The 134,807-nt window shown below is 50.3% G+C and overlaps 3 protein-coding genes and 3 long non-coding RNA genes across 20 annotated transcripts; 3 read left to right on the forward strand and 3 right to left on the reverse strand.

The window, feature by feature from the left end:
* Positions 1–368: 368 nt before the first annotated feature.
* On the reverse strand, positions 369–31,199 carry RGS10 (regulator of G protein signaling 10). Its single transcript, XM_084904627.1, has 5 exons — positions 30,882–31,199; positions 17,210–17,328; positions 16,065–16,151; positions 6,787–6,930; positions 369–890 (listed from the first exon to the last, which is right to left on the reverse strand). Exons 1-5 carry the CDS (start codon positions 30,928–30,930, stop codon positions 744–746), a joined length of 546 nt encoding a protein of 181 aa, XP_084760753.1. The 5' UTR covers positions 30,931–31,199; the 3' UTR covers positions 369–743.
* A 2,135-nt stretch (positions 31,200–33,334) lies between these two features.
* Positions 33,335–38,407, forward strand: LOC311632791. Its single transcript, XR_014796826.1, has 3 exons — positions 33,335–33,536; positions 36,834–36,906; positions 37,362–38,407. It is a non-coding gene; the product is annotated as an uncharacterized lncRNA (long non-coding RNA).
* Positions 38,408–47,830: 9,423 nt separating this feature from the next.
* Positions 47,831–67,128, reverse strand: TIAL1 (TIA1 cytotoxic granule associated RNA binding protein like 1). 14 transcript variants are annotated; one of them, XM_084904538.1, is made up of 16 exons: positions 66,609–67,111; positions 64,360–64,426; positions 63,809–63,870; positions 60,161–60,257; positions 55,047–55,145; positions 54,752–54,806; positions 54,471–54,558; positions 53,435–53,503; positions 53,125–53,192; positions 52,587–52,662; positions 51,083–51,191; positions 50,706–50,801; positions 50,514–50,598; positions 50,135–50,258; positions 49,663–49,802; positions 47,831–48,208 (listed from the first exon to the last, which is right to left on the reverse strand). In XM_084904538.1, coding segments are annotated over exons 9-16 (759 nt in total). In that variant the 5' UTR covers positions 53,127–53,192; positions 53,435–53,503; positions 54,471–54,558; positions 54,752–54,806; positions 55,047–55,145; positions 60,161–60,257; positions 63,809–63,870; positions 64,360–64,426; positions 66,609–67,111; the 3' UTR covers positions 47,831–48,081. The 14 variants fall into 14 exon arrangements, with proteins under 14 accessions (XP_084760664.1, XP_084760652.1, XP_084760653.1 ...); XM_084904526.1 differs by having other exon boundaries at positions 55,047–55,196; XM_084904527.1 differs by lacking the exon at positions 66,609–67,111 and adding an exon at positions 64,646–64,705 and having other exon boundaries at positions 64,360–64,402.
* A 1,266-nt stretch (positions 67,129–68,394) lies between these two features.
* On the forward strand, positions 68,395–76,145 carry LOC311632789. Its single transcript, XR_014796823.1, has 3 exons — positions 68,395–70,158; positions 71,093–74,487; positions 75,225–76,145. It is a non-coding gene; the product is annotated as an uncharacterized lncRNA (long non-coding RNA).
* A 979-nt stretch (positions 76,146–77,124) lies between these two features.
* LOC311632795 lies at positions 77,125–85,705 on the reverse strand. Its single transcript, XR_014796829.1, has 3 exons — positions 85,670–85,705; positions 77,787–77,822; positions 77,125–77,669 (listed from the first exon to the last, which is right to left on the reverse strand). It is a non-coding gene; the product is annotated as an uncharacterized lncRNA (long non-coding RNA).
* Positions 85,706–86,452: 747 nt separating this feature from the next.
* Positions 86,453–107,572, forward strand: BAG3 (BAG cochaperone 3). Of its 2 annotated transcripts, none has more exons than XM_084904508.1 (4): positions 86,453–86,928; positions 101,940–102,257; positions 103,591–103,986; positions 106,252–107,572. In XM_084904508.1, exons 1-4 carry the CDS (start codon positions 86,749–86,751, stop codon positions 107,071–107,073), a joined length of 1,716 nt encoding a protein of 571 aa, XP_084760634.1. In that variant the 5' UTR covers positions 86,453–86,748; the 3' UTR covers positions 107,074–107,572. The 2 variants fall into 2 exon arrangements, with proteins under 2 accessions (XP_084760634.1, XP_084760635.1); XM_084904509.1 differs by having other exon boundaries at positions 106,255–107,572.
* The last annotated feature ends 27,235 nt before the right edge of the window (positions 107,573–134,807 follow it).

Raw genomic sequence — 134,807 nt, forward strand, 5'->3', positions numbered from 1 at the left:
GCTCCTTTTCCCAGCACTGAGCGCGCCCAGGAGAAGTATGTAACCCACATGTGTCAAACACAAGGCCCGCGGGCCAAATCCAGCCCGCCAGGCCTTGCAATGTGGCCCGCACCGCGCTGTCATCACTGCACTCCGCTGTCAGTTTATGACATTGTCAGTTTATGACTGTTCAGTAAACCATTCGGCCCGCGATTTAGGCTGGATTTTAGATTTTGGCCCCTTCTCTGATTGAGTTCGACACCCCTAATGTAACCCAAAAGGCGCCCAGCACCCCCCCAGTCACCCCCCCGCCGTGGCCTGAGCCTGTGAGGGCCACCCCGGGAACCTGTGGGCAGGGAGGGCGCCTCCCCCAGAGGCAGGGCACAGACTTGAAAGGTCAGCGGTGGCTACACGTGTTGCCTGGTGGCCTCGCATGACGTTTAATCAAACTGCAAAACGCTCCGTGTCCAGTGTCTAAGGACTCCGCCCACCGCAGTGAGCTTGTGAACTTCAACCTCAAAGCAGTGTGTGTGTGTGTGTGTGTGTGTGTGTGTGTGTGTATGTGTGTGTGTGTGTGTGTTTTCTACGTAAGGCTGGCCATCATGCAACCCTCACTGGCCAGGCCGTTAATAAAATACACAGATCCCGCCGACGGGCTTTGTACGTCTCGGTCCTTGCAGACAGCACAGCGACCCCGCCCCTGCGCGGTCCCGAGGGGGTCCCTCGTCCACGGGGGCTGCCGGGTCGGAGGCCGGGGCGGGGGCTCAGGTGTTGTACGTTCTCGACGCGCGCTTGGCTGCCGTCTGGCTGTCGGGCGGCTCCTCCTCCTCCTCCTCCGTCCGCTGGTGCTTCAGGAACAGGTCGGACTTGAGGAAGCGGCTGTAGCTGTCGTACTTCATGAGGTTGAAGATCTGCGGGGAGAGGAGGCGGCGGCTGAGGGCTGGGGCGGCCGGGCCCTGGCTCACCCGGCGAATGTTTATTAAACGTAGACGCCGCTCACGCCGGGACAGGACAGCCGGGGGAGAGGGGGGCGGGGATGGTCCCAGGGACAAGCCCCACTCTGTTTTCCACGGAAGTCCAGGTGCACCAGCCCGGATTCATGCCGTGTGGCCAGAGGCCCTTCGTGTGGGAAAATGGCCCGGGAACCAGACGGAGGAGCGGGAACCGTTCCTGGCTGATGCCAACATCTAAGAACTCAGACCCCTGCTCCCGCCAGGAAGCCGCAGGCTCAGTCAGTGCGGGCACGGGAGCCAGGGCACAGCCTAAGGGGCGGGGGATGGCTTCAGGGATGGGCCGGAACGAAGGGCCGGCGGGAGGCTGCACGGGGCAAGCTCCCGCGCTGGCCTGGGAGCAGGCGCCGGGGAGCGATGGGATTCTGGGGTGTGCCCGGGTTGTGGGCTCCATCCCCAGGGAGGGGCGTGCGGGAGGCAGCCAATCAATGATTCTTTCTCATTATTGATGTTTCTTTCTAGCTCTCTCTCCCTCTTCCTTCCTCTCTGAAATCAATCAAAATATATTTAAAATAATAACTCCCAGAAAAATACTAAAATCACACCAGGGGTAAGACGCGGTGAGGAGTCATCACTCCAGGGCCTCCCCGGATGTGCCAGGCAGACGTCACCACCCGGACCCCCGGCCTGGCCCAGCCCTGCAGGCCTGAGAGCCCCGCGGGGACTCTGAGAAGCACCTAGCTCCAAGTCTGCACCGGTGCTCGGAGAGTGACTGAGGCAGCCAGCCCCTCGAGACCCGTCCCCCGCACCCAGCCCTGTGCCCCCCCCCCCCACACACACCAGGTTGGGGCAGATGGGACCCCCACTGCCTGCAGGATGCGGTTCCGACCAGCGTCCGTCTGAAGTCTGTGCGTGTGGGAGGGGAGCATCCTGTTTGCCTGTCGTGGCTGGGAGGCTCGCACTTCAAAGAGGAGAGGAGAAAGGCAGGGGCTGGAGGCACCCCGGGCCGGGAGGCGGGAGGGCAGGCGAGGGGCGGCACCGGCAGGGGGAGGGCTCCGGCTGCTCAGCAGCTGGCAGACGCCTTCCGCCCCAGCAGAGCTGAGGAGCCGAGGGCAGGGGCCGGGAGCTCGGTAACAAGGGCACAAGGGCCACACCGCCGCGGGCAGGTGACTGCCGGGACGTCCCACGGGCTGGGGCCTCCTCTCCGGGACCCTGGCCTCCCTCCTCCTGGCGCTGAGGTCGCTGGGGCAGCTGCAGCCGTGAGGCCAGACGGATGTGAAAGAGGAGATGCCACCCCCATGGCCATTTTCTGAGGCCGTGAGCTGCCTGGCATCTCTGCACAGGGCCTTCCCTGGCACTGCCACAGGCCCTCCCGGCACCGGCCGCGGACCACAGGGCCCAAGGCACTCCGATCACACAGTCCTTGGAGGGGGGAGCTGAGCAAAGACGGCTCAGAGGAGAGAACGCGCCGAAAGTCTCCCCCAAGAAGGTGTAACCACCTGCGGCCCACAGCCCTGACCCCAGGGCAGCGGCGTGAGCGCAGCCCGCTAACTGTCCCCCCGGCGAACGAGCAGACGCCGAACGAGCAGACGCCGTCCGGCACGCACCCAGGCCGGCCAAGCGACCCGGGCAGTGCCGGTGCACCGAGCGCCTTCCAGCCGGCACCAGGCAGAGCTGGTGCTCATGTGACCTCACCAAACCCCGGGAGAACCCCGATCGCACGGGGGAAGGACACGGCCTGAGCGGCTCGATGCTTTGCCCGGTGGCTGGGGTATTCATCTGCTTGGGCGGACCTAACAAGTCCCACAGACAGAGGAGGGGTGGGGGTGGGGGTGGCTGTTAAACAACAGGGATGTCTCTGCTCACAGTCTGGAGGCCGGAAGTCCAAGGTCAAGGAGTGGGCCAGGTGGGTGCCTCTGAGTCCTCTCTCTCTGGCTTGTAGGTGGCTGTGTGTGTGTCATCCCCCCCACGTCTGCACAGGGCCTCTCCTCGCTGTGTCTGTCCCAATCGCCTCTACTTGTAAGGGCTCCGGGTGACCAGCTGCACGGGTTGGAGCCCACCCCCAGTGACCTCGTTTAACCTCAAATAACCTCCTCGTTAGACCCTCGCTCCACACACAGGCACTTTCTGAGGTGCCTGGGCTTAGGGCTTCGACATATGAGCGGGGTGGGGGAGGGGTCACGGTTCCATTGCCACTCAGGGCACATGGCCAGGTTGCGGGCTCAATCCTCCGTGGGGGGCGTGCAGGAGGCAGCCGGTCAATCAATGACTCTTATCATTGATGTTTCTCTCTCTCTCCCTCTCCCTTCCTATCTGAAATCAATAAAGATATATTTTTAAAAAATAAAAACATATATGTGTGTTTTTAAAACATATATATGTTTATATTTTATTTAAAATAAAAACATATATATATGCATGCAATGCCCACGTATCACAAATGCGGCACAACTGTTTTATATATATATATATAGGGTTTTTTTAGGTTTTTTTTAGTTTTTAAGGAGTTTTCCCTGGAGCCTTCTGAAAGAGTGCAGACCTCCTGACAACTTGATTTCGTCCTTCCGGCCTCGTGAGCTGTGAGAGTCAATTTCTGCTTTAAGCAACTCAGGTTGTGACAATTTGTTTTGACAGCCCTTGGAACCTGAGTGACTGATTTCCCCTCCCTCCTGAGTGAGCACAGAAAATGAGGCCGCCCTCAGGCTTCTAGAAGGTTCTGTAAAACCAGGACGCTCTGATGGGGAGAACGGGCCTCCGTGGGCCTGGGCAGGGACCAGCACCTGACCGGCACGCGCCAGGCAGTCCGTGGGGCAGAGAAAACGTGGCACCACACCTGGAACAGGCGTGAGGCGGGCGGGGCGGCCGGCGGAGATAGGGAGCGGTCCGCCTGCCGGGCACGGGCAGCGGGGAGGCAGAGAACGCACGTTGGCAGCTGAATGGCATTCCGAACCTCTTTCTCCTTTTTCCCCCCGAGACGGCTGTGGCTCAGCAGGTTTCGGTTCTGGCAGCCCCACGTCTGGGAGCTGCGTGCCCGGACTGGGAGCTGTCTGGCGTGGCTGCCGGGGGAGGCGATCCTGCCGGCGGCTGAGGCCACGCACAAGGCCCCACAGCCCAGGGTCACTGCCGGCCGGGCGCCCTCCCTCCCCGGGCCCCTCCCAGGGGGCACTGGCTGGCATCTGTCTTTCCCTCCGTGGGCGCCCCGACGTGAGAGTGCCCGGGTCTGCCGCTGCAGACGGGGATCCCGCCCTGAACCCTCGGCGTCCACGCAGGGTGAGCCTCCCCGGCCTGACGGCGCCTCGGGGAAGACTTCCGCGCGGTCCCAGTGAAGAGTTTTCCAGCCTGATAATCCCCTGCCGCTCTCAGCCGGCACGGGTACAGGGCGGGGAAAGTCCATCTGTATGTGCACGTTTTATTGATGGGGCTTCGTATCTGCTGCAAGAACGGAGTTCGGTTTTTGTGTTAAAAATGGCTGAACGGCCCTCGCCAGTTTGGCTCAGTGGATAGAGCGTCGGTCTGCGGGCCAAAGGGTCCCGGGTTCGATTCTGGTCAAGGGGCAGGTACCTCGGTTGCAGGCTCCTCCCTGGCTTGGGCCTTGGTCAGGGTTCATGCAGGAGGCAGCAAATGGATGTTTCTCTCTGCCTTTCCCTCTCCCTTTCACGCTCCCTAAAAATCACAAATGCCCTCCCCTGCTGAGACCCGACTCCTCTGCCAGGACTGGACTCCCCCATGCGGCACAGAGCCATGGGACGCCCAGGTCTCCCTGTGCAGAGCGGCTGCCGGGCCCCACCTCCGCTGTGCGCTTGGCCATCTTGTGGCGGCCATGTTGTGATGGCGTCGCGCAAGGGTGTCATGCCACCTGGGCCTTTATTACATGGGACGGTTGGAACTAAAAGAGTCGTGCCGCATTTGTGATACATGTGCATTGTGTGCATTTGTAGGAAGAAGGACGGAAGTCTAGCGACCCGATGCTCGTTAGGGTCCTGTCCAGGTTTGGAAGGATGATCTTTTGTTGTGGCTGTGGAGCACGTGTGACTTTTGTAGTTGGGTAGATAAAAGTTATTTTTTAAATATTTTTCTCTTCTCACTTAGATCTTCCTCCGTCCCTTGTGCTCCTCCTTTCTGAGCCAGCAAAGCTCCCCACGTCTGACTCTAGTGGGGGTGGCTGGGTCCCCCAGAGCGGAGTTCCCACTGCATAGAGGGGCACAGCCCGTCTCACTCCCTGTTCCTGCCTGGGGGTCCGCAGCCAGGAAGGGGGCCTGTCCTGACACGGCCTTCCCAGGCCTCTGCTCCACTGGCCTCCTGGCTGCCCCTGACTGTGGCCGAGGGCGGCCTGGGAAGCAGGTGTGACTTTGTGCCCAGAAACCATTGGCATCCCTGAACCCTGCTTCTTCCATCACACGGAGCCGTACGCCCTGGGTGCAGCACGCCCAGTGGCACCGGGCACAGTATCGGAACGGCAGATGTTGTGATTTGTGGAAATACAGTAGGAAACCGTGAAAAGACCGAGGTCCCGGTGGGGCAGACACCCTCGTGTGGCCAGAGCCACAGAGAGTTGCCTGCGGGTCATACGTTCCACTTCCTTCCCCTCCAGAAGCCCGTCTGCCAGGCGTCCTTTCCACTGACTCAGCATCACCACCGCCAGGAGGCCCTCAGCCCGTCTCCGCGCGCACTGGTCCCTTCAGCACCCACGTCTGATTCAGAGTCCAGAGGGGTTTGCACGTGCCCCTGTATCGGTTGGAAAACACCCTGCAGCTGCCTCCCGTGTTTGTGTTTCCCCTGAGCGTGTGTTTCCGATTGGAGGGATGCTGGGCGTGCACATTACGGCTCTGTGCTCACTTATGGGCAGGCCAGCCGCGAGGTGGACCGGCGGTCCTCAGAGGGCCGTCCCGGGGCGGGCAGCACAGCATCCCCGGGACCTTCCAGAGAGGGCAGCGTCTCCTCCCGCCCGGGAGCATCGCATTGAAACAGATCCCTCAAGCGATGGGGCCCGGCGTCTGCTTTAACCAGCCCTCCCGGTGGCTCTGGGTGCGCAGACGGAGGGCGGCTGAGTGGAGCTAAAAGCAGCCCCCACCTGTGTGCCACGTGAGGCCCTCACGTCCTCAGTAAGAACAGGGCCAGAAGTCAGAAACCTGTGCCCCCTGACGACAGGTGTGTGTGACGTTTACAAGAACGGGGCGCGCTGTGGACAGCCCCCCCCCTGCCAGCCGTGTCTGTGAGAACCCCCGGGTCCCCCTCCACCCCTCTGCCCATGACCATGGCCATTCCTCACAGGAGAATTTTCCAGAAAACCAACTCACCCCGCTAGGTCCCTTTAAACCTAATTGTTCCTGAATTACGTGCTGCCAGGTGGTAACACTTCATTCTAACGCAGGGGCCTCGCAGGAACGAGCTCTCGGTATTGGGCCACCAGACACAGACGATGGTGTTTGGGCATTTGCACCCAAAAACCGCCCCAGGTTCCCAGGCACTTTGAGTCTTTGTGCTCGCTTTCTAGAATATTCAGCCTGCTCCTCACGGCCGGGAGCACGCCATGTGCGGGCCAGGAGCACACCGTGTGCAGGCAGGGAGCACGCCGTGTGCGGGCCGGGAGCACGCCGTGTGCAGACAGAGAGCACTCCGTGTGCAGACCGGGAGCACGCCGTGTGCAGACAGAGAGCACGCCCTGTGCGGGCAGAGAGCACGCCGTGTGCAGGCAGGGAGCACGCCATGTGCAGACCGGGAGCAGGCCGGCGTGGAGGAGCTGCCTGGGGGGGTAAACCTGGAGCCTGGCTCTCCAGGCCTCTGCTTTGCCAGCCCCGGCTCCCCCCTCCCTGTGCCCGGCTCGGGGGACCCAGCGCCGGCCGGGAGGTCAGGTTACCTGGTCCTGGAGCTTCTGGAACATGAGGGGGTGCGGCTCCTCCAGGATCTTCTCGTTGAGCCGGGACTGCCCCTCCACGTTGACTTGCGACGAGGCCTTGCTGGACAGGAAGGTCGAGTAGATCTCGTTGGCCTTTTCCTGCATCTGCAGGCGACACACACAGCTGTTCCCGGTGAGCTCACCCTCCGGCCTGAGCCCGCTCTCCCTCCGGCCCGGCCAGGGCTCTGCCCGCGGCTCCATCTCCTGTCATGGCACAGCTCCACACCCACCGGGAAACGGTGACGGGACGCATCCGGGCCCACAGGGGTGCCATTTGGTGCCATTCAGGGAGGCCTGTGAACTCCCCAAATGAAGGACTCCAGGCCGGGGAGGGAGGTGACGGTGGAAGGGGGACCGGAGACAGGGTGGCGGGGACGGTCTGGCCTGGGATGGAGGGCACACAGCGCGATCTACAGATCTGGGAACACGGAAACCCACCCTGACACCCAATGGTCATATTAACCAATGTCACCCCCATCAACTTAATTAAAAGAGAGGAGGGAAAAAATAAAGGACTCTGGGAACCTTGTTCAGGCCCAACAAGGAAGGAAGTCCTGGCACTGGCCAGCGCAGGTGACCGTGAAACATGATGCTGATGGAAGAAACCGGACACAGAAGGCCACAAAGGTGTGATCCCATTCACCTGAAGCACCCGGAACAAGCGGATCCACAGAGACAGATCCGTGTGGCTGGGCCAGCGGACACGTCGGGCCCACGATCCAGATCCAGATCCGGGCCGGGCAGCACCTTGGGGCTGTTTGCCTCTCAAAGACACTCCCCCCCATGAAGCGCCAACCTCCCTCCCTCCGCCAGCCTCCCTCCCTCCCTCCCTCGGCCCCCCTTCTCCCAGGAAGGAGAGTTTTGGGGAAACACTGCTGTTTCCCACTTCCTGAAAGTGCCAGCCGGTCCGAGGAACAGCCCCCTTCAGCCCCCTCCCCCCCCCTCACACACACACACACACACACACAGAGACACACATGCATACACACACATATACATACACTCTCTCACACACACACATACACATAGACACACAGAGAGACACACATACACACACACTCTCTCTCACACACATACACATAGACACACAGAGAGACACACATACATACACACACACACACACACACACACATAGACACATGCACACACACACATATACATACACACACACACATACACACAGAGAGACACACATACACACACACACATACACACAGAGGCACACACACACACACACACACACACACACACACATGCTTCCAGAGGAGCCAGGCTGACTGGGTGGCTCTGAAAACACGTGGGGTGATCGGTAGCTGGAGGCGGAAAAGAGGGGGTGTGGGGGGCCGGGAGGGGAGGAAGCAGGCTCAGGGGGACCTGCTCTCACCCTTGCACACCCCCAGCCGCCCTCCCCGTGTCTGTGGGTCCCCGGGCGCCGTCCAGGCCTCACACGCATCAGCTGAGCTTATCGCCGGGAGGAAGCGTGACCGGGAAGGGAAACCCTGACGCGGAGACCGCAGGCCGGTCACGGGGCCCGTCCCCCGCAGCGCCCCGAGAGGACCCTGCGCTCCGGGATGTTCCGGGGCCCCGTCTGCCAGCCCCCTCTGGCTCTGTGGGGCCCACTGGGGGGGCCCAGGCCTGTGACCCCGGCGGTGACCGGAGGATGGCCCTCTCCTCTCCTGCCCCTGTGGAGGGCATCCACTGCCCCAGAAGGTGCTGGAAAAGGACCCTGCGGGGCCACGCCAGGACTCCCGGCGTGAGCACCGCCTGTGGGGGCTTCGCACCCAGGGAGCTCCTGCAGACACCCCAGGAGCCTGGCCTCCTCCCGCCGGCATCAGCCCGGGTGCCGGGTGCCCGGGTGCCAGGCAGCTTCTGCCCCCACAGCACAGTGCACACCGCACACGCAGGAGAAGCGAGTTCCCCCATCAGCCGAGCAGTCCCCTCCTCCAGGAGCGCCAAGGCACAGCCCCCCGCAGCCCTCCACACCCCGAAGAGCATGGCTTTGTGTGTCTGGTTCCTCGCCCTCACCCAGGAAGCGAGCTGAAACGTGTCCCACCGGGAAAATAAAACCCTCCTTTCACTCACACCCTCCTGTAGCTAATGGCCTCCAGCCCCCAGCTTTCTATGGGAGCATCGCAACGGCTAAGGGTGCACGGCCGCACTCCCACCGCCCCCCACCGCTCCCCACCGCCCCCCACCGCCCCCCACCGCTCCCCACCGCCCCCCAATGTCCCCCACCGCCTCCTTCAGGCTCCCATCGCCTCCCTCCCACTGGCTCACAGAGGGCCATGGAGCCAAGTCCCTCAGATGTGCCTCTGGAACGGTCCCTGGGCCCAGGCCCCGCGCCCCAGCCCTCTCAGGATTCTCCAACACTCCTCTGTCCCTCACCCCTCGCCCCCCATAAATTTTGGGTTCCCCAGACTTCTGCCCTAGGCCAGCTGCTTTCCTAACCACGTGCTCCTCTGAGATCTCAGCCCCACCCTCACCTAAGCTGCCAGCTGATCTCTAGAGACTCGGCCTTGGACGTCCGCAGACACCGTGACATCAAGCACAGGGTGGTCCCCCGCCAGGGGACCCTGCAGCCGCTCCTCCAGGAAGCTGGGGACCCAGATCCCCTACATCTCCCTCCTGACTGCCACTTCCTGCCTCTCTCACCGGCTGTTCCAACGGGAGAGGCCACGTCAGAACACTAAAGGAGCAGGCCGCTGCCCTCATTAATATCGACTTCAGACAGAGAGTGAGGCAAGGAAATAGCAAGTGAGTGACTGGAGAGTCTTTCCGGGAACCGGCTCAGGAAATGGAGAGCATGGAGGGGTGGAGGGGCAGAACGGCTCCCCTGCAGAGAGAACAGACCTCAGCACCTGGGGTGGGGGTGGGGGGGGCACACCCCGGGGCCGGGAGGACAGAGCCAGCAAGAACCGTCCGAACGCGGGCAGCGGGTGACCAGGCGGAGGGGTGAGGAGGGCAGCAGCAGGAAGAGGCCGTTAGACCCCCAGGCCGACCCCCAACTCTGAGCGCCCCGTCATCATCTCCCTCCCTCCCCCCTCCCCCCTCCCCCCACCTGGAGTTGTCTTCCCTAAGGAACTGACCAGGGCATGAAGGAGGGCAAGGAGGAGAAGCCCAGGGACGGACAGACGGACGGAGGGGTGGAGTGAAATCCCGAATGCAAACCCCCTAGCGACCGCCTCCCAGCCCAGCTGATGGGAGGCATGTTTCCTTCAGAAACATAACCTCGGGCTTGTGGCCTCCAGGAAGAGACCGGAGGGTCTAGAGAAAACAAACAGAAATGCGTGCAAAATCTCCACAGAAGGGTTTGAAGATAAAGTGGAACCCCCCAGAGAAATGTAGGCACCAAAAGCCAAAGAGATGAAAAAATAAAGACAGTAACCTAGGAACACCGTCCAGAGCCGTCGTGTCCGGATGAAATGCTCCCGTAAAATGCCGACACAGGGAACGAGCCCACCCCTCCGATGCCTCACCCGGCACAGCTCTAGGACGCCGGTGGCGCGAAGAAGAGCCTGTGCTATTTCGGGGAGAAAAAAACACAAAGAAAACAAGTCAGCTTCCATCTGAAAGCTGATGCTCAACAGCAGTGAAGACAACGGAACAACGAGTGCGGTTCAGCCAGACTTCATCCCGATCCACGCTCGGCCGGGTTATTAATGAAGTGGGAGAGCCGGCGGGAGGGAGGGGGGTCACGTTCTCATTCAGCAAGATCTTTCCCGGTCCGCCTGCCGGGACCCCTTCCCCGGGCGGCGGTGGCTGTCCGCGCTCCCGGCGAGGAGCCAGGGGCTCAAGACAGAGCGGCCGGGGCCAGGCAGCAGCAGAGGGCAGAGGGCACGGCCAGCGCTGGCCGGGGGAGACCTGGGAGCTGAGGTCTGAGGCCCGGGGCACTGTCCCCAGGTGAACCCGGGCCGCAGCGATGAGCGAAGAGGCCTGAGCCCCTGCATTTTATCGCATCGAGAAGCATTTTAAAGGACTCTGAAAAGAAGAAAAGCGGGGGGGGGGGGAAATGGTGCAAAGAAGAAAAAGGTTCACTGTAGTGTCTGTCCTCCTGGGCTCAGCAGCAAACAACAGACAGTAAATATGTCCGCAATGAACACGCAGTAGACAGGATGTGAGTGAGTGGAACCTCGGCGATAGGAAGAGGAAGTGGCAGATAACATCTGAGGATGATACGCGAGCGGGGAAGGAAGGGACGGAGGCCCTGGGCAGGCCCCAGGCCCCACGGGGAGCCGCTGGGCTCCGGTCAGTCCCGCCCGGACCCGGCCGAGTCCGCGTGGGAAGGAAGAGGCTGGAGAGAGCCAGCCCGAACCGGAGGGAGAGCGAGCGCTGCCCGTGAATGAACGGGTTTCACCTGAGGCCGCACAGGTCACTTGGGGAATTTTCAAATACTTTTATTTCTTATTATTTTATTTCTTTTATTTCAAATACCTTTACCGTTACTTTAAATAAGAATATCAATGCCGAAACCGGTTTGGCTCAGTGGACAGAGCGTTGGACTGAGAACTCAAGGGTCCCAGGGCATATACCTTGGTTGTGGGCACATCCCCAGTAGGGGGTGTGCAAAAGGCAGCTGGTTGATGTTTCTCTCTTATGGATGTTTCTAACTTTCTATCCCTCTCCCTTCCTCTCTGTAAAAAATCAATAAAATATATTTAAAAAAAAAAAAAGGAATATCAAGCACTCCGAAATCCAGGATCCAGTTTTAGTGTTAAGTCAGCTACAATGAAAACAATAAATACGACAGACTCCCCCTCTACCTCTGTTAACCCTAATTCAGGGGTCCTCAAACTTTTTAAAGTGGGGGCCAGATCACGGTCCCTCAGAGAGCTGGAGGGCCGGACTATATGAACTACTAATTCCTACTGTAACACCTCGGCTGCGCTCACTGCCCAAAAAACCTGGCGGGCCGGATCAGACTCCTCTGCGGGCAGCATGTGGCCCGCGGGCCGTAGTTTGAAGACCCCTGCTAAGGATATCATCAGGGCCGGCCGGCTGCGGCAGCCGTATGCTAACGCTGTCCGTGTGACCGACGTCGGCTGGTGTCGGAGTGCTCGTTCGCCTGAAGTGGATAATTGTTCTCAAGACGTCGAAGCATAAGCCAGCCGAGAGAGAAAGCCCAACCCTTGCAAGACAGAGGGAGTGTCCCGGATCAGGTGAACTGTGTCCAGGAAACCGGCGAAGAGGGCAGAGAGGAATGAACAACCTAATTGTTCCTGAAGACGTCTTACAATAAATAAAGATAGCGTTTTCCCGAGCCAGTGCAGGCCGCCCTCAGAGCTCTGATCAGGAGAAACCTTGTCCCACCCCACCACGTTGTCCCCCTCCTCCCCCACTCTCAGTTCGGTTTTTACAAATCTGTACAGGCTGCCATATCCATTTCCCTCTTCTACACTGGCCCAAAGAAAACAAACTCGCTCCCATAGAAATGCCGATTCCTAACAGCAATGAAGACGCATGCTGAGGAATGAGTGAGTGAGCGAGTGAGTGAGTGAATGAATTCAGGAGCAGCCGAAGAATGAACACCTTGTTGGGAGTTTCCTTCTGAGGTTTTGAAAATATAAATGCTGCCTTGTTGTAGCAGATAGATGCAGCTCACATGCTAATTCCCAGGGAAGAGGCGCTGGACAGAAAAATGTTAAACCGCAGAGAAAGGGCGCAGGGAGGGAGCTGTGTTGCATGCTGCTGGCTGAACACCTAGGAGGGATACCACCCCAGGGGCCCCAAGGCGGGGGTAGGGTAAGGGGCATCACCCTCACAGCCCCAGCACCCCCACCATAAAGGCAGGGATCAAGACCGCCCAAACCAAGGGGCTGCTCCCTGCCTGTCCGGGGGCGGATCACAGGCCCGGGAGGATGGTGGAGACACAGCTCCCACTGTTTGGAGCCTCTGAGCGTACGAGCCCCAGCAGGATGGACTCACGTTCAACCCTCAAGTCTAAGAGCAGCTCAGAGTGAGAGGGAGGGAGGCTAGCTCCCCAGCCAGGTGGGTCCCCAGGTGCCGTCTGACCTCAGTGGAAAGAGCTGGGAGTCCCGTGTGCCTGGCACTGGCTCAGGCACGTGGATACACTGGGGAGAAGACAGGCGAAGATCTCAAACCCCATGGAGCCTGCATGGCAGCGGGGAAAGCCAACCATCAGAAGATGAATAAAGAAATTATGCAAGAGCCCTAACCGGTTTGGCTCAGTGGATAGAGCGTCGGCCTGCGGATTCAAGGGTCCCAGGTTTGATTCCGGTCAAGAGCATGTGTTTTGGTTGCGGGCACATCCCCAGGAGGGGGGTGTGCAGGAGGCAGCCGATTGATGTTTCTCTCTCATCGATGTTTCTAACTCTCTATCCCTCTCCCTTCCTCTCTGTAAAAAAAATCAATAAAATATATATATATGTATATATATTTTTTATTTTTATTTTTTTTTTTACAAAGGAATTATACAACAGACCAGATAAATCAGTAAGTGCTCAGGAGAGAGCCCCTGGATAAACCAGATAAGAGAACGGACAGCAAACCAGTACGGGTCCCATTAAGTAATGGAGGCAACAGTGAGGTGCCCTGATCCCGCAGCTGCCTTCGTGCACGGAGGAGATGAACCCTGGCCGAACCCCAGATGCCGTGAGTCTGGTTGTGAAACTCAGCTGGGCCGACTCCTCCCCGCGCTGGGGCCTCCTCCGTGTTTCTAAATGAGTGGCTCCCAGCTTACTGGAGGTTTTACTTCCCCTGCGGCCAGCCCCCCAGCACTTCCCAGGCCCCGGGACAGAGGCTGGCCTGCATCCTGGTTCTGTCCCCGCACGGGCGGGCGGCCTGGGTGGGAGGCCTGGGCAAGCGGCCATCATCTTCAGCCACAGCCCTGGCGGGATGGGCCCCGCCCTGAGGCTCCTGCAGGCAGGTGTGGGCGCCTGGGGGCGCCCCCTCCCGGACCCCCGCCTCCTCAGGCCCCGACGCACAGCGAGGCAGCAGTCCCTGCACGGGAGCCACCGCCAGGCACATTCCAGGCGGAAGGACACAAACCTTCAAGGGGTCATAGTCTGGGGGGTGGCGCAGGGGGGCAGCGAGGGGCTGCCGGATTCTGGATGCTCTGTCTGTGGGATGCGGGTGGGCTAATGCAGCCTACCACATGGCTTTCCCGTGTGCCCAGGTTCTGCAGGTGTGGCCCCGCCTGCCCACCAGCCTCCAGAGCGGCAGAGCCAGGCCGAAGAGCTCAGCAGAGCATGGCCCTCAGCCATCTGGTCTACCTTCTCTCTCCGCTCCAGGAATTCCTCTCCTCATGCTGCCCCCTCCTCCAGGAATATGGCCCCACCCCCAAACTCCACTGCCATGTCTGGTGGCTGAGAAGTCACTTCCCCTGGGGGCTTTCCAGATGGCCCGGGCCTGTGCTCCCCGAACCCGCACTTCCCTCTCCAGCCTCCCTGGCAGAGGCTCAGCCAGCGGCTGCCCTTCCCCGCGCCTGTCCCCCGGGAAGCTCATCTGTCTGGTCCCCGTGGGTCCCTGGCCCTGAGCAGGCACTCCGCGAATATGGGTGAGCTCAGCCGAGCTGAGGGACACACCAGCATGGTCTGCAGGGGAAATGACGGGGGGCCCTCAGGGCGCAGGTCCAAGTCCCAGGTTGGCCAAGGAGGAACCTAGCTTCTCGGTGTGTCCAGTGATGGGTGGGCTGGCCACCCTCCAGGCCCCTCTCCCCTCCAGCACAGAAAGAGCAGGCAGAGGGGTGGACAACCGCTCCCCCGCTTGACTCTGAGCTGGGGTTTCAGGTGATGCTGGGCAAACCAGAGGCACCATCCAGCACTTACGGGGGATTGTCCCAGGGCCCTGTCCCGGGGACCAAGGGCACTCCTGCCTGAAAGGCTGCAGCCAGCACCCCAGCTTTCCGAAGCAGGCCCTCTCTCCTGCTCACTCACCGCCCAGGAGGCTCAGGCAAAGTCCTCCAGGGGAGAGAAGAAGCTGACAAAAGCACCTGCCAATGGCCACGTCCTGGACGGCTTTGTAGGCCGACTCAGGACATCCAAGCTCCAGGGGCCGTGCCTCAGAACCCGTCCTTGCCCCTGCAGAGAGGAAGGCTGCCCGCTCCATCCTGGGGAAAGCGTGGCTGAGTCCGGAAGAGCCTCGGAATAAGCCGATGGACGTTTTCCAGGCTGTGGCCTGCACACACGTGACGGCTGCTGGAGCCCAGCGTTTGGAGACAGATGTGAGTGGCTGGCAGCCCACAGGCCACATCTGCCCACGGATGTGCTGTGCTTGGCAGGCACGGTTTCACTATTTATTTTTTTAATTCTGCAATATCAGCTGGTTCATATCAAATTCCAAATGTTTAGCTTCTCTGGAGAGAGAGGCAGCCCTGGGCTGAAGACGAGAGAAAGGCCTTAGGAAGGACGGTCCCTCGGGTTTCGGGGAGCAAGGGTGGGCACGTGAAGACCTACGTGGGCAGAACTGGAAGCAGGGAAAGCCCAGGGGCCAGCTGCCCCCTGCCGGCCCCGTCCCACCACTCCCACAGCCTCACACCAAAAGCCTCACTCACAGACATTATTTTCTAGACCCTGGAGGCACTTAGCTGGTAGCCTCTCAGAAACGCACAGTCAAAAAGAAAAAGAAAAAAGAGAAATTCCCAGTCACAGGCCTCGTCAACACCCCCACTCCACAGACCTCCTTCCCCACAATCCCCTCCACCTCCCCTTAACCCAACCTTCCCTGGTAAACACGCTGGCTGACATTAGGATGAAAGGCTGCGGCCTGCAAAGAGCACATGTCTCCCCAGGAGGACAGCCAGACACGTTTCATGTGGGATGCCTGCCAACTACAGGATGTTTCATGAAGACGGAGTGAATAATTGACGATCCGTCCGAGGCGCCCTGCTCTCACTGCCCCCTCTGCCTGTCACGTTACTACGTCTGTACAAAACGCCGACATGCCGAACGCAGGAGAGCATCCCCATAACTTATTCACGGAGGAAAAAAAACCGTACGCGGTGACGAGCTCTAAGTGACAAATCGTTACTTTTACTTTAAATATTGTATTTGTCCATTTGCACAGCCCCATTCAAACAAGGATCGACGCCCTCTTTTTCAATTTATATTTGAATATTTGAGCAACACAGGATACCTCATCTGAAGCTTAAATCTTCCCCCCAAACCCAGGATGGATCAGATGTCTTTAGGCAACGTCACACCCTATGGGGAAAGGCAGCTGTGAGTTTATAAAGGACAGAGAAAAGCATTATGGAGAACATAATGACAAAGTGGAAGAAATACCTGCTTCTTATCTTGTGTTTTCTTAAAATCTTCGCAGGCTAACCAAAATAAGACATTTTCTTCACTGAATTCCTTTTTTAAAAATTCCTATGGATACAGAGAGAGAGAAAAAAATGCATAAGACAGTGTTCTACTTTAAAAAACAAACGAACATTTCCCTTCAAGCACTGATCGGGTAAAATCCAAAACGTGAGCATGAAAAGTCCACCCTGAAAAACAAAGCTCTTGTTTAACGTAAAAGCTGGAGTTCCATGTGCGTTTGGACGGAATGGCTTGGACATTGTAGGGAAGAGTGAAAGCGAAGCAAGCCTCTCTCTCCACAAGTCCAAGCTCACAGTAAATTACCAGAAAGTAAATTGAAGCGGAAGATATATTGGTTCCTTCCAGACAATGTTTAAACAAAGTACATTCCTCTAAAATCAGGCCCATTTTTTAAACAAAACAAAAGAAAATATACTAAGCATGTCCAAAAAAATGTCATGGTGAAAACTATTTTAAGTTGGAGGTGTGTATATTTCTCTTCTGGCAGACATTAGGGATTAGTGGCACAGAAAAGTGTCCTCCGTGAGATCTAGACCAAAGTTCACAGTGGCCTGGTGTCCAGGAATATTGGTAGTCCTGCCTGCCTCCCCCCTCCTAAGACCCCAGACTTAAGGACACACTTCGGTGGAACTCGGGCAGATACAGGAAACTCTTCAAATTCACACCATCTTCTTCTGACACGTGGGTTACTGCTGGACAAAAAAAGTTATTTCTAGGCAGCTCTGATGCTTCTCCATCCATCAGCTTCCTCTTGAAGTTCAACTTCACTTGGCCAGCTGTTGTCTTGCCTGTCTCACCCGGTTAATAGCCCCAACACACAAAAGAACAACCCTTCTGCTCAGAGAGTTGCCCCCCTCCCCTCCCAGGCATCACCGAGCTGGGCATTCTTTGTAGATCCTGTCAATGAACATGGTATGTCTTCCCCATTGTCCCACCCCCTCCCACTCAGCTATATGAAACCCAGACACGCTCTGTGCATGGCCTTCGCTGCTGGTTCATGACTTTCCGTCTTGGCATTGACAGCTGAGAAGTTCTTATTCTTGAGTTGGGACAGTGCCTCCCCACACACCCATCTAAAGCTCAATGAAAAAAAAAAGGCAAACCCGAAATCTTTTCACGCCTTCCGGGTCTTCGAGCAGATTCTCCAGAGAGGCCGCCCACTTGGCTGTGCTCTTGGGGTTCTGATGGCTGCTGCTGGAACTCCCATCACTGTCGTGGATGTCTGCAAAGCAAAGTTTACACTGTGTGTGCGACCCAGAGATACTATCATTTAAAGACATCTGCACACAATCACCCTTGAGGCTAACGGACATTAAGTTAGGTGCCAGAATCTACTCGAGGCCCTTAACCCAGTGAGCTCACTCTAGCCCTGACAACAAACAACTTTACGAAGTGGGAGCTGCCATCCCTCCATTGTACAGATGAGGAAAACTGAGGCTCCGGGCGACGAAGACACTTGTCATTTCCCGACGCTCCCCTTACAGCCTTCCCCCACCCCTGTGTCCACCGGCCAAGTGCAGGCAGCCCGCAAGCCTCATCCTCCCAGGCACCTGGGCTCAACAGAGTCTCCTTCCCCATCACACTTTCTGTCCTATACTTGTCATGTTGAGCCATGACTATAGACATGACTGACTCTTTCTCGTCTGAAAGCTCCTGTGTATCTTGTGTCTCCAGCAAGTAGCTCGTTGCCTGGCACACCAATCAAAGTATGTGCCAGGGCCGGGACCAGGCTGGGGCAAAGGAGGCCCTGGCCACAGGTGCAAAATGTAAAGGAGCTGCCAAAACACGCGGACATCAAGATATTTTCATGCACAGAAACCGCCCATGGATAGAGCGTCTGTCTGAGGACTGAAGGGTCCCAGATTCGATTCCGGTCAAGGGCATGTGCATTGGTTGCGGGCACATCCCCGGTAAGGGGTGTACAGGAGGCGGCTGATTGACGTTTCTCTCTCATCGATGTTTCTAGCTCTCTATCCCTCTCCCTTCCTCTCTGTAAGAAATCAATAAAATATATTTTTTAAAAGAAATTTTTATGCAATATTTTGAAAAAATTGAAATGAATGCAAAACACCCCATAACGAGCAAAATACCAACACTGACAATAAAGGCAGGATCGTTGTTACTGATTTTTCCTTTTCCCCCGGGCTCCAGCATGGAGCCGTTAACTATTAATACATGCGTGAACCGAAGGATTGAATGACTCTTTGTACCCGCCCATCTGCTGCCCTCGCTCACTCCAGACGCCTCCAAAGCCCCTTGGCTAAGGGATCGGGCACAGGGGACCTCCAGCTGGCACACGTTAGCTGCTTGCCTGGAGGAGGAAGCGACAGCACAAACACGCCCCAGTCTACAGGCGCTGGCCCCTTCCAGGGAGGGAAACCATGGAATGTACTTGGGAAGAGCCCAGGGCTCACACGCAGTCTGGCCAATTCAAACCGTGTGACCGTGGAACACAGACACCCCCGGAGCCCGGGTTCCCCACGGGCTAAAAGGGGAAGCTTCGGGCACCTGGACGCTCTCTGTGGATCCCAGCAATGCTAGTTCCTCTCTCCCCTTCCCTAAAAGACTATCCAGTGACTATTTCTGTAGCTAATGCTTTTTCCTCCATTGCCTTTTTCTTCTTCTTTCAAAGCAGAGACATGTTTCTATAAGGAAACGTCTGAATCTAGGAGGAAATAAGCTTTTCACGAAGAAATCGGACAAACTGGGGGGAACCCTTTGTAAAGTACAGGATTGTCCAACCCAGTGGTCGGCAATCCGAGGTTCGCGAGCCACCTGCGGGCTCTTTGGCCCCTTGAGTTTTTAGCAAAGGCCAGCTTAGGGGGACCTTAATGTAGTTAATAACAATGTACCTACCTATGTAGTTTAGTTTAAGTTTAAAAAATTTGGCTCGCTAAAGAAACTTCAATCATTGTCCTGTTGATATTTGGCTCTGTGGACTAATGAATGAGTTTGCCGACCACTGGTCTAAGCACTATGCTGTGCACCTGAAACTAATACAGAGTAATGTTGCATGTAAACTGTGATTGAAAAACAAAGACTAAATCAGCCAAGCAGATGAGAACGAGGATGGCTGGGAGGAAAGTTGAATCAGAGCACATTGGACTTAGTAGTCATTCAGCTTCCATGACCTCTCACATTCTACTGGGGATCAACACACGCTTCACTTTCTCCAGCAGCTGAGACTCCATCTCCCAGCAGCGAGGAAAACTACCTGGATTTGAGACCATCTCGGGCTGACTTGGGTTAAATTAGGCGGAAGCCAGGACCCCCATGGGAGGCTGTGTTCCTTTTTTTATTATTATTATTATTATTAATATATTTTATTGATTTTTTAGAGAGGAAGGGAGAGGGAGAGAGAGTCAGAAACATTGATTACCTGCTTCGTGCACACCCCCTATTGGGGATGTGCCTGCAACCAAGGTACATGCCCTTGACCGGAATCGAACCCATGACCCTTCAGTCCGCAGACCAATGCTCTAACCACTGAGCCAAACCGGTGAGGGCGGGAGGCTGTGCTTCCATGCACACTGGCAATGGAGCGTGGGAGGGAACGATTTGGGACAAATCCTTTCCTTTCATGGAGAAGCGGACTCTCGGGAGCACATCGCAAATGGACCTGCCGCCTCCTTAAAGTGAGCCCCCGGTTCGTGGCCGCTACCTCCCCTTCCTGCGTGCTCTGCAGACGCCAGCGGGAATGGCAGGCCGAGGAGCCCTGGGCTTCTCCCCAGCGACGTGTAAATCAGATTAAGAGATCATTATGAGAGGACACGTCTGCAGCCGCGCTCGCTCTGCCAGGCCTCTCACTAATGCGCTCTTCTGTTCTTGACCCCGAGGGCGCCGCTGGTGAGCTGACCCCATCTCCCGGCAGAGCCCCTCTTAAGTGAATAGACCTAGAGACACAGGATCGGGCTCCGGGAACAGCCTCCGGCGGCTGCGCGTGCCTCTCGCTGTTGCAGATCCATCGGTTGGCCCTACGTCTTCACCCTCGGCCTCCAAGGATCCCAGAACGCTTGGCATTCTTTTCCGTCACAAACCAAACCACCGTTGGGGTCTCCACTGACGTGCTGCCATGCAAATGCACACACGCGATGGACTCCCATTCCGCTAAGAGAGCTCTGGCTGGCGGAGAGCTGAGGCAGCGGTCCCCACCACTGGACAGCGCCCTGGACAGCGGCGACCACCCCTCGCCCTTCATTCATACGCTGACCCTTCTGCATGTCAGGTTTCCGCAACCGCTTTCATTCGAACCAAAGGTTTTACCATTCAAAGCCCACTGATGGAAGCTAGCTGCCTTATTTTATGGAGCCCGGGGAATAACAGATGCAAAGGGCACCTGTCCCATGGGAGGTGACCAGGAACGGCTGGATGGAACCTGACAGTCTTTCGATTGGATTCGGGCTCTCGGTTATGCCTTCTTTCCTATCATCCTTCTTGATTGGTATTAATACCGATCGATCGGTCCGAACAGATCAGCATTTGCAAACTCCATTTCCTTAACAGCATCTCTCTTTCCCGAGCCATTATCCCTGACCTCCAAGGAGACTGCGCAGAGGGCCACTCCCTGGAGCGCTGCTCTGCAGACCACCCCGAACTCAGCACTTCCGTTCCTCGGGGTCTGTCCCCCGCTCAGCAGACATCTGCTACTTTTGGGTGTAGGTAAATAAAGGTTTCCTTAAGCCGTCTCAATTCCCTCTAAACGTTATCATCAACCCAATAACGCACAGGAGATAGAAATAACCTCCTCCATAGCAAGCTGGTTCACGCTCTGGACCTCAGAATAAAGCAGAACCCGGCTTCCCAGCTGCTGGCGCTTGGAGCCACAGCGGCCCGGGACGCTCTCTCCTTCGATCGGAGTGTCCACTGGCGATGGATTCCACAGGGAGGCAGGCTGGGAGCACACAGCGGGGAGAGAGGTTACACCTGTTTTTCAAGAACCTCAAGCTAGGAAGGAGTTGTCGGTGACAACATCTGTTTCAAGGTTGTCCAGCTCTGTTTGCTTTTTGTTGTTCTTTAGTTCAATTGTAAAACATTTTTGTAACTAAAAAAAGAATGAGAAGATGGCTCCTCGGGTAGGCAACTAGCCGCAGCCGCACACAACAATTTCAATAAAATACAACTAAAATATAAAATGGACATTACCCAGAACTACAGGAAAGTCGACTGACTGGAAATCCTACAACAAGAAGCAAGGAGAAAACCAGAAGGAAGCACGGAGAAGCTGTAAAAGCCTAAGGTACGGAGACACGCGGCGCACGCGAAGAGGACGGAGCCGGAGAGGAGGGAGGCCGAGTGCCTGGCGGGCGTTCCCTAGCGGAAAGGAGATAAAACTCCGACTGTGCTGGGCCCCCGACTGCTCTGAACCCCCGTTCTGGGCCAGACCCCGGGGACTCAGGCTCAGCCATAGGGAGCTGGGCTGTAAGTCGGAACCCCGGGGCAGCGGAGAAAGGAGGTCCCGGAGGCGCGCACACTGTCCCCAGAGAAGGGACGGTCGGCTGTGCCGCGGGATTGCCCTGACGGGAAGGAGACTGGGGCTGTGAACGCCACCTCCAACTCCACTTCCAACTGAACTGAACCCCAATACCGGGCTCATTGGGGGAGAGCATAGACTGTTTGGCAGCAGGCGGAAATCGAGGGCACCTTTCTCTCAGAGGCGCCGGCAGCGAGCACTGAAGGACCCGCATAGGGCGGGGCTGACGGAAGCCAAAGCTGCAGGCTCCACCCTGAAACCCCGTCCCATCTGTAACTGCGAAATGCGACAACAAAATAGATCACAAACGAAAGAAATGGAGGACAAAAAGCGTCTGGATATAGAGTTCAAATCTACGCTTATAAGGTTTTTCAAGAATTTCCTAGAAAAGATGGATAAGGCCTATGAGGATATGAAAAGAGATCAACTAGAATTAATAAGGAGTCAACAAGAAATGATAAGGGATCAACAAGAAATAAAGAATACATTGTCTGAAATAAAAAAGATTCTACAGAGTCCTAAAAACAGAAGGGAAGATCGCAAGAATCAAGTCAAAGATTTGGAACATAAAGAGCCAGAAGACACTCCTCCACAGAAGCTAGAAGGCAAGAGAATCCAGAAAATTGAAGATAATGTAAGAAACCTCTGGGACAACTTCAAGCGAACCAACATCAGAATTATGGGGGTTCCAGAAGATGAGAGAGAGCAAGATATCGAAAACATACTGAAAGAAATAGTGACAGAAAACTTCCCCCACCTGGTGAAAGAATTTGACTTACAAGTCCAGGAAGCACACAGAACTCCAAACAAAAGGAATCCAAAGAGGACCACACCGAGACACATCATTATTAAAATTCCAAGAGCAAAAGATAAAGAGAGAATATTAAAAGAAGCAAGAGCAAAGAAGGTAGTAACTTATAAAGGAGCACCTATACGATTGTCAGCTGACTTCTCAACAGAAACCATGCAGGCCAGAAGGGAATGGCAAGAAATATTCAAGGTGATGAATAGCAAGAACCTACAGCCAAAAATAAGCTACCCAGCAAAGCTATCACTCAGAATCGAAGGCCAGATAAAGAGCTTCACTAATAAAAAAAAGCTAAAGGAGTTCATCACCACCAAACCAGAATTATATGAATTGCTGAAGGGGGTTCTTTCAGAAGAGAAAGTAAACAAAGATAAAAATTATGAACAACAAATACGTAATTATCAACAAGTGAATCTAAAAACCAAGGAAATTAAAAAAATCTGATGAACAATATTAACTGTTGAATATAATAGAATCAGAGGTATGGAAGGGGAGTGAACTGACGATTCTTGGGGAAAAGGGGAGAGGGGGGCGTGGGAAGAGACTGAACATAAACTGTGCACCTATGGATGAGGACAATGGGGAGAGGGGAAAGGGCAGAGGGTGGGGTGGGAACCTGGTGGAGGAGAGCAATGGTGGGGGGGGGGGAAAGGAACATTTGTAATAATATGAAAAATAAAAACTTATTAAAAAAAAAAAAAAATAAAAAAAATAAAAAAATAAAAAAAGAATGAGTTCTGCCCTGACTGGTTTGGCTCAGTGGGTAGAGCGTTGGCCTGCGGACTGAAAGATCCCTGGTGGGGGGTGTGCAGGAGGCAGCTGATCAATGTTTCTAACTCTCTATTCCTTTCCCTTCCTCTTTGTAAAAAAATCAATAAAATATATTTTTTTAAAAATGAGTTCTGTACCTCTTGGGCTCTTGAAAGCATTTTAGATCTTCAGACTTTTGCAGACACAATCCTTACTTTTCAGTAACTTTATTTTCAGATGAATCTGCCATTAGCTGATAGTAAACAAGTTGTTTACAATGTTCTGTCTCATAATGACTCTCTGGTGTGAAACTGAGGCACAGTAAGGTACCGGTGGCCCGGCTAGGACATGGGGACAGTGGCCAAGCCCAGGCAGGCCTGCTCCAGAGGGCCTGCCCCTTAGCACCAGGCTGTGCTGTCGTTTTTACTCTTACTATCTGCTGATCTCCACACTCACAGAGGCCAGAAGAGATTACAGCCATCACTCCGCGGGGAGAGACTGAGGAAACTGGGTAGGAGTCCAATTCCGCGCCGACCAAAACTCCCCTCCGACGGTGCCAGGACCGTCTAACATGCAAACACATGTACGCGCACTTCCCGCCCACGCGTATGCGGCTCTGTGTGGCTTCTGGCTTCGGTCAAAGCCATTGTGTCCCAGACGGCGCGGCCTCCGGTGCAGGTGGCGGGGCCGGGGCCTGAGCAGGTGGTGCCATGCATTATTCACAGCTGCCATGACGTCACCGCTGCCAGAGACCTTCTCCGCACACCGCCTCCCTGGACACCCATAAAGGCATCTGCAACACTCCTCGGAGCTGAGTGCTTTCAGTAGGGATTCCTGCCGCTGGCCTGCAGGAAGGTCTGGGCAGGGATCCTGCTCTGACAGTTTCCCCAAGTCAGATAATATGTTAGTGAAAATCTGAAAATCCAGTGCCTTCAACAGCAGAGTCAACGTGCAACCTCAAAGGGTCTGTCCCAATTACCTCTAACCCAGAGCACATTAAACATTCAAGCCCAGGAAGAGACAGGAGTGTTAACCCTAAATTCTGAAGTACAACACACACACACACACACACACACACACACACGTGCGCATACACCATACTCCTCTAAGTTACTAAAAAAAAGTATGCACCCCACAACACGTATTTCAACCCCAGATCACCTCCACCACATCAAACATGCTCCATTTAAAAAAAAAAAAAAAAAAGTCACCCCGACTCAGAAGCAGCGAGTGCGTTCGTTAGGTCCCGTGATCTACGGCAAGCTCTGGAGAAACTGGGTCATGGAAACACTCTATCTTCTAAATATCACTTAAGCGTTTGTCAGCCCCCGTCTCCAGCTTCTGAGAATAATTACCCATCAGGCACGCAATTCCCTGGGCAGGGAGGTCTGCGTGAACTGCAATTAGCCGAAAAGAATAACAATAAAAAAAAGTGTGCAAGTAATCATAATAATAGCCAGCGTCCAAGAGCGGGGCGGGCAGCGGGCAGCGTGCAGGGGGTTGGCTCGGCTCAGAAGCCACATCTCGGCCGTTTCCCAGGAGGCCTGGGGCCCCCCGAGAGAGCCTGGCGCTCAGGCTGTACCTCCAAATGGCCCCTGTGCACCTGCCCGCACCCCACACGGCCCGGCCCCATCCGCCCTGCCAGCGCCCGGGGGCGGGTGAACCCAGGACACCTGCCACGGAGGGGGGCCGTGCTTACGTTCCATGCTCCGGGTCCGCAGGGGAGGTCCGGGCAGCCCCAAACCCTCTGCCTTCTCAGAGGCGCTTCGTGTGAGACAGCCCGGGGGCTGCAGGCCTCCCAGGCACCCTTGGGTCCGAAGGAAAAACAAACCTCAACATCCTCTTTTGAGTGGACTAAACAACAGATGGCCACTGGTTTTCAGTTTCCACCAGAGGGAAGGAACTAAGTCGGCCGGGCTGGTCTTTGCAGCCTCCCTAGAATCCTCACTCTCTAGGCAAAGGCCCAGAAAAAATAAGCCTGCCCCCGGGAACCCCGTCCTGGGGGCGGAAGCGAAGACCCTGTTACTATGGTTTTCACTTTCCAGAAGCCCCCGTGCTTCCAGGAACCTCCTGTGTATTCCTAACCCGGCCCTCGCTCTCCCGCTCCGTGTCACTCTCCCTCGCCCCCTGCCTCCAGGCACGTAAGTGACTCTCCCTCCAGCGTCAGCCGGGCAGACTGTGCATGTGCTGGGAGTAAGAGCTGTGTCTTCCTGCCGTTTGGGGCAAGCAGAGAGGAGAGTGGCAGCTGTGAAGTTAGCTGGCACTTCCTGAGCACTGACCAGATCCCATCTCAACTTCCCAGCAACCCTTGGAGGTGCACTGTTGGTCCATTTCACAGATGAGGAAACTGAGGCACAAAGAAGTGAAATAACTTGCTCCAAAGGAGCAGGCCAGGCAGCAGACGAGTTAGGGTTCAACCTGAGGCCATCTGGCTGGAGAGCCTGGGCAGGAAGGGGCTGTGAAAGATGTAAAAAAATAAAAGGCATGGCCCCTTACCTCACAGAACTTAAAATTAACTGAGGAGTTGAGACCTGGAGTTCCCAATGGCCATCTGCCTGCAGTGCCACGGGCTGGCACCAAGTTTCCTTCCCTGGCCCATGAGGAATGAGAAGAAGAAGCACCATGTGAGCCCTGGCTGGTTTGGCTCATGGGTTCGATTCCGGATCAAGGGCATGTGCCTTGGCTTGCAGGTTCAATCCCGGGCCCGGTCAGGGGTCGTGCAGGAGGCAACCAATCGATATGTCTCTCTCGTACTGCTGTTTCTCTCTCCTCCCCCCCATCCCCTTTCCCTCTCTCTAAAAAGCAATGGAAAGAAAAACCAAGGAAGCTGTGTGGACAGGGAAAGACAGTCTGGGATTTGGTGGGGTTTTCCTTTTTTTAACAGACGATCACAGCTGTGTGCATGGTGGATGGTCCCAGGGAGGGCAGTCTTCCTCTCCCCTCCCCCAGGGCCTTTCCCGAGAAGATCTGTGCAGCACAGAGGTCTCCACATGAGATTATATCTTCCCTCTGATCGGGGAGTGAAGGTGCCTGGCATTTGTGGAATGATAAAGATGGTTGGTGATGGCTTTGCTTTTAACATCCCATCTGGAGAGAGGAAGAAAGTAAAAAATAATAATAATAAAAAGGAAGGAAGGCAGGGAGGCAGGAAAGAGAAAAGTCATCTCCATCTTCATTCTCTAAATACGTATCTATTTTTTAATATACTTATTGATTTCAGTGGGGAGGGGAGAGGGAGAGAGACATAGAAACATCAATGATGAGAATCATTGATGGGCTGCCTGCCTCCTGCATGACCCACCCTGGGGATCCAGCCCAAAACCCGGGCATGTGCCCTGACCAGGAATCGAAGTGTGACCTCCTGGTTCATAGGTCCACGCTCAACCACTGAGCCACACCAGCCAGGCTAAATATGTTTTAATGCGATGACCAAATAGATACTGAGTGAGGTAGCTCTGGGCTTGGGGCAGAGATCTGAGTTCTCTGCTCTGTCCCTCTGGAAGTGGGCAGCTCCAGACAAGTCCCTGACCGGGGGGCGGGCCTCTGCAGCTGCCCAGGGAAAGGTGCCACGACGGGCTGTGTTCCGGGGAGAGAGAGGGGTGGCAGGAGGCTGGAAGAGCAGGTTTGCCAGATAGAGGACACCCTCCGGAGCCAAGGCACAGAGGTGGGGGAATGTAGCCACCCAGGGGCAAAGCTGGGAGGGGATGGAAAGGGGCAGGCCCCATGAGGGGTCCCTGAGCACCCCGCAGAGGAGAGAGAAGAGCTGACCCACAGCAGGGCCCGGAGAGATGGGGACGCGCTTGGAAGGGCACGGTGCCCCGGAAGTCTGCAGGGCACTGTTTCAGTCCCGGGGAGGCCTCCTGACAGTGCTTATCGAGGCGCGGAGCGGCTGCTGTCCCCCGCCCGGCCCGCGCCCGCAGCCCCCGCTGGGGCGGCTGTCGGGAGCGCTATCTGGGGGAAGCAGGAGCAGCCGGGAGAGTAAATTTAGTTTAATTTGAACAGCGACTTCCCAGAGCCCGGGGGGCGGGGGCAGGGGCTGGGGATTACTCAGCCGCGGGAGGGAAGTGGCTCGTTCACCCAGGAAACGGGCACCTGGCTAGGCTTCCAGAATGCCTCCCGGCGGAGAGGAAAGGACTGGGCTGGCCATTCAACGTCAAAGTCAGTGGAAGTAAATACAGCACCAGGAGCTCCCCTACAGAGCTGACACCCCGACTCCGCTGGCTGTGTGCTGACCACGCCCCAACCAAACAACACCCTGGCCCCGCCAGCCTCTCGCTGCCCCTGCCCCACGCTCCCTGAACCCAAGCCCAGGGCCTCCCTGAACCCCAAGCCCAGGGCCAGGGCCTCCCTGAACCCAAGCCCAGGGCCGGGGCCTCCCTGAACCCAAGCCCAGGGCCGGGGCCTCCCTGAACTCCAAGAGCAGGGCCAGGCCGTTCTGCAGGGAGAGTGTCCCAGGCGCCAAGACTGCTCTGCTGCTGGGTTGTTAAAACAAAGGCATTAAAATTGCTATGTCAACTGTCATCTTTAAATAAAAACTTAAGCCCAGCAATAAATCTGAACTTGGACCCGAAAGTTTAATGGGATAATGCATAACACGACCGAGGGAGGGCTGCTGGGAGGCTTGGCTGGCAGATGGGGATCCCGCCCGCCCCCTGGGGGATCCGCCTGTCCCCCAGACTCGGTCAGGTCACAGGGCTGTGGCTTTGGCCTTGGCTTTGCTTTTCAACTAAGCAGCATCACAGTTGCCATCAACAGTGCAGGTGGCTGCGGGGGGCAGGGTGGGGGGGCAGAATCCTTCGGGGGGGCGGTCTTCACACTTTCAGGGACATGAGAAGCACGGGCGGGGGGGGGTCCTGTGGGCATGGGGCCACTCTCCCTCCAGCCTCGGTCCCCAGAAGGGTCTGGGGAGAGCTCCCTCCCCCTCCACCCCCGTGTGGCTGTGGAGCACATTCTGAGAAACCTCAGGGAGGAGAACAAGGGAATCCCACCTGAAACCTTGGAATTGGGGGCCGGGAACGCCAAACCCTCCGCTTAAAGACAGCGTCTGCAGTAAGAGAAGGAGGAAAGGTCCAGAGTAAAAGGCGCTGGGAGACGGGGCTGCAGCCAGGTCCAAATCAGGGGTCCTGCAGGGGTGGGCCCTGTTTTTGTGGGGCCACTTTAAGAAAATTAATTCAGCCCTCGCTGGTTTGGGTCAGTGGATAGAGGCATGTGGGGCATGCAGGAGGCAGCTGACCAATGATTCTCTCATCATGGATGTCTCTATCTCTTGCTCCCTCTCCCTTCCTCTTTGAAATCAATAAAAATATATATTTTAAAAAATTTTTTTAAAGAACCACACACGCAAAATCAATACAGGGTCCCGTGGATCACGTGGCTAGCTTCATAGTACCTTTGCCTCGGGGCCCACATGCCCCCTTTCTGACTGGCTCCTTCTTTTGCTGGGTGAGACCCGACTGGCAGGACCTGATTTGTCCTTTCCCATCAGGGGGACAGACTTTAAACCTAAACATCGTAAGGAAACCCAGCCCTTGGACGCCAGGCAGCCAATTCCAAGTCACGATCTTTTAGCTACTGACCTCCCTACCAGCGACCTACCCACATTCTATCCGGCTCCAAACGCCTTGTCCTGAAAGAGGCACATTCCACTGGTGTCCCTGAAACTGCCCCCAGTCTTTCTGGGGTGCAACCCGCCCACATGCAACAGTACCCTAAAACCGTATCTGGGCCATAACTCCGTCATTCTGTTTGGAAGACTTCAAACCCAAAATGATCCAAAGCAACCTGAGCAGGGATGTTCGCAGCAGCTCTGTTGTAAGAGGTGGGGGGGGGGAGGGGGCGGAGAAGCCAACCACACGCGAGTACTTATTACACGCCAGGCATTGGGGCTTCATATGCGTTCGTGCATTTAACCCCACATCTCTATGAAGCCCACTTTACAGATGGGGAAATCGATGCAAAGGCGTATCGGCAAACCAGGGGGTGGAGGGGAAGAGACTTGATTGCTAGCATTTGCCCATTTCCATGATGTAAATATCCAATAGCAGCCCATTTCAAGCTAGGCATGGATTGGCAACCAGCTCCCCAATTTCCCAACAATTTAGCAGCTGGCTCAGGGGTCACTGAATGGTCATCAGGGTGGGAGCCAGGAGTTTAACTCCGGAGTGCAGCCTCCAGCAGCTGCTCCACACGTCTGTGAACGTCCGGCAGGAGGGAACGGCTAAACGGAACACACACACGGAACTGCTTTGACCCACAGTCCATACGACCATATTTCCATGACCACTAACAATAACCCTGTGGTGTTCTACTTCATTAGGGTTGTCCTGAATATTAAATGCAATGATCTGCATAACCAGACGAAGGGGAAATCAGCTCCAATTAAATGCTCAAAAAGAAGAAATTCCCGGCTGGTGTTGCTCAGTGGTTGAGCGACAACCTATGAACCAAAAGGTCATGGTTGGATTCCTGGTTGGATTCCATGGTTGGATTCATGCCAGGGTTACAGGCTCGATCCCCAGTTAGAGGCAAGCAGGAGGCAGCCGATTCGCTCTCATCATTGATGTTTCTCTCTCTCCCCCTCTCTGAAATCAATTTTTAAAAAAGAAATGTTTGTTTGTTTTTTAAAAGGTAGCTATGATTATTCCACCTTGTAGATCCTTATCTGCATAGACAGACAGGTTCCCTGGCTCCTACGTGGTGGAGATAGCATTCAGGACCCAGCCAGTCCGGATCCAGGCCACCCCCTAACCACAACGTCCCCCATAGAGTGATCTGAGGTGGAAAGAGGGTGGGGACCATGTACAGACTCAAGTTATTCTGGAAGTGGGAGGCAGCAGGAACGCCTCTGAACGCCTGAGCCAGGGACACCTGGATTCTTCATCACCAGTTACCTCACAGCTCCTGCCTCGGCTCCCTGGGCTGTGGAGTGGCCGGGACCAGAGGTATCTCACCGGGTGGTCCTAGAGGTGACGGGCAGTTCACAGAGCAGGGTGGACACAGGTCTGGACCCACATGGAGCACCCAAAGGGGCGCAGCTATTGCTATGAACAAAAAAGGTGGAATCAAGGACAGGTTTCCTCTTCACGGTGGGAGTTTGGTTGATTGGTTGGTTGGTTGGTTGGTTAGTTGGCTGGTTGGTTGGTTGGTTGGTTGGGGTTTATTGTCCTATCAGGTTGCCCCAAATTGTAGCTCAGGCTGGACCAGAGTGACAGCCAAGACGAAACCCTTTGTGCCTAATGTCATCGTTTCCCTGACAGAAACGACAGCGGGGTCCTCTCCGCCCACCCTCATAGTCACGGTGTCCTCACGTTTTGGCTGTAGGTTCAGGGCTGAAGGCGCCCGGCTGCCCCGTCGGAAGCCCGAGGCCAGGTCCCGCCGCCTCCCGGGCGCCCAGCGGGCACCCCGGCCCCGGCGCCCGCGGCGCAGACAGGCGAGTCCGGAGCGGGGACCCAGCGGCGTCCGGAGCCCACTCGACATGCAAAGTTTGGGGCGTTCCGCATCTCCTCTCCCCCCGATCACTGAAAAGAAGACGCTCTGGTTCCTCCTTCCGCCAAACTTCCTCCCGGGCGGGCTCCGCGCTGCCGCCGCCCCGGAGCCGCCGCTGGAGCAGCTGGAGCGGCGGAGCCGCGGGGAGCGCCCAGCCGCGCCCCAGCCCGGGCGGGAGAGGAGGGTGCTCGGCGGCTCCTCGCGGCCCCGGGGCGCCCCGACCCCCAGCCCGCGGCCCCGGGGCGCCCCGGCCCCCGCTTACCTGACTGGGGCCGCTTCCTGCTCAGCCGGCTCACCGCGCGGTTGAACATCTCCGCGGGCGCCCGGCGGGGAAGGGGGAGCGGCCGGCCGCGCGGCGGCTGAGCGGGAGGAAGGCGAGGAGGAGGAGGAGGAGGAGGAGGAGGAGGAGGAGGAGGAGGAGGGAGGAGGGAGGAGGGAGGAGGCCGAGGAGGAGGAGGCCGAGGAGAGGAGGAGCCGGCTCCGCGCCGCCCCGCCGCCCTCCCCACCAGGCGCCGCGTGGCGCGCTCGGGGTGCCCTGCCCGCCCGCCCCGCGGGGCCTCGCAGTCCCGCCCAGGGGTGCCAGGCGGCCAGGGTGGGCCCGCGCCCGGGATGGAGACGCTCGCCCAGCAGATCCCGCGCCCCCGCCCCCCCCCCCCCCCCCCCGGGATTTGGGAACCGCGCCCCAGAGGTTCCCGCGTTCCCGGCCCCCGGACTCGGGCGATGCCGCCCCGGCCCCGCCCGGCCGGCTCCCAACTCCAGTCCGTCCCGGGCGCCCTCTTCCTGCGGCCCCCGGACTCGGCGCGGCGCGCACCTGGCAATCGGCATCCCGTCTGGCGACGCCCAACTTGTCACCCATGTGCCCGCCTCTTTATTTTCCGCGTCGGGGTGGCTGTGTTCTCCGGGGAGGGGCGCTGCAGGACCCCCCCGCGGGTTCCCAGCCCCAGGTTTCCAGCCCGGGACGCCGAGGCCCCGCGGTTCTCCAAAACCTGGGTGGAGCCCGTGGCCTCCGCTTCCCCGCCCACCCCCCACCCCCGCCGGGGTCCGGGGTCCTAGCGCTCCCCCGCGTGCCCACCGGAGGCTTTGGGGGCGCTGGGCACGCCCGCAGATGGCGGTGGGGCATGGCCAGGGTCCGAGCCGCGGTTCCCCCAAGAGGGATGAGCGGAGCCTCCGCGGGCGGGCGCCCTGGGCGACACCTGCCCTGGGCTTTCAGGCTCCGGGGGCGGGTCTGGGGCAGTTCTGTGGGAACCCCATGGGCTCCATCGCAGGGTGATGCCTCTCCTGCGCCCGGAGGCTGGCCCGGGACACACTTCTCTAACTTCGGGGCCACGTGGCACGCCTTCCGCGCTCCGGCTCTGCTGTTTCCCCTCCCGCCGCCCAGCCATCCGCTCCGCGCAGCGCGCCCCACTCCGATCTATTATCTCGTTTCTTCTGCAAAACACCCCGAGAAGCCATGTCATTAGCCCCGTTTTCTTGAGCGTTTGCTTTGCAAAGAATTGCCTTTCTGGCGAGTCTTATTTTCCTCCTTGTGATCTGGCTTTGTCTCTAAATTGGACTTTATTTTTAGCTGGGCTAATTGCTATTTTTCTAAACCGATCCCCAGTCACTGCTCCCCCCCTTCACTCCCCCCCCCCTTTCGCAATATTTTCTCTAGTTGGCACTTTCTTTTATATCTTCTATTCTGAGCTTCCCGTTCTGCTCGTTTTTCCGCCCACCCTCTCAGTCCCGGTTCACCCCATCTCTGGCCCTGGGGTTGCGTCTCCTTTCTCCCGCTAGACGCCCCCTCACAGCCAGTGTCCTCTGGTCTTTCTAAGCACGTTCCCTCTCTGCTCCTGGGAGAGGCTTTTCCGGTCCTGAGAGTTCCAGGGGTTTGGGGCTGCAACTCCACGGTGATTAGGAAAAAGGTTAGAATCCGGCTCAAAAGCTCAAAGTTTTCCTTTAAAACATTTTTATTAAACATTCAGTGCACCCCGAAAAGTTGATCATATATGCAAAATGTCAAACCATGACAAAGCGAACCCTCCCTAAGCCCACCACCCATCGTCACCAGGGGTACATCTTCCCATAAGGAGGAGAACAGATGGGAGGAGGACAGAACAGCCCCCTGGAGGCCAGAGCGGTTGGGAGGCTGGGGCAGTCTTGAGCTGGGAGGTGAAGGGTCTGAGGCAGGGCGGGCTCAAGAACTGCTGAGGAGGAAACCTGGGTTCGGTGGGTTGTCACTAGTTGTGTGATCTGGCTACAACCCATCTCCCCAAGCTCCCGTTTCTGCATCTGCAAAGCAGACTGGTGATAACTGTGGTTATTTGTATTCCTAGCACCTAGCACCACGCCTGGTAGAAGATGGCACAGAAAACTCATAGCCGCTGTTGTTACTTCCGTACTGTGCACGCTCCGTAAATGCCGGCAGAATGAGCATTTTGTCAAACTTGGGGCTGGAACCCTCCGTTTCCTTCTGGGGAGAAAAACGATAAATGATGGGGACGTGCCAGAATCCATGCCCTCACTTCCCGGGACGAGGGGCAGCGCGGGCCGGGGTCAGAGTCTGAGCCCAGCCGAGCCCCGGCCCGGCCCCGAACCCCAGCCCCGGCCCGGCCCGGGCCTCGGCCCCGCCCACGTCCCAGCTAGCCCCGCCCCCGGCCGCGCGCCACGCCCACGTCCCAGCTAGCCCCGCCCCCGGCCGCGCGCCACGCCCACGTCTCAGCGAGCTTCCCGCGCGCGCGCGCGCCCCGGCTGGCGGCTTTCGGGGCTGACGGGCCGGGCGGGCCGCACAGCCTCGCGCTCCTGCGGCTCCGCCGGGCTCCGGGGTCGCCGGGGCCTCGCCGCCAGGGTGGGGTCCCTGCGGGGTTCCGCCCCCCTATCCCCCCGGCGCTTTCCCGCTGCGGGCGGCGCGGCCCGCGCCTCGCCGGAGGCCGGGGACAGAGTGAGTGTCGGCGGGAGCGGGGCGGGGCCGCCGGGAGCCAGGAGCTCCGGTCGGGGGCGCGGCCCGCGGTCGGCGGACGGGGCGGGCGCGGAGCTCCCCTCCGCTCAGTGGAGGCGGCAGCGATGCCTCCGCCGCAGGCAGCGGTCTCCCTGGGTGAGCGTGAGACTCAGACCCGGCCGGCCCTGGGCCGGGCGCGGCGGCATCTCCCTGGACGGGGTCTCCCAGACTTCCCCCGGGATGGGGATCACCTGGTGGGGACACAGAGGTGAAACTGTGCACTTACCAAGCTCAGAGCACTAGGTGAGTATACAGTTTTACCTGTATGTTCCCAGAAACTCGAGCTTGGCACTTCTTAGTTGGGATTCGGGAATCTGGAGTTTAACCACTCCACCAGGTGCTTCTCATCGGGAGAGAGGTTTGGGAAACACTGGCCCTGGAAGATGGCAGGCGACCCTGACCCAGGAAATGAGGCAGGAAGTTAGGCCCCGACCCATGGTATGGAGGTTGCCTGGTCCACCCCCTGCCTTCCTGAAACACTCACACACACACACACACTCTCTCATACTCACACACACTCACACACACTCTCACACACACACACACACACACACACCCTGCCTTCCTGAAACACACACACACACACACACACACACCCTGCCTTCCTGAAACACACACCACACACCACACACACCACACACCACACACCACACACACACCCTGCCTTCCTGAAACACTCACACACCACACACCACACACCACACACACACACACCACACCACACACACACCCTGCCTTCCTGAAACACTCACACACACTCACACACACTCTCATACTCACACACACACCCTGCCTTCCTGAAACACTCACACACCACACACACACACCACACACCACACACACCCTGCCTTCCTGAAACACACAGACACACACACACACACTCACACACCCTGCCTTCCTGAAACACTCACACACCACACACACACCACACACCACACACACACCCTGCCTTCCTGAAACACTCACACACATGCACACGCACACACACACACACACCCTGCCTTCCTGAAACACACACACACACACACACACCCTGCCTTCCTGAAACACTCACACACACACACACACACACCCTGCCTTCCTGAAACACTCACACACACACACACAGCTCTGGTGCGGCCTCGGGCAGGCTTGTGAGTGCTCCCCAGCTCAGAAGGTGGCCAGGACTGTCGGAAATACAGTGAAAACAGAACAGCTTCAGATTTCCCTTGCTGTCCTGTGAGTGTATCAGTACGCACTCTGGTAAAGGTTTAAAACACACAGTTTAAACTTTGCTTCAGGACAGAAAAGTCCGTCCTGAAATCGCTCGTGTCTTGTTTTGTGGGTGAGGACCTCAGAGCCGGCTCCGCAGGTGGCGGGATGGAGGACAGGCGCCGAGCCACCCGGTCCAGCTGCAGCCATCAGCGCCACCTGCGGTTTGCACGCGGCTGCGGCGCCTGCCATCCGCGCAGCATCGTCCACGTTCTGTGGATCGTCTCAGCCCTTCGCCAACCCTGGGAGTCCTCTGGGCAAAAGAGGACAGCACGTTGGCCCCTTCCTGCCCCTGCTGTTCCCCCTCTGGTTGAGCAGCCTTCGTTCAGACCAAGCAGGGAGCAAGAGGCCAGGATGTTATAGTAAAGCAGAATGTCCAAGTGATTATTGATTGACCTTAGAGTTTCATATTTTTTTATCCTACTCAGGAATTTTAAAATACTGGTAAGCTGCAAATACTACCACAGAGTCTCTGAACATATATTTTAGAATCTCTTAACAAAGAATATGCTAGGCCATTTGAGGCAGGTGAGATATAGTAAAATAGGTAAGGAAATTGTATTTGAGTCGAGCGATCCAGGTACCCATCCTGGCCACATAGCAGACCAGCTATGTGTCCCTTAACACAGCCCCCTGGGATTGGACAAGAGAAGGCTGCCACCCACATTCAAGGGTGTGGCATTCACAAGCAATAAACAGAGCATGTGGCACAGTGCCCAGCACATGTAGGCACACAAAAATGTACTCCAATCTCAATTACACCCCCTACAATGTTGTCTCAACAAATAACAAACTTTCGCCTATACACAGTAAAAAGAGACATTTTTAAAAAAGAAACTATCGAAAGTTGGCAGGGTTAGTAGTAGTGATGCGATCGCCAAGCAGAATGAAGAGAGGCAAGTAAACTGTTAGGACTTCTCTGGAAGGCAAGAGAGGCTGGAGTGTCAAGATGCGCTCTTGGTAACAAATGTAAGAGCCTTCAGAATGTTTATATACCCATTGGACCAGTGGATAATTCCACAAATGGTTATGCCAAGGAGAGAAAAGATGCAAAGACTCATGTGCAAAGTTGAACATCACAACTCTTCTTTTATCAGTGTATTTATGGTAGTTATTAATGCCCATTAATGGAATGACGAAGTTACAGTAGTATCCTATATAATAAAGAGGTAATATGCAAATTAACCCTCACACCCTCACAAGATGGCTGCCTATGATCAGACTGGCAGGGGGGTTAGTGAGAACAAGCAGGCTGAACAAGCGACTGAACAAGCAGGCTGTGTGGGGCAACCAGGCCAGCAGTGGGAGCAGTCAGGGTAACCAGGCTGGGGGGGGGCGGGACGACGTGCAGTAAGAGGTGACCAGGCCAGTGGGGGGGAGCAGAGGGGCAATCAGGTCGGCACACAGAGGCAGTGAAGGGTGATCAGGCCGGCAGAGAAGGGCAGTTAGGGGTGACCAGGCAGGCAGGCAGGTAAGCAATTAGGAGCCAGAGGTTCAGGATTGTGAGAGGGATGTCCAACTGCCAGTTTAGTCCCAATCCCCAGCAGTTGGACATCCCCTAAGGGGTCCAGATTGGAGAGGGTGCAGGCTGGACTAAGGCGACTTCCCCTTCCCCACGCAAATTTTGTGCACCAGGCCTCTAGTATCCCTATGATGGAATATCGAACAGTTGTAAGAACTGTGTAAAGAATATTTGGTGATGTAGGAACATACATATCATGAAGCTTTCATTGGGAGAAAAAAAAAAAAAGCAGGATACAAATATAGAGAAAATTTTCCATCATGGAGAAGAGAAAATGCCAAATGTTACTAAATACAGTAGGAAACTATGCCAATTGTTGCTAATAAGGCATACATTTTATTATGCTTTATGGTGCCTCACAGAAGTTGTACTTTTTACAAATAGAAGGCAAGACCCTCTACCAGCAAAAAGATTATGACTCGCTTTATTGCAGGACTCACTTTATTGCAATACTCACTTTATTGCAGTGGTCTGGATCCCATCCACAGCATCTCCGAGGAGGTATTCGTGCATTTTTATCTCTAGATGATGGGATAACAGGTGAGTTTAATTTTCATTATATTTTCCTGTTTGGCAAAATTTCTGCAATGTTTATACCTTTAAATCAGGAGCGGGGGATTCGGTAGTTGGAAACTGGTCAAAATCTCTGCTGGGTCTAATCTATAAATATTTAAGCTCTCGTTTCTACATCAGTTTTGCTCTCTTTAAACTCTGACTTTCCTCTGGGAAAGGCAAGCAGATGCCTGCTTTTCCCACCTTGTATTTCAAGTCGCACACTCGGGCCGTATCCCAGCGCAGGGATCTTCCGAGTCAGCTACTCCGCTGCAGGTCAGGAGCTGGAGGCCCAGGTAGCATTTGGGAGGACAGGCCAGGGCTGGTGCTCGGTTTCCTGGGTCAGGTCGTCAGCAGGCGGTCTTCCCGGGATAGCACTCCATCCTGTGCCGTGCTGCATCCGTGAAGATACGCCCAAAACGGAAACCTTTATGCATTTTTAGATTATATGGCGATTCCTGCTGAGCAAGGCACATCCATTCTATCAGCATGTGGTCATACTTGCGTGTTCCAGAAAGGCATTACAGAGAAAACTGGAGAGGAAACCAAAGATGTAATTCAAGAAAATCGCCCAGATTGAGGAGCACATCTCCAGACGGAAAGAGCTCAAGTAGTAGGCACAGTGACAGACCTACACCAGCATGAAATCTCAACACGTAGACAATATCCCTGCTGCGTACCAAGAGCACACTGCTGGTGGGAATCGAAAGTGGCACAACCACTTTGGAAAGCCGTCATATGTGACATGATTAAAAGATTCACTTTATAAAGGCAATAGGTTACGTGACTAAAACTTATGACCATCATGTAATACTTACAAATTTCCATCACCATTTATTAAAAAGAATAGACATTTTGTGAACTAATCACTGTATAAGACAGAATTCAATTAAAAATATAAATTGTTTTTAATTCATATTTAAAATGATAAAAATTTAATGGTTTTTATTAAAAGTCTTATGGTTATTCATCTATGCTTCTAAAACTAACCTCCAAAACTCTAAAATGCTTCTTAAAATCATAAAACCCAACTGAGACATAGAAAGCAATATTGAAAAGAGAGATCATTTATCAAAATGTTCCCATTTCTGATTTCCAGCTACCTTCTACTCAGCCATCACATCACGCCTAAAAGCTATTTTATGTCTGTTTTCACTTGTGGTTGTAGAAAATATGTGGGAAAAGGTGGTAAACGTATTTTAAAAAATCATCTGACAAAAATGCAGGGACTGCAGAGCATTGCATTCTTGCTTGAATTGTAGCCAGGTGGAGAATTTCCTAAAAGTCTGTTTCCTAGATATACATTGACCAAATTCTCAGAAAACGTACTTTGGCTCAGCTCACAAGTTTGATATTTTTGTCGGGTGTTAAAGGAATATTACATGCAAAGTTTTGTACCATAAAGGCATTTAAAAAAAAAAAAAAAAGCTAAAATAATATACAAAGCCATAACTCAGATTTTGAAGATACTTATAGTAAAAAAAGTGTGTATGCACATATGAATCAACGTACGTGCCTGCATGTTTATATGAATATAAAACATGCCTGTATGTATATATGCATACATGTGCCTGCACATGTATGCATATATACATACACATATTTAAATGAGTTTGCAAGCAAGCCGAAAAGCCGGGAAAGTGGTTGGCACAGCAGCTGGACAGATGCACTGGAGAGGCAGACAGTCTGCACAACTCCCATCTCGCTGGAGCAGGCATTCATTCCAGAGACCTGGCCATCGTCAGCTCCAACGTCTGAAGCCCAAAGATGTCTCCCTAAAGAGGAATTTCTGGTTCTCAGGACCATCAGAGGCTCTCTGCTGATGGAGACGGGAGGTCCATTAGCAGTGCTTCCTGCCATATGCTTCCAGGCATAAATGCCAAGACTTCCCTTAAACATCAATCCCACGCATTTGCATAATGGGCTATCAAGGGCTCTTCTGGATCTCGTCCATACTTTGAAGGGATTTATAGATGCAGGTAAAATCAACCTCAGTCTTTCCAGCTGCTCTCAGAGGCCGCTACCCCCAACCTTCATCAGTCAGGGTCCCCAGAAAGCTTTTTCACCCTTCACAGGAATGGCAGTAAATTCTCCAAGTGCTCACACCCAGTTCCTAACTTTATAGGCTAAATGGATCTGTGACCCTTGGGGAACAGTCGGTAACCTGCTACATTTCACAGGCATGTAGGATCTCCCAGTGTTGCTGATCTGCTTCTTCATATCTGATACTTATGGGCCTTTAGATTAAAAATGCCAGATTAGAGACGCCAGGACTGTGCATGCACAGAGGACACTGTGAGGATGTGGTGAGAAGGTGGCCATTTTTAAAAATTACATCTTTATTGTTGAAAGTATTACATATGTCCCTTCTCCCCCCTCTGTCCCCTTCTAACCCGCTCACCCCCCACCCCAGGCCTTCCCCACCCCACTGTCTGTGTCCATGGGTTATGCATCTATGCATGCAAGCTCTTTGGTTGATCTCTTCCCACCTCTGCCTTCCCTCTAAGATTCCGCAGTCTGTTCTATGCTTCTGTGTCTCTGGATCTATTTTGTTCATCAGTTTTATTTTGCTCATTAGATTCCACATATGAGTGAGATCATGTGATACTTGTCTTTCTCTGACTGGCTTATTTCACTTAACATAGTACTCTCTAGGTCTCTCCATGCTGTCTCACAGGGGAAGAGATCCTTCTTTTTACTGCTGCGTAGTATTCCATGTTGTAAATGTACCACAACTTTTCTATCTGTTCATCTACTCATGGGCACCTGGGCTGTTTCCAGATCTTAGCTATTGTAAAGTGTGCTGCCATGAACATAGGGACACATACATTCTTTCTGATTGGTGTTTCCGGTTTCTTAGGATATATTTCTATTTCTATTTAGATGTTTGACCTAGGGATCACTGGGTCAAAAGGCAGTTCCATATTTAATCTTTTGAGGAAACTTTTTTTATATGTTTTTTATATGTTTTTGTTCATTTTTAGAGAGGAAGGGAGAGGGATAGAGAGATAGAAAAATGGATGAGAAACATCATCAATTAGCTGCCTCCTACTGGGGATCGAGCCTGCAAGCCAGGCATGTGCCCTGCTCAGGAATTGAACCTGTGACTTATTGGTTCCTGGGTTAATGCTCAACCACTGAACTACATCAGCCGGGCTCCATAATGGCTGCACCAGTCTGCATTCCCACCAGCAGTGTACGAGGATTCCCTTTTCTCCACATCCTCACCAACACTTGTCATTTACTGATTTGTTGATAGCCATTCTAACAAGTGTGAAGTGATACCTCACTGTCGTTTTAAATTGCATCTCTCTGATGACCAGAGTGACTTTGAGCATTTTTCCACATGTCTCGTGGTCATGTGAAGTGTCTTTGCCACTTTGGAGAAGTGTCTAAGCCACCCAGGCTGTGGCATTTTGTCATGGCAGCCCAAGCGAATTAATATGGTCATCATTGGCCTTTGCCATTTTCTGTCACTAATAATAAAAATAAAGTTTAACCTTTATTACCAATATATATATATATATATATATATATATATATATATATATATATATATATATATGTGCTGGATTAAAATCACCGTAAGGCAATGAAATTTGGGGAAGGGTGACACCTGAAAGGAATAGTATCTAGGACCAAGCAGAGGTGATTCCCCTGTTCATTTCCAATGTGACGTATAAGTTAAAAATGATAGTCCTCACTGTGCTGGAAATACACAACAGAAAATTGACCATCTTCGCCATTCAACTTTGTAAAAGTAATTTATTGATATTTGAGAGAGGGAGAAGAAACAGACCAAGTCTGCAACCTGGGCATGTGCCCTGACGGGAATCAAAGCAAGCATTGCACCAGCAGCCTCTCCCGCAGGGACGGAGCCCAGCGGAGCCATGGCAGGCCACCTTCGCCACAGTTAAGTGTTCAGTCAGTAGGATACGTACTCACATTGCTGTGATCCAGATTCCAGAACATTTTCATCTTGCAAATCTAAAACTGTGCCCATTAAACAATCCCCTTTCCATCCCCCTCAGCCCCTAACGACCTCTACTCTACTTTCTTAGAAATCTGACTGCTTTAGATACCTTGTGCAAGTGGAACCGCACGGGCATTTGTCTGTGACTGCCTTATTTCACGTCGCTTAATGTCTTCAAGGTTCATCCAGGTTGAAGGTGTGTCAGAATGTCCTTCCTTTAAAGGCTGAATAATCATCTATCGTATGCCTATACATTTAGTTTATCTGTCAGTGGACATGAGTTCTTCTACCTCTTGGCTATTGTAATGCTGCTATAAATATGGGTTTGGGTCTCTTCATATATCTGCCTTCAGTTCTTTTGTGTATGCACCCAGAAGTACAATTGCTGAATCATATGGTGATTCTGTTTTTAATTCTTTTAAGAACTTCCATATTGTCTTTCACAACAATAGCACCATTTAACAATCCCACCAACAGTACACAAGAGTTCTAATTTCTCCATAGCCTCGTCAACACTATTTTCTGGTTATCATTTTTCTTTTGGATAAAAATGTATAGTATGCTGCTGAATTCCACATTTATGTTAAAAATAAGCAAACTAATCTATGGTCATAGAAATCACCAAAGGGTGATTATCTTAGAGAAAGAGCGGAGATTAGACTAGAAAAGAGCATGAAGGTCTTTGCCAGCAAGGTCCTGTTTCCCAGTCTTGGTGCCACGACACAGATGCGTCCACTTTGTGAACATTCTGGGCTGTGCACATGTGTGGTTTTCTGGGTCACGTTCTAAACTCCTCAGACCAGGCAGAAGGCGATTGCAGTAGTTCGTTTGGATGGAAGATGGTAGTTCAGACTTAGGTAAGGATAGGGAGCAGGTGAAGACAAGATCTACAGTGACATGATTTTGTTGTTTCTGCTTTTGCAGTCTAATAAGTCAAACAAAATCACCACCAGACTTAATGTCAAAATTACTAAGCATTTGCTGGAAAGAGACAATAGATTTGAAAACGGTTATAAATTCTTGAGAGTAAATGCAAGTAATTTCCAGATACATTAATGTGAATTGAACTTTTGCATTTGACAGCACAACTAGATTCAGGGCACACTTAAGATCCAACCAAACTAAGCGCATAGAAAAATAAGGTCTTCAGTAAACATGTACCCTTCTTCATAGATAGGAAAGTACACTTGAAATAACACACTGTGTAAATTGTGCGCTCACACGGGGGTACCAGACTGTGGAAGATCAACAGTTCAGATTATCTGCTGCTTCAAGTCTTTTATAAGTTGTCTTACGTCACTTAAGAAATGTCCTTCTATTCTTATTCTCACTTAAACAAGAAATTTCCTTCTAAACAGTCAGCAAAGATGCTGAAACACACAGACCTGTGATGTCTATGTGCCATAAGTATAAATGCCACTTCAGTTATCACATTGAGTCTTAACTGTCACTTCCCATGGCTAGTTCCAAGCCTGTTATACTCAGATGCTGCCTGTCCAGGAACCCAGTTCTGCCTTGCTGGTAGCCCCTCTTCCTAAAAAATGACTCCCCCCAGACTAGCCAGCACCACGGCCCAGCACCACCCACTCCCGAAGCGCTGTGCAGGGGCAGCTACGTTCCCCACGCGGTGCGCTCAGAGACCCTTTGAAAGACGATTGACAAACTAGACTGAGTAGCAATCACAGAGATCACGAACTCCAAAAACTAGTTTTTCTGGAAAATGTGTGACCAGGATCAACAGGATTTTCTTCCCGACAAGAGCCAGAAGAGGAAAAAAGGAACCCCTGCTAACGACGTTTCAGATTACCTTCAACCACAACTGTGCAGCCTCAGAATCTGCGTCTCAGCAAGCACCCAGCTGACTCCAATCAAGCTCTACTCAAGTAGACCACCAAGTGGTGTTCTTGTTTCCCAAGAGAGACTACACGTTTACCTTTCCTTCCTCAATTACACTCATGCAGGCAGCATTTACTGAACATCTACCACGTGCTAAGTACCATTCATTGAAGGCCTAGGGTTCGAACAGTTATCACATCCACCATGTGCCAAGTACCATTCATGTAAGGCCTAGGGTTCGAACGGTTATCAAAAAGAAGTCCCTGCCCCCCTGGAGCTTACATTCGAGAGAGGGAGACTGACATAGCCAAAGACATAAAAGTAGCAAAGCAACCTGGGAACGGCCATCCATTTTTAAAAATAGGTGCTTCGTTTTAATAAACAAAATGTGGATTTTGACAGATATCCCAATCCCATTATTTTCCTGAAAATGCTCAAAGGCAGTATTTTAATAGCAGCTGTTGGCCAACATTCTAATATACAAGTAGATAGACTAGTAAAAACACACCTTAAGAAAATTAAATAAAAATGATCAGGGCCTGTAGGACAAAAAAGTAATATTTTATTTTCAAAAACAGGAAGTCTCCTAATGGTCTTGATAAAATGTGTGTGGTCTTAAACTAATCTATTAAATATCAACATCCAAGCCCTGATTGCCAGGCATGGTTTACTTCACCTGCCCAGGACTGTCTGTCCCCGTTTTAACACTTCGGAATCAAGACCTTCTCCCCAGAAGGAGAAGGGGCCATATGCTAGCATGTAACCCAGCTAAAGTAAACTAGCTAAAAATGCTTTTGCAAGTTTAGTCCTTTTCAAAACGAAGCAAACTAAAATTTATTAAACGGGCATTCTCAATTTTGTTTAGCTGACATATATTTACTTTTATGAGCAAAGGTAATCATATTAAACTAATGACTTGAATAGTCCCAACTCATAATTCAACCAGTAACTGACTGAAAATCTGAAATTTATACACCATTAGTATCAGTTCTTAGAACAGACACAGTTGGATATGGCTACATTTTACACAGAAGGTGCTGGACTTCTCTTCATTGATAGACCATTATTTTGGGGGGGAAAGATGTATGAACAGGAAACAAACCAAAAACATCATAGTTGGGCAGGCAAGTATGGTATACAGCCAAGTCTGGTTTACCTCAAAAATGCAATTCTGCAGTACCACCCGCTAACCAGGCTCTCTGCAAACCAGTCAGTTCACAAGAACGAAGCAGAGTCAAAACACAGAAAAGCTAAACGCAGCTGTAAAACCAACATGTGCCCAGAGATGGTTTTTCAACATGCAATCATTCTGGCTTTCCTTTACCAAGCCAACTTCAAGATATGGGTCACTTTTCCACAGGAACCTCTCAGTCAGTCATCTGTGCACCTGTTTGATTCCTGGTTAGGGCACATGCCTGGGTTGCAGGCTCGATCCCCAATGCAGGGTGAATAGGAGGCAGCAGATCCATGTTCTGCTCTATCGATGTTTCTCTCTCTGTCCTTCCCTCTCTCAAAATCAATTTTAGAAATCTTAAAAAAAAAATAAAAAAAAGTAAGAAACTAAGGTAAAGGCAACTAACTTTATAAAGTAATAAACTTTTTTTTTAATGCAGCAATTTGGAAAAGTAAAAAAATATAGCTTATGTATTACAACTGATTTGGTACATTAAGGAAGTCATTATATACACACCTTTAATCAGCTGTTACTCTAAGTGACATTCTTGTTTAAAAAACAAACTATGAATATTATGTGGATTACCCTCTCTTCCCTCAAAAACCTAAGTTGACAAAAGGGTAAATTATTATAAGTGCCCCCTTTCCTTTGCCTTAAATTTTTAAAAATCCAAATACCGGTATATATATTCCCCCTTCTCTCTACTTCCTATATATAAATCAAACTTCCTTCACATTTAGTCAATTCTAAAACCAAGTCATTTTTGCCCCTAAGAAATATTTACAAATTACCTTGTGAATTAGTTTCTAGCCTATCACTTAAGTTTCAAAACAGACCCAATTTAAGTAGCCAATATTTCATATTAATATAGCATTTAAATACCAAACTAACTATACTTGGGAATAATACAGTTCTTAAAAGTCATAATTATTCACTTTATTTTCTTGTTTAAAAATAGCATAGATGGCACTCTTAATTCGCATTAACCTGTTTGAACACAATTAAGTAGGACATTTTATCACTATACAATAGAAGAAAACCTGCTCATTTAGACCACTTAAGGCTTAAACTAGTAAAAATATTGTTTATCTTTCAATGCATACTAGAATGCAAAGTCTCCTTATAAAGTTCAATAGTTAATATATTAAGTGGAAGCCCAAATGCTGACTACAGTAGGTAAGATTTAAGTTGGCCATACCAGCTGAAGTGTCTGGATAACTTACTAAATTCTTAGTTTTTGTCTAAATGCAATCTTTAACACCAAAGTTCCACCTAGACCTGTAAAATAACGGTTTCCATCATTGTGGACTCTAAATTAATGAGACTTTACTGTATTAATACTGAACAGAGCATACATTTTTAGAAGGATGCAAATTTCTGCTCCTCCATATCCAGAGATTAAGATTTAATTCAACAAAGCTAATGGACTCCTAACACTTCCATAGAACACAGAAACGGGAGTGGAATGTCTATACATTCCACACACTTCACTAACAAATTACAGGAAAATTGCTTATTTCATGGCAACCTGGATTATATAATAAACAAGAAAAGGCCACTTATTATGATGAGTGTAGTCTTTATTGAAAGACTTACTTCAACTGTGGATTACAGCTTTGGCTTAAGTTGGCCAGTCGTTTTAGCCTGTTACTGCCAGCAGACATAAAAACCAAGTGGGAATGCCATGGGGGAAATAACTAGTAGGGATTAGAGCAAAGATGGCAGTCAAAAACACATCACCAAAATCAACCTCAAAATAAAAAACTTTCATTGCATGCCCAAGAATCTGTGCTGCCGTTTCTAATGAACATGGAAAAGGCAACGATTCTTAGGCTTAAATTGGATGAAAATAGCACTGATTTCATTTAGTTATGGCCGGTGTTAGCTGGACAGTTTTATTCTAAGATAGTGCATTTTGTTTGGATATTTAAAAAACTTACTATGAAATAACTTCCACTAACTGAGCTGATCATGAACTCTCGTTCTCTTTCCGATTAAGACGAAGGACACTTCAGTCATGTGTTTTCTATGGCAATATAATTAATTAGTCCTTATACTTTTATTAATTCATAGAATATACAACTAGGAAATACTGCAGCTATATTTTAGCTGTTATCGCAATAAGCTAATTGATTTACTAGCAGACCAAAAAAGGCAAACTGAGAATTTAATAGGCTTTTATCAATATATTTTTAAGTCTTTAATTGTTCAAGTTTCACATATATTCAAGAAATTTTTTATTAGGAGGCATAATTGATATAATTTGTATTTGAGTGTTCTCTTATAAAATGTAAAATAACTTTTCCATAACATCCCCCAAAGACACCATGAGCAAAAGAAATAAGGGTAAATTTTGTAATAGAAGAATATAACAGATGACTATAAAAATTGGCCCAAAGATGAACTTCAGACTCTGAATTTTCAGGTATAGTAACATTTGGCTATATTTCTAAATAGGGGAGAAAGGGAAATAATACCAAAATTATTGTGGTTACCAATTTATAAAACCATCATTATTTCAAAGCTAATTGTAAGATTTCAAAAGTTTCAATAATAATCTGTGGATATTAGTTGCAACTTACTAAACTATAAAGGCTTTTCTCATTTTGGTGTCCAGGCCTCAAAACATTTCAAATATATTGCCTAAACATTTGCACCCCCTAGCTGTCAAAATTCAAATACAGAGGATTTTATCCCTTTTACATTCCTTATGATAAAAGTTCGAGGCAGATTTTATCCACATAGCCCGAAAAATGCCTCCGAAACAAACCTCAATCTTCTCCACCTACTAATTCTTTTGCAAACTGCACTCACACAGCCCAGCCTCTGTTCAGGCTTTCCTCCCCGGCACACTAGCCACACAGGAGAACAAAGGAACCAAAAGGAGAGTCACAACTCTGTACGCTAGTCAAAGCAAAGAGCCGATCATAAATTGGTACAACGAACTGTCTAAATAAGATGTTTTAGCAATCTTGTTTAAAAAATTATCGGGCAAAATATATCTTATTTAAAAAACACCCAAAGATTTTTTAAAAAACACTTGTATTTTACAATTTATAGGAACCTTGAAATGGCTTACAAGGTTTTAATCAAGGTGTTTACATACCAAGTGATGTAAAGCAAAGGGAAAAGGCAAAAAAAAAATCTAATCTGCAATGACATTTTAAAATGTATTTCTGCATCAAAGATTTATATGAAATTAAAATTAAGGCTTTTTCTGTATAGTAATTTGTATAATTTTAATTTTACATAGTAGCCAACCTTGGAAATGTCAGTCTTAAACATTCTTATCAATCCATTGCATTCAATGCAGTGGAGTGTGTTGTTACTTCAAATAATTACATTGCTACTTCTATGTTGAAGCATGCTTTTTAAACACTGTAGTTAATATTTACAATGTATATCATTTAAACTTCATGTAAAAGCACAAGTATGACTGTCTGACTTTAATACAAACACCATACTTGGAATTTTCCCCCAAAAGTGAAATGTAATTTACTACAGTTTTAATAATCAACACTTTTTAAAGTCTTAAAAATATGTCTTAATGTGGATCACCAACATTTGCTCAAGTAACTCAGGCAATGCTGTTCCTTATTTAGGTTGCAAAATTTCTTTATCAGTCTGGCTTCAGGTTTCTTTAAGCATAAAGTAAATATTTCCTCCAAAGCGACTCCAAAACCATGCATTTCTTCTCAACATCACACTGTTTTCCTGCTGACTTCGAATGTGGTCCACCTCAGAGTGGGGGAAGGTAATGTCAGGATTCAGGATGAACTTATGTGTGATTCCCAGTTTTTCACGATCCTCCCTTTTTTCTCCTCTTTTAAAAACAGTGAGTTAAAATACTGAATAGCAAGGTAAAAATGGAATAGTATCTAGTAATCAAAATGTATTACCCATTTCTCCTATAAAATTTGTAGTCAGAATTGTCTTTATTGACTTTATTTTAGTTTTTGTACACAAAGAAAAATCATGTTCATATCCATCATGAACAAAAACTTAAAAAGGCAGAACTAGAAGACATGTGTCCTTCACCAAAGCAAAGCTGTGCTAAAGGTTCCAAACATTTCCATTTTTAAAATAAATATTTCCGTTTTCCGATGTCTACTTCCATGTCTTCAGAGTGTCACAGGAAACTGAAGCTATTATGAATTACAATTTTGTTTAGAGTCCCAGCTCACTGCGTTTGGTAACTTGCCATACCATATCCAGCTTGGTTAGGAGGAGGTATTACAGGGGGAGGAGCTTGTCCTTGGGGAGGCTGAGCACCAAATCCACCCATCCAGGCAGCAGAAGGTGATTGACTTGAAAGAGAAGAAAAAACAAACACTTCAGCAAACACAAGGAAAAATCATCTGTACATTTTTACAAAAACCAAGCAGAGCTAAATCACAGAATAGACAACAAAGAATCAAACCTACAACAAAGAGCAAAGAAATAACTGATACATAGCCAGCCACATATGTAGAATACATATTACAATATTAGTCTTTTTATTTTTATTGATTTCAGAGAAGGGAGAGGGAGACAGAGAAACATCAATGGTGAGAGAGAACCACTGATTGGCTGCCGCTTGCATGCCCCCCATTGGGGACTGAGCCCGAAACCCAGGCATATGCCTTTGACCAGAATCAAACCCGGGACCCTTCAGTCTACAGGCCAATGCTCTATCCACTGAGCCAAACCAGCTGGGCACAATATTAGTCTTAAATTGTTAAGAAAATAGCCACAACTTAACACAATGACTACTCTGAAGAATAGCTCAAAACTAATTAAGAAAACAAACAAACAAATGGCCCCCTGGCTTGGCTCAGTCCTTGAGTGTTGACCTATGAACCAGGAGATGACAGTTCAATCCCTGGTCAGGACATATGCCTGGGTTGCAGGCTTGATCCCCAATAGGGGGTATACAGGAGGCAGCTGATCAATCAATGGTTCTCTTTCATCACTGATGTTTCTGTCTCCTCTTTTTCTCTCTGAAATCAAGAAAAATATAATAATTTTTTAAAATGACAAATGATTCAACACATCATCTACCTACTGTATATTGCACACTGTATATCAATTTACAAGAAATTTTAAAAACACAAGTTCATTTTTAAAAAAGAAGGAACAAGTGAAAATAAAGGGGACCTCTGGGGACCAGCCCACTCTATCAAATAAGGGGAAAAAGCAAGCTTTTTAATCAGATAAATCTCTGAAACTCCTCACTCAAGCCAACAGGTATAAATCATTACATTTCTGAACATATCTAGACAAAGATCTTTTCCACACCAAAATAAACAAGTAGATAAAATAGTACGTTAGAACTGTAAACCAAACTCTACCAATTGCTTATAAAGGTAGCAGGACATACCAAACATTACCCCAACCTCCCTTTTCACCTAGGTAATAAGAACATTTTAAGCACCATAAATCTCTTTTCATAAGTTTTTTAATAGCTCAATAAATTTAATTTAAATAGATTCTCCCTAGGAAAACACACTTTTTATTGCTCTTGTCAGAACCATATTTCTATACTGAAGAGAAAAAAAAAAAACTTGCCGAAACCGGTTTGGCTCAGTGGTAGAGCGTTGGTCTGCGGACTGAAAGGTCCTGGGTTCGATTCTGGTTAAGGGCATGTACCTTGGTTGCAGGCACATCTCCAGTAGGGGGTGTGCAAGAGGCAGCTGATCGATGATTCTCTCTCTCTAGCCCTCTCTCTTCCTCTTTGTAAAAAATCAATAAAATATATGAAAAAAAAACAAACCAAACTTACTCTACTCCAAATCCTTGTTGATTCCATGGTTGCCCGTATACTCCATAAGGCGGTACTTGCCACCCATTTGCCATATACTGTCCGTACTGTTGTGGGTTTCCATAAACTTGGCTCCACTGACCCCACTGACTATAGTCAACCTAGGAAAAAGCAAATTACTGTTTTAGGAAACAAGTAAGAAACACAGTATTTGAAGAAAAGTGGGAGACAAGGAAGAGAAAAACTAAGTAAGCACCCTTATGTGAATAGGACTCTGTTATTTATCATTGTCTAAGTTTATTGGGTGGTGACACCTGTGAAAAGAAAGTATTAAGATTCAGTTAATACCACAAAATAATCACTTTTGAAATAGTATTAATAAAAATCAAGTGAAAGCAGATAAATGCTTCATTTTTTAATTTCAGTTTCTAAAAGTTTTTATGTAGATATTTAAGATAGAAACCTTAAACAGTGCTATGAAGAATCGAATTACCTGCTGGAAGTTTTTAGTCATATCAGGAGATTCTTTACCCCAATAGCATTTAACAACATGTCCTTCGATCGTAGTACCATTCACCGACACAATGGCATGGGCTGCACTTTCGTGGGTTGAAAATCTGAAAGAAAAATAGAAAAAGTTTTTTTTAAAGAACTTAACACAGTACTAGTTTACATACACACTTGTTAGATTATAAGTATCAATTTGGCATTGGTATCGTAGAGTACGTTATATAGGTAGTTTAAAGTTCTACATTACAAAGTAATACTAACATAACAACCTCTGATACTTGGGGGGTGGGGGGGAGATCAAATAATGTAACTGAAAGAACAAATCAAATTTAAGAGTAATAATATTATAGGTAGAATTTTACCTGACAAATGAATAGCCCTTTTCTGGAAAAACTCTTATTTCCATGATTTGTCCAAATGGTGAGAATGTCTGTCTCATAAGTTGATCTGAAAAACAAAAACATATAGATTATTCAAGGTTCATGTTTATCATAAAATTGGTACTAATAGTGATGAAGCTCCAGAGAAGGGGGTTAGAAAACCAAACACAATACCTGTTAACCCAGAAGCAATTCCTCCACAGTACACAGTACAATTTTTTGGACTTGACTGGTTTACTACATCTTCAAATCTTAACTGCTTAGTGTTATCTACATGCACAGAGAAAACAAAAATGTTGAGAGATTACTATATTTTATTAAGATATTCCTCATTTGGGGGGGAAAAAGTGAAAGTATTTTTCTTCATGCTCTGATTTGATCTATATCAGATGGTTCACAGCTCCAAATATAGTATCTCAAAGCCCAAAGTTATATTCAAGATAAAACGAGGCTTGCAATGCTAACAAAGTTTTAAGACTATACCAATTAAGACTATACCAATACATGACTTTGTGAAGCACCATCATTTTAATAGAGTGGATGTAGCTTACTTTCTTGTGTGCTTTTAGGTGCAGGTGGTTTGCGTGTGGCCCAATTGGTTCTGATCTGACGACCACCCAGCCACTGACCTCCCATATGCACAATTGCATTTTCTGCATCCTATAGAGAAAAAGAGAAAGAGCAATTACAAACAGAAAATTGTGGTATATAAGACCCAGAAGATGAAAGAAAATGCTGGCAATGCTGGATCCAATAAAACATCAGTAAATTAATTCCCTGAGCATCCTAAGCAAAACTGGACTAATATACTAAGAAAATTATTTATATTAAGTGATTCATAAAAGCTATTATTATTTATAGATTTCAAAATACCAAGACAGCATTAGAGAAATTTATCATAATTCAAATATGCAAGAAAAATATCACAATCCCGTTGATTAAAAAATAAAAAGGCAGCCGAAGCCGGTTTGGCTCAGTGGTATAGCGTCGGTCTGCGGACTGAAAGGTCCCAGGTTCGATTCTGGTTAAGGGCATGTACATTGGTTGCGGGCACATCCCCAAGTAGGGGATGTGCAAGAGGCAGCTGATTGATATTTCTCTCTCATCGACGTTTCTAGCTCTCTATCTCTCTCCCTTCCTCTCTGTAAAAAGTCAATAAAATATATTAAAATAAATAAATAAATTAAATGAAATAAAAAGGCAGAAATCCCATAAGATAAAGTGGTTTTCTAATATTTTGATTTTATGATTTGTAATGTAACTTTTACTGAATAATATATAAAAACTCTAATCACCTAACCCCGAAAATGTACATTCTAGTAGCAATGTATTGTAACTATAACACAATACATATTAAAAACTCATTTAAGGCAGAAAACTTTCTGCATTGTTGGAAAATGCTGTAAAGTGGCTGCCAATAAAAAATGAATTTGGATTCTCAGAATTAATGCGAATTTGCAACAAATGCAATGAATCTAAGCAAAGAAAGTATATGACTCCTGCCCTTTATCTTACTGCTTTAATAAATGCAGGTAATCTAAGTTGCTGAAACTGTTCTAAAATGCTGATGCCAAAGCTCACTTTATAATCTGATGTTATAGTTAATGCAAATATTTAAATATTTTAGTACTTCTTTCTTAAAAGAATACATGCAAAAGTCAGGATGTACTGCTTCAACTTTCATTTAATATCCCAGCTACAAAATTATGAGTAATTATTAGAAGTTAAAACTGAGATTTTCAAAGTTAAGACTAAATACAGTCTAACTTCCCTCCAAATTCTGACTACCTCATTTGTCCTACCCTTTAGCTTTACTTCTAAGTTATATCTTACCTTCACCAGTGCACAAATGCAACTTTATTACTCTTCCTTATAATCAGGCTATCTTTTTCCAGCTATTTCCAAGCTTATGACAAAATGAATTATGCTTTATTGTTAAGACATACAATATTACATAAAAGCTGTGTTTGCAGTTAACATCTAAGACCATTCAAGTTTCAGATTAATTAATGACTAAATTCTGTATTAAACTGAACTTGCATTGAAAGAACGTACCAGTTTGTTATAAAAAGATACAAAACCATAGCCTTTGGATTTTCCAGTCGCCATGTCTTTAACTACTCGGGCGTCCCTGCGAAAAGAAGCACAGCTCAATGAGGGAAGTAAGAGTCACCCTCAAAACAAAAACCAAAAGGAACCACACACACTGTATCGTGAGCATTTTTAAAATAAAATTCCAGTTAGCCCTAATTAACTACAGTCATTCCTGAACTCTCCCTAACGCTTCTTTACCTGTTAGAAAAAAGCAGTAGGACAAAAACATGTAATAAACATGCAACCTAATCAAATAGCCTGTGCTTTCTAAACTAAATGCTCAAATCTGAAGATAAATAGGAACAATGGTTTCCTTCTCTAATATTCTATCGGCTAGTGTCCTCTAAGGTTTACTGTTCTATAAATTACTGTAACAATGCTAACTACTTTACCACCATGCAATCTCTAAATAGTTAAATGTTTTCTGCCTAGTGATACAAAATATATGAAATATTAAAAAATTGAAAAAGAGGAAAAAATAGGAATTAAAAAGGCATACATGGCCTGTTAACAGATTTCTTTATTTTTCTTGGTCAATTCTCTATCATCATTTTGGAGTTTGGGCAGCTGTAAATTTTGAAAAATTGACATTTTCAGAAATTTAAGAAAGGAGAATAAAAAACTAACAACAATGCTAAGCACACCAGTACGAAAACAACAAATTTACACAGAAATTTTAGTGAGTAAGTTAAAATGATTGGAAATAAAGAACTCCACTGAATATAGAATGTTAAAATGTAAATACTAAAATATATGTATATATAAATAAATGTATAATAAGAATAAATAGAAATGAGAAAAAAATCTACAACTGAGTTCCAGTGTGCACAGTTCCTTGCAGTTAGCCTTCAAGATCCTGTCCATTCTTATGAGCAATTCTGCAAAATAACCAGAATGCTATTACTTTTAATTGTGACTTGGACTTTAGAAAAACTGCAGCGCTCAGGTATAAATAAAGATTGAAAAACAGCAACCTGTATTATTTTTTATACTGATTTTTACTTACCACATTTAGAGATTAAAAAGCAAAGCAAATATCAAAATAGAAAATTAAGAATTAAATATTTCTTTCAAATAAAACTATAGAACAACAAATTGTATACAGAAAGATATTGTTGTTCTTAGTTGAAACATATTCCTGTAAAGTAATACTAAAATGTATTGTTTAAATCTACAGGAAATACGTAAGACAAATAGATCTTAATCAGAAATATAAATTATGATAAACATTTTATAGAATTATAACCACTTTTAGTTTTCTAATATATTTGATCAAGTAACATACAGTGAAATTTGAGCATAAACTTTGTTAAAAATTAAACCACATTTGGGCCCTAATTAGCAGAATAAAACACTAACAAAACAGAAAACAATCCAAATTTATGGCTCAAACATTGAAACTTCTTAATACTATAATAACATTTATCATTATAATTTAACATATACATTTTCATTTAACCACAATATACCCCAGGATTTATCTACTTTCCCCCACTAATAAAAAGCTTAATACACAGTATAAATCACATTTATTTTAACCCATTATCTTTAACCACCAAATATCGAAAACATTTGACAAAAAGTTGGACTTCATAATAGTTTTTACCACCCAAACATCTGCTTCAAAGATAACAATCACTTAAAATTTTTAAACACATTATACACAGGATTAGATGAAAACAAGACCCCAAAACATTAAAGTGACAACATTTTCAACATCTAATAAAAACAAAAACAAAACAAAAATCACACTAATTAGGAAAAGAAAACCTTAATTCTTATACAAGTTAATCAGATACTATTGTGCCTATCACAATTGAGTATAGTATTGATTATGATACTTACGATATTTTACCAAAGGGGGCAAATGCTGATTTGATATCTTCTGTCGTAATTTCTGGACTCAAATCCCCAACAAACACATGGAAGTGATCTGAAATCAAAGCATTTGGTAATCAAATACTTAAGTCAGCTACTAAACCTTTTATTTATGTTTATTTTTTTTATTTTTGCTACTAAACCTTTTATAGGCAACAGGAGGGGAAGGGAAAAACCCTACTTAGGCTGGTCATGCTGCCAGGGTAATTTCAGAACTCTTCCAGAGGAAATGCAGCAGGAGTACTTACTGGAAGTATCTTTTTTCTGGCTACTTGGTGTTGTTGCCCAGTTTACTTTGACCTCCTAAAAATAAAGATTATATTTAATACAATTATTAGGGATATCATTAAAAAGCATAACACTTACCACTTATTAAGTCATTTATCAAGCAGGATAATTTTTATAAAAGTACTAGGCTGAATAAAGCAAAATCATCACTCAGCAGAGCTGAATATTCTTTTAAAAAGTTGCTAAGCAAGAATGCAAACTAATTTGACATGCAAACACATATGTTCATTAGGTGCCATTATTCTATTATCTTACCTTTCCCAAAATTTTTCTCCCATTCATAGCAGCTAATGCAGCAGCTGCATCTCTGTGTTCATAAAATTCCACAAAGCAATATGGGTCATTGCTTGTATGCTGCAAAACAGAAAATCCAACAGAAGAGTTGACCCTTCTGCTATCGGGTTGCTGAGAAGAAAATCCAGGAAAAAACATTACTGATAGCTAGGAATGTACAGGTGAGATTGCATAAGTTTATGAAAGCCTAACACTTTAAAGAGTTATAGCTAGACCTGACTTTGCACCTCAGGATTCTGTTGTACGCCAACAGAACTGCCAAAGCAACACAGAAGTATGACTATCAGCATTAAATCAAAATACAGAATTCTAGTGAAGTATGGTAAATATGAAGGAGAAGTTTACATTAGACCAAACAAAACCTCAGTTCAGATTTGATGGATAAGGACCACTTCCTTCCCACTGCTCTTCTTTCCCAACAGAATTCCCAACATGAATTCTATTTATGCATCAGAATCCTTCACTAACTGTAACCCATGACTACCAAAACTACAGAAATGACCAACTTTACAAACTTTACTCCTATTAGCTCTACATATGATGAGATGAGATTATGTATTTCTTTTATAGATAAGAAATGAGAATAATATTGAAAAAGTTCAAATTTATAACTTGCTATTAAAGTGAATTTCCTTTCAAAATATTCTAATGTATTAGAGATTCTATAAATTTTTGAATTTGGTCATCAAAGACCAGAAAAATAAACTAGTGATTGAGAAAAAAATTTCTAAAAATGTCTTTAACTAAACATTTCAAGACAAAGCTACAATTTTATATCACAAAAACACTCAAAAAACATTATATATATTCTACAACATTATGCTCGACAGTAGTTGGCAAATAGGTGTTTATAGATGGTGAGAAAGTAGTAACCTAATTATATCATCTCACAACCTACATGGAAGTAAATTTTATAAACCTGCAACCTAAATTGGAGTTACACACTGTATAAATATATTTACATAAGGTTAAAAACAGTCATCACTGTACTGTGTAAAATGCCCTAAAAAAATTAAAAATGTGGAATTCCTTTGCACTTACAAAGGATAAAAATACCAGATAAAATAAAGATCTTTTCAACAATCACTGTTTTTCATCCCAGGAAAGTTTTAGAAGAAAAATCCAAAATAAGACGTCTAAAACAATAGTGGCGAAGCAACCAGAGGCATTTCCTTGAGAGGGGAAAAAGTGTGACCATTAATACTGACAAGGAAACTGGGCTCCCATACAAAATCCTACTGCCCTAGCAACATGAACACTGCTCTTAAAAGGTAGGGAAAGAAAATGGGGGGGGGACTCCAAATCTTAAAGTCCTCCTTTAAGAAAGTTAATATTTACTAGTAACGGTCAGAAAAGAAAGGATTTAAAATGTAAATAAGCTAAAACAACTAGTCAGTTTTTCCTTTTAGTCCTACCTTTCTGCCCTATGGCTTCTGAGGAAAGCACTGGTAACTGTAGCAAACACAGAAAGTCCAGTGGTAGAGCTATAACAACAGACTTCAGTGAACTCGTCTACTCATGCACGCAGACTGCATGCTTATCTAAGCGGTAGTAGGCCGGACCCCATTCAACGTACGTAAACACGCACATTCATATTGATATATTAACACCACACTACATTTTTATCTAAGACCCTACTGATTTCTGCCACATCTCAAATGTCAGATGTGTTAAAAAATTTACTAGGTAATATGCATTTATTATAGTATACAGGGAAAGCTAAGCTCTAAATAGTACCTAAAGTAAAAAACAAACAAACATAAAACTAAGAGTAAGAATGGATTTTTAACATGCCGAAATGAAATTCACGAAAGAAAAATAAATGCCTAGCCAGTCTATAGCAGTGGTCACCAACCAGTGGCCCACAGACCACCGGTGGCCCACAGACCACTGGTGGTCCGTGCGGTCCGAAAGGTTGGCGACCGCTGGTTTGGAGCAGAGTTCATGCCCTTTGGAAGCTTCCCACCTACACCACAGGCAAGTGACACTAAAAATTAACTGCGTCTTAATTACTATGGTCACCAATTTTTAAAAAAATCCTTACCCAAGGATATAATCTTTATTGATTTTAGAGAGGAAGAGAGAGAGAAACACTGATGTGAGAGAAAAACATTCATCGGTTGCCTCCTGTATGTGCCCCTACCGGGATGAAACCTGCAACCTAGGCATATGCCCTGACCAGGAATTGAACCCACAACCATTTTGGTGTATGGAAGGAACGCCCACACTCCAACCAACCGAGCCATCCAGCCAGGACTGTAGTCATCAATTCTTGTGGGATGACATAAAGATCAAGATAGAGAAATACAAGGACTTACAACTATTTACAAGTTCAAATGAGGGAGTTGTAAATTTTGAAAATTCACTAAAATCCCTCTACCCCTCAAATGGCTGTACATGCAGGTTTTTATAAAAACACTTTAAATCATTATTAAATGACTTGCAAAAGTTTCTAATGATTCTTTCCCCTTTTTCACATCCCATTCTCTTCTAAACCCGCTCCAATTGGCTTCCAACCCAACTACTAAGCCACTAAAACTCTGCGTTATACTCACCAGTGACCTCTCTGCCAGCTCTGTGATCCCTTTTCTGTCCTCATCTTGACTTTCAAGTAGAATTCAAAACAAGTGACAACCCCCAAAAAAACCCTCTAAACATTCTCCTTCACATTCCGCTATACTCTCTTGGTTTTTGCTTTCTCACGGGGGTGTGTGTGTGTGTGTGTGTGTGTGGCCGGTAGTTCTTCGTAACTCAGACTCTAAATGTCGTAAGTGTAGAGATGCTCCGGAGTCCCTCTACTCTTCTCTACATCACTCTCAGGAACTAGATGTCACCTAGTCCATGGCTTCAAATACTACTCAAGCTGGTATCATCAGCACTGGTCTCTCTCAAGTACCCAACTAGTTTATCCAACTGCCTACATATCATGCCAATTTAACTGTCTAGTGCACATCTTAAATTTAGCATTGCCAAAAAAAGAGTTCCTGATTCCCACCACTCCTCCCCCCCCATCCATCCTGTGCCTCCCCTACTCATGCCCTCTTTAGCAAATAAGTAGCATTACCATCCATATAATTGCACAAACAAGAATCTTAGGGTCGCCCTGGCCGGTTTGGCTCAGTGGATGGAGCAATGGCATATGGACTGATAGGTCACAGGTTCGATTGCGGTCAAAGGACACATGCCCGGGTTGTGGGCTTGATCCCCAGTAGGAGCCGTGTAGGAGGCAGCCAATCAATAATCCTCTCTCATCATTGATGTTTTTGTCTCTCTCCCCCTCTCCTTTCCTCTCTGAAGTCAATAAAAATATTTAAAAAGAAAAAGAGTCCTTCTTGAAGTCTTCTTTCCCATTACGCCCCACAGCCAATCTGTTATTCTATCTCCAAAACATATACCACGTTTATATACTTCCATCTCTATGGCTTCTACTCTAGAGAACAAGTCCACATCACCACTTAAACTAGTCTAGTGAAATAAACTCAGCTGGTTTCCCTTCTTCCACTCTTGCCCCTACAATCCATTCTCCACATAACAGTCATTCTCCAAATACAGTACCTTAAAAATTCAAATCAGAATACATTACCCTACTTAAAACCCCACTGCTCTCTGTCATGGTCTGTACTGCCCTCCATGATGCCAAACCCTGCCTATCTCTTCACACTCACTTCCTACCACTTCCCCTGCCCCTCACCAGGCTCCAGCTATCCTGGGCCTTTCATTGAACCCACACACCAAACTCATTACCAACTCAGGCTTTGTATACCAACTCTGCTTCTAGCTCTTAATGTAGATGGCACCATCTCGTTCTTCTGTCTCAGCTCGGAGGTGACACCTTCCCTCATCACCTAGCCCATAAAGCACATACCCTCCAATCATCATCACAGAACTGCTTTATTCTCTTCATAGTTCCGGTTTTGAATAATGCCTAGCACAAAGTAAATTTTGTGGAAAATAATGAATGAATAATCAGAAATAGGAAGAAGAAGAGGAAACATAATATACCAGAACAGACTGATAATTATCATTAGTCAGGGGAAAAAGACCAAAAAAAATTTGCTTTACAGATTTTTAACACTCGCCCTGTCTCAGGACATAACACAGACTCCTCAGCACAGCTTGTGGTCCCTACCGAACACTCCTCCTCTCCTCTTAGCATCTCTGTGACTAGCCAACTCCACTGCAAACTCCAAGCATGCTATGATCTCTGTCTTTTCCTTTCAAGCATTTCCGCTGTTTACCAGACCAGATCAACATTCCCCTCTCTACCTGGAATCCCTTCTTCCTCAACTTCCTTTTTAGCCAGTGTCCACTACTCTCTTTTTCAGCTTCAGCCTAGACACTAACACCTCTAAGAAGCCTCTCCAGACTAAGGCTGACTGGACCTTCCATCTTCTCCCACAGCACGTGAAACTGCTCCCATCGCGTTTATTAGCCTACATCATTATTGTCTGCTAGCTCCTCTGGCTCCCTCATTAGACTCTAACCTACGGGCTCTGCACCATTTCACTCACCACTACATCCCTAGGACTTACCGTAATACCTGCTACCCAGTAAATAATAATTTTTTAAAAACTGTTGAAACAAAATCATTACGCTAACAATTTCAATTCCTACCTACAATAGGCTACTCAGTTATTAGTATTTACTAAAAACACACAAGGTGCAAAATGTCGCACTATGCAAATAACCAAATATACACCAATTCCTAAACTGTAGTAAAGGGTATACTATCTAAATCAGTAACACTCTTGTTGAATTGTATGAAATGTCATCTAGTTTTTCATACTCTGAGGTAAGTTTATTAATTCTTTCCAAGGAAGAACACCAGAAGGTAACTACATCATGAAGAATGACCATTTGAGAATAACAGGAGAGGAACTTTGTCCCTGCAAATAAAACTCCATTCCAAACCGAGTTTGTCAGCCAGTTCCAAGTAATATGTCAATACAACAAACATGAGTCTCCCCATCAGAATAACTTGAGGTATACTTAGAATGTTTTTTAAAATACTAGTCAACTCACGTATCTCTAAACATCATGCTAACGGTCAGCACATGGAACTGGGAAGATCTTACCTCCGTTATCATTTTACAGCTTTTACAGGGTCCAATCTGACTAAATAACTGAAGAATAAGAACTTCCGTCACATCTCTGGAGAGGTTACCTACGTATCTGGACAAAAAAAAAGAAAAAAGAAAAAAAATCAGTAATTTCTTTCAGCCCTGGCTCTCGTGTTATTATTTAACTTATCACCTTTTAGTTCATTTTAACGTCCTGACTTCATATAGCTATTCCAATTAAGACTGATTCTATGAAAGTAAAATTAATCCTTGTTTATGAAAGCAACAAATGTACTTAGGCCACTAATGTACCACCTCAAAAGACTTTTGTAAAAAACAAATGAACATAATCGTGTATACCAAAAGCATAGTTTTCTCATCTCATTAGAATAAAAATAATAAAAACTTAAAGCAATCTCAAGATAACTACAACTTTTTAATATGAAACACAATTTAAAATAATGTAAAACACACACACATACTCATAATTATTGACTTATCAAAACACCTGATCATAAAGGAATAGCCTTTTATATTAGATATAAAGGAATATAACAAGAGTTTATCTTAGACCTCCAATCAAAGCAATTACATGAACAAAAAAGAGAGTTAAAATTACAGCAAAACACACAGAAATCAGATGGGTCTGTTTTGTCTTGCTAAATAAAATTGTTACTTCTTGTTTTGTTTTAGAATAGCAGAGTAAAATAATAAAATTTCCTAGCCTAAAACACATCGTAATCAACAAAATATATACTGATCTAGATAAAGCAAATATAAAGACTTCTTTAGAAACTCCGAGAAAATTTAAGACAAATACAGGTATACTTCTGAGTATGCCTAAAGGATTGGGATTAGTTTTTGTTTGTTTTATAAATTGAATATATGTATTTTGTATAAGAAGTTTAAAACACAGCCTGGCTGGCATATCTCAGTGGTTGAGTGTCAACCTATGAACCAGGAGGTCACAGTTCGATTCCAGTCAGGGCACATTGCCTGGGTTATGGGCTCAATCCCCAGTGTGGAGGGTGCAAGAAGCAGGCAATTAATGATTCTCTCTCATCATTGATGTTTCTATCTCCCTCTCCCTTCCTCTCTGAAATCAATAAAAATATATTTTAAAAAACATTATCTAAAAAGAAGTTTGAAACACAGAAGAATTTTTAAAAGGAAAAAAGAACACCATCACCTAGAAATGACAACCTTGGTTTTTCTTGTACCATGGACTTATTGTAATTTAGCTTAACTGTCAAACTTCTAAGTCTTTCTGGTCCTCTGTGTATAATTCCTACAATTTGCCTGTTATGAACCTCACCAAGCAAACAATATTTGTAAAAATTAACGGTTTCTTCTGGAAAATAAATGGACATACGTTTTTATTTTCCTAATATGTTACATATGGAAACTTAGTACTGAGACCAAAATAAGCTTTGCATCTATTATCATACTAAATACATAACTGCTTTAAGATGGAAGACTTTGAAAGGAGAAAACAGACTGAGAAAGGTAAAGTTATGTGTAATAAAGAAAATTATCTGATTAGGACTGAATAGGCACTTTCCAGTTCAGCTAAGAATGTCCTTGCAGTGAGTACTACCTTTCATTTATGTGCTCTAAGACCGAAACACAAGCCCATGTTAATTAATAGAAGACTAGCCCAGGGACAGACTTGTTTAGGTCACCCACACCACCTCTTCCTCACAGTGACAGCAGACAGGCCCAGAGCCAGGGCATGCATCGGCCCACTTCTTCCAGCAGCAGCGAAGGCTAGAGCCTTAGGAGTTAGCTAGGCAACCACCTGTCCCTTTTCAACTCATACGGGGTTTGTGGGCAATCATGGATGGGATTTCCTTTGTGCACAAGGCAGACCTCTCTATAAAGAAAGTGAACAGTAACCTTGGTCTCCTAAGTATTATGTTCATCTACCTACAGTGCTAGATAGCTTATTTTTAAGAGATTTGACGTGGATAAAACTAATTTTCACATATTGAAGCTAACAAGTAACAAAGTTAAAACAAAATGATCATTGTGATGTAACAAATCTTAAATTGTTTTACATTTGTATTACTGCTTAAAACCTTGATTTGTTGCACAGGCACTAATTACCTTCTATTGATATATACAGTATAACAGTCACAATCAAAGCTGTTACTGTTTCATACGAGTTTTATTTCAAGCCAATCTATTCCAATACGTTATAATTTTGAGAATTTCTAGAGGCACTTTAGATATATTAACTTACATCTCAAGCACTGATGCCAAAGAGCAAAAATGTTAGCCAGACTTTAGAATGACATTAAATACTTACAGAGAAGCCTAGTTTTAAAATGTTTCCTATTTTTCAAATATCTCCACTAAAAGTTCTGTGGTAAAGCAGCAAACTTCTTTCTGCTCTGGTTATGAAGCAGGCCATTTATACTAAAGTTCCAAGTGTTTAAATATAAAATTTCAACTCAAAGATCATATATAAAATAACAGAAAAAGACAAATGACTCAAATTTTGTATTGAGAGGTCAACTCAGAGTAAACGATTTTTAACTCAAGAAAAAGAAAAGCATACCTTCGGTCTATTTTATCTTCTAAGAACAGGAACTGTAGGAGCTAAAGCATTAAAAGTGGAAAATGATGCCTCATCCCTAACATCAGGGTTAAAATTCAATTTAAGATAGAAACTTCCCAGATGCACAGTAGGCAAAAGTTCACATTGCCAAACTGCTGCCCCTGTCCCACTGGGCAGAATTTTAAGTTAAGAACATCATGCCTTTCAGAGAAAAGACAAACCACACATTTCACCATTGAATGTTTTCTGACTCTGGAAAGAGTAGACCTACCAGGGCTGAAATTACCAGCATTTTTACATAACATAGTATAACCACATTTCTCTGATAAAGTAACATTTTTACTTTTGTTCTTGAAAAGTTCCTATACAAGCAGAGATTTTGCAACACCCTTCAATGGGCATCTAATGAATTATCAGTCTGTCACTGTTCATCTCAGGTGGCAGGCAAAGTGCAGGGAAGGGACAGGTGAACTGACCAACCACGTAAGGGGCACTGATGTTATATTAAGTTGAAAGGCTTAATTACAGCCATAATACAAGCAAATCCATGGTGTAGCTAGTCAATACTACAATGGAATTTAATGGTATTTCCTTCTGCTGTTGCCCTTATTCAGATTATACTCTCAATCACTGGTTTATTTCCTCCTTTCGACTGAGTATCAGGAAGGACAGCCGTAAAGGATGACTGCATAAGAAGGTATAATATAATCCCAGATCCACAATTCCTACTCATTTTGGTGTATCAGATGAAGAAAGTAAACTATAATAGAACACCATGATAATTTAATGTTGATTGCAGATTCAGATATACCATGGCTCAAATCACTGCATTTAGAGCTACCCACAACACATCTTGAAATGTGGGTCGTACAAGGGAGCTATCAGGCAGTTCAGTCCCATTTGTTTGCTTTTTTAAATCACAAGTTACCCAATACATATTACCCCAAAATAAATGTCAAATGAGAATGGAAAGCAGCAGAAAACAGACCTTTAAAGCAACTATTTGAAAAACTTTAGGCTCAACATCAAAGCAATTCTATACCACTTTAAATACCATCGAATAAATTAGTAATACTGTAGGTAATGAATATTTAAAGACCTACCTAGGCTATAAACACCATATTGTTTTCTGATGATAGAACCATATGTCTTAGCTTGTGTGTGTCTGCAGGAAAAAAACCTCACTAGTAACACACAGGCATTTTAAGGAAACAGTACATTCTTTTAAAACATACTGGCCACTTGAAAACCTAATCCGTAGATCACAATGTAAAATAAAAAGAGCTCCATAAACAAACAAAATAAAACCCTACTAGATATCAATCTCTACAGTCACATTTGAAAGTTTTTATTACATTACTTGTATCTAAAGAATCCTTTCAGGAGTAATATGTAAAATAAACTTAAAACTACTATGCATTGTTGTTTTTTTAATTAAAATCTGATCCAAAAAAAAAATCCCCGTTGTGAAACATCTGCTTTTACTTCAAAATTTTACATTTGAAGGTTTTAAAATATATATAAAATCAACAGACAGCATCATGTGCATATGACAATCAAGTCTGCCTATAACTTTAAATCAATTGGACTTAAAAAAAGAAAAAGGACTTAATACTAATGACAAGAGTATAATCATTGTAAAATATTTGAATACCTCTTATTGTCCAGGCAGGGAACTAAGTGCTGCAGGGTAAGACCTAGGAAGATGGAGCAGTCCTTGTCTAAAAAAAAAACACCCTTCCCATGAGAACAGTGGGAGAGGAAACAGGAAGACAGAAGAGTGAGCATGTACATCAAGGCTCAAGACGCTTCCTTACTTATGTGTGCACATGTCACATTTTTAGACAGCTGCAAACAGATAAAGTAAGTGTGTTTTGGAGAAAGAACAGGAGATTGGAGAAGGTACAGGTCAGAAGTAAGTGACAAAGAAGTTAGTTTACCGTTACTGGTCAGTTGAGGAAAGTCTAAGGTCCGATGGAGATGAAGACAAGACAGATGCAGAGATCTAGGAATTAAAAGTACTGAAACAGCACACTTTTAGCATGGCAAAAAACAAGAACTTCTCTTCACAAGGAAGTTAGAGGTAATGAGAATATGCCATGAGGATTTACCAATTATTCAGCAGCTATTATGATGTAATCATGACGTCTTAGTTTCTTAGATACAATGTAACCTTTTTTAAAAACCCGTCTTTATTTGAGAGAGAGAGAAAGGGAGAGGGAAAAACATCATGTGAGAAAGAAACAGGTCAGGCTGCTGCACACCCTAACCAGGGATGGGGCCTGCAAAAACGGAACTGGAGACCTTTCCCAGCCAGGGCATTACAATGTTACTTTTTGTTAAACACGCGCTAGCTGGCTCCAAACCCAGCTTTCCCAGATGCTTCCATCAAAACACACACTAACTAAATATCAAGCCTTGGCTTCAACAGATGTTAACAAATTTCAAGCTTGTCCCAATTCCCTTTCTGGGAGAAGAAGGCCAAGATGGAAGACGGAACAAAACAAATAGAAAAGTTTCGCTAAGCAGGCTTTCCATTCAAACATCTGGTGCTTAAGCTGGCCTCAAATTCTCAAAACAGGATGGCAGATACTTTAGTGAGGAGAAAAATCAGGAATGAAAAAGTGCGAGGCCCCCTCAAAACAAACGAACAATCAAGCCCGTATCAATATGGTACAGGCATCCATCCGCCTCCCTGAGCCAGTTTAAGACCCAAGAGATGAGAAGCTTGTCAAGCCTCCTGAGGACCTACCCGCCTGCATCCATTCCCCCAAAAGCAATCTGCCCTCGAACAGCAGAGCCAGGCGAACTCTGACCCTATCAGCACCACAGGGCAGAGGCGAGAGGAAAAACAGCAGCAACCTGGCTCCTGGGACCGCAGGCAGGCGCGGAGCTTCGAGAGGCTGGGAAAACCCAAAGTGCCCAAACTTAAAACATGTCATCAGAAACTACTCGACTTTTTTCTTCTTTTTTTAATGCAGGAAAAAGGAAGGAGTGCCTCACGATCCAGACGGGAATGCGAGTGCTGAGTCATCACTCTTCCGAAGGCAAGAAACTCCAGCGAGCGGCTGGGAGGTGAACTCATTCATTAGGTTGGGCTGCAGGTAAGAAAGCCACAGCGAGCGGGGAGGAGGAGCGTTGAAGGACACACAACGAGTGGTGGATAAAATGCATCTTTTTTTTTTTATCCAACCCTGAGGGTCTGGACAGAGAAGCAGGGGGGGCACCCACAGGACAAAAGCAGCCGGCCAGCTGGCTGGCTGTCAGCGGAGCGAAGGCAGCGCGCAGAGCAAACTTCGTGGTCCAAGGAGGGCGAGATGCTCCGGGGCCGGGAGGCACCCTCCCTCCGCGCTTCCCGAGTAGCGGGCGCCGGGCGGCCAGTTCCCGCCGCGGGGGCGGGGGCACGTGGGGCCGGGCGCGGGCAGGGGCTCGGCGCCGCGAGGGCCCGGCTTCCGCCGGGGGAGCAGCCGGAGCCCGGGGCCCGGAGGGCGCGGGTGCCCATCCCTCCCGGCCCCACCCCCGGTCCCACCCCCGCCAGGCCCGGCCCCCGCGGGGACAGACGGCGCCTGGCTCAGCCCCGGACCCTGAAGCGCGGGGAAGGAAGGCGGGCGCGCTCCCGGCCCCGCAGCCTCCGCGGGGCAGACGCCGGCCTGGGGAGGCGTGCAAAGGGGGGCGCGACAGAGAGATCGGAGCGGGCCCCGGGCCCCGGGCAGGGACCGATGGGGGAAGGGAGGGCTTCCTTCCCGAGGAAAAGGGGACAAAACGAGGAATGCACTCCGCATCCGCGCCGCCCCGGCCAGGGCGCCGCCGGGAGCCTCCCGGCCTCGGCCCCGCGCTCCCGCGCTCCCCCCCGCGGCGCCCGGGCCTCGCGGCGCCTGGCACCCCCTCGTCTCGGGTACTCACAGAGTCCGGGGCTGCCCGTCGTCTTCCATCATGGTGGGTGCGACGGAGCGATCCCGGGACAAGGGGGAGGGCAGGGCCGGGGAGGGGAGGGGGCGGGGAGGAAGGGGAGGGGGGCTCCGGGCACCGGGTGGGGGCAAGGAAAGGACACCGAACCCTGCTCGCGGGCTCTCTCCCCCCAGCCCGCTCCGGACACGGCGCTCCAACCAGGAGGAGCAGGAGCAGGAGGAGGAGGAGGAGGAGGATGGACAAAATGGCCGCCGCCACCAGCCAGGCAGGAAACGGGGCAGGGCGCAGGCGCGGCCCGCCAGGTCACAGCTCCGGCCGGCCGCGGCGGCCTGCGGGAGGGATAACTAAGCGAGGAGGGAAACGGGCCGCCGCCGCCGCGGAAACCGTGTGTCTGGTCACGAGGGAGCACGTCGTCCCAGTGCGCCCCCCTGGCCGGCCGGAGCCCGGCCAACTCGAGGAAAGAGTGAGAGGAGAACCGCCGCGAAACCGAAGTCTCTGGGAATTGTGGTCCTGGAAATGAGAGAGGGCAGCGCTTCAAAGCGCTTCTGGGAACTGTAGTCCACCGGAGACACGCGCTGGGCCGCGAAGAGGAGACTTCTGGGTACGGTAGTACGCGAGGCCATGCGGCTACCAGGAAGTCGGGGTGCCGGGACCGGGTGGGGAGGAAAAAGGCGACGTAAAAAGGCTGGGAAACCCAGTGGCGGGGGAACGCCGTCCCAGACATAAACTACAAGTCCCAGAGTGCCTCGCGCTCCAGGCATTTTAAGGCTCTTCTGTTGGCTCAGCCGGAGCCGCTGCTCCGCCTCCGTCCAGTCCGAGAGCGGTTTCTTCAACTGCGGCTCCGGCGGAGCTCTGGCTCCGCACGGTGTCCGGGCCGGCCCGGCGCTGGTCCGAACGGCGGGCCCGCGGACGCCAACCGCCGCCCCGCGCCCAGGGCCGGCGCAGCCCCGCAGGCCTGCGGGCGCGCTCCTCCGCAAGCAGGTATTCCCAGCCTAGGCCGCCCGCTTTGCAAAAGCTTTACCGGTTTTAAAGGTTTCCTTGATCTCCCTGGAGAGGGTAAGGAGTGGTCCTGCATTAAAATGACTCCTTGAGTCGGCGCAAGGTGCATTGGCAATGCCCTCCACCCCCCTATTTACTTATTAGAGTGAAAAAAAAAAATAACCTCTGGGCAGAGACGTGCCAGACCTAAGGCTGTGTTTACAGAGACCCGGCCTGGAGACGCGGAACGGAGCCTTGATGGGCACGTGGGAAGCCACGTCCAAACCGGCGCTCGCCCTGTAGTCCCCCTTCCCCACACCCCCACCCCCAATCCACAGTACTCTCCCCCCTACCTCCGCCGCGACCATCTCTAGGAGGACGTTGTGGAGTTCATACCCCTCTGGAAGCTTATGAAGGACGGTGGCACCGAGGACGGTTTTCAGCCCCGAGCTCAGCGGGCCCGGTTAAACCGGCCCGAGTTAGAGCGCGGGCCCGCGCTCCTGCGGTTCTCGGGTTGGATTCCTGCCGGTTCGCTCCGGGCCCCCTGGACAGCGTGCATGCCAGTCAGTGGATAAAAGGACGTGTTTTTTTCTCTCTCCCCCTCCCTCTCTGAAAAGCAATGGTGGGAAATGTCCCCAGGTGAGGAGTAACGAATAAATATATAAAACAGTGCCTCGAGCGTTGGTTCTACCAAGGTACAGAGGGCCTGCTCTGCCAGCTGCAGTCTGCCGGTACCACCGAATCCTAATCCCCAGGGGAGTCAGCTGTAGCCAAAGCGGCTCATGTCGATATGAAGCGGGAGGGTGTGTTTCAACGTGGGCGGCTTCCAAGAGACCCTGACAAGGGAGCTGAGCCCCATGGAGAGTCAGTGGGAACAGCAAAGGCCCACTGAGGCCAAGGCGCAGAGCTGAACTGTTTGGTTTCCCCCCACCCCAGGGAAGAAATGGGGGAAGGCAAGAATGCTGGACGCTTGTGTAAGAGAAGGGAGGAAGGAGGGTTTCTGAGGAATTGCCCCAGATTTGGGGCAGCCCTAAGAAAGCTTTGGCTAGGCCCCTGGGGAGCCCCGTGCAGAGACTGCCCCATGAGGAGTCCCCGCAGACCTGGCGCTGCCCCAGGACCCTGCTCCCTCAGTCTCGGGGGAAGGCCGGTCCCTGCATGAATGCTACACCGGAAGTTAAGTTGCTGTCTTCTAGCCTGGAGAAGACCTGGTTAAAATTATGTCCCACGAACTCCACACCTTGTAGCAGGCTCTCTTGCAGGAAGGTCTAGTGACCTTCGCGGTCACCAGAGTCACACACCAGAAGCTCGTATGGGCAGAGCTTTGTTTCTGGGCCCTTGTTCTATTCCACCGGCCAACCTCCCTGTGCCTGCACCAATGCAAAACTTCCTCCTCCTAAGTTCAAATCCTGGCAGGTTAGTCTCCACCTTCCTGCGCTTTACAGTGTCCTGGCTATTCTTGGTCCTTGACTCGTCTGTATGGATGAAGCAGAGAAGTATACCAGATGTGTATTGTAGCAGGTAATGCAAGCAGTTGTATGGATTATTATAGGAATGCATGATTTCAGGCTCAGAGAGTTCTGGGACATAATTTTAATAACCCAAGCAAGAAGAACCAAAGAAAAAAGAGTCCGGCTGGTGTGGCTCAATGGTTGAGGATCGAGCTATGAACCAGAAGGTCACAGTTTGATTCCCAGTCAGGACACAAGCCTAGGTTGTGGGCTCGATTCCCAGTAGGGGGCGTGCAGGTGGCAGCGGATCAACGATTCATCATTGGCGTATCTCTTCCTCTCTGAAATCAATAAGAATATATTTAAAAGGGAAGAAAAACACAAAAATAAAACAATAGTCCAGCAAGAGATACAGATTGAGTGGATTTTAGCCAGTAGCAATAGGAAAAGACAAAGTTATGGATTCAAGATAACTAGTGTAAATTCTGCTTTCCTAAGTGGAGCCGATTGATACAGTATTATTATATCCATTTTACAGATGAGAAGACTGAGGCTCAGGAGATTGAAATGTGCCAAAGCTCACTGCTAATAAGGGCCCCAGGCTGATTCCAGAGCCCTTGCTGTATAACATTATTAATCTATAGCAATAGGTGATTGTACTGTATAATCAGCAGCGTGTTGTAGATTATGATGATGATTACTTGATGTCACCTCTATAGGAAGGGTTCTGTTTAACGTTCTGAAGGCCCAGCCAGTGAGCCAGCAGAGGGAGCTCTGTCCCTAAGGACCAGGACAGCCGCGCTCACCCAGCTGGGAATAAGGCTGACGATGCGGATCAAAAGGACTGGCTCTGGCTGAGTGTCAGCCTATAAACCAGGAGATCACAGATTCCCGTGGAGGGGAGGGAGGCTCGATTCCCAGTTCGGGACGTGCAGGGGGCACCCAATCAGTGATTCATCATCAGTGATGTTTCTCTCTCCCTCTCTGAAATTAAAAAAATAAAATAAAAGGACTGGGCGAGTCTTCAGCCCTTCATCACAGGAGACTGTAGGCTCCTGAGCCGGAGGGAAAGGAAGCATTAACATGAAGCCCCACAGGTTGCATCGGTTTAAATTATGGTGAGCTGGAGGTGCTCTGTTTGAAGAGGGTTCCCTCCAGGCAGAGGGATCCATGGTCCCTTCCTGCCCTCCTCCCACCTGAGCCGATTCCATCCTGATGTTAATGAGCTTCTCTGGAGTGGGCCAGATTTGCCAGTGGACAGAGTCTCTGAGTAAAAGGGATCTCGGGATAGGTGTGGCTCTCTTTCCTATGAAATAGTAACAAGAATAAGGAAGGGCAGCCCTGCTCCCTGAACACTTAACGACCTTCTCCCTCCTCCCTTCCTCTTTGACCTGCACCAGCCCTGGTTCTGAGGTTCCCTTGATCTTGACCTCTGGGTATATCCCTACTTTCCCTTTCATCACAGCCACAAAATCTGATATGCAAGTATGAGCTCTGGGGTAGTAAATCTTAGACCTCAGAACCTGTAAACAGGTTTCATAGTTCAACCAATACCAGGAAAAGGGGCAGTGCCCAGCCGCCTCCTCCTTGACTGAGGTTTGGAGTTACCTGGCATTGCCTCCTGGGTACATGCACCTGCCGTGGAACTTGGTCTAGGTAGAAGGGACAGGCCAGAGGTAGAATCTGGGTGTTCTTGACTTCCCCTAGCCAAAATGCCACTTTAAAACATGTTGTCATGTGTAACACATACAAAAGAATATATAAGAATAATAAAAAGTGGAGTCTCAGGAGCCCGCGTTATTATTCTACGCAGTCTGTCTTGCTGTGTCCTCTGACCCCGATGGTACCAGACATTTGTCTCTGGTGGGTGAGTGCTCAATGAGTGGTGAGCCGGTTGATTGGAAATCCATGGAGAACCTTGATGTTCTGGAATCTGGAGCCTCTAGTGGGCTCTGGCCTGCTGGAGAGGATTTAAAACCACACCTGCTGTGGCTGCTGCCTCCACCACCATCACCTTCTCTGTTCTCCTTCCTTTCGGTGCGCTCTCCACAGAGAACTCAAGTGACCTTTTTGAAAAGATGGAAACAGACTACATCGTTGTTTGGCCTAGAGTCTGTGGCCTCCCATGGCAGTGAGAAGGAGATCCAGATCTGCTGGGGTCTCTACAGCCACGCAAGCATGGGTCCCCTTGGGACAGTTTCTCCTGCTCTTCCTCACCCCGATCCGCCACCGGGGATTGTCTCAGTTCACCAAACAGAGCCCTCCTCACCCACAGCCTCACCTTCGTTCTTCCTTTTGCCTAGAATGGTCTTCCTCACCTCTTCCTGGAGCTGGGCCCTTCTCATCTATCAAGTCTCAGCTCGTGAGTCCCCTCCCTAACCAAACGGAAAGTGGGGTCCCCGGCCACTCCCCATTTATCACTTTATCCCATGTGGGTGCAATCGCAAGCTGTTTCTTTTGCTTATGCCTGTCTGTCCCCATCGAGAACCTTGCAGGACAGGGACCCTGTCTCGTCTTGTCCACCCTCTCTCCAGCTTCCACCACGGAGCCTGGTGCGTTCAGCAGACTTCACATGCCAGATGCTATCTAACCAGGGCCCTGGGGCCGGAGCGGAAGTCCTGCCAGACATTCCAGGGAAACCCAGAGCTCAGCAGAACCAGGAGCTGCAGCTCTGGCCCAACCCAGTTCCCAGCACCCGGCCTTCCATCAGAATTCAAATGGGTCCCAGGAGTCAAAAGTAGTTGAAATGCAGAGCCAACAGCAATTTACCTCCACAAATTGGACTCCCTGTTGCTCGCGGGATTAATCTGGTCTCAGGCACTACCACTTCAATTAAGACTCGCACACTTCAAAATACCTCTGCACAGCGGGACGCTGATTGAATTCAAGGAGCCAGGAAGCCAAATAGAAAAATAATAGTAAAACCAGTGATCCTTTTATATTGCCGTTAAAAGCTCGAACAAACAACTACTACACTTCCTTTAATATTCTGTTCTGTTCCAGTTTAATCTGGAATAAGCATAGTAACCTACTCTGTTTTTTTAACCCAGCAGGTAGGTATGTCTAGTCTGGTCCATAGTGCTCCCGATTTGAGGTTCCAGTTTGCCTCTCGGCAGTGCTGTTGGCACACAATGTGGGTCAAGTTTATGATTTGTGAATGTTGAAAAGGATGTTTGAATTATTCAAATGAATGCATATGTTTTAGAATATAAAACCTCTGAACAGATATGTAATAATATATTTCAAATGCTCTCCTTTGGTCATAAATTGTGGGACATCAGTCAATGAAAAACTGGCCCATTATTTAAAAAGAATGTGGGCGATCAATATGCATTAATATGGAAACGCTCAAGATGATTATTCACTGAAAACGACACTGCAGAGCATTAAGTATAACGTCTCTGTGTGCATGGATATGCAGATGTGTTTTTCTTGGAAGCATGAAATGTTCCTGGAAAAAGACCCTCCGTCATCTCTGGAAATGGAATGGCTGCGATGATAATCACTAACCCGTCAGATGCTGCTCTCCGCCAGGCATTGCACCGAGTATGCTTCCAATGCCTGCGTTTAATCTCCAGGTCACCCTGGGGGAGCTGTCCCTGCTGGCTCCTTTGCAGGTCAGGAAGCTGAAGGCAGGAAAAAGGAAAGGATCCGGCCTGTGTCCCGGATTCCTTGAGGTATTTTTTAAAACCTTGAATCTGCATTACTTCTGTCATAAAAACAAACTCCTTAATAATTTAAAATCATTCCCTCTTGGATTCTGAAACCGAGAGGGGCAGTGGGAATTTCAGTCTCCAGTTCCATCAGAACAGCGAATGCAAACGCTGGTTGCGTCACTTCCAGCAGGTGCCCTTCTCCTGGCAGCCTGGTCTGGAGAGGCGGGCAGCACCTGCTCCAGCCATGAGCAGAGTTCAGCAAAACGGGAGCGCAGGAGGGAGGAAAAGCCGGCGGGAGGGGCTTCAGGATCAACCACTCCGTTTCCTAAGCGTGTGATGACGAAGAGCTGACCCCACTGCCACCGTGGGGCCGTGAAAGGGGGCCTCCAAGTGGCCAGAACAATTCAAGATTAGCCACTGGCTGCAGCCTTTTATCTGGGCACCTGGAAAAAGAAAATTATTATTAAACACTCATTGTGATGCCAGACCTCACACTCATACTTGGTTTGACACCCACAACAGCCCGTGAGCAACATCATCCCCATTTGAACAGAGAATCTGGCGCTTCGTGAAATACATTAGTTTAAGTCCCACAGCAACCTACAGGGTTAGGACTTGAACTCAGGGCTGTCTGGCTCCCGCTGACTCCCGCTCTGGGTTCCCAGGGGTGGGCTGGTGGCAGCCGCGTGTCACAGGTTTCATTCGCTCAGCCCTCCCTCACTAGGCACCCTTCACCCAACTGTGTAGGATACAAGCCAATGAAATGGTGCGAAGTTCCTGCCCCACGAGCCAGGCCCTGCCTGCTCCTCTTCACCTTCGCCGTCTTCATCTTTGCCTTCGCAGAAGGAACGCTGAGCAAAGCAGAATCTGCCCTCGGGTCGCCCTGTGGCCACCGGCCTCGGGCCCTCTCACTGCCCTGAATCTTGTTCCTGTGGCCAGAGCCGAGACCTTTCTGGATTGATTGCGGTGTCCACAAGTCCCGCTCCTGCTCCGGCTCTGGCTCCCCAGCCGCCTCAGACCAATCTGCCCCCGCTGAACCCTCATTCTAACACCTGGGCCCATTCCCCTCCACGATGGAGCTTGGCAATGAGAGTGCTTGGCCCCGGCATGTCTTGTGAGGGCTCATGCCCTAGAAATCTAGCGGCGTGAAGATATGCCCCCAGCGCCGTTCGCAGAGGACTTCCTGATGCTGAATGATGTGACGGGCAAGTGTGTACCCGGCTCATCTCATCTTGCACTTGAATCCTGAGCTGCCTGGAATGTGTGTATGCACACGCACACACACAGGCACACAGGCACACACGTCTCAGACCTTTGGGTCTCGGCTTGCTTCTACCTGAAGTGCCATTCCCACCTTTCTTCACACTACTGACTTAACCAACTCCAATGTCCATCACCTGCTCAACACCATGCTGGGCACAGCCTTCACTGCACTGGGGTTTGCCGCCCACTCCCCTGCCCCTGGCCTGTTACATGGAAACCGTCCCCCACGTGGACCCCAGGTCTTTAAGGACGGAGCTCAGAGTGGGCCCCCGGGCATTGCTCAGTCTCACTGAGGTCTGGCCTGTGCAGGCGCTCCAGCAGGTATGTCACTGTCCAGCCTCCAGGCGGCCTCTTCACAAGGCTCCCAGTGGGCCGCTTTAACAGAAGTGCCATGGCTGCCGCCCACCTGAGGTTCATCTGCAAGAAGCTGTGATGGGAGCAGCTTTCTGGATGGAAAATTTGCTTTTAGCTGTGGCCTGGTCCTTCCGGCTGATCACAGGAAACCATCTCTGCGCTGAACCCGGATGGGTGTGTGTACCCGGCTGAGAAATGTTCCTCCTGTCTGTGGCCCCAAAATGTCTGGCACTCACTTTGGAGGAAAACAGAAAAATAGGCTACTGCAGCCAGCTAGGCTCAATTTTATTTCTCTTAAAGTTTGCTTTTTAGTTTTTTCCCCTAAACAATGGCGAGAGGAATGGGGGTCTGCCGATTTTAACCTGGAGTTGTGGGGGGACCTTTGCTGTTCAGGAGACTGGGTGCCACTGCCACTGATTTTAAAAGTTCAGGCTCAGCCGATGTGGCTCAGTGTTGAGTATCGACCTGTGAACTAGGAGGTCACGGTTTGATTCCCAGTCAAGGGTCAGGGCACATGCCCATGTTGCAAGCTCCATACTCAGTATGGAGCATGCAGGAGGCAGCTAATCAATGATTCTCTTTCATCATTGATGTTTCTATCTCCTTTCCTCTCTGAAATCAACAAAAACATATAATATATATATATATATATATATATATATATATATATATATATATATATATATATTAAGTTCAGGAAAAACCCTAACCAAACTGGTTTGGCTCAGTGCTCGAGCGCTGGTCTTTGAACCCAAGGTGCTGGTTTGATCTGACAAGGGCACATGTCTCAGTTGCAGGCTCCTCCCAGCCCAGGCCGTGGTCGGGCTCATGCAGGAGGCAGCCGATGGATGAGTTCCTTTCACATCGCTATTTCTCTCTTTCCCTTTCTCTTACACGCTCTCTAAAATCAGTGGGAAAATACCCTCAGGCATTTTTCAGAAGCCCTGTGAGTGGCCCTGGCGTGGGTGTATTTCTGGGTCTCGGGCAGCACCTGCTCACCCATGCCAGGGAGCCAGCAGGCAGGGGAAGAGACCCTCCGTATCAGTCAAGATGGCCGCCTCCTGCCAATGGACGCAGAACTCTGGGAGGGAGGGCATGTATGGGTGCGGGGGGACAACGGTAAGATATGTACACATATAATACCTAAAGAAAAAATGAAAGAAAGAAAAGATTGCCGCCTCCTGATGCCGGCGCCAGGAGAGCGCGGAAGCCCCGCCGGCCGCTGGCCGTGAGCTCAGCTCCCTGACTCATCCCCTGCCGGCGGATGCTGCGTGCCGAGCTCTGTAATTAGTTAATGAACTATCTGAATGATATTTCTCCGGTCATTCAACCAGCCCCATCCTCGGTGGTAACTGGATTTGAGGTTATTTAAAAACATTACTGTATCCAAATGGAGTTTGCATCAGCGGACAGCGTGGTTGGTAGTTCCCCTGTCCCCGGTGAAGCTAACGGGCGCTATAAACTGCCTGGTGAGTCGCGCAAAACGGCGGCTCCTACAGCATCCGTGAACCCTTCTCCCCACCCCGAGGGCAGGCGTCTCTGCCAGGAACAGCCACCCTCTGAGAGGAGGAGGGAGCAACCTGTGGCCAGAATCCAGCTGAACTTGGTTTAGGGCCGTGCTCGGCAAACTGCGGCTCGTGAGCCACATGCGGCTCTTTGGCCCTTTGAGTGTGGCTCTTCCACAAAATACCACGGCCTGGGCCACCCTATTTTGAAGAAGTGGCATTAGAAGAAGTTTAAGTTTAAAAAAATGTGGCTCTCAAAAAGAAATTTCAATCGTCATGCTATTGATATTTGTCTCTGGACGAATGAGTTTGCCGACCACTGGTTTAGGGAGACTTTTCAGACGAGGTTCTCCACTGATTTGATCATCATCTTCAGATGTGAATGAATTCTTCCTTATCTCTCTTTTTTTTTTTAATATATATTTTATTGATTTTTTTACAGAGAGAAAGAAAGAGGGATAGAGAGTTAGAAACATCGATGAGAGAAAATCATCGATCAGCTGCCTCTTGCACACCCCCTATTGGGGATGTGCCCGCAACCAAGGTACATGCCCCTGACCGGAATCGAACCCGGGACCTTTCAGTCCACAGGCCTACGCTCTATCCACTGAGCCAAACCAGTTTCGGCTCTTCCTTATCTTTACAAGAAAATACACTGCCACGGATCTTGGTTTGCCTTCCTTTACACCGTTTTGGAAAATATTTGTGTGAAACAGTTAAAAGCATGGGCGTGGCTTACTGAACATCTCCAAGCCTCCGTCTCCTTGTCTGTAAAATGGGAATCATCGTAGCTGTGGGAGTGAGAGTTGACATTGTAGGGCTCATCACGTGACAGCACTGTTCCGAGTATTTTACGTGAATTATGACCTTCAGGATAAGTCTGTGACATACCACCATAGGCACTGTTATCATGCTCACTGCCCATGTCACGGGGAGAATCAGGGCACATGCCTGGGTTAGGATCCCTGGGGGGGGAATGCAGGAGGCAACCAATCAATGATTCTCTCTCATAATTGATGTTTCCATGTCTCTCTCCCTCTCTGAAATCAATAAAAATATTTTTTAAAAAGAATTTTAAAAACCCAAGAAGGTGTATTAGTTATCTACTGCTGCGTAACGTATTACCTCCAAAATTTAGTAGCTGCAAACATGTATTGCTCACCCAGTTTCTGTGGGTCAGGAATTTGGGAGCAGCTTATCGAGGTGGTTTTGGTTCAGTGTTTCACACAGTCAAGATGTCAGCCAGGCCTGCAGTCATCCAAAGGCTTGACCAAGGCAGGGAGACCCGCCCTCCTGGAGATGTCAGTGGGAGGCCTCCACTCCTCCCCATATGGGCCTCCACCAGGCCGCTTGGGTGTCTTCACAGCACGGTGATTGGCTCCCCACCACGGGCAGGATCTGCAACATCTGTTATGTTCTAGCTTGGAAGTCATGCACCATCTGTTCTGTGAATCCCATTAGTCACCCAAGTCAGCATTATTCCCTGTGGGAGGGCGAGTACCTGGGGGAGGTGGTCATAGGTCCTGGAGGTGGGCTGCCACAGAGGCGGACCAGGGCTCAGAAATCCAGAGCAGCGGCCACCCCCCAGGCAGCCCTCCCAGAGGGTACCCGGAGCCACGGCAGCTCTGGGCACAGTAGTGTGGCAGGCGTCCTCAAGTCTTCACTCCTGGTCTCTCCCCTTCACATGACTCAGCCACATCCCTGCTGTCTTCCTGCCAGTTCTTTCCGCGTATCTTACCTCATACTCCTAAAAGCAGAGCCTGAGGCTCAGTCCATCTTTCCCCCAGGGCATCACGGGTCTCATGCTGGCCTCTGGGTTGGCTTTCTGGGATCCACTCTGAGCGCAGACATCTGGGGAGGCAAGGTTCACGTGGTCCAAATACTGATGCTCTCGCACAGGGCTGCAGTCAGCACAGTCTCGCTCAGATGAAATAGGGGCTAGGACAGGGCTCAGGGAGGGTAACCCACCCAACATAGCTGCTGCTCAACAGGCCCTGGGCTGGACTGAGGGGCCACAGGTGGACAGAAGAAAAATGAAGACGAAAATAAGATGACAGTTGGCCTCTCTGTTTAGAAAGACACCCAAAACCAAGTAATGTGTGTCTCTTAAGTCTGTACTAGAAGTATCTGGGCAGATGGGGAGGACACTTTATGGAGACGTCTACCAGGCCGAGAAGGATGAGGCAGGCAGGACCCGGATGAAGAGAAGAGGCAGCGGCATTTCCAGCAGGAAGGAACCTGCTTTGGCTATTATCGCGTGCCCTTTCTTATTCCCTCTTCTGCATCTCTAAAAATCCTTGTTCCTCCTCAGGACCAGCAGAAAAATGGGCAAAAGATAGGCAAAGACAAGGAATTCCAAATGTCTCTTCAGCGCATGAGAAGGTGCTCAGTTATGCTCATCACAATAGGAAAGCAAATGGGAAGTACAAAGGGAATATCCGTTAGCTAAGGGCAGACGTTAGTTAACGCAGTTTGGTTAACTAATTCATGAGCTGTGAATGCTGCCGCTGCAAGGCCATCCTTCTCTGACCCTCTTGGAGAGCAAGTAGGCAAAATATCTCATTTTAAATGACTAGTCCGCCGAGATCGGTTTGGCTCAGTGGATAGAGCTTCGGCCTGTGGACTGAAAGGTCCCAGGTTCGATTCCAGTCAAGGGCATGTACCTTGGTTGCGGGCACATCCCCAGTAGGGGGTGTGCAAGAGGCAGCTGATGGATGATTCTCTCTCATTGATGTTTCTAACTATCTCTCCCCCTCTCTGTAAAAAATAAATAAAATATATTTAAAAAAAATAAAAAATAAAATGCGCTAGTCCGATGACCAACACTTTCACGTCCAAGCATTAACAGATGCACTCTTATATTCGTGCAAAATGTCATGTGCCAAGGCTGTGCATGTGCCATTGTTTGTAACAGCTGAAGAGCAGCTGTGTGTTAATAGGGGCCTGTTAAATGAATGATAGACTCCTATACAGCCACTTATAGAAGAATAAGGAAGGTCTGTACAAACTGATATGGAAAATTTCACCGGGCCATTATTGCTCAGTGTAAAGCAAGCATGTCAAACTCAAAGGGCAATACAGACCAAGTAAACAGGTTTAAGTTGATGTGGGCCACAAAAAATCAAAAGCTTCAATTTTCATAGAAACCTAGGTTTATTTCGATAGAGACTTGCTGAATACAAAAGGCTGAAATAAATGAGTCATCATTAACTTAAAGTAGAACATTTCTAATAAAAATTAATATTTTTTGAACATTAACTTACCAGGCACTGAATAACAAATTAATAAGCGTAATGCAAATAAACCTATTTTTTTTTTTCTTCTTCTCCGAAAGCAAAATATTTCCTGTTGCGCACACCAAACAAGTCAGTTCAAGACTAATGATGTGGCAATCGGCTGCTAAAATATTCTCTGCTCGTGTTAGTGGAGAGAAACGGTGCGCCTGCAAAAAAGACGCTTAAGGGAAATGAATGCAACACAGTTATAGTAACTAGTCATTAGCGAACGTTGTAGTTCATTATTAATAATTACATACAACAGGATATTGTAAAAATTAAGGGGGGGTTGGACACGGAGGACACTGGGTGGAGATGAAGCAGAGATTGAAGTGATGCTCAGCAAACCCGAGAAGCCAGGAGAGAGGCAATGAGTACATTTTCCCTCTCAGTCCTAAGGTACCAACCCTGCAGACGCCCCTATTTCTGTAAACCAACCAGTCTGTGGTACCTGGGTTCAGCAGCCCTGGCAAACCAGTATAATATCCTTTGGTGTCTTTATTTTTTATTTTTATTTTTTAAAATAAAAAATATATTTTATTGATTTTTTTACAGAGAGGAAGGGAGAGGGATAGAGAGTTAGAAACATAGTGAGAGAGAAACATCAATCAGCCACCTCCTGACACGCCCTACTGGGGATGTGCCCACAACCAAGGTACATGCCCTTCACCGGAATGGAACCCGGGGCCCCTCTGTCCGCAGGCCAACACTCTATCCACTGAGCCAAACCAGTCATGGCTGGTGTCTTTTTAATTCTGTATGATGTACCTGTGTCACCAATTGAAACTTTTCCAACACAAATGTCCAATCCTCCTGTAAGCCTTCCCAGATTTGGCAGGCTGGGCCAACTTTACAGACAGAACATTTTATCCCGCAGCAGCTTTACTGGGTTGTTATATAATTTGACTCTTCCCACGGCTCGTTTCTTCACAAAAGGTGCCAGCTTATATACCTTTCCTTCATCATTCCAGTCATAGAGCCGGGCCCTCAGATGTTTGCTGGAGTAAATGAATATGGGTAACACATTTTTCACTCCCTGCCTACATTCCTATCACTATTTGTTGATTTGGGGGCTTGATAAGCTATCAAATGATTTATGTTTAGTCAGAGTGACATGACTAAAACCTGACCTTAAATTTTTGGAGGATAAGTGGGAGGAAAACATACATCATTTAAATACATAATTAAGAATTTCACTTCAAATGAGTTGGGGGTTTAGTACTTTTCAGGGTAGATAATCCTTTAAACAGATTTTTTATTTTTGGCCTGGTGGGGGATGAGCAATCAGGAAAGGCTTCCTCTGAGCTGCTGGTCTGATGAGGGACCAGTGAAAGGATCTGTCAGTCTTGTCCCAAAGGGCAGGCCTGGGATGAGGGAAGTGACGTTTGCACTGGGCACTAAAGATCGATAGGCAGGCTCCTCTGTTTGTTTCCTGAGCTGCCGTAACCAAGCACCACAAACCGGGTGTCTTAAAGCCACGGGGATTTATTGTCTCAAGTGCTGCAGGCCAGACGTTGGCAATCCCTGTGTCAGCGCGTTCTGCTGGGAGACTCTGGGGGAGGGTCCATCCTGCCTCTTCCCTCTTCTGACGTTGGCTTGTTGACACGTCACTCGCACCTCTGCCTCCTCCCTCCCAGGGTGTCCTCCCTCTGTCTGTGACTCCGTGTGCACACTTCCTCTTCTCAGGCGGACACCGGCCACTGGACCAGGGCCTGCTCCAACCCAGTATGACATTACCTGCCAAGTGAGGTCGCATTCTGAGGGTCCGGGTGAATGTAAATTCAACCCATTGCAGCTGCTGAGCTAGAGCTCCCTGAGGCCAGAGAAGCAGCCAAGGGCAAGGGGGTGTTTAGCCTTGTAGTTGAGTAAGGGCCGTGGTTCTACCTGCTGGTCAGCCAGGTGAATGTGAGCAAGTTAACCCACACCGTGAAGCCTGTGTCCCATCTGCACAACGGGCTTATGCCTCCCCGGTTGCTGGGTGAAGTCAATAAGATCAGGTCCTGGCACGCTTAGCCCATTAATTAGCTTTGAACGCGAGAGTCCCCATTTCCATGGCTCCTGGCATGCGTTCAGGGAGGAACGTGGACAGTTAAATAGCAAAACAGGACAGTTTATGATTAAAGGCTGAGGCCGGTACAGGATGTACCCTGCCACGGAGGTCAGAGAGCACAGGACAGCACAGCGGGACTTGAACTTCTCATAATAAACAGATGCAAAGCCAGTGCCATAATCTGAAACGCTGCACCTGAGCACTGCTAATTTCCCCCTCCCCTCCACCAGGGCATGTTTCTCTTCTTCTTTTAAAAAATATGTTTTTATTGATTTTAGAGAGAGGGAAAAGAAGAGGGACATAGAGATAGGAACATCAATCGGCGGCTGCGATCGAACCAGTAACCTCTTGGTTCCTGGGTCAACGCTCAACCCCTGAGCCACATCGGGCGGGCCTCCCTGGTGTGTTTCCAGAGCTTGTCACTGAGACCAGACGTGGCATAACCAAACCAGACCTTTCCTGTCCCCTCTCTGCTCTGCCGCCCACTGCTGAGGCTGCTCTCCCCCCAGCACTGACCACCAGGACGATAGAGGCCTTTGGGCCCATCCCCGTGGACGGCCTCCCACTGTCCGGGCTGCCCAGAGCGGAGTGGTCCGTCTGGAGGGCACTGGCTGGTGAAGCTGTGCGCGGCCGTGTGTGTGGATCTCTGATAGCATCCCAGACACAAACCAAAAGGCCTGGGGCTGCCCAGCGTCTGGCACAGGCCGGGCAGCCTCGGCTACGCTCCTGTGCCAGCTCCGTGCTCCATGGGAAAGGGACTCACCCGCGCAGGCACGGACATCTTTGCAGAGACATTTTCTCTGAGCACTCACCGGGGAGGCTGGGCTTGAGGCCCGGCGGTGACCTGTAAGTCCTCTCTCTGACTCTGAGTCAGCCAGGCCCGGCCACATGGCCGTGGGGGCTGCCTGCCATCTGCCCCGGCGCCGGCGGTGCCGGGTTTCCCAGCTTTGTTCCCGAGCTGGAGCTCCTCAGACGTTCTCCATGGAGACCGGCGAACTGTGCACCCATCCACTCACTGAGTATACTGAGTGAGTGCCCGGTGAATGGCATGGGGTCCAGATCCAGTTGCCTACATTCAGACCCGCCTCTCCCAGTCATGAGCTTTGGGACACCGAGCAAGTTCCTTAGCATTTTAAAAAAAACATAACATTTTATTGATTTTTTTTTTTTTTACTGAGAGGAAGGGAGAGGGATAGAGAGCCAGAAACATCAACCAGCTGCCTCCCACACCCCCCCTACTGGGGATGTGCCTGCAACCAGGCTACATGCCCTTGACGGGAAATCAAACCCGGGACCTTTCAGCCCACAGACCGATGCTCTATCCACTGAGCCACACCAGTCAGGGCTCCTTAGCATTTCTAAACCGTCACTGTTACATCTGTCCGGGGAGAATCATGCTCACACCCAGAAGGCTGCTTGCTGAGGGGACTGGGAAGCAGACTGAGGCACAAGGGAGCTAGCAGGATTTGAGGAAGGAATTCTTTTACAGCAACGCCCTTAAAGGGCGCGCAGGAGGCAGGACTGGGCAGAGGGGGGCGTTGATGGCCACGCAGTCCCAAAGGAAGGAGCAGCCAGCCCCAGAGGGCGCTCTGGAGCTGGGAAAGCGCCGCGGCCCTGTTCTCAGTCGGACCAGAAGGGCAGGCCCTCAGGCCCCTCCCTAGGTCAGTCCCCCATGCAGGTTCCGGGGGTGAGGCCTGGCCAGGGCGTTTTCTGCAGCTGAGCCAGTTCCCCCGGGGCCGCTGGGCCTGGCTTCCCGCAGTGTTTGCAGCGGGTGGGAGAACAGCCCTTCACTGCTGAAAGGGGATCCCAGCCCCACCACCGAGACCCAGGGAGGTAATCCCACAAAGCCCGCAACACAGCACCTGGCACGCAGCGAAGAGTCCCTGAAGGGCAGCTATGACCGCTGCTGCTGCTGTCGTAACTTATTTACCAGGCACCGTGCCAGAGGCTGGCGACACAGTGGCCCAAGATTCTTCTCCCGCCCTGGCCGGTGTGGCTCAGTGGATAGAGCATTGGCCTGGGGATTGAAGGGTCCCAGGTTTGATTCCACATCCCCAGTAGGGGGTGTGCAAGAGGCAGCTAATCAATGTTTCTCTCTCTTTGATGTTTCTAACTATCCCTCTCCCTTCCTCTCTGTAAAAAAATCAATAACATATATTTAAAAAAATGTTCTTCTCCGGTCCTCAAGAAACTCAACCCATAAGCCAATCAGACCATCCAACAAGCAATTGCAAAGCGGTGGACCTGACTGTGGCCCAGGGTTTGTATGGGAGCATCTAGCAGGGGCACAGGACCCAGAGGAGGAAGGTGAGGGGGAGAGGGATGCCGAAGGGGGTGCCTGGAGAGGAAGAGTGAGTCAGCCAAGGCAGGGGAAGGCGCGGGTGGTGGGGGAGGAGGGGAGGAAGCAGTGAACGCAGAGAAGAGAAAGCATGGTGCGTTCATACACCCAGTCCCACCGGCCAGCACCAGGGCACACCAGGGAGCGGGGGAAGGGTCTCCGCACACCGGGCCGAGGAGTGTGGACGTGGACACAGGGCGATAGGAGCCATCTAACCAGGGCAAGGACTGTCCTTTGTACTTGAAAACGGCACTCAGCTGCCGTGTCGGCATGGATTGCACCTGGACGAGGTTAGAAGCTCCTACCAGGCAGGATGAGAGATAAGGTGCCCTGGGTAAGGCCGGTGGCACTGGAGGAGGAGGCGGCAGCACGGTGCCCAGGGACATTGAGGAAGTGGGATCTGCAGCCTGGGTGATGCCTGGATGGTAAGAGAGGAAGGAATATCCTGGGTCATGTTTAGGTTTTTGATCTGGGACAATGAACTCCAGAAGTCCTGGTATCTTAGCCCAAGCGGGCCTGGGACCCCCACATCTCAGTTCACAGGTGGCTGTCTTCCCGCTCTGTCCTCGCATAGTAGAAGGGGTGAGGGAGCTCTCCAGTCTTTCTCTCTTTTTAACAATTTTTATTGATTTCAGAGGGAAGGGAGAGAGAGAGAGAAACATTAATGATGAGAAAAAGTCATTGGTCGGCTGTCTCCTACAGGCCTCACACTAGGGATTAAGCCCACAACCAGGGCATGTGCCCAGACCGGGAATCGAACCGTGACCTCCCGGTACATATCATAGTTCATTCATAGTTCGACACTCAACTACTGAGCCACGCTGGCCAGGCCAGTCTTTTTTTTTTTTTTTTTTTTCTTTCTTTTTTTTTAATGAGGGCATTACTCTCTTGAGGGCTCTGCCCTCATGACCTAATCACCCCCTCAAGACCCTCCTCCAATTAGCATCACATTGAGAGTAAGTGTCAACATGTGCATTTTTGAAGGGACACCCACTGGGGCAGGAGTGTTCTGAGAGGTGGAGTGAAAAAACCATCCAGGACGGACATGCGCTTCCTTATTCGGCATGGCTCCACGGCGTTCTTCCCGCCAGCTCTCCGAGGCCCCGGCCACATGTCAGACAAGCCCACGGGAGCTCCTGGGGAGCAGCCACAGCGACCCCAGAGGAACCTGCTTCCTCCCTGCTGTAGGGGGGGGGGGGGGGCGCGGAGCCCAGCTAAGAATGCCCTCTTTGTTTGAACTGCAGTTACAGTGGAAAGCAAATGAAGCAATGGAAGAAGATAGAAATAAAAATTCACTTTGGAGTCAATCCTTGGTAAACATCAGTATTTCTTGACTCCGGACTCTGGGCTCAGCACTGTGCTGGGCTTTGGAGATAAGGAAGAAAGAGACAGATACTGACCAGGGACTTGGGGGTCCACCTCCTTCTGTGCTAATTCTTCTCATGGTAAATGAGCACACTGCCATTTAGGTTCATACCTCAGTCTCTCGCGTGTTTGGTGACCTGAGCCCGTCCCTTAGTCACCTCTGTGTGTTTACAAAGCTGAGCTTTGGGAGTTCAGAGAAGAGGAGCAGACCTATGGAAGTGGGAACGGTGCCACTGGCAATGCTTGGCAGGCCTCTCCAGCATTTGCTCCAAAAGGGGCGATTTGAGGGCTGAGGTGTTGTCTCTAAGCATCCCAGGGTAGGCTCTGAACTTGAGTTGGAAAAGTGGGCCCAGTCCTAACCGGTGTGGCTCAGTGGATAGAGCCTTGTCCTGTGGACTGAAGGGTCCCAGGTTCAATTCCTGACAAGGGCATGTTCATTGGTTGCGGGCACATCCCCAGTAAGGAGGCAGCTGATGGATGCTTCTCTCATTGATGTTCCTAACCATCTATCCCCCTCTCCCTTCCTCTCTGTAAAAAAACCAATAAAATATATATATTAAAAAAAAAAGAAAGAAAGAAAGAAAAGAAAATTGGGCCCAATGATCAGTCCAAGGCAACTTCTCAAAATGTTGTTTTAGGGAAGGGGACGAGTCTGCATGCCTGAATGTCCTCTGGGGCTCATTCTCTCCCCCGAGAGGAACTGGGTGCTTGGTTGAGGTTACTACAAGCGCAGCCACCACTGAGTCAACGACACAAAATATTTTCATTTCAATAGGTCCTTTCTTCCTACATGTATGTCAGGATTTAAGAGAGCAAAACCAACCTCCGTCACAAAAAAGGCCCAGACCTCCAAAGAGTGTGGTCTTCCTTACAGTTGTTGGCTTCGGTGACAGTTTCTGTGTCTGAGACTCAGGAGCATAAAACTATGCGCCGCTGATGCAATCTCGCATTCTCTCTGGGTTTCCAGAGGCAGGCAGGTGAATTTCCACCCGCACATCCACGCTCTCCCTGGCCTCCTCAGGCAGATCCACATTCCTGAGCCCACAGGGAAAAACAAAACACAAAGCACAGCAATTAAAACGTAACCCAGAGCCTCCAGCGTCCGGAGCACCGGTACAGTAGGGAGCAAGGGGTGGGGGGTGAAGGTGGGCGAAACTCCAGCTTAAAACCAGCGACTTTCAAGGCTCAACGATGACTGTGTTTTTTATACGAAGGAGCCGCAGCCGCGGATGCTCCGAGGACAGGAGCGAACAGGAACCCCGAACCCAGCCGGGGGCCTTCAGACGCCGCCCCCCCCCCCCCCCAGCGGCAGGGGACCCCGGGGAGCCTGGGGGGTGGATGAGGAGGGGGCGGGGGTGGGCGGAGGAGGAGGGGGTGGGAATAGGAGGAGGTGGGGTGGGGGTGGAGGAGGGGATGGGGCAGGGGGAGGGGAGGGGGGAGGAGGGGGTGGAAAAAGGAGGAGGTGGGGGTGGGCGGAGGAGGAGGGGGTGGGGCAGGGGGAGGGGAGGGGGGAGGAGGGGGTGGGGACAGGAGGAAGGGGGCGGGGCGCCCCAGGCCCCGCCCCGCCCGCCCGCCCGCCGCGGCCCCATTATAGCCGATGACTCAGGGCGGAGCTCCGCCGGGCCGCGCCGCCAACTTCCCTGGATGGGCCCAGAAGTTTCCAGCCGGCCAGCAGCCGCCTCCCTTTATCTCCTCCTTCCCCGCTGGCAGCGGGGCGGCCGTTTCCAGACGCTTCCACCCCGCCCGGGCCACGTCACCCGCCGCTTCGATTCATAAAGGTGCCCCGGCCGCCCGGACACGTCGGCGGCGCAGCTCCCGCTCCGGCCGCGGCCCGAGGCCCCGCTCCCGCACCCCCTCCGGGCCGGCCCGACCCCGATCCCCGGCCCCGGCCCCGGCCCCGCCATGAGCGCCGCCGCCCACTCGCCTGTGATGCAGGCGGCGTCCGGCAGCGGCGACCGCGACCCGCTGCCCCCCGGCTGGGAGATCAAGGTCGACCCGCAGACCGGCTGGCCCTTCTTCGTGGACCACAACAGCCGCACCACCACGTGGAACGACCCGCGCGCGCCCCCCGAGGGCCCCAAGGTGAGCCCCCCGTCACCCCCACCCTCACCCCCACCCCCACCCATCACCCCCACCCCCACCCCCACCCATCACCCCCACCCCCACCCCCACCCATCACCCCGGACGGCGGGCGCCTGCCCCCGCCCCGCCCGGAGCGCGGCCGCAGGGCCTCCGGGCGCGGCTCCCGGGACCAGTCCTCCCCCTCCCCCCTCCCCCTTTCTCCCCCCTCCCCCCCCCTTCTACACACACCCCGGGCCGCCCTGGGCGCGGGGGGCGCGGGCGGCATCGGGACCCCCTTCCCCGGCCGCGGGGTGTGGCCGGGGGCCGGCGGGGAAGCGCGGCCCGCGGCGGCTCGGGTCGGTCCGCCGGCGCCATGCGAGGGGCCGAGGCCGCCCCCCCCCCCCGGCCGGGCCCCCCCCCCAGGCCGGGCCCGGGGCTGGCCGCCCGCGGAGGCCGCGCTCCCTCTGCGGACGGGCCGGGGCCGGGGCCGGGGGTGCGGGGGGTGCAGCTCCCGGGCTCCCGGCTCGGAGGAGGGTTCCCCGACCCCGGTCCCCGACACGGTGACTCAGGAGGCCCTGTGAACGCGTTCCCTTTTCTTCCTGCTTTTCCTTCTCTCGTCCCATTTCCGATGGAAGTAAAACCGGGGTGCTGGGGACGGTCCGGGGGGATCCGCTCCGGTGTGGCTGTGAGACGCGGGCTTCCCCTCGGACCCGGACCGGAGGCCCTGCCGCCGCCTCGGACACCGCTCCCGGCGGGACAGGGCCTCGGCCCCTCCCGGTCTGGAGTGAACCGTCCAGGACTGGGCTTCACACACACACACACACACCCCCGGGAGGAGTGCTTGGGCACACACAGAAGTGTGCCCCGCTTACGTATATGCAGGGATGAGTGGCAACTTGAAAATAACAAAAATATTGAAAAGTCTAATTTTAAAAATCATAACTAATTGCACAGAAAACTGTGCCATTATTTATACATTTGAGCCTTTTTTTTCAGAAGGAAATTTACTAGCACTTAGACCTGGCCAGGTGGTTGAGTCGGTTGGAGTGTCCTCCTGTTTATCAAAAGTTTATGGGTCCGATTGGGTTCAGTTCCTGGTCGGGGTGCTGATGGGAAGCAACCGAGGTTCCTCTCCCCCTCCCGTCCTCTCCCTAAAAGTCAGATATCCTCAGTGAGGGTTAAAAAAGTGAACGCTGTAAATGCATTTCTGGACAAAATGTAAATAAGAGCTCCAAAGAACTGGTAAGTTATTTTGAAGAAATGAAAATTCACAAAGTTAAAAAAATGCTTTCTAAGTTACTATTTTAGAAGAAGGATTTATAGTCTTTACCTTCAATTTATAAACTTTTTTTCTTTAAAATGTTGATAAAACTCTAGTGCCCAATGATGAGATGTTGTACACTCAGCAACTTACATTTATAAGAAATTAATTGTATATTTATTTCTGAAAATTAGTACAAGCGACTATAATTAGTGCAAGAGCCATAATTATACATTTATTTGTGTGTGTCTGTTTGTCTGTTCAGCCAATTAGTGGGTAAAATTCATGTCATTTCAAAACAGCCCTGTTGCCGAAACCGGTTTTGCTCAGTGGATAGAGCGTGGGCTTGGGGAATGAAAGGTCGGGTTCGATTCCGGTCAAGGGCATGTACCTTGGTTTTGGGCACATCCCCAGTGGGGGGTGTGCAAGAGGCAGCTGATCGATGACGCTCATCGATGTTTCTAACTATCTCCCTTCCTCCCTGTAAAAATCAATAAAATATATTAAAAATAAATAAATAGAAAATAAGAACAGTGTGAAAAAAAAAAAAAACCAGCCCTGTTACTGCAGTCTGTGTGGATGTAGACTTTTTTTTTCCTTTACATATTTTTATTAATTTTGGAGAAGAAGGAAGAGGGATAGAGAAATAGAAGCATCAATGATAAGAGAGAATCATTGATTGGCTGGCTGCCTTCTGCACACCCCTGATTGGGGATGAAGCCTGCAACCCAGGCACGTGCCCTTGACCGGAATCGAACCCACGACCCTTCTGTCCCCAGGCTGACACTCCGCTGAGCCAAACCAGCTAGGGCTGGATCTTTGGTGTGGTTAAGAAGAACAATCATTTTGAGGTTTCCTTCCTGTAGAGGCAGGGACAGTCGATCTGCTGGCACCTTTGTTGGGAGGGAAGGTCAAGTTTGAACATATCCACTCGGAGCGGAGTGCGGTGTGAGACCCAGGCTGCCAGCACTTTGTTTTCAATGCGAAACTCACCCAGCAAGTTGAGATCCTCGTGCACCCATCCGGTGGATGGCTTAGGCTGTGGTTTCATAAAGCGTCTCGGTGGAAAAAAGCAGGTTGAATTACTATTCTTCTCAACACACAGAAAATAAGAGCTACTAAGTCTGACGCGGAAAAGTTGACTTGAAAATTCAAGTTGGAATTTGAATGTTGAAAGGTCCTTAGAGATCTTTTAGCTCAGCCTCTTTATTATTTTGAAAGAGAAACTCAGAGAATTAAACTGTGTTTGTAGAGGTCCCTCAGCTAATACTAATAGCAAAGAGCACCATACCGGACAGTCCTAAGAGGAGGCAGTGTGTCTATCCAGGAGAAGGCAGAAGCATCTTGAATTTGTATGAAGCCCTGACGTGTGTGGGCTGGAATACTTGGTTATTTTTGTGTCCTTCTGATCGCCGAGGATCGGGTAGCAGATTTCTGTGCTGTGATTACTTGAATGATGATGGCTGGTTGTGATCAGCTCAAGAAAAGAGTTCCCCTAACCAAATTCATTACTTGCGATTTCTCAGCACGAGACCAACACGTAAGGTGAAAACTAACATCCAGTTCGTTAGCTCTTTGGGCTTCATCGCTTTGGAGTCTGTGCTTTGATGTACACACAATATCTGGGTGATTAATTCGGTTTCACTTACATGACTTACACCTACTCCAGACCAAACACAAGGGAAAGCCCTTCAGCATTCCTTTATGTGAGAAATCGGTTTCTTTTTTTGGTTCATTCTCACCAAAGATATTCCCCCCATTGATGTCAGAGAGGGGGAGGGAGGGGGAGGGACAGAGTGACATCCATGTGAGAGAAACACGCTGATTGGTTGTCTCCTGACACAGCCTGACCCGGGCTGGGTTGAGCCTGTAACCAAAGGATATTCCCTTGACTGGAATTGAACCTGGGGACCCTTCAGTCCATGGGCTGTGCTGTAACCACTGCATCCCAGCAGGACAGAAAACCGGTTCTTTTTTTTTTTTTTTAATTTTTATTGATTTCAGAGAGGAAGGGAGAGGGAGAGATAGAACGTCAATGATGAGAGAAACTTGTTGATTGGCTGCCTTCTGCACACCTCTGCTGGGGATCAAGCCTGCAGCCAGGGCATGTGCCCTTGACCGAATGGAACCCGGGACCCTTGAGTCCACAGGCCATCTCTCTCTCTGAGCCAAACCCGCCAGGGCAGAAATCAGTTGTTAATGCTGCCCTGGCCAAACAAAGGGCTGTTTGGAGGAGCTGAGCTCAGAGGACCCTCGGAGCATCCTTGTCTTGGAGATGCTGTCAGTCAACCAAGAGTGGTTCGTTGAGCAGGAAATAACAGAAAGCCCTCTTTGGGGAAGACAGGTTTCTGAGTGTTTACAGCTGAACCACGCTGATGAAGGAATGGCTTTCATTTAGTCTTACACTCTTGTCTCCTCACAGTTGATCCTCCCTCATTCCCCTGGCTGGTGAGAGTGACTTTATCCCCACTTTTCCGGGGGGAAAAGGGGGTGCAAGTGCCCTTCAGTTCGGGGGGGGGGGGGCAGCTGGAGGCAAAGGCGTTGGGCTTAATCCGGCTCCGCTTCTGAGTGCACCTCTACTGCAGTCTTCCTGGGTATTGATTTCTGCGCACACGGGCTGCCCACTCATCTCCGGCAAGTTCATACCAGTCTGGCCGCCTCCCTGGCAGAGAGGCTGGCGTTGGCGTTGGCGTAGGAGATGCACGATTTCCTTGCTGCCACTCCTCTGGGTTCTCACTGAGTAAACAATGGCCAGCGCCTTCGGCGTTTGTCTCCGCATCGCTCTGTCACAAAACCCCCTGGGACCAGCACATTCCAAGCTTACCAGTCTCCAGGGAAGCTTTTATTATTAGTATTATTGCTAGTGGCCTGGTGCACAGGTTTGTGCATGTTGGAAGGAAATTAGTTAGAAGAGACACTTTAATATCGCTATTCCCCCTTTCACTAAGAAGTGTCAGAGGTGAAGGGTCAGGTATGTTTTGCCAGTAGTTGGTCTTCAGACATATTCTGCCGACGCCTCAGCTTTCTTTCTGCTTCAGAATGTCAACAAAAACAACCAAATTCCGACCGGCAGTGACAGATTGAAACGTGCATGCGATTGGTGCCAGCAAGAGCTTTATATGTATGGTGCATGCGTGAGTCAAAGTTTATTTTTAAATACCAGTGCACATCATATGTACTGGCCAGACGGTTGGACATATGTATGGTCAGTCACTTAGCCTTTTATATTATATAGATTATTATTATTTGTTAATTCTCACCTGAGGATATTTTTTTCCATTGACTTTTAAGTATATTTTTATTGATTTCAGAGAGGGAGGGAGAGATACAAACATCAATGATGAGAACAGAATCATTGATTGGCTACCTTCTGTATGCCCCACACTGGGGATCAAGCCCCGTACCAATGATATTTAGAATGGAAGGGAAGAGGGGAGAGAGAGACACACACACACACAGTCCACATCAGTCAGTTGCTTGATTATATGCATCACTACCAGTGCTGGGGATTGAACCTGCAACCTAGTACTTGTCCTTGACTAGGAATTAAACCTAAGACCCTTCAGTGTGAGAGCTGATGTTCTAACCACTGACCAACACAGGCCAGCGCTCAGGGAACCTTTTAAGAACACAGATTGCTAGCTGTGTCACTCACTATTTCCAGCCTCCCATCCCCACCCATGTGGAATTCCGAATTGCTCAGGTAGAGCCCAGAAATCTGAAACTCAGAAAAGCTTTCCTGGTGACTCTTGAATCTGCCAGACTTGAATTTGGGGCATTGATCTCATTTGGGGGGAAGGAGGTGGCAGATTGTGACAGAGGACAGTAGGCTGCTGTGGCCCTGGAATCCCTCCTTCTTAGTGAAACGCCCAGTGCCTGGCCTTCTGGGAGCTGAATTGGGGGCGGGGGTGATGGGGGAGGAGGGATGGAGCCGGGTGTGTGTGTGTGTGTGTGACAGTGCCCGGAATGGGAGGGTCAGACTCAGGGAGGTTCCCAGACCCTCCTGCACCCCAAGAAAGCCCGAGTCAGTGTTTCCCTTCCTGTCTTCCCTCCGCAGGAGCCCGCCCGTAGTAATCGGACAGATGACCCTCAGGTCCCGGGAGAGAGGCAGAGACATCCTTTCACAGGAAACTGGAGGCGTTCTGAGTTTCCATTGAAGTAGAGACACCCATTTATTTTGCTTCGGGCTCAGTAGAGCCTCCCTGGTTTTCTTGAAGAGGAGGCCATTTTGCTCTCTGCAGGCCGATTGCAGACCCTCGTGCTGCTCAGCGGGATCAGAGCAGCCAGGGAGTGCTGCCAGTCTGTCCTCGGAATCTCCAGCCTTTTGCAGCCACCGAGGGCAGGTTCCTTTGCGCCGATGAGCAGTGTGGGTAAAGCTGGCCAGACGCCTCAGAAGGCAGCTCAGCCAAGGCCCTCATTTCCCTCTGAAGAGCAGTCTGTTCGCTTAGGAAGGACAGCTAATTTGTCCCCCGTTTTGCCGAGTAGATTTGCCCTTTACGAGGGCAGAGTCTTACAGCGTGGCAGGCGGCGCCTGACGTTAGCCAGGCCGGGCAGGCTTCCGCTGCTCATGCTGCTGGGCTGGTGTGAGTCAGAGCTGCGCACCTCCCATGGGGCCTGCTTAGCGCTGTCCTCCTTCCCGGGATGACACCCGGTGCCTTATAGAAGCACTCTGCATGTTTATCATCTCCTATCGATGGGATGAGATGATCTGACATCTATCATCAAAAATAGAAAGCTGTGCATAATCCAAACCTACTCTTTCTCCACATTAAAAAATATATATATTTTATTGATTTTCTTACAGAGAGGAAGAGAGAGGGATAGAGAGTTAGAAACATCGATGAGAGAGAATCATCGATCAGCTGCCTCTTGCACCCCCCCCACTGGAGATGTGCCCGCAACCAAGGTACATGCCCTTGACCGGAATCGAACCTGGGACCTTTCAGTCCGCAGGCTGACGCTCTATCCACTGAGCCAAACCGGTTTCGGCTTTCTCCACATTTTCGCTGGCTTAACCTGGCTCTTAAATATTTAAGACACTTGCCCCAGCCAGTTCAGTGGATAGAGCATCGGCCTATGGACTGAAGGGTCTCCAGTTTGATTCCTGTCAAGGGCACATACTCAGTTGCAGGCTCGATTCCCAGGCCTGGTCAGAGTGCCTGAAGAGGCAACTAACCAATGTGTCTCTCTCACCTCGATGTTTCTCTCTCTGTGTCTCTCCCCCTCCCAGTCTCTTTAAAAAAAAAAAAGCCAATGGAAAAATGTCCATTGGTGAGGATTAACAACAACGACAAATACATTTAAGACACTTTACGAAGAAAAACTGAAGCGTAAGACAAGGGCCTTGCTTGGTAGGAACCTTGTGAGGATGCACTGGTGTGATGAACCCTGAAGCAGCCTGTCCTACCCGCCTGCAGTTCTCCAGCCGGCTCCCCATCGCTCCCGAACCAAGCCTGCACCCCGGGGCCCTCCCTTGGCATGGTGCGACTGTGCGAGATATCGGGTTATAGAACCTTTCATATTTCTAGGAAGATTTCTTGCAGGGAGGGGCTGGCAGCTGTTCAGGAAGCCAGATAGCTTGCAAAAGCTTAACCAGAGAGTTTCTTCAGGAAGGCACGAACCCAGTATTTTGTATGTGCCATGTGGGTGCGTTCACAAACCTAATCTCTCACTCCTCAAAGCAGCTCCCTAAAATAGAAACATTCAGGTGCACTTCTCTGTGAGGGGGTGTGTCTGGCCCGAGGCCTGTCCGCTGTGACCACAGGGGACTGGCTGGCGCGGCCAGCAGGGGGGCAGACTTGCCCCAGTGGGCCTTCCTGAAGGTCCTCCACACTCGGCTCGCCAGGCCCGGCCCCGTCAGCAGCCGATGCCTCTGTACAGCGGAGGAGGAATGCTGGCTCCTTAGCCGGGGTCTGAGCTTGGGAGAGGGCCGCGTCTGCACCCATCCGTCCCGTCTGGACGCACTGACGCCTGCTGTCTGCAGCCGTGTGTCCAGTGCCATGTGGACACTCACAGAGGGCACTTCCTCCTCCACGGCCTTCCCGCCGGGCGCTTCCTGCATCTCTGGTTAGGAGGCAGGCTGTCCGCGAGAGCTGGTTCCTTTTCATCACCTTTCCTCCTCCCCCTCCTCCTCCTCCCTCTCCTCCTCCTCCTCTTCCTCCCCTCCTCCCCCCCCCTCCTCCTCCTCCTCCTCCCCCTCCTCCTCCTCTTCCTCCCCTCCTCCTCCCCCCCTCTCCCCCTCCTCCTCCTCTTCCCCCTCCTCCTCCTCTTCCTCCCCTCCTCCTCCCCCCCTCCTCCTCCTCCCCCTCCTCCTCCTCTTCCTCCCCTCCTCCTCCCTCTCCTCCTCCTCCCCCTCCTCCTCCTCTTCCTCCTCCTCCTCTTCCTCCCCCTCCTCCTCCTCCTCTTCCCCCCTCCTCCTCCTCTTCCTCCCCCTCCTCCTCCTGCTCCTCTTCCTCCCCCCCTCCTCCTCCTCTTCCTCCCCTCCTCCTCCTCCTCCCCCTCCTCCTCCCTCTCCTCCTCCTCCTCTTCCTCCCCTTCCCCTCCTCCTCCTCCTTTTTTTTTTTTTTTTTACTGTTCATCACATTTCTGAACGGCCTTTTCCCCATAGAGGCGTTAGTATTGATTCCCTGGGTCACTCTCTGGCCTGTAGAGACTGTTTCCTGTGTGTCTGTCCCCGCCGGTGACACAGCACCTTGGAGCAGGCCTGCGGGAGGCGGACGGGCACCGCCGGGCCCACAGCTGCCCGGGGAGCGGGCGCCGGGCTGGTTCTTACCGCTGTGGCTGCCGTGAGGTCAGACACACAGCGAGCTGCTTATTCACGGTCCGTGCAGAGCAGCCTCTGCCAGGAGCCTGCAAACAGCCCGGCCCCCGGGAGTGCCCGGTATGGAGCCACTGGGCTGGCCCGTCCCCTGCCCGGCCCTCAGCACCTGCCGAAGAGCGGCCGGTCCGCCCTCAGGCCATCACCGCAGAGTGGTAGCAGCCCGGTATTTTAGGTTCTTCTTAGACACGCGTGTGCAGGAGGGGAGCGGCCACTTCATTTTTTGAATCTTCCAGATTAGTCCTGGGTTCCCGAGTGTCTGAGCAGGACCAGCGCCCCTGCCCGGGGAGCCCAGCACCCCGCTCCCACCCTCCCTGCCCTGCCTCCAGCGAGCCCAGCACCCCACTCCCGCCCTCCCTGCCCTGCCTCCAGTGAGCCCAGCACCCTCACTCAGCTCTCCCTGCCCTCCCTCCAGTGAGCCCAGCACCCTCACTCGGCCCTCCCTGCCCTGCCTCCAGTGAGCCCAGCACCCTCACTCGGCTCTCCCTGCCCTGCCTCAGCCAGGCGGTGACTCAGCACAGCGCCGGCTTCCTGGCCCGGAGCACACGGGAACTGAATGTTCCAGGTCTGGGCCGCGGCCCGGCTCAGCCAGGCAAAGTGAAGATTTTCTCTCTGGCTGCCTTTAACCCCAGGAAGATGGATATGGAGACGTTAGCCACAGCGAACGGTGTGGCAGGAACAGTGAGAGGGTTAACACGTCCTGGCCTTGGTATCAGGTGCTAGTGGTCTCAGATGAGTCACTTACCCTCCTAGAGCCTCAGTCTCCCCTCGTGTAAAATGGGCGTACAGAAGGATCCCGGGGATGGCTGTGAGGGTCTTAGCAGGGAGGATCATGGGGGATGGCGTACGGAAGGTGGTGAGTCAGGGCCCGGCCTGCCACGTGTGTGCGGCTCGGGAAGGCTCAGGCAGGCATTGGGCTTCCCCACACGGTACAGTTCCGGTTGGATGTGGGTCTGTCGGCTCGCAGGTGGGTGGGAAGTCTTGTTTCTCAGAAGCAAGGCCACCTCTTATTCCCCTGGATCGCTGGAACCGACTCCTTCAACCTGTGTGTGTGGCGGGCCCCCAAGACTGCCACCATCAGTCAGAGGGGTTCCCTAAGCCACGGTTGATGAACGGGAGAGTCTTTTCTTTTGGGAAAGAAATGCAAAGTGGTTTATGCAAAACGTGTGTCAGTTGAAGCCCTGCACCCTGATACCAACACACACTTTCTGGAAGAGCCGATGGATCGACCAGTGTCCAACCACAGGACAAGAGAAGTGGTGAGGACCATGGCAATGTCAGAGGAGGTCTCTTCTCTAACTGCGGGCACTGTTTCCTGGTGTGTGCGTTCCCGGTACTTCTCCATCTGCGATTCCGGCTTTAGGTGATTTTAAAAAGTGCCCCCCCCCCCCCCCACACACACACACGAAGGTCGGCGGTTTTTATTTCCGGGAGCTGGGAGCTCAGGAGCTGGGAGGCTGGTGACCGGAATTCTCGGCCTGGTTCTGCAGTCACTTCCCTGTGACCTGGGGCCACGCCTACGAGGAATCCTTGAGGAGGACTCGGAGGGGCCGGGGTGCGGGGCGGCCGGTGCTGACTGAGCCCGAGCACTCATGGCTCCCAGCAGGGAAAACGCAGCGGGCGGTGCCGGGGCCTGGCCTGGAGCTCTCCCCGGGGGGGGAAGCACTGAGGATTTTGGGGGGACACCAAGGGATCTTCTGCTCCCAGCAGGTCCCCCGCCCTGGCTGGCCTGGCTTGGCCTCAGCCTGTGTGTGAGGAGCCACGGTCATGCAGGTTGGGTGCGGGGTCTCGGCGGTGAGTCTGTCCGGAGTGCAGGCCCCTGCAGAGCAGCTGGCCGGCCTGTGGGAGGGAGAGGGTGTTTGGGGTCCGGCCCCTACGGTGGTTTCTGACTGTGTGTGCTCCCAGGTGATGGAATGTAGATACAGTTCTCCGCAGAGCGGATGGCCTCTGTGCTCATCAGTATTCTTAAGGCTTAGAGAAGGGGCTTCTGACTGTAACGGGCTCATTTCCAGCCTGACGAGGCCACTGAGGAATTAGGCTTCGGTGTAAATAGAAACCTAATTCAGGTTTTGCCTGTTGGATGCCCAAAACAGGGCTGGGGGCGTGGGAGAGACCCTTTATCACAATCCAGTGAGAACTTAAGGAATTTTGTTTGGCTGTGTGCATACAAATGACTGTTTATATATCAAACTAGAGGCCCGGTGCACAAATGAGATGGGTCCCTCAGCCCAGCCTGTGCCCCTTTGCGGTCTGGGACCCCTCGGGAACATCCCCTGAGAGGCCCTTAGCAATGTCTCAGGCGGGAGCGGCTCCTGCCACCACCGCTGTGCTGGCCGGCCGTTAGCCTGCTTGTGGCTGAGTGGAGCCCCCCCTGTGGGAGCGCACTGACCACCAGGGGGCAGCTCCTGCATTGAGGGGTCAGTGTGCATCATGTGATCGGTTCCACCGTTTGGTCGATTTGCATATTAGCCTTTTATTAAATAGGTTACATAGGATAGCAATAAATACTTAACTCATTTCTTTTTTTAATGCATATTTTTATTGATTTTAGAGAGAGGAAGACAGAGGGAGAGAGAGGAACATTGATCAGCTGCCTTCCGTAGGCGCTCCAGCCTGAAATCTAGTCTATCACCCAGGTATGTGGCCTGACCGGGAAGGGAACTGGCAGCCTTTCGGTGCACATGGTATAACCAAGCCCCTGTGCCCGGCAGTGCTTGCTCATCTCTGTGGCCGGTAACACCACGGGCGGGTGGTGGATGTCGCAGCTCAGCTCTGTTTGCTTTAGAAGGAAGCTCGTCTTTTGTTTTGTTTCCTGCGGGGTGAGGTGAGCCAAGCCACTTAATTCTGGTCTCGGTCCTAGATCTACGGGCAGTTCAGGATTCTTGTTTCCTTTGTTGTAGAAGTTTTGAAGTGTCATTAGTAAAAAAATCAGCGCCTGGCCACTGCGAAGGCTCTTCCGGCCTGAAAACCCGGTTATTGGCGTCTGTGTCCCACTTCAGACTCCAGCGCCGGCGGCATCCGGCAGGCCTGGCCCTGCTGCTGGCCCTCCGCTCACCGCGCTGGTGGGCTGTCCCGTGGAGCGGGGGTTGGGGGCTTGCAGAGGGACAGGTTTTTAGGGTTCAGGGAACTCGTTGTGGATGGGCTGAGGCACTCCTGCTCCCCAGTTGTCCCCAGAGCAGCTGAGGCCCCCAAAGCAGCTAAGGCCGAGCACGTATAACACCCCAGTAGTAATTAGCAGATGCCTCCAGGTGGCGAGGCCTGATCCTGCCCTGCTTCTCAGGCAGGGTCCTGGGGGCTCAGCTTCCTCCTCCTCTTGTTTGGCATGTGAAACGTGAGGGGCCCCGGATTCCAGAGGTTTCTGATAGGGTTTCGGTCACCCATGGGCCGCCCACTGCACCACAGCACCTGATGTGACTTCACCGGAGCAGGAGGAGTGGACTCTTAGATTTCCGAGGAGTCGCTTTCCCCTGTTTTTGAGCTTCATGCAGATACTACATCAGTACGGGGCCTTGGGAATCAGAGGCCAGGAGCCTGTGGTGCTGGAGGGACTGGTTCCGATCAGTGTTCTCAGTGCCTGCTGGGTGGCGGCCCACGCCTATCGAATCAGACTTGGTTGGGGCTGGGCCTAGCGGTTTGTTTTGGGTTTTCTGTTTGCATTTCCTGGGTGCTCTGAAGCCCCCCAGGGCCTGAGAAACACTGCTTTACAAATCATCTGGGCCTCCCCTTCCTTTTTTTTTTTTTTTTTTTAAATATATTTTCTTGATTTTATACAGAGAGGAAGGGAGAGAGATAGAGAGTTAGAAACATCGATGAGAGAGATACATCGATCAGCTGCCTCTTGCACACCCCCTACTGGGGATATGCCCGCAACCAAGGTACATGCCCTTGACCGGAATCGAACCCGGGACCCTTCAGTCCCCAAGCCGACACTCTATCCATTGAGCCAAACCGGTCCCGGCTACAAAGCATCTGGGCCTCCCCTTCCTTTACAGCTGAGAACTCTGAGCTCCAGAGGGGCTGGAGCTGCTCACGGGGCACACCTGTGGAGGACAGACCCTGGGCTAGGACCCCGGGCATCTCCTTCCCCTCCCCTGGCTGTCCCCTGGCTCCCACATTGTGATCACAAACAAGTACTGAGGTAGACGTGCTGCTGAGCAAACAGGCTTATTAACTTCCAGATCTCACCCAGCTCAGCTCCTAAGAGGAATGCCTGTATCCAGTGGGCAGACTGGCTCCTCTGGGCGGTTTTTCCTGCTTTTTGTCCTGGTGCTCTCTGAGACACACCTCGGAGGATTTTAATGTGTGTGCAAACGAGGAAGGAGAATTAACTAATTCATTTTGTACATTAATGCAGCGAGAGAGGCAGCGGAGTCAGGGTGTTAGCTATTTCTTAATTGGTGTTTTTTAAAGGTTGTTTTGTTTTGTTTTGTTTTGCATTTCTTGGGTGTTCTGAAGGAACAAAATCCTTTAAAAAATCCTTATCTTTTAGTCTTTGGCCAAAGATAAGGACAGTGAGCTGAGCTCCCCTGGAAAACAGTTCCTGCCCTGGTCGGACTGCTCAGCTGGTGGAGTGTCATCCTGTGCACCTGGAGGTGGCAGTTCCATCCCCGGTCAGGGCGCCTCTGGGAGGCAGCCTGTCCATGTTTCTCTCTCACATGGATGTTTCCCTGCTTCCCTCCCTCCCTCCCTCCCTCCCTCCTTCCTTCCTTCCTTCCCTCCCTCCCTCTCCCTAAACATATCTTCAGATAAGGACAATTTAGTTAGTAAGCACTGAAGCCCTTGCAGTGGGTCAGGCCCAGTGACAGTAGGAAGGTGGGTCCGCATTCCTGGTACTGACCTTGTCCTAGGCGGGAGTTTCGTTCCTGGCTTAGTGACCCGTCCATGTGGACATACTTAGCTGCCTGCCCTGTAAAACTGGTGTGGTTTATTAATTTACCCAAAGCGGGGATTTGCTAAACAAACCCCACCATAGTGGAGGGAAGTTGCTGCCTTTTAGACTTGAGGTTCATGTGTTTTGTTTGCTTGTTTATTTTTTAATTGCATTTATAAGGGTGACATCCTATATAATAAAGAGCTAATATGCTAATTAGACTGAACAGCAGAATGACCGTCCAGACGACTTCTGGACGAAGCTGGGGCTGTGACATCCGGCCAGCGGGGCCCAGCGGCCAGAGCTGAGCAGCCCGTGAAGCCCCTCTGGGCAGGACCGCGCCGCCGGTGTGGCCCTCATCGCACCAAGCCCTCGGTGGAGACGCTCCCCTCACCAGGAGGGGTCAGTGGCTGAGGGCCTGCCCCCGGCTCAGCCCGGGAGGGTGCGGATGCCGGAGGCTTTGTGGTTTCCCGGGGGAAGCAGTGCCCCTGGGCAGCCAGCACAGGCCGCCCACCACGGGTCCAGGCCGGTGAGCCTGGCGGCATGCTGGGAGCGGGCACTGCAGCACAGGGCTGGGTGCTGCTGCCGCCTCCCCTGGGTGCCAGTCTCACGGCAGGAATTCGGTTCTGAATGTGAAGCCTGGACCCGCTCCCTGCTCTTGGGTGACCTCAGACTGGAGCAGCTAAAATAATGCGGCCGCCGAGCACGTGGGCATTCTAATCTGAGGCGCCCCTCGCTGTGCCCAAGGACACCGGGCACCGCCTCCCCGGGCGCCGGGCCTGGGCGGGGCTCGGCAGGAGGGCAGCCTGCCGGCCGGAAAGGTCTGCCCTGGTGCTCACAGACAGACACACGCACAATCAGTGGCCCATGGCTTCTGTGCAGACCGGCCCTGGCTTCTCCACTGTCAGCGAGTTCCCCCCGGCAGGCTCCTGGAAGCTCGGCTCCTGGCATTTGTTTGGGTTCAGAGGTGCCTTCTGAAGGGGGCTCGCTCTCCCTAATGGCTGGTCCGCTCGGATGTGCATAAGGGGCAGGAATCCACAGCCCCGACCCACGTGATGCTCGGGAGCCGGGCGGGACCGGGCCGGGGCTCCCGGCTCCAGTTGCCTGGCCTCGGCTTGGTGAGAAGTGACATTGCCCGGGAGGGACTGGCCGGCCTTGGCGTCTGAAACCAGATCTCTCTGTGGGACATCTGGAAGGTGGCCTGCTCCAGGCCCAAAATAGCCAGGCCTCTGAGGGAGCACTCCCCGAGACGACACGGGGGACCCGGCCGCGCCCCACCAAGCAGGCTTAGGGGCATCAAACCCAGCACATGTGATCCCGGGGTCTGTTCTCATCCTGTGCTGCTTCTACCCGCCGCCACCCCCCTCCCATTCTGAAAATATTCCAAAGGAGGCAGCCTCCCCCGCTGCCCCTTCTCCGTATTTGAGGCCAGCGCCACTCTGCATTGTTAGGAAACCCCAGGGCCTTTTTACTTTCGTTAATCCTCCCCTGAGGGCATTTTTCCTTTTTTTTTTTTTTTTTTTAGGGAGAGAGGGGGGAGAGAGAAACATCGATGTGAGAGAAACACATCAGTTTGTTGCCTCCTGCACATGTCCCGCCCAGGGCTGGGGACCGAGCCTGCAATCAAGGTACATGCCCTTGACCAGAATCGAACCCGGGACCCTTCAGTCTGAGGGCTGATGCTCTCTCCACTGAGCCAGACTGGCTTGGGCCGGGAGGACCTTGGAGGAAGCAGAGAAGCTGCTATGACTTAGCGAGTTGGGCCTGAAGGAGAACCCTCTCGCCTCTGGGTCCCTGGAGGTCTGGGAGACAGCGGCTTTCCTGCCCGGGCTGGCTGCCTTCCCAGCGCGGGAGATGGCGTGCTCAGCAGGCACCTCGCCGTCGATCCCCTTGCTTCTCTGATTCCTACCCTGTGGAGGGGGGCCTGGCGGAGTGGGGCAGCCATGCTCCCTGTGCCCAGCGAGCTGGCTGATGCTGGGGGCGGGGTCACTCTGGGAGATGGGGGCGCTCAGCACCCTGTGTTTCCCTCTCCAGCATGTTTCCATCCTAGTATCTAACCGTCTGCATTTCTCCTTTTATTGTAGGAAACTCCGTCCTCTGCAAATGGCCCCTCCCGGGAGGGCCCCCGGCTGCTGCCCGCCAGGGAGGGCCACGTGGCGTACCCGCAGCTCCGACCAGGCTACATTGCCATTCCCGTCCTGCACGAAGGCGCCGAGAGCCGGCCGCCGCACCACTTCTTCGCTGCTCCTCAGCCCGGGGCCCAGCGGTTCCGCACTGAGGCGGCCCCGGCCCCCCAGCGGTCCCAGTCCCCCCTGCAGGCCGCGGAGGCCGCCCCGCCGGACAAGCCGGGACAGGCGGGAGCAGTGGCGGCAGCCCAGCCCCCCGCCGCCCACAGGCCCGAGGTAAGGAGGGGCCTGTGCATGCGACCCGGGAGTCTGGTGTCCCTTAGGCTGGCATCAGGCTCTGCCAGCACCCTGGGCCTGGCACCTGATAAGATGCAGGGCGTCTGGGCTTGGCCTGCAGCACGGAGGTCACCCAGCAAAGCCAGCTTGACGGCCCCAGGTTGCCCGCCAGCGGTCACAGGTGCTCGGGTGGGCAGGGACTGGGCTCATTTTTGCAGTTCAGGGTTGCGGCTCAGAAGGGTAAGGAGTTTGGCCCAGATGGGTTACTGCTAGGACAAGAGCCCGTGGTCTGGTTCCTAATCTGATGCTGCTTTCGCTGGCCTTTCTCTTCTCCTTTAGAAGCACAGAGCCATTTGTTAGTTAAGTTCAATAGTTAAGTTCAATGGTTACAGATAAGATTTAACTGTAAATGAGACAGCTGCCCTCACAGTGCCCCAGGGTTTAAATGGAAATCCAGAATGAGGAGTGGGGAAGGCAGCTGCTCTGTGATCGGGTTTAAGGCTGAAGCCACCACTTCTGGATCCGGCGCTTAGCCGAGACTTGAGGGCCAGCGGACCCGGGAGGGGTCCTGAGCGGGAAGTCCTCCTGGTTTTCCTGTCTGCAGACATTGGCACGGTCTTAGGCACGCATTCCTGCTCCGTGTCTGTACCAGGGCTGGGATTGCCGCCCTCGGCTCTGGTCCAGGGGCCTGGCCTCGCTGTCTGCTTGGGGGTGAAAAGCTATGCTTAACGCAGAACACTGGGAAGTTCATTGCATTTCTTGGAGAAGCAGTTGCTATACTTGTAATGTTTTTGCTGTAAAAGTCAAAGGTGACACATCAGAGGAATTTAACCGGTTTGTGCTAGCACGACCCTCAGAAGCCAGCGGGGACACGCCCTCCTGGTTTCCTGTGTGAATAGAAGGGAAGGGCCTGGCCTGGCTCGGGCCACGCAGGGGACGCAGCTCCCTGTGCCCAGCTGAGTTCTCTGTGGAGCGGCAGGGAGGGGGTTAACAGGAAAAGGAAACGAAGCGACATATAATAACAAATACAATGTGTCTTGTTTGTGGGCCTTGTGCTCAGCACACACAGATTGCCTTAAGCTCCAGGCCAGCCCAGTGGGGGGCGGGGAAGGTGCCCTTTTCTGTTTGTGACCAGTACAGAGACGGTGGAGCTGGTGAGAACTGGAGCCCAGGCCCCTTGACTGCAGGGCTCCCAGCCCAAACACTCAGTCTGAGAGCAGAAAGGCCCAGGATGGGGGGCCTGTGAGACCTGCTGCCCTGAGCACACAATGGAGGCGGGTCAGAGGGCCAGGCGGAGGGTGCATGGGCCACACCTCTACCTTATGTCTCGCAGCGATCCCAGTCTCCGGCCACCTCGGACTGCTCGTCCTCGTCCTCCTCGGCCAGCCTGCCGCCCTCCTCCGGCAGGAGCAGCCTGGGCAGCCACCAGCTCCCGCGGGGCTACATCCCCATCCCCGTGATCCACGAGCAGAACGTCGCCCGGCCGGCCGCCCAGGCCTTCCACCAGGCCCAGAAGACGCACCTCCCCGCCCCGCAGGGCGAGTACCAGACCCACCAGCCCGTGTACCACAAGGTGCAGGGGGACGACGGGGAGCCCCGGCGGGCCGCCTCCCCGTTCCGGCCGCCGGTCCTGGGTGCGGCCAGCCGGGAGAGCTCGCCGGCCAGAGGCGGCACGCCCCTGCACTCCCCGGCGCCGGTGCGCGTGCACACCGTGGTCAACAGGCCGCAGGTAGGCGAGCTGGTGAGCGCTGGCCACCGCAGCACCTCTTAGGGGCCAGGAGCGCGTGCCCCGCCCCCACCCACCCCGTCCCACATGTACCCGGAAAGGGAGATCCTGAAGGGCCCGTCACGAGGAGGTGTAGGGCCAGGGCTGGCTGACCGCCCTCAGGGCTCTCTGCTGCGTTTGCTCTTGGTCCGTGCATCTGCCCTGGGGGCAGGCTCCAGCCACCAGAGCGAAGCAGCTGGGCAGAATGCATCCTCACGCACACACCCAGGGCCCAGGTGTCTTAGTGCCCGCCCTTCAGGGCCCTCCAGCCCCTCCACACCCCAGCCACAGCCTCACCCTCCAGGCAGCTTGTCTCCTTCCTCCCGACCCCCTCCTCCACCCCGACCGTCTGTCCGTCCCCGTCTGAGCCTCTGCCCAGGCTGGACCGCTCCTTGAAATGCCCTCACAGCCCAGGTTCTCCCTGTCCTGCCAGGGACAAGCTAGGCTGGCCTTTCTCACGGCGTCTCGGAGTCCCTTCCGGTGCAGCACGGGATTGCTCTGCAGGTCCAGTGCTCGTTTTTATCTCCTCACCTTAGCTGCGAGCTTGGCGGCAGAGACCACCCCTCCCCCCTCTCTCCTCTGTGGTGGAGGACCGTGCTGTCTGGCCATGAGTCGCCGTCTGGGTGGATGGGACTCCCTCTGCTCTCGGCACGGAGACAGGCGTGGGCTCAGCAGCAGAGCAGTCAGCAGCCCTAAGCCCCTCTGGCTGCACCTTGAGCAGCTGCATGAATTCTCTGCCACAGTTTTCAGAAGGAAGTCCCTCTGTAAACAAATGCAGAGTGTCTTCTTACTACAAATAGTGGCACATCCAGAGCCCCTCCCCACCCCCTTTTTAAAAAATATATATATTTTATTGATTTTTCACAGAGAGGAAGGGAGAGGGATAGAGAGCTAGAAACATTGATGAGAGAGAAACAACGACCAGCTGCCTCCTGCACACCCCCCACTGGGGGTGTGCCTGTAACCAGTATACATGCCCGCAACTGGAATCGAACCTGGCACCTTTCAGTCTGCAGGCCGACCTCTATCCACTGAGCCAAACTGGTTTCGGCTGGCCCAGCCATTTTAAAACCCAAAGAGACGTGGCTGTTCATGAGTGGTAAGGTCCAGAGTTGAGGGTGTCTGGGTTGGCAGGAGAGATTTGGTGGAAAGGGAGGTTGCTGGCACTCGGACAGCAAAGTGCCCACCAGGTCCTTACTCGGGCCCAGTGATCCCAGGAAAGAGGTACCACTTTTACAGAGCTGGAGTCCCTCCTCATGTCTCCCACATGTTCCCCACACATGGTAAAACAACATTTAACCCTGATAAACCCTGCCCCAGCCTCCACCCAGAGAGCTTGTTCAGAGATCCCTTTTTGGAGGCTTGTAAAGAATTGGGCCAATGGAATATTATAGTGGAATTTAGTATTTTAAATTGGAAATACTTTAGAAATAACGTAGTCCAGTTCTTTTTAAGAGGTTTTAGATATTCACCTAAAGGGGAAGAGCCAAATGTTTTGGTTCTAAGGGTAGCTCATTAAAAACAGTATGGTTCTAACTCACAGTCACGTTACAGAGGATCTCCGAGACCTGTGCAGCCGGAAGTTAGTGCAGTTCTGGCCCAGATGTGCCCAGCAAAATTCCTGCAGGGTTAGCTGTCTGGGGCCTCTTGCTTAGTCTCAAAAATGTACATATATCATTCTGGGCAGAAACCACTAGGCTATCCTAGGTTAAAAGAAATGATAACTTCTGAAACAGGAGATGGGAAGATCACCCCTGAGCAGGGATGGTGCCCACAGCGTAAGGAAGGGGACAGTGGCAATCCCCTCCACAGCTGCATCTCCCGGGAGGCCGCGGCGCCCAGGACTTGGCTTTGAGCTAGACTAGCTCAGTGGTCAGCATGAGCTTTTAGTGTTTTCTGTTTTGAAAATTATATTGGTTTTCTTTTTTATTCCCCTAAGAATGCCATCTACAGAAAAACCCAGTGAGAGGTCACACACTAATTAATAGACAGACCAAGGTGATGAATGAAAGCATGACACATGGTTTGGTCACACACATGATTAGTGCATGTTTATTTTGTAACAGCTGTTACTGACTTTGAAAATCTCTGTACTGTTAAACTTAAAAAAAAAAAAAAAAAAAAAGAAAGAAAACATTCCCCAGGTTTCTAATCAGTATCCTGCTAGCTACGAACAACATCTTGTGACTCAGCCAGTTATTAAAAATATCTGTCCTTGCCTCTTCTCAGCAGCCCATGACCCATCGAGAAGCTTCGTTTGTCCCGCAGCCTGAAAACAGACCGGAAAGCAGGCCCGGCCCGGCGGGTTCAGACCTCCCTGCTGGACACATCCCCATCCAGGTGATCCGGAAGGAGCCGGACTCCCAGCCTGCTGCTCAGAAGCCCCCGCCGCCTTCGGAGAAGGTGGAAGTAAAGGTTCCTCCTGCCCCGGCCCCCAGCCCCGCTCCCAGCCCCGCTCCGGCCCCCAGCCCCGCCCCTGCCGCCGGCCCCGCGCCCCCCAAGAATGTGGCGGCCCCCAGCCCTGCCCCCGCAGAAGCCACCCCCCAGAAGCCAGGAGCGGCTGCGGCCCCCCCCAAGCACCCCGGCGTGCTGAAAGTGGAAGCCATCCTGCAGAAGGTGCAGGGGCTGGAGCAGGCTGTGGACAGCTTCGAAGGCAAGAAGACGGACAAAAAGTACCTGATGATCGAAGAGTATCTGACCAAAGAGCTGCTGGCTCTGGATTCCGTAGACCCTGAAGGTCGCGCTGACGTCCGTCAGGCCAGGAGAGATGGCGTCAGGAAGGTGCAGACCATCCTGGAAAAACTTGAACAGAAGGCGATCGATGTCCCGGGTCAAGTCCAGGTTTACGAATTCCAGCCCAGCTCCCTCGAAGGCGACCCGCCGCTGCAGGAAATCATGGGCGCCGTGACCGCAGACCCGGGTAAGAAAAGCGCCGGAGAAGGGGAGGAGCCCAAAGCCGGAGCCCAGCAGCCAGATGCCAACGCCGCGGCCGCTCCGAACCCTGGCAGCACCACAGACCCCGCTGGTGACCCAGCACCACCATCTCAGTAAAGAGCCGCGCGGAGCCCGGGCACTGAGTGTGTGCGTTAGCGAGTTCTCAGTTGCATGCATTTCAGGGACTTTAAATCTATAGGTTTTTACTACTCATCGCCGCTTGGTAGGCAGTGACCTGGGTGGAGGCAGGCAGTGAGGGGCTACAGGGAAATGATGCTTTTCTCCGGATTCTTGTGCTGCACAATAAAGAAGCTGCTTGTTTCAAAAGTTAGCAGCGCTTGTTGCTTCGGGCCCCGCGTTAGCCGGGGTTTAACGTCTTCCGCAGCTCCGGACCGGAGGAGTTTGGGGAGGAGCATAGATGGGAAGGAAGTTTCCCGTCACAAATATGAAACCTGTTTTTCAGAAATGTTGCCATTTTAAATGGGATGATTTTCTTCATCTCGAAGCTAAAATGCCTAATTTAGAGCAAAATGTGTAAGGAGCCGTAGGAATTCTGTATGTTGGATGCCTTTACTGTTACATTTTAAAAAGAAAATAAAGTGATAATGTGACTCGGCGTTTTTGTGGTTTGTAAAGCTTTGACGGGAGCGGCGGCGGCAGCGCGATGGCCTCGCTGCTTCAGTGACGGTCGGTGGCGGTGCTGGGCCCGTGCCCTCTGCCGGCCGGCTCGCGGGAAACGAGCCTCGGGTGGCACTGCCTCCAGGGCAGACGCAGGGCTGTGAACGCGGGTACGGGGATGTGCGTCCCACAGCTCTTCAGACTGACCAGCTAGTGTGCCACCCTGCCCACCCGGCCTTAGACCGTGGTTCTCGACCTCTCTAATGCCTCGGCCCTTTCATACAGCTCCTCATGTGGTGGTGACCCCCAACCATAAAATTATTTTCATTGCTACTTCATAACTGTAATTTTGCTACTGTGAATGAATCGTAATGTAAATATCTGTTTTCCGATGGTCTTAGGCGACCCTGCTAGCGGTTCTCAACCGACCCACAGGTCGGGAACTGCCGCTGTAGAGCCTAAGACCATCGGAAAACACAGATACTTACATTACGATTCATGAACAGGTTTATCTTCCTAGATTGGATTCCTGGAGGCCACTGGGGTTGGGGATCAAATGGACTTTGAAGCTGCTGGATGGAAGAAGGTCCCGCTTTCTGTGTGTGTCTGCTAAGAGCCAGGGAAGGACCACAGCCCCGGCCTGTGGAGGTTCTGCTAGATGTCTTCCTAGCTGCTTCCCAAGTGAGCCTGAAAGGAAGAGGGAGAGATGAGCCTGGAACTCCCAGGGAGCACGCTGGCTTCAGACCCCTGAGCTGAATTCCCCATGACTGTGTGGAGTTGAATGTTGGTGCCTGCCTGACCGCTCCGCACCAAAATACACACCGACACACTTGCCACTCTGAGCCTGCTGAGCAAGGTTGAAGTTATTCCCGTGGGACTCTGCCCACAGCATTCCTGGGTGAACTCATCTGGAGAGTGCAAGCTGACTGCTCAGGACGCCACCGATTCCAGAAACTCAACCATGTAAATGGAGAGAAACTCAACTGTGTAAATGGAGAGGCGGAGGGAGGACCTATGGGCTGTGTCTAAATTGAATTAAAGAGTGTGACCATTTCTTTTTGGGACGTGGGCATCTCTTCCTACTGGACCTGGGCATTATTAAGGCTGCTGGAGTGTTGACTGAATTAGGTTGATGTTACTTTTATGGCTCAACATCAGTAGGAAGCCCTTGAACGAAGTTAGAACAGTTTCAATCTTCCAAATGAGATGGCACGTGGGTGGAGATTAGGGCAGGGGTTAATCTGACCTGTGGGGTGGCCCTTGGGCTTTGCTTGGGGCAACGGGCTGGCATAGAGCTGATTGCAAGGTTCTTACTGACATGACTGTCTATTCCTGTAAGTCAGGGGACTGACAGCCACGGAGGATCTGGCGAGCGCTCGGGGGTGTTGGCTTATTTAACCCTCCCGATGCCCTTTACAGGAATGATAGTTTAGGACACAGGCTTGAATCGGAACCCCTGGGTCACAGCTCTAGGGCCATGGAAAAGGTACATGGTCCTTTCCCTCCTGGTGGTCCCTTCCGCTGTAGAATGTGGGCGGGTGGAGGAGGAGGAGGAGGACTGAATGAATTCAGACCGGTGAAGCTGTGACAGTAGTGCCTGGCACACGGCAGACGTTAACTCACATCCTCGTGTACTGGCCGAGGCTTACGCCCCCGGAACCAGGAGCAGAGGCAGGATTTGAATCCAGGCCCACGAGACACCGAAGGCCGTGTTAGCCTCACCATCTTCTTCAGCACCAGCGGGGCTGCGGTGGCCAAGAGGGAAAGGACCTAGAACCTCCTCCTAGGTCAGGGCATGTGATGTGTTCAAGCCCTGTGAGACGATTCCGGTCTCCCAGAGAAAGCAAGTGGTTTGGAATTAGCAGGCAACGGTATCCCTGCTCGCAGCCTTTAGCGAGCCCAGATCCCCGGCTTTGGTTTCCAAGGCCTTTAGGCCATTCTCTCTCCCTGCTCAGTGTCCCCATCCCCCCTTCAGCTCCCTCCCACCGGGGGTGTCTGCGCTCTCACTCTACCCCCTTTTCCAGATCTGACCCACCCCCTGGGACAGTGCCCTCCTCAGACTTTCCCCAAGCTCCCCCAGCCTGTGGTCTAGCTGCCAGAGTCCAGCTGCTTTAACATCTTCAGTCATTCCCAGAACACTGCCAACCCCCTGAGGGCAGGTCCACCATGACACCTCCTTATTCCCTACTGTTATCCAGACCACACACACAGGCACCCTGCGGGGCCAGGAGGCCCTAAAAGCTCCCTCCACTTAGATCTTAATGATTCCAAGGCTGACATTTATCCAGAAACAAACAGTCAGTGTCAGTGGCAGAGCCTTAGGGCTAGCTCTCCCACCGGCTGGCTCTCGCAATCCCCAGATGTGGAAGCCTGGGCAGGTTTGTGTCCTGTCTCCGGGCCTTTTTCTCTTGTCACCACCCTCAGCCCTCGCGGTGATGGGGAGGGTCCTGGTGAGTCCCCACTCTGTCGCGCTGTGGCCGCTGCTCTCCTGGGGCCCAGCCCGGCCGTGCGGCACGGTCTCTGTTCTGGGCTGTGCATTCCGGCGGCTCCCATGTGAGTGGCCGCGCTGCCTGCTGTTCTGTAACATTATACAAACGCAATCATAGGCCAGGGGACGGGCTCCAGGCCTGCAGTTATTTTGGGCCGTGCAGGAGCCTGTGGGAAAATGCTGGAACATGTCTGAGTCACTCAGGCAAATACCTTGCTTTCCGTGTTTCAGCATGTTTTGGATTTGGAGGCGACACACACACACACACACACACACACAAGCCCAAGCAGCGCACACGCCCTTTGTGTGTCTGTGTGCCCTTCCTGAACAGCTCTCCCTGCCCTACCACATCCTCTGAGCTCTGCGGAGGGCGGAGGGCGGAGGGCAGGACTGGGTTAATCCCTTGGAGGCTCTAAGCATGGAAAAAATCGAGGTTCCTTCTCCCCACACATAAACGAAAAACAATAGAACACACAAAGGCAGTGTAAGGATGGCCCGGATTTGCCAAGCTGTATACTCCTGGAAAATGACGCATTAAATCGCCCCAGTTATGGGCGGGCCCCTGCTTTCCTGATACTCAAGCTGCCTGTTGGCCAGCACTGCCCACCAGTGGAAGCCAGACGGACCTGCTCCAGGCCCTGGGGACAGTGCCGGGCAGGAGGAGCCAGCAGGAGGCCATCGCACTCAGTGGAAGGACTGGAAGGGCGTGGGAGGCTGCCACAGGCCATCTGCACCGATCCCCCCAGACCGGAAGCCCAGAGCAAGGGAGCAGGGCTCCGGGTGCAACGGGAAGCCAGCCTGAAGGAGGTGAGGAGGGGGCCGGAGAAAGCCTTCCTGTTGGAAGGGGCCTTTTCTAGAACACTCTTTCCTGTCCTGTCTGTCTGGCCAGGGCTTGGCCCCGACGTCCTCGATTGCGCACATAGAGGCTGTGCTTTCTTGGCGACTCAATTGCTGAGAAAGGTCTCCTGTCCAAACAGAAATCCCACCACTCCCGCTCCTTTCCACCTTGTCTCTCTCTCCTACTGGCTCCTTCCTTCCTTCTTCGCCTATAAAGATGCAGACCAAAAAGAAGCCTTTCTTGGTTGCTCCTCAGTTTACCCCTTTTATCATCAAACTAGAGTCCCCGTGCACAAATTTATGCATGGGTCTGCAAATTTATGTGTCCAGCCTGCACGCCCCGATGGGGGCTGATTTGGCCAGGCTGCCAGGAGGAGGGGCCATTGGCAGTTGGCTGGCCGACCCTGCCCCTGATCAGGGTGGAGGGGCCAATTGGGGGTGGGGCCAACCAGGGGGAGGGGCCACAGGCGGTTGGCTGGACAGCCCTGCCCCCTGGTCGAACTCTCGATCGAACTCCCAGTTGAGGGAACAATTTGCATACGAGCCTTTTATTATATAGGATATCTTGAAAGAGCCAGCTGATGTCACCCTCCTGGCATCCCATGCACCTGTGCTCCCACCTGCAGTCCTGGCGGGACTTCTCCCATCACAACCGCCCGCCCACCTCCTCCCCACCTGGCCGCCTTCCTCAGCCCTCAGCTCTTATCACAGCGCGTCTTAGGTTTGGGTGTCTGCGTGGCTAGGTGATCGTACCCAGCTATTTAATCAAACCCTCATCTGTGTTGATGCGGAGGTGTTTTGTAGACGTGGTTACCCTCTACAACCAGCTAATGTAAATAAAGATGAGCCTCGATAATGTGGGGTCATACAATCAGTTGCAGGAAGACATCCTGGCTCCGGACTGCAGCATCCACTCCCTGAGTGTGCAGCCCGCCGGCCGGCCCTACAGACTTCCAACTTGCCTGTCCCCACAATTGCGAGAACTAGTTCCTTAAAATCAATCTCTTAACACACACACACACACACACACACACACACACACACACGTGTTTCTCTGGAGAACCCTGACTGATACATACTGTTTACACTCTCCCTGGGTCACTGGCTTCCACTTCCCCGGCCCCAGTGACCTCTGGGTCTGTGTTTCTGGGACCTCTTTCTGCTGAACATCCATCGTGTGCACCGGGGCCTGCAGGGCACACAGGAAAGGGGTCATCCACCTGCTCTTCTCCAGAACCTGGGATTCCAGGCCAGGTTCCCTCGGGCTTCCTCCAGCACTGAGCCAGCTCTGGCACAGCACCAGCCGGCCACGGGGCCAAGCTCCGTGCTCACAGAGGCCACCGGTGGAGGAGTGGCAGAGCCAGCTGTTGCAATGGGGGCGGGGTAGGTGTGGGGGAACAGCGAGCTACTGCCCCACCCCAGCCAGTGGCTGCCGGGTGGGGTCCTGGGTGCAGTGTTATAAATGCTTTCCAGTTTTCAATAAAAGCCAGACATCCGTTTTTGTGAAACCTCTCCATTTAAAAATATTTGTAAATGTTTTTAAAAAACCAAAACACCCAGCAGGTTCCACAAAACCCATCTGCAGGGCAGATCTGGCCCTGGGGCTGCCATTTAGCAAGTTCCAAGCCCCACTGTGCTGCGCATATTCATTCTGTCTCCATCCCTTCTGTCCTTCCCTCGCCCAGGCCCCCCGCCCGGCCCGGGAGTTGAGAGAACACGGACTATGGCAGGATTCTTCACCGTGGGAGGCGTGAGGGGAGACATGGCCGCAGGAGCGGGAACTGGGTGCCCGCTCCCCTGTGCCCCATCCTGTGGAACCCTTCCATCTTCCACTCGAAGTCTGCCGGCAGCACCTGTCTAGCTCGGAGTGTCCTACCTTCAGGGTGCCCTGCTCTGCCCGCGGCTGCCCGCAGGTCCTCGTGGAAACACGGTCAGACCACTCCTCGTACTGGCCTGCTCTGTTGGCGGGCACTTTAAGGGCAGCGGTGGGTGGACTCTGCTGTCAGATACCGGTAGGCTGAGCTCCAACCCCAGCTTCCTCCCTCAACAGCCGTGAGCGCAGGCAGGCTCTTAGGTTCTCCCTGTTCAAAGCGGCCATGGAGTTCTCAGTTCTACACCAGGAACACATGTGTCCATTGGTTGTACTTATATGCATGTAAATTGTATACTTTAATATTCTTTATTATCCATAAATGAGTGACAACACTCTTCTGAACGCTTTCACCTGAAGGGGGTTCTGAGCCAGCTTTAACAGGGCACAGCTGGACGCAGTCAGCTGACCCGTGGACGCTCCTTCCCGGGCTGCCTCCAGGTATGTCCTCCGGGAGCCCTCACTACGCTCCTCGCCACCTTCCCACCACCTTCCCACACCACACCCCAACCCCCACACCCCCAATCCCTACACCCACAAACCCCCACACCCACAAACCCCCACCCCCCAACCCCCACACCCCCAATCCCTACACCCCCAACCCCTACACCCCCAAACCCCCACCCCCCAACCCCCACACCCCCAATCCCTACACCCCCAAACCCCCACCCCCCAACCCCCACACCCCCAATCCCTACACCCCCAACCCCTACACCCCCAAACCCCCACCCCCCATCCCCCACACCCCCAATCCCTACACCCCCAAACCCCCACACCCACAAACCCCCACCCCCCAACCCCCACACCCCCAATCCCTACACCCCCAAACCCCCACACCCACAAACCCCCACCCCCCAACCCCCACACCCCCAATCCCTACACCCCCAACCCCTACACCCCCAAACCCCCACCCCCCAACCCCCACACCCCCAATCCCTACACCCCCAAACCCCCACCCCCCAACCCCCACACCCCCAATCCCTACACCCCCAACCCCTACACCCCCAAACCCCCACACCCCCAATCCCTACACCCCCAACCCCTACACCCCCAATCCCTACACCCCCAACCCCTACACCCCCAAACCCCCACCCCCCCAACCCCTACACCCCCAAACCCCCACACCCCCAACCCCCACACCCCCAACCCCTACACCCCCAAACCCCCACCCCCCCAACCCCCACACCCCCAACCCCACACCCCCAATCCCTACACCCCCAACCCCTACACCCCCAATCCCTACACCCCCAACCCCTACACCCCCAAACCCCCACCCCCCAACCCCCACACCCCCAATCCCTACACCCCCAACCCCTACACCCCCAAACCCTCACACCCCCAATCCCTACACCCCCAACCCCTACACCCCCAATCCCTACACCCCCAACCCCCACCCCCCCAACCCCACACCCCAATCCCTACACCCCCAACCCCTACACCCCCAATCCCTACACCCCCAACCCCTACACCCCCAAACCCCCACCCCCCAACCCCCACACCCCCAATCCCTACACCCCCAACCCCTACACCCCCAAACCCTCACACCCCCAATCCCTACACCCCCAATCCCTACACCCCCAACCCCTACACCCCCAAACCCCCACACCCCCAATTCCTACACCCCCAAACCCCCACACCCCCAATCCCTACACCCCCAAACCCCCACACCCCCAAACCCCCACACCCCCAATCCCTACACCCCCACACCCCCAACCCCCACACCCCCAATCCCTACACCCCCAACCCCTACACCCCCAAACCCCACACCCCCAATCCCTACACCCCCAACCCCTACACCCCCAAACCCCCCACCCCCAATCCCTACACCCCCAATCCCTACACCCCCAAACCCCACACCCCCAACCCCTACACCCCCAATCCCTACACCCCCAACCCCTACACCCCCAAACCCCACACCCCCAATCCCTACACCCCCAACCCCTACACCCCCAAACCCCCCACCCCCAATCCCTACACCCCCAATCCCTACACCCCCACACCTGCACACCCTGCCTCCGGTTCAGACTTCCCTCACCAAGTTTTCCCTCAAGGATTTTGGTATTCTTTTCTGTCCCAAGAGCCTTCATCTATCCCAACAGCTTTCCTGTCTTTTTTTTTTTATTATTATTATGTTTTTATTGACTTCAGAGAGGAAGAGAGAGGGAGAGACAGATAGGAACATCAATGATGAGAGAGAACCATTGATGGGCTGCCTCCTGCACGCCGCCCCCCAACCCCTACACTGGGGGTTGAGCCCACAACCTGGGCATGTGCCCTGACCGGGAATCTAACCGTGACCTCCTGGTTCATAGGTCGACACTCAACCGCTGAGCCACGCCGGGCGAGCCAGACTTTCCTGCCTTTGGATCTCAGAGGAAGCAGGGGCTGGGAGCTGGAGATTTACGCCCCCTGAGGCTCCTTCACTGTGAGGCAAGTTCATACTCTTTAAATATATATATTTTATTGATTTTTTTTTTACAGAGAGGAAGAGAGGGAGAGAGTTAGAAACATTGATGAGAGAGAATCATCGATCAGCTGCCTCTTGCACCCCCCCTCCACTGGGGATGTGCCTGCAACCAAGGTGCATGCCCTTGACCGGAATTGAACACGGGACCTTTCACTCCCCAGGCTGACGCTCTATCCACTGAGCCAAACCGGTTTCAGCGAGTTTATGCTCTTTCTCCCCGGAGCGTTGGCTCGTCAGGAGGCGTTAAGGGAGGGCAGCTCTCACCAGCCCTCAGAGCAGATTGACGCCCCCTCCACTCAGGGCCACGGGCACCTACTTGCCCTTCATGTTCAAAAAGTGAAAGAACCCACTCAGAGAGGAATGCAGATCCGAAGGTGACTCAGGTCCACCCTCTGACGTGGAAGCAGCTGCAATAATGCTGCTTAATAGGCGGCCAATTATAGTTCTGAGATCATTTTGATGACTTATTGGGTCACAAAGTTTTGTTTTGTTTTTCAGACAAAAAGTCATTATCTTAAATACATTTTTAAATCCTCAGGAATAAAAAAATGGAAAAATATGGTAATTCTTTCATTTTGTTCATTATATTTCACCCTAATGAGCAAGATATCAGAGAATATATAGTTTAAAAATAGCCCTAGCCAGTTTAGCTCAGTGGATAGAGAGTCAACCTGCAGACTGAAGGGTCCCAGTTCGATTCTGCCCAGGCTGCAGGCTCAGTCCCCAGTAGGGGTCATGCAGGAGGCAGTAGATCAATGATTCTCTGTCATCATTAATGTTTCTCTCTCTCTCCCCACCCCTCTCCCTTTCCCTTCCTCTCTGAAATAAATAAAAATATATTTTAAGATAATAAAAATAAAATAAAATGACAAGCCCAGCTGGCATGGCTCAGTGATTGAGCATTAACCTGTGAACCAGGGGGTCAGGGTTCAATTCCCAGTCAGGGCACATGCCTGGGTTGCAAGCTGGATCCCAGTGTGGGTTGTGCAGGAGGCAGCCAATCAGTGATTCTCTCTCATCATTAATGTTTCCATCATTCTCCCCTTTCTCGCTTCATCTCTGAAGTCAATTAAAACATATGTAAATAAAATGACAATTCATAATCTCATTTCATGAACATTTTTAAGGATAACGTTTCTTAGACCAGTGTTTTTCAACCTTTTTTGGGCAAAGGCACACTTGTTTCATGAAAAAAATCACGAGGCACACCACCATTAGAAAATGTTAAAAAATTTAACTCTGTGCCTATATTGACTATATATAAAGTAATTCTCTTGAATAGGAATCAAATAAACACAAAGAAAGTATTTTATAATTACTTTATTATGAAATATTAAGTAAACAGAATAGTGAAAAATTATAAAATTCTTGTCTTGTCTGCACCTACGGCACACCAGGCACAACAGGAACAGCGGTTGAAAAACGCTGTCTTAGACTGACAGAAAGAAAGAAGAAAGAGAGGCAGGGAGGGATGAAAGCAGGAAGGAAGGAAAGATGGAAGGAAGTCTGTCCCAAGAATACCTTACTATTTTTTTAAAAATTATTTTCTTCTTTTTAAAAAATATATTTTATTGATTTTTACAGAGAGGAAGGGAGAGAGATAGAGAGTTAGAAACATCGATGAGAGAGAGTCATTGATCAGCTGCCTCTTGCACACCCCCTACTGGGGATGTGCCCGCAACCAAGGTACATGCCCTTGACCGGAATCGAACCCGGGACTTTTCAGTTCCCAAGCCAATGCTCTATCCATTGAGCCAAACCGGTTTCGGCAAGAATACCTTACTATTAATTAGTACAAAATGTCTGGCTGAAATGGTCGATATTGAATAAATGTTTTTGTTTTGTTTTTTTCTGATACATTGGGAAGTTAAATTCAAAATACGTATGTCTTTAGAGCTAAAGGTTCACCGAAGTATTGGAAAGTCTGAAGTCTCCAGGGCGGTCATTTAGGAGGGTCTGGCCTTGGTGGCCTCTGGCCGGGAGCCCTGAGATCCCGGCTCTCCAGCCCAGCACCATCAGCTACTCCCTGGGTGTCTCAGCAAACCGCTCCCCTGCGGTTTCGTGAAATTCAGCTTAGTTAACGAGGGGCCCAATCCCACAATCCATTACAACCTGAGGCGAGGGATTTCACCTTCTTGACCAAAAGGGGGCGACTCCTGCCTGTGCCTTCCATTTTCACCCCGGCCTCCAAAGTTCTTCCCTGCTTTCTCATTCCCAAGCGTGACCACTCCGTTTCAGAACGGATTATTCCTTCTTTCGTGTCAGACAAGTGCTGCACTAACAAAGACTTAACGCCTTATTTGAAAACCCACTCAAGGCCGCAAATACAGGATGTAGAGTTGGTCTGAAGACTGGAACGCAGTCATGAATTCATTCACTCTTTCACTCCATGAATAACTGCCGCTTCCCTATTTTCTGAAATTGGGGAGATGTGTGTATCAGAAATAACTAATTCACAATATGATTAGAACTTCCTTCTCATAATTGGGATTCTGGGTAGCTGTTCAGATCCTAACTGCTTGCCGTAAGCAAAAATAAATTTTATCATCATCCAGAGCTTCAAAATGTATTTATATTTCATACGTGACATCTAGTGCCTAATTCATAATAGAGCTCAAGATAGGTAACAAAACTGACCTAAATAAAAAGCAATAGACAAATCTATGTGAAAAATTGACAAAAGTGGAACCATTTTAAAAAAGAGCCAGAGCAATAATATTGTAATAATAACTATATGGCCAAAACCGGTTTGGCTCATTGGTTAGAACATGGGTCTTTGGACTGAAAGGTCCCAGGTTCGATTCGTGAAGAGCATGTACCTTGGCTGCGGGCACATCCCCGGTGGGGGGTGTGCAGGAGGCAGCTGGTCGATGTTTCTCTCTCATCGACGTTTCTAAACCTCTATCCCTCTCCCTTCCTCTCTGTAAAAAAATCAATAAAATATATTTAAAAAATAAAAATAAAAATAAAAATAAAAACTATGTGGTGTCAGATGGGCACTAGATTTATTAGGGTGATTGCTTCATAAGTTATATAAATGCCTACTCACTGGGTTGTTCACCTGAAACTAATATAATATTGTATGTCAACTAATTGAAAAATAAAAAAGTAATTTAAAAAGTAAAACAGAGCCAGAGCAGCCATTCCAGCGGAACTGCTCGCTCCTTGAATGTTTGGAATGTTGGATGGGACACAGTGGCCTTTGCCCTGGGCCAGAGCGGCATGACTTACCAGCAGCTGCTGCCAGGGCCTAGGGGTCAGGAGGAACGGGGAGTGACCGCTAATGGGGCTGAGGTTTTTGGGGGGATGATGGAAATGTTCTGGAATTAGATCGTTGTGATAGTTGCACAACTTTGTGAATATATTAAAGACACTAAATTGTATACTTTATCTTTTTTTTATTAAATTATTATCTGTGTACATATTTTAACATTGCCCCCCCTCCTATATGTACCCTCCCCCCCCCCAGAGTTTTGTGTCCATTGGTTGTACTTATATACATGTAAATTGTATACTTTAAAGGGCGCATTTTTTAAAAAATTATTGATTTCAGAGAGGAAGGGAGAGGAGAGAGAGAGAGAGAGAGAGAAACATCAATGATGAGAGAGAATCATTGATTGGCTGCCTCCTGCACGCCCCCCACTGAGGATTGAGTCCGAAACCTGGGCCTGTGCCCCTGATTGGAATCTAACCTGGGACCCTTCAGCTCACAGGCCGACCAATTCCTCACTGAGCCAAACCAGCTAGGGCTAAAAGGTGCATTTTATGGTATGTGAAGTATCTCTCAACACACACACACACACACACACACGCACACGCACACGCACACACCGGCTCAGACTGCCCCATCCCAGTGAACCAAAGACTCTGTGGCTGGGGTCCCAGCATTGGCGATTTGGAAAAGCCGGGTTGTTCTCAGGAGCAGCCGGGCTTGAGAACCACTGTGAGAATACCATGACTGCTCCCTTCCTTCCCTCCTCTTCTCTCCAAGGAGAAGGCGGGGAGAGATGTTGCATGCTTGCTTAACCGTGTCTCCGTCTCTCTCCCTTCCTGGTTCTCTTCCCTCTCTAGATCAGTTCAGCAGGGAAGAGATCAAGAAGCCCCATATGGCCAGTTGTGGACTGAATTGTTGCTCCAAAACCCAGACCTGGAAGTCCTAACCCCCAGGTGGCTGTATTTTGGGCACAGAGCCTTTGAAGAAGTGATTAAGGTTAAATGAGGTCATAAGACTGGGGCCCTGTCCTTGTAAGAAGTAGAAGAGCTCTAGCCAGTTTGGCTCAGTGGGTAGAGCGTCAGCCTGTGGACTGAAGTCCCAGGTTCGATTCCAGTCAAGGGCACATACCTCGGAGTCAACCAACCCATATGTCTCTCTCATATCAGTGCTTCCCTCTCTGTGTCTCTCCCCCTTCCTTCTATTTTCTCTAAAAAATCAATGGAAAAATGTGAGGATTAACAACAACAACAACAGCAGCAACAAAAACAAACGGAAGAAGTAGAAGAGACACAGGGATGAGCTCACACAGGAAAAAAGGCCATGTAGACCACTGGTCGACAAACTCATTGGTCCACAGAGCCAAACATCAACAGTACAACGATTGAAATTTCTTTTGAGAGCCAAATATTTTAAACTTAAACTATATAGGTAGGTACATTGTTATTAACTTCATTAGGGTACACCTAAGCTGGACTTTGCTATAAACTCAAGGGACCAAAGAGCCGTATGTGGCTTGCGAGCCGCAGTTTGCTGACCACTGATATAGACAGCACAGAGAGAACAGTCATCTGCAAGCCAAGGAGAGAGGCCTGGGAGAATCCACACCTACTGACACCTTACATGTGGACTTCTAGAATCCAGAACCATGAGGAAATAAACTCCTGTCATTTAACCACCAGGAAGGCTCTGATGCATTGTCATGGCAACCTGACCCGTACGGACTCCAGCCCAGTGGTTTCTCTAATGGAGCAGAGGCAGGGACCGTCTGATTCACCCCTCTCATCGGTGGGTGGTGTAACTGGTCTTGAAGGCAGGGCCCAGGCTCCACCCTTCTTTCACTTCCCAAGTTCAGATGTGTATGGTTGGCACGCCCTCACGGCCTCCCTCCTGGAGGAGGGTCAGCAGAGATCTGACACCATCTCCGCTGTGACTGGGCGGGCAGGTCCAGCGACCCTTGTCCTGTGGGTCCTGCCTGTTGGGCTCAGCGGAGAGAGAGTTCGGCCATGTCTCCCTCAGGCTTTGGTTTAAGTCGTGTTGACTGGAGCTTTGTGTAAAGGTTGGCTTTTGATTTCCCGTCTGACTGGACATCCATCCGTGGACATAGATTCTATCGGGGTGCGTCCTGGAGTCGGGGGTGGCTCTCCCACAGACTCCCTAGCTCTCGTCACATATTTGCCGGATAAATGAGCGAACTGATGGATGCACCCCAGCTTTCTCCTCCTCTGGTAATAGCACCTACCAGTTAAAATTTTAAAAATACCCGTTCCATACAATTAAAAATAATTTGAGAAAATGCAAGTCTGCTGGGTGTATTTCTCCAATACTTTAAAGCCCTTCATAAGTTTGTTCCTGTTTTTAATCTTATTTCTCCTCTCCTCACCATCGCCCTCGTACAGCACAGATACTCCCATACGTCTCCTGGCCAAACTGCTCTCTAGACGCCTCTCCTCATTTCTGCTCTTTGCTGAGAAATCTGACCTCTTAGGGCTATGAGGTATGTCCTTAAAAAGAGGCAGGCCTCCTTTTTCGTTCCTCCCCGTTCCAATGCTCAGTGGATATGGACACTGGAGAGCCACTGGGACCATGGCATTGAGGCCATCTCCTAGGGATGGGGACAAGGAAGCTGGAAGTCACCTGCACCCCAGATGCCAGGAGAAACCCTGGATTGGTTTCCTGTGGCTGCCATAACAATGGCCACTGACGGAGGGGGTTAACATAACAGAGATTCATTCTCTCACAGCTCCAGAGGCTGGAGGCTTCCCTGACATGAAGTCACCCCTTCTCTCTTGTACTTCCATTGTTTGGGTTACATTGCTGGAGTATAGGAAGAGAGAGAAGGGGGTACAGCCACTCTTAAAAATAAATAAATAAATATATATATATATATATATATATATATATAGTTCATTTTATCTTATTACTACATAAAATATCTACAGAGTTTCAAAAATCCAATCTACAAAGCAAGGTCCACCCAAATAAATCTAGCTTCTCATACTGTCCCCCCCCTACCCTATTTCCTCCTTTCCACTAAAGTTAATTATAAAGTTATATATTTTTTATTTTTAAAATATAAGCAGTTATGTACCTAGAATCCCCTCTCTCCGTATTCAATACTATACAAAATGTCTCTACCTTTCTTTTTAAATTTTTATTTTGCTTTCTATCTTACTTTTTAATTTTTCTGTTTTTTTATTATGGCAAAATATACATAACAAAATTTACTTATTTTATATATTTTTATTGATTTTCAGTGTGTAAGGGGAGGAAGAGAGAGATAGAAACATCGAAGATGAGAGAGAATCATTGATTGGCTGCCTCCTGCATGTCCCTTACTGGGGATTAGCCTGCAACCTGAGCTTGTGCCCTTGACTGGAATCGAAATCGGGACCCTTTAGTCTGCAGGCAGATGCTCTATCCACTGAGCCAAACCAACCAGGGTACAAAATATAAAATTTATAATATTAACCATTGTTAAGTGTGCAGCTCAGTTGCATTCAGTACATTCACCATAGTGTGCAGCCATCGCCACAATCCTCTTCAGAACGTCTTTCATCGTCCCAAACTGAAACTCTATTCCCATTAAATTTCCACTAACTCCCCATTCGCTCCTCTCCCCAACCCCTGGCAACCACTATTCTACTTCCTGTCTCTCTGAGTGTGACTAGTCTAGCACTTCATCTAAGTGGAATCATACAACAGTTGTTATTTTTGTGACTGGCTTATTTCAGTTAGCATAGTATTTTCAAGGAGGGAGGGTCACTCATAAATGCCTCAGCTCTGGCGTGACATATGTTGCCGTTCATTGGCCCAAATGAACTACAAAGGATGCTGGGAAAATTCAGAGATTTGTGAGACATTGGGTTCTGTGAGACAATTATGTCACATGATACATGCTCTTTTTTGCTTAAGCTAGCTTAAGTTGGTTGTTGTTCCTTGTAACCAATGAATTCACATCTGGTGTAGAGGGGAAGCAGAAAAAAGGGGGGCTGGGAACTTTTTTTTTTCTGAGAACATTTTTGTGCTGGTTTTCAAAATAGAATTACATTATAGGATGTTGGCACTAAAAGAAACCTGAATCCAGCCCTGGCCGGTATGGCTCCGGTGACTGGAGTATCCTCCCATGCACCAAAAGGTGGTGTTTGATTCTCAGGCAGGACACATACCCAGGTTGTGAGTTCGATCCCCGTTGGGATGTGTGCAGGAGGCAACTGATTGATGTTTCTCACTCTCATGGATATTTATCTCTTTTTTCCTTTTCCTTCCTCTCTCTAATATCAATTAACACACACACACACACACACACACACACACACACACACACACACCCTAAATCCAGAATCTAGGCAATATTGTAATTTGACTTTTTGTAGACCACATATCTGTTTCAATCAATATTTATTAGACAGCCGAGACCGGTTTGGCTCAATGGATAGAGCGTCGGCTTGGGGACTGAAGGGTCCCGGGTTCGATTCCGGTCAAGGGCATGTACCTTGGTTGTGGGCATATCCCCAGTAGGGGGTGTGCAAGAGGCAGCTGATCGATGACTCTCTCTCATCGATGTTTCTAACTCTCTACCTCTCTCCCTTCCTCTCTGTACAAAATCAATAAAATATATTTTAAAAAATATTTATTAGACAAAGTGCACTGAGCACCAATGATGCCTCAAAAACTGTGAGGACTGTGGGAACACAACATTTAATAACATGTAGTCTCATTCTAGTTTATGGGAAAACGTTGTTTTTCCCCCTGTTGATTATAATTACTTGTTTGACCTATGACCTAAATGTTGGTTATTATTAGATTGTGCTCATGAGGGAAATCTATGACTAAACCATGAGTATATTTTTGAGTTGTATAATTTCACTTCCTTTTTCTTAACACTTTTACTATTAGTAATACTGTATCAAACTTCCTCCTTTTTTCTTTTCCTTGTATCTCTCTCTCTCTCTCTTATTTTATTATCTGTGTACATATTTTAACATTGCAACCCCCACCCCCGCTCCCATACATACCCTCCCTCCCCAGAGTTTTGTGTCCATTGGTTGTACTTATATGCATGTATACAAGTCCTTCGGTTGATTCTCTCTCCCTCTCTTTTTCTTTTTTTTGTAAAGTTAAATAATAAGGATGCCACATTTCCCAAACATTTATAAAATGACTCCTCAAAAATTTTAAGGACCAGAATAACTTTTCTATATCTGTACTTGATGATCCCAAACCCATGATTTGATGTGATTGCACAGCACAAGAGATCAGCAAGCTTGGCAGGGATATAAAAATATTTATATGAATGTAGAATTAGATACAAAGAGGGAATCAGGCCCAGCTGGCGTGGCTCAGTGCCTGAGTGGCGATCTATGAACCAGGAGGTCATGGTTCAATTCCTGGTCAGGGCACATGCCCGGGTTGTGGGCTCGAGTCCCAATATGGGGCATGAAGGATGCAGAAAATCAATGCTTCTCTCTCATCATTGATGTTTCTATCTCTCTCTTCCTTTCCTGTCCTTTCTGAAACCAATACAATTTTTTTTTTAAGGGAATCAGTTCTGTGTCTAAGTAATCAAGACACTCAGGATCTGATGTTACATCTTCCCACAAATTAACTGCATCACTTTGAGCAAATTTTTAAAATTCCCTAGACTGCCGAAACCGGTTTGGCTCAGTGGTAGAGCGTCGGTCTGCGGACTGAAAGGTCCCAGGTTCGATTCTGGTCAAGGGCATGTACATTGGTTGCGAGCACATCCCCGGTAGGGCGTGTGCAAGAGGCAGCTGGTCGATGTTTCTCTCTCATCGAAGTTTCTAGCTCTCTATCTCTCTCCCTTCCTCTCTGTAAAATATCAATAAAATATATTAAATAAATAAATAAATAAATAAATAAAATAAAAGTTTTCAAGATAAAAACTAAAAGAAAAAAAATTCCCTAGTCTTTAGCCCAAAAATGGAGAAGGCATATAAAATAATTCTGAATGGCAGAAAAACAAGGTGAAAAGGAGGAAATTGACAGTTAAATGTTTTTCTTGCAGCTGCATAGCTAAATCACATGACATTTTCTTTTTACGCCTGCAGAGTTATTTATATTTCTTCTGCATTCGATGAAATCTTCAGGAATTAATAATTCTGAAGGGGTAAAAACAACAACTGATATCTAGTAGCTGCTTTGAGCTATCAGCTTGTTGAAGCTAGAGCATAGTCGTTAGTAGATAAATGCTTTTTCGGGAGAAGGTGGACAAAGAACGTTGCAGGGCATAATGAGACAATGCGGGGTCACTCACAAATGAATCATTCGCTTCTGCTGGCTCTCCCCCAGACTCAGAAAGAATGATTACGTGGCATGATTTTCTCCTCGCAACAAAGCGCGGGACAGATGAGGACAATGCTTAGCTCACGGCCACCTGACTCACATGACAATGGACCCCTGTTCCAGGGTGTTGCGTTCTGATTGGTCAGAGGCAACACTGCACAAACAGCAAGAGCAGCCAGTTCCTGCGCAAACATTGCTTGGTACAAAGGGAAGGAAGCTTCGACTCCTCACCCCATCCTGCCTCCTTCTCTCTAGTCCCCTTGTCTTGTCCTTGGGGTCGGAAGCAGGGTGCATCTGTCTGTAGCTTACCCTTTACCCTCGTAGGGCCCATGAGCAAGTTCCTGTGTGCTTTGCCTCTCACCTCCCACATCCCTAACTGGGGACGATCGTGTACATACACTGAGTGGCCAGATTATTATGATCTCTGAACACATAATAATCTGGCCACTCAATATACAATATATATATATATATATATATATATATATATATATATATATATATATATATATATATATATATATATATATATATATTAGAGGCCTGGTGCATGAATTCATATATGGGTGGGAAGGGGACATGAGCGGTTGGCCGGCCTGCCTGCTGGTCGAACTCCTGGTCGAGGGGACAATTTGTATATTAGCCTTTTATTATATAGGATATTCACTGAGTGACCAGATTATTATGTGTTCAGAGATCATAATAATCTGGCCATTCAGTGTATATGAAGTAGACTGATGGTGCCTACCACAGAGTCTTAAGCAGAATGGAAGCTCAAACGTGTTCATTATTCCTCTTATATGTTTTCCCTCTGTGGACATTCTTCTTCTTTCTCTATAAAGAAAAATCACTTAGAGAAGACCATCCTGTTTTGGAAGAAGTTTCCTTTGAAAAGCACTGTTACCAGCTTTATGAAAATTTTGTAATGGGAACGTCACACAAGAAGTTGTAGGTAGATAATAAGCGTCAAGCTATAGAATCGTGAATCTTAGCGATGGGAAGAACTCCTGGATAGCTTATTTAGAGAGGGCTTCTGGGCAACTTGATCAGGAAACCTGGTGTGGCCTCCCTCTTTGCCCGTAGAGATGGGGCCTTTGTTGGTTTTGAGTATATTTACCCCTGGGAAGCAATTGTCCTGTTCTTAAACCGATTATTGTGGGTTGAATTGTATTCCCTCCAAAGAGATGTTCAAGCCCTCACTTCCGGTACCTGTGAATATGGCCTGAATGGAAACAGGGTCTTTCCAGATGTCACCACATTTTAAGATGGGGTCATACTGGAGCACAATCCAGTGGCTGCTGTCTTTGTAAGAGGAGGAAAGTCTAGATGCAGACCCAGAGGGAGGACACCAGGTAACCACGGAGGCAGAGCTCAGAGTGACGTGTCTACAAGCCAGGGGACGCCAAGCACGGCCTGCGACCACCAGAAGCTGGAAGAGGCGAGGAGGGACTGTGCCCTGAAGCATGAGGAGCCATCTCGGCCTTGCCCACACCTTGATGTTGGATTTTAGCCTTTCTGTTGTTTTAAGCCACACCGTGTGTGTGGTAATTTGTTATGGCAACACAGGAAACGAACATGCTGACCACGTGACCACATCTCTTTGGCCCCTCTCTTATTTAATCTGCGAAATAGAACACGTTCTTGCTCTCCAGAGCTTTGAGATTTCTGATGGAGATTTTAATATAATTGCCATGCAGTGTTTTCGTATTAAAATAATAACATATTGGGATTGGGGAAGCTTTCTGGTGACTGAGCTGGAAAGCTGGTAGGAAAGAGAGAGACAGAGACTCTCTGTAAGTCCTCTCTGTCTGCTCCATCCAGCGCCGGGGACCCGGCCGGAGGACCCAGGCACCATCAAAACCATCTGCAAATGCTGCTGACACCTACTTCCTGCCACTTCAGAATAAACATGTCTTGTAAGCATTCTGAGCTCTACGAAGGCTGCTGTGGGAAATCAGAGGCAGCGCGATTTTCCTTTTAAAAAATTATTATTGTAAACGAACCTTCCCTTCCTCAGGACTTGTGATTCATATCTTTTCCCTCAAGACACCTTCTCTTCGGTGCCTGACGATGGTTCTTGTTCTGACGTCATGGTGAGGCCACCCCACGCAAAGGCGACAGTTTTCCATTCTGCTGGGAACCCAGCTGTTCATTTCCATCCAGTCAGGGACTCGCGGCAGAAGAGGATGTTTTGGTTGAATACTACATCCCCTTATCAGATTATAGATGCATCCCCAGCACTGTGGGTTTTTTTTAAACACGTGAAATTGATAGAGACTCCGTTGACCTCGTGTTCTTTTTATATCTCTCGGGCTGCGGTGAGTCACACACAGAGCTGGAACTGATAGGACCTGGTGACCTGGAAAAGGACTCACCGCTTATTACGTCATCACTAATGAATGACGAGCTCTCCGGCCTCACCCTTTCTAACTCCAAACATTCCTTGTTCTGCCTGTTGACCGAGGAATCCTGTGTCCTGGTGCTGGGGTGGTTCTGCATGCTTACTTCTGGCTTCAGTATTAACTCTTTTTAAAAAAAATATATTTTATTGATTTTTTTTCCCCCAGAGAGGAAGGGAAAGGGACAGAGAGCCAGAAACATCCATGAAAGAGAAACATCAACCAGCTGCCTCCTGCACACCCCCCCCCCCCCCACCGGGGACGTGCCCGCAACCAAGGCACATGCCCTTGACCAGAATCGAACCCGGGACCCTTCAGTCCGCAGGCAGACGCTCTATCCACTGAGCCACACTGGCTTCGGCTTCAGTATTAACTCCTGTTGTGAGCATTACTAACATGTTTCTTTTTCTCTCAAGCCCTAACGAAAAATATGAATGTCTGTATGGTTTTATACTTCCATGAATATAGCCTTTTGACTCTCATGTCTCAAAAAGACTTTTTTATTGCCCATTTCCCACCTTTTTTAGTGTGCTTTAAGAAGAAACACCTTTTGCCCTAGCCGGTTTGGCTCCGTCGATAGAGCGATGACCTGTGGAGTGAAGGGTCCCAGATTCGATTCCCGTCCAGGGCACCTGCCTGGGTTGAGGGCTCGACCCCCAGTGGGGGGAGCGCAGGAGACAGCCAATCAATGATTCTCTATCATCTTTGAAGTTTCTCTCTCTCTCTCTCCCTCTCCCTTCCTCTCTGGAATCAATTAAAAAACATGTATTTTTAAAAGAAGACACTTTTCCATGTGAGGTTATGATTGAGGTATTGTTGTTTTAAGCTTGTGATTCTTCTCAGTCATCTTGCTCATTCAGACTCCTCGTGCTATTTTTAGCTCCGAACACCTGTTGTTTTAGATTAGATTAATAATGGAACAAAATTTCTCGGTTTTTTCCCCCCCATTTCCCCAGCTAACAAAATATTTGCAATATGCCTCGGAGATGATCCTTTTAACAGAGACTTTCATTTACCCACGAACTTTGCAGAGTATACCAATCCTGGGGAGGTTGTTGCAAATGTCCAGTTCATGTGTACCTACGTTATTTTATATGGTTCGCATTGCTTGGTGAAAAGATTCCACATTTTGTAGGGGATTGGATGGACCTCAAGGATGGGTAGGAGATAATGAGAAGGAGAATAGGTGGCGGAAGATGAGACCGTTAGCTGATGTTATGGGCTGAATTTTGTCTCCCTCAGGTTCTTAAGTTGAAGCCATGTGTCTGTATTTAGAGATAGGGCCTTTAAAGAGGTAATTAATATAAAACAAGGTCATATGAGTGGGCCTTCATCCCATATGACTGGTATCCTTTTAAGAAGAGGAAGTGAGGACACATACAACATGTGTCAGAGATGTAATCATGTGAGGACACAGCGAGAAGGTGGCCAATTGCGAGCCAAGGAGGGAAGCTTCACAAGAAATCAACCCTGCTGATACTTGACCTCGGCTTCCAGCCTCCAGAACTGTGAGGAAATACATTTCTGGGGTTTAAGCCATCGGCTCAGTGGCTCTTTGTCACGGCAGCCTGAGACGCTCACACAGCTGGGAACTGGCCACAAGTCCTTCCCTCCGGAGGACCTCGGCCTGAAGGGCAGCGGGAGGGGCCTGGAGGAGAAGGATGGGGCAGAGCCCTCGACCTGGACATCTGCTTGGCACCGCTCTCCAAGTCCCGAGCATGGCATCGAAGCTAGGCTGGCTGGCAGAGACGGAACCCTGCTTGAGGGTGGGGAAGGGGGCGCCGGGTGGGGTTGGCAGCCCACACTCCTGGAGCAGAGAGCTGGCTGCGAACATTCGCACGGTAATGATCTGGCTGCTGTCATACTTGAGTCCCCGATGGCTGATGGTGTTCCTTTCCTTCAGAGCAAATAAAGCTCTGCCCTTTAGCAGCAGAAGAAAACAAAACCATCAGTGCGCACAGGCTTCCATGATTCTCCGTGTGGCTTTTCTAGCTGAGTGGCATGAGGAGTTAGTGCATGAAAAGGGGCAGTAAAAGAAGATCAGGCCATCCAAGAGACCCACACACCTTCCCTGGGCAAGTGTGCTTGGCCGAACAGTGTCTCCCAGCATTCACGCCCACAAGGAAACTGTGAACGTGACTGTATTTGGAAACAGAGCTCTTTGCAGATGTCGTTAGTTATTTAGATGATATCATACTGGATTAGGGTGAGCCCTCAACCCAACCTGACTCCTTATAAGAAGAGCAGAACCCAGAGAGGCACATAGACACAGGAGGGGAGAGGCCATGGGATGGAGGCAGAGCCTGGAGCAGCGCAGCTGCAGGCCGGAAATGCCAGGGAAGGCCCGAAGGCACAGGAAGCTAGGGAGAGGCGAAGGAGGGCCCCCTACAGCCTCCAGAGGAAGCACAAGCCTGCTGGCACCTTGACTTTGGGCATGTAGCCCCCAGAGTTGTGAGAGAGTAGATGTCTGTTGTTTTAAACCACCCGGTTTGAGGGACTGGATTACCGTGGGCCCAGGGGACTGACGGAGGATGTGAGTAGGGCAGGGGCAAGCACAACGAGTGACAAGGGCTTGGTGGCTTGTGTGGTACAGCAGCTCCAGGTCCAGATAAGAGATTTGGAACCTGCGGTGGGTGGTATGTCAGCGGTAACGTGTCTACAACAGACCCTCAGAAATGGTTCTTCCCCTCCTTTCACACGATTCGGTGAGTGGGAACCACTGACTGAAGTTCCACGAGAACATCATTTTTTTTTTTAATACATTTTATTGATTTTTTACAGAGAGGAAGGGAGAGGGATAGAGAGAAACATCAATGAAAAAAACATCAATCAGCTGCCTCTTGCACACTCCCTACTGGGGATGTACCTGCAACCAAGGTACATGCCCTTGACTGGAATCGAACCTGGGACCCTTCAGCCTGCAGGTCGACGCTCTATCCACTGAGCCAAACTGGTTAGGGCAATGAGAACATCTTGAGGGTATCCGCCGTCTCAAACAAGATAGCGCCAAGAAAGAGCTTTAGAACCAGAGAAAGCCTCGTCAGCTGTGAGGTGATCACTGCACCTCCAGGATAAAGAATCTTCTACGTTCGGAAGCATCCAGAACAGCTGCTATGGGAGGCAAAACCAGCCAATTCTTGAGAAACCTTTCCCTTTCTGAGAATTATCATTTAGCAACAGGCACAGGGCGGTATGTGTGGGAAGGGCAATGTTTCCTTCAGTCTTTCGGATGTAAACTTGAAATGTGAAGGCCTGGTTTTAAGGGTTAGTGTATGGTATGCTGGTCTTTTCTGCCCTAGGACTTGGGTGAAGACCAGCGAGGTGTACATCGGAAGCTGATTGTAAATGCAATGGCTCATTGCCAGGCAGAGAATCACCGAGCAGCGAGGTGCTGTGGTGGGAATCGCGCTGGATTAGTGACTCCAAGGCTGGTCTCGAGGAGGCCTGACGTCAGAAATGTGCTGCCGGATCCTAGGCAAGTTGCTGCAACTTGCTGAGTCTTCCCCCTGCCGAGGCTGGCTGAGCATGGCTGCTAGAGTGCTCTGCCACTCCCCACCGAGTGAGACGGGAGGGGCCTTGGCCCCTGGAGTGGGTAGAATAGGGTATGTCCAAGTTCTAACGCTCACTGCCTGTGAACGTGGCCTTGTCTGGAAATAGAGTCTTCGCAGCTGTGACTAACTTTCTCTGGGTGAGATTCTCCTGGGCAGGGGTGGGCCCTGAACCCAACGACCCGTGTCCTTGTAGGAGACAGAAAAAGAGAAGAGACACAGAGGCACGGGGGAGAAGGCGATGGGAGGAGCTGAGTGAGGACGGAGGCAGAGGTTGGAGTTGTGCAGCTACAAGCCACGGAGGGAGGAAGCCCCAGAAAGCAGAGAGAGGCAGGGACCGGATCCCCCCTTGCAGCCTCCAGGAGGAGCAATTCTGCCAACACCCTGATGGTGCATTCCTGGCCTCCGGCACCAGGACGGAACACATTTCTGTCGTCTTAAGACACCAAGTTTGTGACCATTTGTATGGCTGGCAGCCTAACAAACGAATACAGTCCCCTCGCACCAGTGACCCATAAGGAGAAACCTTGCTGCATCTGATGACTGGAAGCCGGTGCTGTCCATCCCTGCCAATCTTCATCAGACCAAATACCTACAGAATTCCAACAGGGTTGTTGTATTAGTTTCTTTCTGGTGACTTAAAAGAACACACTTTTATTCTCTTATGGTTCTGGAGCTCAGAAGTCCAAAATCAGCCTCACTGGGCCAAAATCAAAGCGTCAGCAGCTTTCAGAGGCCTTAGGGTAGAATCAGTTCCTTGCCTCTTCCAGCGTCTGGTGGCTGCCAGCATCCCTTGGCTTGTAGCCATGTCTCCTCCACCTTCAAGGCCAGCATCTCCAAATCTCTCTCTGAACCACCTTCATGTAGACTTCTCCCTCTCTGTGTGTGAAGTCTCCCTCAGCATCCTTTTCATACACACACATGTGATTGCCCTGAGAGCCCACCTACATAGTCCAGGACAAGCTCCTTAATCACATCTCAATCGTATTTGCAAATATATATTTTTTCCATGTAAAGTAACACTTATAAGGTCCAGAGATTAGCCGAAACCGGTTTGGCTCAATGGATAGAGTGTCGGTCTGCAGACTGAAAGGTCCGGGGGTTCGATTCCGGTCAAGGGCATGCACATTGGTTGCGGGCACATCCCCGGTGGGGAGTGTGCAAGAGGCGGCTGGTCAATGTTTCTCTCTCATCGATGTTTCTAACTTTCTATCCCTCTCCTTTCCTCTCTGTAAAAAAATCAATAAAATATATTAAAAAATAAAGGTCCAGAGATTAGAACCTGCTATCTTGGAGGGCTATTATTCAGCTGGCCACAGGGGCCCAGACTGTGCTTTTATGGAAATGTCAGACAAGCAACCCCAAGCAGTCCAGGTAACAGGGCTGGAAGCTTTGGCTTCATCTGGCTCTTTTCCTCATGCCATTCAGGGTGAGGTGAGCGGGGAGCGTGTCCCCTTGGTCTGGGCCTTCAGAGAATATTCTGAATGGATGCCACCTATTTCCCCAATTCTCTCTCTCTCCAGTTTCTGAGTGTCTGTCTCCTGCCCCCTCCCAGGCTGATGTCTCCCAGACCTTGTTTTGAATATCACAATTCTTTAAACGGTTTGGGTCCTGTCCTCTACCTCCCCAATTACTTACTACGCCAGGCTTCAGCCCGATGTCACTCACTGAAGGCATTTCTTTGTTGGCTCAGAATTTGTGTGTGTGTGTGTGTGTGTGTGTGTGTGAGTGTGTGCTGCTAAGAGTGACCTTGGGTTCCTACTACTTGGGGGAGGTCTCTGGTGCCCTGCCTGCTTCCAGGGAGCTCTTTGACCAGAAAGGGCTGTGGTCAGATTCCCTCTGAATCAGCCAAGGGCAAGCACACCTTCCCACGGAGCATAACATTTCTCCCAAAGACGGCCTAGTCTGCTATCACATGATGAAAACACTCTCTTCCTATTAATAGTACTTTTGAATCCACCCCTGGAAAATCTGTATCCCTAGCATTATTGAATAAAATAATTCCTCCCACCTCTATTTTCACCCCAAGGGCTCTGCACTGACTGAGAATAGCTCTCTCTGAGTCATTTGGGATGAATGGTGCTATCCTTGAACACACTGTTTCCGATTTCTAAATTTATCTCTTGCTTGGAGGGTGTGTGTGTGTGTGTGTGTGTGTGTGTGTGTGTGTTCACCCAACCATATGACTGTTAGTGAATTAGAGAATTGGAGAGAAGCAAAAATATATTTGAGTTTAAAAAGAAGGAAGGGACTAAAATGTTAAAAGAGAGTGATCAAAGAAAGAAGGACATATCAAGAGAAGACAAGAGCAGGCTCCAAATTCTCCGAAAATGTAGAAGCACAGAATCGTCTTCTTCCCCCCCCCCCACTTCTCCTCCTCTTCCTCCTTTTTCTTTCTCCTCCTCCTCCTCCTTTTTTTCTTCTTCTTATTGGTTAATTCTCAGCCATGGGTATTTTTTCTTTTCCTTTCTTTTTAATATATTTTTATTGATTTCAGAGAGGAAGGAAGGAAAAAGATGGAAATAGCAATGATGAGAAAAAATCATTGATTGGTTACTTCTAGCACGCATACACTGGGGATCCAGCCCACAACCCAGGCAAGTGCTCTTGATTGAGAATTGAACCATGATCTCCTGGTTCATAAGTCAGTGGTCGGCCACATGCGGCTCTTTGGCCCCTTGAGTGTGGCTCTTCTACAAAATACCACATGCAGGCACCCATGTACAGTGCAAATGAAACTTCGTGGTCCATGCACAGAAGTCAGTTTTCGGCTCTCAAAGGAAATTTCCATCGTTGTACTGTTGATATTTGGCTCTGTTGACTAATGAGTTTGCTGACCACTGTCATAGGTTAACCCCCTGACAATGCTGGCAAGTGTCAAACCCTGAGTGGCGCATGACAAGAGAGTTCATCCAAACTGCCTCTCTCATCGTGAAGATGGCAAATCCCTCTCCATTCCCCTCCCGCCCCACTCTGCTCCCCCACTCACTTTGCTCATTCCAGTGCCCTTCCCCCAACACACACACTGCACTGTGCTCCCTGGCCTCACTGAAGATTTGCTGTAAAATTTAGAAAAGGGATGGGGCAGTGCTTGGAAAACCCAAACCCTATATTTCCTTGAAACTGAGGGTTGCTTTTACAAACTGTTGAAAGCTGAGATATCATTTTTCTTTAATCAGGAGAAGCAACAACAATGGGTTGAAAATCTGGGCGATTTTTCCAGAGAGGTACCCAGTTTCTCCCGGAGTGATTCCGCCTCTGTAGCTCTCTGGTGCAGTACAAAACTTTCTTTGAAACATCTCTAAGGTGATTAGCCCAAGGCACTTCAGCCATTGTTACTGATTGGAGGTGGTACAGACCCCAGCAGGCCATCAGCCTGAGTATTACAATTGGCAGAGAGGAAGCACAGGCCACAGCCACGGTTGTGGTTTAGAAAAATGCTGAAGAAAGAAAAAAGAACTGTTCCTCACACTCTGTTTAAAAAAGTATATATAGCACAGAAGGATGGCTTACAGGTTTACCTAGGCCTCGCTTTGACAACGTTTAAGATGGCTTACAGACTTAACGGTACTTCAGTTGGACAGCATTTAAGGTGTTGGGAAATCTCAAAAATATTAAGCGGCGTACGAAGAATAAAAGGAGGTAGGCCTGGGACTCCTGGCTTGTCAAGGCAAAGGGTTCTAGATCTTTAGGTAATATGTTACCAAAATATATGTTTTTGGGTGTGGTAGAAGAATGAGTTTTATATACATAAACACACACACAAAACTAGTATTTTTTAAACATATATTTTTATTGATTTCAGAGAGGAAGGGAGAGGGAGAGACAAATAGAAACACCAATGATGAGAAAGAATCATCGATCGACTGCCTCCTGCATGTCCCCCACAGGAGACTGAGCCCGCTACCCAGGCATGTGCCCTGACCAGGAATTGAACCGTGACCTCCTGGTTCATGGATTAATGCTGCTCAACCATTGAGCAACACCAGCCAGGCATAGTATATATATTAATAAAAACAATCTGACAGCATTTATTGTCATCTGGTAATAAGGGTAATCAAAGCAATATGAATAAATATTTAAGAACTATACTCCTAAAAAAGGACA

The sequence above is a fragment of the Pipistrellus hanaki genome (genome assembly GCF_964339955.1).
Source record: "Pipistrellus hanaki genome assembly, chromosome: 14".
Classification (NCBI taxonomy): domain Eukaryota; kingdom Metazoa; phylum Chordata; class Mammalia; order Chiroptera; family Vespertilionidae; genus Pipistrellus; species Pipistrellus hanaki.

What these genes read in the sequence shown, in the direction of transcription:
- RGS10 (XM_084904627.1), bottom strand. Translation starts at nt 30,930, where the DNA reads ATGTTCAACCGCGCGGTGAGCCGGCTGAGCAGGAAGCGGCCCCAGTCA. An exon ending in AAACACAAGATAAGAAGCAG is followed by an intron (nt 6,931 to 16,064) that starts GTATTTCTTCCA and finishes TGTCGCCTGCAG; the next exon opens with ATGCAGGAAAAGGCCAACGA. An exon ending in TCCAGAAGCTCCAGGACCAG is followed by an intron (nt 891 to 6,786) that starts GTAACCTGACCT and finishes CTCTCCCCGCAG; the next exon opens with ATCTTCAACCTCATGAAGTA.
- BAG3 (XM_084904508.1), top strand. Translation starts at nt 86,749, where the DNA reads ATGAGCGCCGCCGCCCACTCGCCTGTGATGCAGGCGGCGTCCGGCAGC. An exon ending in CCGCCGCCCACAGGCCCGAG is followed by an intron (nt 102,258 to 103,590) that starts GTAAGGAGGGGC and finishes TATGTCTCGCAG; the next exon opens with CGATCCCAGTCTCCGGCCAC. An exon ending in CCGTGGTCAACAGGCCGCAG is followed by an intron (nt 103,987 to 106,251) that starts GTAGGCGAGCTG and finishes GCCTCTTCTCAG; the next exon opens with CAGCCCATGACCCATCGAGA.
- TIAL1 (XM_084904525.1), bottom strand. Translation starts at nt 66,207, where the DNA reads ATGGGCACCCGCGCCCTCCGGGCCCCGGGCTCCGGCTGCTCCCCCGGC. An exon ending in CCCTGCCTGGACAATAAGAG is followed by an intron (nt 60,258 to 64,359) that starts GTATTCAAATAT and finishes TTTTTTGTCCAG; the next exon opens with ATACGTAGGTAACCTCTCCA. An exon ending in GCCCCCTTTGGTAAAATATC is followed by an intron (nt 52,663 to 54,470) that starts GTAAGTATCATA and finishes TTCTTTTCGCAG; the next exon opens with GGACGCCCGAGTAGTTAAAG.